This window comes from Gordionus sp. m RMFG-2023, chromosome 3, assembly GCF_954871325.1.
Source record: "Gordionus sp. m RMFG-2023 chromosome 3, tfGorSpeb1-WG-v2, whole genome shotgun sequence".
NCBI lineage: Eukaryota > Metazoa > Nematomorpha > Gordioida > Chordodea > Parachordodidae > Gordionus > Gordionus sp. m RMFG-2023.
The window spans coordinates 17,719,959-17,837,469 of record NC_088777.1 but is presented as its reverse complement, the minus strand read 5'-3'; the positions used below and the strand labels follow the sequence as shown (position 1 = coordinate 17,837,469).

General features: G+C 26.8%; 3 protein-coding genes across 3 annotated transcripts; 1 reads left to right on the top strand and 2 right to left on the bottom strand.

Annotated features, from left to right (window-relative positions):
* Nucleotides 1–22,311: 22,311 nt before the first annotated feature.
* Nucleotides 22,312–24,281, bottom strand: LOC135926777 (uncharacterized). Its single transcript, XM_065462708.1, has 9 exons — nucleotides 24,230–24,281; nucleotides 24,114–24,185; nucleotides 23,933–24,061; nucleotides 23,797–23,871; nucleotides 23,688–23,750; nucleotides 23,612–23,644; nucleotides 23,474–23,548; nucleotides 23,387–23,424; nucleotides 22,312–23,164 (listed from the first exon to the last, which is right to left on the bottom strand). The coding sequence occupies exons 1-9, from the start codon at nucleotides 24,279–24,281 to the stop codon at nucleotides 23,114–23,116; spliced, it is 588 nt and encodes a 195-aa protein (XP_065318780.1). The 3' UTR covers nucleotides 22,312–23,113.
* A 20,614-nt stretch (nucleotides 24,282–44,895) lies between these two features.
* LOC135926263 (cytosol aminopeptidase-like) lies at nucleotides 44,896–106,063 on the top strand. Its single transcript, XM_065462069.1, has 15 exons — nucleotides 44,896–45,034; nucleotides 45,082–45,191; nucleotides 45,234–45,285; nucleotides 45,329–45,434; nucleotides 45,478–45,546; nucleotides 70,706–70,835; nucleotides 76,414–76,569; nucleotides 76,922–77,080; nucleotides 77,265–77,389; nucleotides 82,614–82,702; nucleotides 87,417–87,519; nucleotides 104,382–104,461; nucleotides 104,810–104,959; nucleotides 105,264–105,360; nucleotides 105,845–106,063. Exons 1-15 carry the CDS (start codon nucleotides 44,960–44,962, stop codon nucleotides 105,895–105,897), a joined length of 1,554 nt encoding a protein of 517 aa, XP_065318141.1. The 5' UTR covers nucleotides 44,896–44,959; the 3' UTR covers nucleotides 105,898–106,063.
* Nucleotides 45,825–66,827, bottom strand: LOC135926262 (uncharacterized). Its single transcript, XM_065462068.1, has 7 exons — nucleotides 66,630–66,827; nucleotides 60,300–61,993; nucleotides 52,313–53,389; nucleotides 51,639–51,780; nucleotides 50,376–50,636; nucleotides 49,902–50,291; nucleotides 45,825–46,755 (listed from the first exon to the last, which is right to left on the bottom strand). The coding sequence occupies exons 2-7, from the start codon at nucleotides 61,878–61,880 to the stop codon at nucleotides 46,253–46,255; spliced, it is 3,954 nt and encodes a 1,317-aa protein (XP_065318140.1). The 5' UTR covers nucleotides 61,881–61,993; nucleotides 66,630–66,827; the 3' UTR covers nucleotides 45,825–46,252.
* Nucleotides 106,064–117,511: the final 11,448 nt, after the last annotated feature.

Sequence of the window (117,511 nt, the reverse complement as noted above, 5' to 3'; positions counted from 1 at the left end):
TAATTAATTTTCTAAGCTTTAAGAAAAACTTATAATGTTAAGCGTTTTTGTATTATTATTTATCAAATTAAATTTTATGATGCTTAAATTCTATTAGGTACTGTAAGTATTAGAAGATTTATTATTAAGGAGTTATTATTTATCTCTTGTTGAATTTTATGATGTTAAAATTCTATTCACTAATTATTAGTAAAACTACAATGACACAAAAAATAGGATATCATACTTATATTTGAATTCGCTTAGTAATAAAGTGATGTGATTCTTGTTAAATTATTGGGTGTTAAGAATTCTATTTAATAATTATTTACTAATTAAAAGACTTCAATGACACACAAAATAGGATATAGGATATCATATTTATATTTAATTTCGCTTAGCAATGAGGTGATTCTTGTTGAATTTTTATTATGTGTTAAAAATTTTATTATATACTAATTATTAGGAAAAGACTACAATGATACAAAGATAGGATATCATACTTATAATTAATTTTACTTAATAATGAAAAAATAATATTCCGACAGGAACTTCCTTACAAGTGGAACTAGGTTTCAAAAATATATATAACTGAAATTTGGACTATTAAAGGAAAACACCTAAGACTAATTATCAACAATTAGAGAAAATAACCATAAAAGTATAAGAAACGAGATTTTAACTATAAAGGTGTAAAGGAAGGTTTGTAAACCAATATTACTGGTAGTTAACAACAGTCTAAGAATTGAACATTTCCATGTAGAGTATAGGGGAACTTTCGTTAAAAAAAAACCTCCTTTTATAGTTTTATAACTCACTGTATTAGGAATTTGAAAACATTTTTTAATAATAAAAATTATTTATTATTTTTTTTTACCACACTTAGCAGTTATTTGTCATATGCTCATGTATAAGCCTCAGAATGATCTTCAAAGTTTTCCTATCCGTAGAAGCTCTCTTTATGAATTCCCAGGGTAGGTCCACTTCCCTTGAAGACCTTGTTATTCTAGCAAACTGGCCTTTTATATGATAGTAAGGGCTTAAGACTCATTCGGGCATATGTTTACAAGTACTTTATAGATTAAGTTGTTACGGGCATGTCTTAAAATATGACCAACCAATTCGATAGACCTAAATTCGATTTTCCTTTATTCAATCATTTATATAGAAGTATATTATATCTGGCCCATATGGGTATAATTTGTTGTATTTAGCGGGTAAAACGTTCTAGTAATATATCGGAGGTATTTATTTATAAACATTTGTGTCTTTTTATTATCTAATTTAGTATCCTTTCATGTTCCATATCATAATTTAGGAATGCAATTATTATAACTTTGAAGAGGCCTATCTTTAAAGGAATAGATAATTGGTGTGATGACAAAATTTTCATAAAGGATCTGTATTTTGCCCTAGTTTAATTTAACTTAGCCGTCAGATCTTGTTTAGTGTTTCCTTTCCTATCTAGTAAAACTCCTAAATATTTTAAATGAATCACTTCAGTAATCTTCTGCCCTTTTAATGTTAAATTTACGTGTGGGGAGCAGGGTTGCCATGTCTCCCCACATCAGCAGGAGACTCCCGTAATTTTTTAATTTACACGCAGACATCTCTCTCCCGGATAAACTACCGCAATTGGAAATCTCCCGCAAAAATCTACCGCAATTTTTCAATTTCTCACGCAATTTTTTAAAAAAGTATTTTAACATTTTTAATATATAAAAAATGTAATTGATTATTTTAATATTTTTAAAATAAATTTTAAATATTCAAAAAACATGTCTAATTTGTAAATTATTTTTCCCATCATATTTAATGACTCCAATATAAGTGCAAACCTTATTTGGTTTTAGTACCTGAATCCTAGAGCTCAATTCTAAATGATTTGAAAAATGGACATTCATATGCAATTCTAACAGATGCATCTAATAAGGGAAATATTAAAACATTTCCCTTGATCCTTTGCTTATTTCAACTAGAATAAGAACATTTCAATAAAACTGTTAAAAAAATTTTCCTCGGATAGTGAAAAATCCTAAGATGTAACTAGCCACATAATGGTTAATATATCTGATTCAGGGTTATCAATGATTTGCATATCAGCCTTCTGCGCTGATAATGTCTCTGTAAATTTTGGCAAAAACAAAAGTTACCGAATTGAGGCAGCACAATAATGAATTAATACCAATTGGCTGTATATGCCATATACTACATAATTCTTGCAAGAAGGCAATGAATGTACTATCTGTGGATGTCGAAATAATTATGATGAAATGTTTTAACGAATTTAGTTCATCAACTAAAAGAGTTAATGAATTAAAAGAGTTGGTAAAGTGGTCTGACTTGGAATGGTTTAAGTTGTTGCGATATATACCTACAGCGTCTACATGACAGGATTTTCGCTGGATGCAAACCCCCTTCAAAAACCTTTGCCTACCCCCCTAAAATATTTACATCACCTTCGGCGGCGGTGTTTCCCTATTATTATTTCCACCTTTTTAAATAATTTCAGAGAATTTATAAATGATAACTTAAAATAATTTATCTCTACTAACAACTATCGATATTTTGTGAATATAAAGAATTTATTTTTTAGATAATAAATTCAATTAAAACCTCCATTATTTACAATGAATTAATTATTATGGCATTATGGCTGAAATATCTAAACCTTTTAAATTACATTTAAAAGGATAGCAGAAAGCTTTATTTGGAAAACAGTGTGTATGATTGTTTGCAATATATAGATTTGGTCGATGAATTGTATTATAATAATTCTATAATAAAAGTATTAATTTTTACAGCAATAAATTTTGTCCTATTTCATCTCAAAATTTAATAGATAACCCCCCAAAAATTTATACTTCCCTCATTAAAGCAGCCTGCCCCATACCCCCCTTAAAAAATAGGATGCGAACTGTTCCTACCCCTCCCGCTCATGAAGACGCTGTATACCTATCAGGTGGTTTAACCTGCCATCGATAGAATTTTAAAATTTTACAAAACCTTAAAAAATTACTTTTTAAATAAAGAATTTAAAAGTTGTCCTAAAATTTTGAAAAATTTTTTGGATTATGAAATGGCAGATTCAGTTGTAATCAGAATATTCTTTATTGATAAAGATTCACAAAATCATGCTACAGCTCTGTTCATCTCTACAGTTAAAAATTGATAATAAATTTTATGGCGCTATTGCTAAAAATAATAATACACTAATTAATACATTTTTTAAATGAAGCAGATATTTTTATTAAGACAATTTAGAATATTTACAATATTTACAATCAAAATTTGATTTTAATAACTCTATTTACAAATGTATAAATATGACCTTGGAACAGAAACCATCAATTGATGGTTTTTGTAATTTAATAAATATATTAAAAATACTGAAAAACATTGATGTCTTGTTTGAGGAGATTGCAAGTCTACTTAAAGTTAGATGGTCTAGAAGTAGAGAAGAAATGGGTTGAATTTGTTCGTAATAACAATAAATCCCCATGCTTGGAAAAAATATGTGAGTATGATTTCTCCTTACCTTATTCTAATGCCTCATCCGAGCGCATTTTTAGCCTGATGAGGACTGCCTGGAAAAAGGAGAAATCGGATTGCTTTAACAACATTAGAGGCCGAGCTAATGGTTAAACAAATTTATAATATGTCATGCCAGGAATTTTATAAATATCTCAATAACGACGGTAAACGTTTAGTTCCATTATTTAAATCTCAAATAAAATATAATTAACATTATAACTATTTGATTTTCCATATTTTTTTTATATTTTATAAAATCTTATTTATACATTCGCATAAAATATATTTTTTACATTGTAAATCAAAAATAGAGAGCATTACAATCTCCTCAAACAAATTAATGTCTATCGGTATTTTAAAAATTTTTTGAACATTTTAATATAGTTTTATCAATGGCGTCATAAAATTTATTGTCAATTTTTAATTGTAAAATGAACACATCTGCAGCATAATTTTGTGAATCTTTGTTAAGATTCTTCTGATTGCAACTGCACATTAACAGCATGTAGTAGATTTCCTACATGTGAAATCAAACCTAAATATACCTCTGCCATTCATTATTGAAAAAAATTTTCAAAATGTTAGGACAGCTTTTATAATATTTATTTAAGAAATATATTTTTAAAGGTTTGTAAAATTTTAAGGAACATATCGCAATTCGCAACCAGCATTGTGCTGACTCAATTCTGTAAATACACTCTGGTTTTTTTCAAATTCACTGAGGCATTATCAGATCAGAAACCTGATATGCAATTTATTGATAATCCGAATCTGCTATATTTACCATTATATGATTAACTATGTCTTTAGATTTTTCACTATTTAAGGGGAAAAAAATTAATCGTTTTCTTGAAACGTTCTTAATTTTGTTGAAATAGCGGAGACTAATTAGATGCATCTGTTAGAATTGCATATGTATGCCCATCTTTCAAATCGTCAAGAATTGACCTCCTAAATTCAGGTTCTAAAACATTGATGTTATCCTTGCTCATTTTTGTTCTACAAGTAAAGTTTTCATTTATCTTGGAGTCGTTAAATATTATGGGGAAAGATTCTACGCACATTGTAATGATAAGTAGCTCTGTGAATGTTTTCCTACAAAATAAGTGATTACAATTGCCGCAACTGTAGTTGCATCTGTATTATTTCCTTTTTTTGGAGAATATTTTTGTTTTGCAATGGATGTAGATACACTCTCTTGCACTTATTATAATAATGTGATGTAACAATAATAAATAAAATAATTATAAATGAAATAAATACAATATTACCTTATTATGTATTTAAACGTGATACGTGATAAATAAGCGCCTATCCATATAATGTTATACACACACAAGGTAGATTTCCAATTGCGGATGTTTTACGGGACATTCGCATAAAATATATTTTTTACATTGTAAAATTAAAATCGTTTGTTTTTTTATAAAATTTTATCTTGTTTACATTCTTTTATATTTACAAAGGATCGTTAATTATTTTTTATAAATTAATATATTTTAATAAATCAAGATGTTATTTTATTTTGAAAAATAGTTACCGACATTGTATTTATATAAACAAATTATAAAAAATAATAGGCGGATAATTAAGTCAATTCAAAATCCCGGCCGAAGGCCCGCAAAAATTTTTTTTAGCAATTTTTATATTTCTACCGCAATTTTCATATTTCTCCCGCAAAATACCAAATTTCTCCCGCAATTTGGAAATTTTGACCCAGCAACCCTGGTGGGGAGGTGTAGAATGAGGTCATTTGTTTAGTTTTTTTATGTTTAATTTTAAATCAAAATATTCAACCTCAATCATGATACTATCAAATACTGATTGAAGATCCCGACGCAGACTCACCTATCAGGCATAAATCGTCAGCAAAAGTTAGACTATTAAGCTTCCCAATTGTCCACCGAACCAAGTGTGTAGCTTTAACTTTCATTATAATATAATTAGTAACAAAATTAAATAGTAAAGGTGATAAAACAAATCCTTGTTTCAAACCAATATTAACCGGGATTTTATGAGATTTTAAGCCAGCATGGATTATTTGAATCGAATAGTCTTTATAAATGGGTTTCATCATGTTTATCGAAACTGTTAGCCTACCTCTTCTAAGGCGCTCCATCACTTAACATGTATTTTGGAATCTGAAAAATTATCGTGAATAGATTGTGAATAGAAATATCTTCATTGAAATCATACTTTATAAATAAATTACATTAAATAAATAAATTACATTTTATGTTCTCAAATTTTTTATAAATTACATTTTTTTATATATCCCCTTTGACAAAAAAAATGTTCTTTTTATATCTTTTTAAAAAAAAAAATTATAAAAAATAATCATAAAAAATAAAAGTTAGTTTAAAATTGAATTTAACTATATCAAAAAAACAAATATTAATTGCAACGATAATATAAAACGTTAATATAAACTTAAAATAAAATCTCGCCGAATGATATGAAATAAAATTTTAAATCGACATATCTAACAAACGATAATAAAATTTGTCCATAAGTAATGCGTTAATTTATGTTAAAATTAAAGATTTTTTTATATTATTTATTTTCATTTTTATCGAAAACGCGGTTAAATTAAGATTATTATTTATTTATGTTTTTATCGAAAACGTGATACTTTAACAGAATCGAAAGCTTTCTTGAAATCTGGAACAATAATGATCAATTGACCACTCCGTATGACAGCTCCTTCAATATGAATTTTTGACTCTTCCCTAAAAGAAACTAATGAATAGACAAACAGCGGTTCTACTAACGGCCTTAGTTTATTTAAGATCACATTCACAAATATCTAATATACTACCGAATTTAGTGAGATTCCCCTACAGTCTTCAAGAAATTTGGGGTTCTTTGTTTTAGGTAAATTAACTAGGATAGTTGTACGCCAATCACTAGGACAAGTCCCTTCATTCCATATTCTAATTATGACTTGGAGGAGAATCTCCGCACATAACATAGAATCTGTTTTCAAGTATTCACTGTGTATCGAATCTTGATCACATATACTAGATTATTTCACTTTTTGACGGGGGTAACCTAACATCGTTTAAACTTTGTGCAGTGGATGAGGGTTGTGCATATGATGCAAATTGGGTCAGTGCAGTGTATGTTGGTTGAGTGTATAACGCTGAATGTGACACTTCACAGTAAGGGTGAGTAGATATGGACGGGTGAGATGATATGAGAGGCCATAACTTTGAGGTAGTTTTAAGTTTGTCATAACGAGAAGACCGATAAGATAACTTAGTTGGGTTGATGCTTTTACGGGTATTAGTTGATATGGGAGACCAATCGAGGTAGTGGGGGCGTTGATCATAATGAGGGGGGTAGTAAGATAAGTGGCGTCACTAGGGGGGGGGGAAAGATGCGGGGGCTCGAGCCCCCTGAAAAATTAGAATAGCTCCCTGAAGCAAAATTTTTTTTTAAATTGCTCCTTAATATCCCCTTGAACTAAAAATAAATTTTTTTAATTGGCCCCTGAACGATTTCTTTTATAATTCTATTGAGTAATATATAGATTTAATTTTATTATTTAAAAATTAATAAGACTGTCTAAATTTTTAATGAATATTATTTTAATTATTAGATTAGATAAATAAATATAAATTATATTTTCACTATGTCAGCTTACAATCAAATTCTGTGTTAAAAATATATCAATATCACTCACTAAATATTAATTTAGCACATAGGCGTAGCCAGGATTTTCCTAAGGGGCGGGGGATTAAAAAATTATTGGGGGCTTTGCCCCCAGACCCCCTTTTGGGCGTGCCTTCGGCCCGCTTTTGCCCTCTTCAGCCGGGTTACCTTAGTCTATATTATTGTCATAAAATATTTTCACAAATATTAATAAAAAAATAAGCCTGGAACAAATATGAAATATATTTTTATTAGTTTATATGAAATATATTTTTATCGGTATGACTAAATACTGCCTTGCTAAACTGCCTTGCTAAAAAGCAATTAATCATAATTTGATTATATAATATCTTTTAAAAAAAATTTTTCAAAAACATTTTTTTTATTTTACATAAATCAATTTTTAATTAAGTAAAAAATTGATATTAAATATCAAATAATTTAAAATTCTATTTTTACTTAATATTATTGGAAAAAAAATTTATTTACTAGCTTATTACAACTTAAATTTTATTTTTCAATTACAAAATTTAACAAATTTATATCCATAAGAGGGCATTAAATGCATAAATATGAAAATATATTCTTAGGAAACCAGAATAAATATCGGATAGTGCTTTTTTTGTATTTGGGTGTAAATACATGTGAAAAACTTAAATTTTTTTTAAAAAATAGAGGTTTCTTTGACATTTAATTAATGAGTAGGTTTAGAATCGAAAAATAGTAGAAAGTTTGTAAGAAACATATTGCTGGCGTTATTGATCAAAATCTCTTCATTTTTGGTTTATACGTGTATATTTAGGTGTCATTATCCTAAAAAATATTTTGAAAATATTATGATTTGACCGAATGCCGAGCTCAAAACCGACCACTTACTAAATATTCTATCGACCAAATTTGGTGTTAATATTATTTGGAAAATAATCATTTTTGGTTTATTTATCTATATATACGTGTAAATTATTATCCCAAAAAATATTTTAAAAATATCGTGATTTGACAGATAACCGATTTGAAACCGGCCTAATGACTAAATACTGCGTTGCTGGCGCTCTCTTTGGAAAATTCTTCATTTTTGGTTTATAAGTGAACAATAAGGTGTTAAGCATTATCCTAATTAATTTTTTGAAAATACTATGATTTGACCGAATGGCGAGTTCAAAACCGACCACTTAATAAATATTTGATCGACCAAATTTGATAGTAATATTATTTGGAAAATGTTCATTTTTGGCTAATTTATCTAAAAATACGTGCAAATCATTATCCCAAAAAATATTTAAAAAATTTCGTGATTTGACCGATAACCGATTTGAAACCGAAATACTGCGTTGCTGGCGCTCTCCATGGAAAATTCTTCATTTTTGGTTTATAAGTGAAGAATAAAGTGTTAAGCATTATCCTAAATAATTTTTTGAAAATATTAAGATTTGACCGAATGGCGAGCTCAAAACCGACCACTTACTAAATATTCGATCTACCAAATTTGGTAGTAATGATATTTGGAAAATGTTTATTTTTGGTTAATTTATCTATAAATACGTGCAAATCATTATCCCAAAAAATATTTTAAAAATATCGTTATTTGACCGATAACCGATTTGAAACCGAAATACTTGGTGGCGTTATCCATGGAAAATTCTTCATTTTTGGTTTATACGTGTACAATAACGTGGTTTATGATTTGACTGAATGCCGAGCTCAAAGCCGACCACATATTTTCTTTTATCTTACTTCTATAGATTTTCTTTTATCTTATTTCATCTCGATTCTTTCTTCATACATTTCTCTTCTCTCTTCCTTTTTGTTACTTTTTATATCTTCTCTCATCTTTTTTCTTTCTAATCATACCAGTTTATCAATGATTTATAGATGAAGATTCCAGCAATTTATTACACTCGAAATAGAAAACAATAAAATAAAATATTCGATATTTGCGAATATATATTTATAAAAAATAGCATTATTTAAAGATTTTCTATTACATGAACATTATGTGCGATGTTTGAAAGCTTTAGAACCCATAGACTGCAACCGAATATGATAGTGGTAAGCATGGCCAGAACTTCTAATCCCATCACTATGAACTTCTCGAGAGGATGTAGATTCTAGCCAATATGCCTTCTTAGTATCGAGTTACTTATGATCAAAATAAATGTAAATTAGAATCCCGATGCTTGAAATATTCAATTCTTCGCTCGTTTTGATTTTAATTAATCTCTAGTGTAAAGGTCGATCTTCAAATAATTTGATTATCCATGTAACTCAGTCATATATTTTTCGAAGATATGCTCTACGTAATTATAGATTCAGAGCATTGCAAAGCGTCCTTCCTTTTATTATGAAATCCATTTAACTTTAGCCACAAACTCTATAAAATTTAATGACAATAATTAAATAGTGATTTATATAAATCTTTATTATTTTTATAAAAATTGTAGAAAGCATCTTTGTATATTTTATTAACTAATTAAACACGATGTTACGTTTATAAAAGATATATTTGCTTGAAAGTAATAACATAGCTATATACAAAATATAAGAGAAGCCAAAAAATACATTAAAAATACAGTTTATTTGACGAGCTTTCTACTAGTTTAGTTGAAAAGGTTATCTTTATGGATGAAAACAAGAATTTTTATACCAATTTTAATATTTTATAAATCGATCACACCCTCTCACTCATTGTTAGATAGACTTGATGATATATATTATATTTTTTAAATTTTCTCAAACTACTTGATTTATTAATCGTTTCTATAATTTTATACAAGATACCCATGTCCTGAGTCAAATGCCCCGGTCCTAAGATCTTATTAAATTAAACATTGACCTTGCCAATTTAAAAGAATGGATTTAATAAATATCAATTCAATAACTGGAAAATCATATATTAGAGGGTTTAAAATTTTTTTCGGATCATATTTTCAAAATTTATAAAAATACAAAGAAAATTTTTCATAGTATTTAAATATACAAATTTACAGGCCGAGGTCATAAAATGTTGTTATCGGTCAAATCATGATATTTTTAAAATATTTTTGGGATAATGTTTTACACGTATTTATAGATATATAAAGAAAAATAAACATTTTTCAATTAATATTACTACCAAATTTGGTCGATCAAAAATTTAATAAGTGGTCGGTTTTGAGCTTGAAATTCGGTTAAATCATAATATTTTTTAAATATTTTTTGGGATAATGCTTAACACGTCAATGTACAGGTATAAACCAAAAATGAAGAATTTCCAATGGATAACGCCAGCAATGCAGGTTTCAAATCGGTTATCGATCAAATCACGATTTTTAAAATATTTTTTGGGGTAATGTTTTGCACGTATTGATAAATTAACCAAAAATGAACATTTTCCATATAATTTTACTACCAAATTTGGTAGATCGAATATTTAGTAAGTGGTCGGTTTTGAGCTCGCCATTCGGTCAAATCTTAATATTTTTAAAAAGTTATTTAGGATAATGCTTAATACCTTATTGTTCACTTATAAACCAAAAATGAAGAATTTTCCATGGATAACGCCAGCAATGCAGTATTTCGGTTTCAAATCGGTTATCGGTCAAATAACGATATTTTTAAAATATTTTTTGGGAAAATGATTTGCACGTATTTATAGATAAATTAACTAAAAATGAACATTTTCCAAATATTATTACTACCAAATTTGGTAGATCGAATATTTAGTAAGTGGTCGGTTTTGAGCTCGCCATTCGGTCAAATCTTAATATTCTCAAAAAATTACTTTGGATAATGCTTAACACTTTATTGTTCACTTATAAACCAAAACTGAAGAATTTTCCACGGAGAGCGCCAGCAACGAAGTATTTCGGTTTCAAATCGGTTATTGGTCAAATCACGATATTTTTTAAATATTTTTTGGGATAATGATTTGCACATATTTTTAGATAAATTAGCCAAAAATGAACATTTTCCAAATAATATTACTATCAAATTTGATCGATCGAATATTTAGTTAGTGGTCGGTTTTGAACTCGCCATTCGGTCAAATCATAATATTTTCAAAATATTTTTTAGGATAATGTTTAAAACCAAAATATACACGTAAACCAAAAATGAAGAGATTTTGATCAATAACGCCAGCAATATGTTCCTTACAAACTTTCTACTATTTTTCTATTCTAAACCTACTTAATTAAATGTCAAAGAAACCTCTATTTTTTAAAAAAATTTTAGGTTTTTCACATGTATTTACACCCAAATACAAAAAAAGTGCTACCCGATATTTATTCTGGTTTCCTAAGAATATATTTTCATATTTATGCATTTAACGCCCTCTTATGGATATAAATTTGTAAAATTTTGTAATTGAAAAATAAAATTTAAGTTGTAATAAGCTAAATATATTTTTTTTCCAATAAAATTAAGTAAAAATAGAATTTTAAATTATTTGATATTTAATATCAATTTTTTACTTAATTAAAAATTGATTTATGTAAAATAAAGATATTATATAATCAAATTATGATTGAATATGATTAATTGCTTTTTAGCAAGGCAGTTTAGCAAGGCAGTATTTAGTCATACCCGGTATAATTCCACTTTTACAGATATATTTGACAGTTAGAGAATATATTACAGTTAATAATTTAACAAAATTTACTAATCCATGCTCTTGATAATAAATATAGCAACAATTTGCATTCATTTATTTAACGCCATCTATTTATTTTAAGTAAAAAATGATATTAAAATTTAATCTTCATATTATTCATCCCACAATGTCCTTAAAAGATATTTTTTTATGTCCTTATCAATATTTTATAGTTTTCTGTAAAATATATAATTCGCTATATTGGTAAAAATTACTTGATTGTCATATGATAATTGATAAAATTAGATATACTCTAAATCTACGACATATAATATTACACTGTTTTATGCTTTGATATTTTTATTTAATTTATGATTTAATTTTATCAATAGTTTTATAATTATATTTTACTTTTATTAAGATAAATAAATTAAAATTACTCACTTTATAAAAAATTATATTTGATATATTATATTATTTAATAATTTATCTATTATTAATATAATACATTTCACTTTTGTCTTAAGACTTATCTTTGGCTTATATTTCATTTATTAAAAAACATTTTTGGTTCATTTTATATATTTATAAATTTATTTTCCCAAAAATGTATAAATTATGATGAATAGTTTTATAAAAAATATCAATTTTTACATTCTTTCTTTCAAATTTACGTTTAAGATATATGCATACATTTTTGAGGGTCAGAGAGTGGGAGGAGGACTAAGGGGGATATTTTTTATTAGCTAAAAATGATATTTACAAAATGTGATAAATTTCTGAATACGCCTATAATTTACCATTAATCATTGAAGCTTAATTGACTTTTATTATTTAAATTATTATATAACCTAATTAAATAAATATAATCATTTATTAATTACGTGATACGTGATAAAACGTTTTCGCCCTCTGGTTGTGGATACAACAGAGCTACGCTAGGTTTTCCTCAAAAATCGATCAAACTGGATAGTTAATTAAGGGGAGAAAAAATGAGGAGTCCTTCACACGTTTGTGGGCAAGCCGCACGTACTTGTCGCGCAACAGTCCGAGAACTGTTGCTTAAACGTCTATAGGCTAATAGACAAAAATAAATGGGCAAAACAAAAGCCTATACCCAAGATCTGCAAAAATAATTTAATTACTTTAAGGGTGGGTGGTGGCTAAGTTTAAGTTTAACATTTTTAATGTAAGCCTTGACAAAAACAAGTCAGTAATAGGTTTATGACTAAAGAAGAAGTAAGATTGAGAAGAAAAGAAAAGTAGACAAGGAGAAGAGGGGATAAAAAGATATAGTAAAGTAACCTGATTTTGGAGAAGTTTATGGGAGATTTAATTAATTTGATTTGATATTAAGCAGTTTCTTTATTGATCTCTTATTCTTATTTAGTCTTAGAAACTGTTTAGTGTTTAAGTTCATATCCATGATGTCTTTCATTGCCTTATAGTACCATAATCTTTTAAACTTTCCATAGGATTTGCCGTTGAAGGAGAGGAGTATAGCCAATTTATAGCATCAAGGACTAAGCTGTTATTGGTATGATTCCTCAGAATATGCGCGAAGAAGGTTATACGCCTTTCTTTAGAGTTACATGTACCGGAGTATGTTTAAACCTTCTCCAAAGGTTGTCGTTCGAAATGATGTTGGGGTAAAAGACGCCATTGATTATTCTTAAGCATTTATTAACAAACGTTTGCAATCTCTTTGTCTCCGTCTTAGTTATCTCCCATTAAAAATTAACAAATTTAAAATTTTAATTTGCCAAGTTCAAAATCACTAATCAACTATATTATTGATTTTTAAATTTAATTATCATGTAACTTCCTAAAATTATTTTCAAGGTCCAAATCCAAATAAGTATAAGAGATTTATTTATAAAAAGTAAATAGGCATATAGTTTATAATCCTCTATAATATATAATTATTTATAAATATTAATAAAATGCTACTTTTACAGACGTATTTGACAGCTATATAATATATTACAGTTAATATTTTTGAAATTTTACTAATAAATGCTTTTGGTAATAAATACAAGTAACAATTTGCATTCAATTATTTAACGCTATCTATTTATTTAATATATTATTAATAAACTCTTATTATTCATTCCACAATAGATGTAATAAATTAAATATCTATTCTTCTCTTTTTTACGTGTTTTTAGGAAAGCTATTTTTTTCTTCTTTGAAAAACATTGAGTTAAATTTTTTATACGAATATATTTTTGATATTTTAAAAACTACTATTATTTCTAGATATAATATACCAACTAGAGGTGGTGCGAGAATATCAATGATATATCATTGGACAATATATAAAATAATTGTTTCATCATATCATTCTGGTCCCTATTTTATTGTTAAAAAATGTTTCATTTCTAGTATGGCATCCTTGCCGTGTAAATAACTCAAGGCTTCAATATATTTCCATAATTATTTCTTCCAAAGATTTTTAGTGTTTTTATTTTATCAATTTATCCAACATAATAAATTCTGATATTAGTTTACATCGTGAGTGTCATGGCTATGACTACAAATTAACCAGCATATTATTTGTGTTACTATGTAATTTAAGATTATTATTACAGCCGCCGAGAGTATATGATTGCATATTTTAGATAAACAATAATGGTCAACTGTGTAGTCGTTTATATATCATTAAAAATGGAAGATAATCTTTTAGAAATTTAATATCTCACAATAATTTTCACGATTACATATCTAGCTTCCATCATGTCATCTAAGAGAAAGCTCTAACCACCATATAGTTTTATGATTTGGATTGGTCGTTAAACTCTTATTCAATAATTGTTAATTTGGTTTAGGACTATAAATTTTTCCTTATTAGTCCATTCTATAAAACATTGTCTAAAATGGTAACAGAAGTTATATTAGTTTCATAACCTTTTGTCAATGTAAGTTGATAAGAATTATATTATTGCACTTTTTTAAAAAATATTATCAATCGAGGAATATTAATGAAATTTTATTTCCACTGTAGAAACTAGTATAATGAGAAAACGAGATTTTCATTTGAGCTTCAGGATCGGTAATCATTTTGTTCTCGTGCCATAGTTTAAAAAATTGGTCTTTCTTGCTTGAAGTAAAGGATTTCAATAGTCTAAAGGCTTTACTTGTGTTATTTACTAAACGAGTTACTAATTTCAAAAGCACGATATTAGAGGTATTTCCTCTTATCACTTCTAGATTATGGCTTATATCTTCAAGAATATTCGCTTTGTTTCTCTTAAAATGATCTTTGCCCACTAAATAACTATCAGATTGATTCTGTTGAAATCCAATCTGGATAGCCTCCTTTTTTTAGTAAAGAAACGGTCGCCGCATCATTGAAAATACAATGAGTATTTTTAGTAAATCAGAGGTTAGCGTAGTAAAGGAATCTCTCTATCTTAGAAACTTTTCACGGATGTGTTAAATAAAATTATCTTTTGTGATTTGATCTAATTTGGATATCAATTTCCATATAATAAACAATGGGTTTGTGATCTGAATTAAACATTACATGATGTAGAACTTTAATATTTTTTATCCAATCAATAGTTGACCTGATACTGATGAAATAGTCAATTTGAGATAGTGTGTTATGATGGGCTATAATATGTGTAAATATCTCTGATGGTGTTTAAAGAAAGTACTTGCTACTCGGAGGTCGAGCTTAGGACGTAGTTCTAACAGTTGTCTTCCCCCAGCATCAGAATATATATCCAGAGCTCCAGAACCAAGAGATACATGATTCTTTATACCAGACGGCCTACTCTGACATTAAAGTCAAAATTATTTAGATATTCCGATAAAAAAGGAAATAAGATTTGGCTGTCTGCATAATTAGCTGGCATATATACATTTACAATATTCAGCATTTTATACCTCTTATTTTAATTTTTATACTACAGAGCCTACTATTTATAGCTTCTAATTTAGAAATATAGCCAGATAGATATTGCTTAATAATCATACTTACACCCGACCATTTTTCCTCGTGTCTCCCGAGTTAAATAAGAGATAACCTCTACAATTTAGATTGTTTGATTCTGTCCAATGTGTTTCTAGGATGCATGCTAAGTCTCCAATGTTTCCAAAAGAAATCTTAATTGAGCGAATTTATTATCGTTCATGGATCTGACATTTAGTGTTAACACTTTAAGATTTCCAGAAAAATCTACCATTATATTTAAATTTACTGTATTATTACAATATTAAAAAGTAAAAGAAATATTACAATCTTATGAAAGAATATTAATTTAATTTATTATTTCGATAAATTTGAAATAAAATATAATTTACAAATTTTTAAAAAAAAATTATCAATTTCCTATTAAGATATTCGATAAATAATCAATATATAATAGCTCTTCGAGGAAAATAAATAAGATTTAATATTAGTAAGGAAGTGTCAATAAAAAACATAAATATAACATACAGAAAAATTCATAAAGTACAAAAAAAATTCATGGAAATCATGGGAGACATGAATGAAAGTTAGAAATTTAATTATTTTCTTTGGAATATTTTATTTATATCTTCTTTTTATTTATTTTTAACTGCTTTGTAAAATCATGTACATTTAAACAAAATAATACGTTCTGAAAGAAACGGTAATGAGATTTAAAAATTTAGTATAATACTTGTATAATTTATAATTACTACTGTTTAAAATATATAGATCATTAAAGACGGAATTTTTTTTATTTATTTTCAAAATAGGAACACAAGAATTATTACGCTATAATTCTAAGAATTAACTTTTATTTTTAAACAAGACAAGAATTATATCACCATAATTCAAGAATTTAACATTTACTTTTATATTGAAAATGCGCCTTTTAATCATTATTTATATATGAATTCCTTAATTTAACAACACAAGCGCATCATAAATAATAAATTTAGTCTATCATCAACTATATTAATACGAGTCAACAGATAAAGTGAAAATATAGTTAAATAACTATCATCAATTAATTTTCCGAGATTTTAAATAAATATCATAAAATTTTAAAATGCGTTAAGGTAGGTATTTCAACAATTATCCAATGAGAATATTACAATTTAAGAGATGTAATTAGTAAGACTATCATACGAAAATTAAGAAAAATAATATTAAGTAAATAATTATCCAATGGGAATATTACAATTTAAAGGATATAATTTGTAATTGTAAGACTATCATTAACTAATTTTAATTAAGAAATGATATAAAAAAATTTTCCTTAAAATTCTCAACAATAAAAATATTCTAAAGGATCCATAATTTGTGGTATAAGGTATATATATAAAGAAAATACCTACTTATTACATCTAGGACTAAATTGATTGACCTAACAACAATTTTAGAATCAATAGGACTATGAATGCGACAATTAATTCCTATTCATTATTAACTCCCCCCGTTAGTATACCAAAGATTATATATATTTATTAATTTGAATAGTGTACATGCCAACAATAAGTAGATTAATATTATCTCACCCCGTTATGATATACCAAGATTAATCTATTTATTAATTCGAATAATGTACATACCAACAATAATTAGAACATTCATTGACCTTAGAGAACCTTATTCAATGAATTTATAATTCATTTGTCTATTTAATTCAAAATAGATTACATACCAACAATAAGTAAAAAATATTCATTTACCTTATAAAACTTTATCTTAAATTTATAATAATTTTTTTATTTTATTTTTTTAGAAAGAAGTGACGGTAACAATTAGTATAGTAGGTATAAAATTAAAAGGTAATCTAATTGTCTTAATAGAAAAACTTATTTGGGGAATTAATATAGAAAAGAATGTAAATTACCCAAATAGGTTTTTAAAAATATTTTAAAAAGACTTTAATTAATTAGAGTGAAAAGATACCCACGTGCGCTGAAAAAACTAAATGTTAGAGACAGGAGATCTCTTATTTGTTTATTCAAATTTTATATTTTAGACCCACTTCTTTAAGTTATTGTAACAATATCTATTTCGATCTCAAAACTTTAACCCCTATCCTATTTATAACTTCAGCCCTTATAAATTTTAAATAAGGAATTAGTATAACTTAATGTATTACTATTAGGATTTTTTATCCTTATAATTAATAATTTTATTTAGTTTCAATTTAATCTATAAATGTAAATAAATTTTAGGTAAATATATATCTCTAAATTCTAAATTTAGTTAGATCATAAGTTTATATTTGTTAGAACTCCAAAGTTTCTAGATAGGGTTTAGGGATGTACCGATATATTATATCAGATTGGATAGGGCCGATATTTCACCCATTTTAAAATATCGGTTATCGGCAAATATTATAAAATTTTCAGATCCAATCCTATAAAAAAATGGCTTTTTTTAACAAAAATAAAATAAAAAATTTTAAAAAAAAGTTATATCTAAAAAACCAATTATTTTTATAAATAAAATCGAAATCCATTTTTTATGTTTAATTTTTTTTAATTGTAATAATTAGTTAATAAACATTCTGTCATATTGTTATTTTTTTTCGCATTTTGTTTATAAAAGTATGCAATAATCTCTTCAGAATCTGTTTTTAGTAAAGCTAGTGATATTGACAGTCCCCATCATCGCAGACTGACCTTTGATAAATTAAAAAGAAATCTTCGATATATTAATTTTAAATATTTATTTCAAATTTCATAGTATATTTGTTTATTACTTATTATGTAAATAGATTAATGTTATTACTAATTATATAAATAAGTGATTTATCAATAAAAATATTTTATATTCTTTTAGAATAGCAATTAAATTGAATATAAACCATAACTGATAATTATAATATATTTAAATGACATATGTTATGGTATAGTGATGTTATACTAATAAAAAGTATATTATAAATTAAAACCATTGGTATTTTTACAGAATACATAATTAGATATGATATCGGATCGGTAATCGGCCGATATTTAATATCGGATCGGCCTCCAAAATGTGGTATCGATACACCCCTAATAGGGTTGTTATTAATAATATCGCCGTTATTTTTAATTTACTCTTTAATACTATTAAAATGATAAATATAAATTTTTCAAAAAAAAATTGCCATGGAATAATATAAATTTGTCTCTATTATTTACCCATTTTAGCGTGCCCCCTATGACTAGTTTTTAAAAAAATTAATTGCGAGCCCCTACTGTAGATGTTATTTAACTTTTATTTCTTTATATATATTTACTATTTTTAATATAAACTTTAATTTAGATTTATTTTTTAGTGCTAATTTTGTTTTTTAACTAGTTTTTTTAAAAAAAGGCAACTCAAGTCGTGGCACCTATTTTAATGTGAAATTAAATTCTGTATCTGATTTAAGTATAGGGATTAAGTTCATATTAAACCTCCTTAATGTCAAATATAATCGAAATAAATGTTTTTTCTAGCAATTTTTTCGCCACTAGAATTCTCTTCTAGAGAATATTTAATTCCAACTAATTCTGGTATTTTCTTTTAAGCGCTTTTTATTTCCCGTTAAACTGGTTTTTATTATTATCATACATAATCGTAGTCAGAATTTTCCTAAGGGGGGGGGGGAATTAAAAAATTACCGAAGGCTTCGCCTCCAGACCCCATTTTGGGTGGGCTTTTGGCCCGCTTTTGCCCGGGTTACCTTAGTCAATATATAGTCATAAAATATTTTTACAAGATAGGAGGTTAATTTTAATAAAAAAAAATAAGCCTGGAACAAATATGAAATATATTTTTATTTTTTATATAAAATATAATAATAAATTACTTGTATATACATTAATATAAAAGCATGATAATATATTCCAAACAAGTATAAGAAATTTATTTATAAAAAGTAAGTAAACATATAGTTGATATTACTCTATTTTATAAAATTAGTTACAAAATATTAGGTAAAATTCCACTTTTACAGACAAATTTGACAGTTATAGAATATATTACAGTTAATATTTTAACAAATTTAACTAATCAATGCTCTTGATAATAAATATAACAACAATTATTATTTAACGCCATCTATTTATTTTAAATAAAAAATAATATTAAAAATTAATCTTCATATTATTCATCCCACAATGTCTTTAAAAGATATTTTCTGATGTCCTTATCAGGGGCGTCGCTAGCCTTTACAGTTTACAATCTCAGGGGGCTCAACTAAAAAATTTTTTATGGAGGGCGAAGCCCCTCATACTTCCCAATTTGCGGGCCTTCGGCCCGCTTGCCGGGCGTTCGGCCGGGTTTCATATTACTATATTATACTTTTTTAAAATTAGCTAACTCTGAAAATTACTTCTGAATTTTGTATTTTGTCATTTATTATATTATGCCTACAAAATAAACGCATATAAATAAAATAATACAAGACATTTCTAAAAATAATATTTTTTTAATACAAAATCTATTTATTACAGTATAAAATATTTTCGCTGATATAAAAAATTTGGCCTCTAAAGAATTACAATTGATAAAAAAGGTTGATTAATATATATGCCGATAATGGTTTTTAAAAACCACATAAGGCTATATAATTCTTAAAACTTACATTGACAAAAGGTCATGAAACTAATATAACTCTCTGTTACCATTTTAGACAATGTTTTATAGAATGCACTAATAAGAAAAAATTTATAGGCCTTACCAAATTAACAATAGTTGAAGAAGAGAATATAAATGACCAATCCAAATTATAAAACTTTATGGTAGTTAAAGCTTTTTTTTAGATGACATGTTGGAAGCTAGATAAGTAATCGAGAAAATTAATGTGAGATATTAAATTTCTAAAAAATTATCTTCCATTTTTAATGATATATAAACGACTATACAGTTGACCATTATTGCATATCTAAAATATGCAATCATATGCACTCAGCAGCTGTAGTAATAATCTTAAATTACATAGCCACACAAATTATAGATGCTGGTTAATTTGCAGTCATAGCCATGACACTCACGATGTTAACTCATATCAGAATTTATAATGTTAGATAAATTATAAAACAAAAACACTAAAAATCTTTAGAAGAAATTAAGCAAATATATTGAAGCTTTGAGTTATTTACATGGTAAGGATGCCAAATTAGAAATGAATTATATAGTAGCTAAAAAATAAGAGTGATATGATGAAAGCAATTAAGATCTTATAAATTATTGTATTGTCAATATATATCTCAAAAAGAAATTTTTTATTGCCATATCTTTAAGCTAATTTTAGAAATGATAAAAAAATTTATAAAATAAATATTAAACGATATATTTACTCGCATTACGTTTCATAATATAAATAATAAGGTTAAATTATCTGATAAAATAAATTCTCTTCGACGGTTAATCATTGTTGCATATTCATTTATAATGTAATCTATAGGAATGTTATTAATAACATTTTTTTCAATTCTCAATAGAGCCAACGAATTTAATCGTTACTGACCCATTGTAGATCGAATAAATGTTTTCACCAGTTTTAAAGCTGAAAACGATCTTTCACATGAACAGGAATTAAAAGGTATAGTTAGCGCAATTTTAAGGCAATTATATATACGAGGGAATATATCGATGGGTACGATTTTTATCAAATCTATTATCGATTTGCACATAGGTTCATGTGTTTTATTATAGGTTAAAATATAAATCTTTAATATTGCGTATTCTTCCATTGGATCAGGAAGATTATAATGTAGGATAAATGGTTTAATGATATCATTATTTAAAAATTGGGGGGAGGAGGGATGTAAAGCACTTATAGCTATTAATATATCTGCGTTTTATTGACAAAATCTCTTTTTTAATTCATTTATCATAATATCCAAAATTGGATAAAAGACATGACACTTATAAAAAGTTTCTGTTTGATCAGAATAATTAGGAGAAACAATATCATCTATTTGAATAGAATCATTTAAAATGATAGAAGGTATATTTGTTCTTTTATTTGTTATTTTTATATTATATAAATTGCAGAATTTATTTACTTCGGTAAATAATGAAGAAAAATAAGAATTATTTCTTAAATTTGACAAAGAAAAGATAAGAGACTCGATAAGAGACTCGATAAGAGCCAATGCTGTTGATATGCCAGAATCTGATTTTTGTAAAAAAATAGAAATATTGGAACACATAGATAATAATTTTTGGAATATAAACATACACATAATTGTATCATATTGTAAAAGAATATATAAAATTCTATTTGCTTTCACCATATCACCATGCTCTATATTTTCTAGATAAGAAATAATCGCAGGAAAATGTTTTTTACTGCCTCTATTGTTCTAATATGGGATCCCCAACGTGTAAAACTCAAGGCATCAATATTTTTGGATTTTAGCCCTAATCTTAATTGTAAATCAATAAATTTGTTATGATGGATAATAGATATTGAGAAAAAAGCATGAATAGATTCTAATACATTAAAAAACTTTCTAGACTGAGGTAAATATTTGCATGCTGAGATCAATACAAGATTGAGTTTATGTGCATAGCAGTGCACATATATAGCCATTTTGTGATTTTTGCGATATCTTTCCTGGACTCCTGAAAAATGCACTTTCATAACACTGGTACCATCATAAGCTTGAGCAACGCAAATCGCATTTATAGAATTGTTATTTAAGGTTGATATCAATGTCTTTGTTAATGATTCTGCATCTAAGTCTACAACTTTTTCAAAAGATATAAAAGATTCATTTGGTGTTTTTGTTTTATCAACATATCTAACACATATACTAAATTGTTCATATGAGCTTCACATCACGAGTGTCATCAGCCATGACAGCAAAATAACCTGCCTCCCTTATTTCTGAAGCTATGTATAAGATTATGTTTTCCGCTGCAGATAGCATTTGATTTTGTGATGGAGGTGAGCAATAATGAGCATTGCTTGGTGGCTTATATGCCATTAAAAATGAATCATACTCTTTCAAACAGTTTAATATTTCACAATAATTCCCTTGATTATTGCTTGTCTTACTTTCATGATGTCCTCTAAGGGGAAGTTCTAACTTACCACATAGTATTATAATTTTGAATAATCGTTTCAAATATATTCTCTTATTTTTATTATTGCTGATTTAGTTAGAGTTACAAATTTTTCTTTAATGGTCCCTTCTATTAAAGTTTAAAATGGTTCCAGAGAATCATAATCGTTGCATGACCATTTGTTGCTCCGTGAGCTGTTAAGAATTCTTTTACCTTACGAAATTTTTGATAACCTATATCAAAGAGATAACCTTTGTGAGGTTGTGTGGGAAAATTACGACAAGGAAAACAAAAAATAGCGTTTCTGGTAATGATTTATTCTATCCAAGGAAAGGATTTGTACCACTGAGGTTGAAAACATCTTTTATCTTTCCCCAATCCAGTATAAAAATATGCACCTAATATTGGTTGCATAGGTCCAGTTGTTTTAGTACCCAGATCAAACTCTTCTGAAAAAGTAAAAATATTAATATATGAATTAGAATATTGCTTTTAAATTATGACAAATATATATTCGAAGAAAAATATTGTTAAAATAAAAATAATATTTGTATAAGTTCTTCTAAAAAAGTGACAAATATTAATATATAAATTAAAATAATATTTTTTTTATGAAAATTATGGCAAATATTATATATTTGAAGAAAAATATTGTTATAATGAAAAAATACTTGTATGGTTGTCACTTTTAGTTGAGCCATGTGTAAAGCTTTTATTATTTTATAAATATATCTTATATTAAATATAAATTAATTTACCTATTTTTTTCTTTTCTACTGTCCCTACATTAGTCCTCTCATCAATAAGCCTTCTTTCTTCATTAACCAAACAATCTAAATAAGATTAATTTTAAAATGTATTTCATCAAAAGTAATTTGTTCCAATACAACTCATACCTATATATGGATTACTGCTATCAGATTCCATGCCTATATAAAATTTTATATTTAATTATATTTAAAAAATTAATACATCCTAAGATATCTATACAGTGGATCACACATATATTATCAGATTGACCGACAGGTTTAACTTCTATTATATAAATAAAATATTTTATATTAAATATAAATTAATTTACCCATTTTTTTCTTTTCTACTGTCCCTACATTAGTCCTCTCATCAATAAGCCTTCTTTCTTCATTAACCAAACAATCTAAATAAGATTAATTTTAAAATGTATTTCATCAAATAATTTGTTCTAATACAACTCATACCTTTATATGGATTAGTGCTATCAGATTCCATGCCTATATAAAATTTGATATTTAATTTTTTAAAAATTAATCCTGAGATATCTATACATTGGATCTCACATATATCTACAGATTGACCCTCAGGTTTATCTTTTATTATTTTATAAATAAAATATCTTATATTATATATTAATTAATTTACCTGTCTTTCTTTTAACCTTTTTCTTTTCACAATTTATATCTTTTAGAACCACAATTAATCGTCTTTCATTATCTAAGGTATAGTTTGAAATTAAAAAACTGTATTAAATTACTCACCACATCTTTTGTTTTTTAAAATTTTTTTGATAGATGAATTTATCACATGCATTTTAAAGTTTAAATAGTGATTTTGAACTCGGATAATTAAAATATTAAATTTGATAATTATCAATTAATAAATAATTATATTTATTTAATTAGGGTTTTAAAATAATTAAAATCAATTAAATTTGAATTTTTAATGCTAAATTGATGTTTAAACATTATGCATGGTATTGATATTCCATTTTTAATATAGAACTTGATCAAACTGACATAGTAAAAATATAATTTATACGTATTAATCTAATCTAATAATTAAAATAGTAATTATTTAATAAATATCTATATAGTCTTATTAATTTTTAAATAATAAAATTAATATATTACTTAATAGAATTATAAAAGAAATCGTTCTTGGGGTAATTAAAAATTATTTTTAGTTCAAGGGGATATTAAGGAAACTTAAAAAATTTTTTTTTTACTTCAGGGGGCTATTCAAATTTTTCAGGGGGCTTGAGCCCCTGCGCCTTCCCCCCCCCCCAGCGACGCCACTGGTCTTTATCAATATTTTATAGTTTTCTGTAAAATATATAATACGCTATATAGGTAAAAATTACTTGATTGTCATATGATAAAATTCAATATACTGTAAATCTACGATATATAATATTCCATTGTTTGTATTGTGCTTTAATTTTTTTTATTTAATTTATGATTTAATTTTATCAACATTTTTAATTATATTTTTGTAGCGATTTGATTTCTAGATACTATAATTTTATTTCTTTAAATCAAACTGTGGCGATTAAAATATTTTTTAATTTCTTTATTAATCAATTCCAAAAACATATCATGTATCTCGAATATATAAAATTACATATATTTTTATCGCGAACTACCAAAAAAAAATATATATAAAAAAATCAATGACCTCATTTTTTCTTTCTTTTCACATATAAACATACCAATAAAATCAATATATTTCTTTAAAAAAATACAAAAATCAATATATTTATTTATTTACTACAACATGTACCCCCTTCTAAGGATAAACTCCAGGGTACATGCTAAAAAAATGATTGCTAATCCATATAACTAAATTTATAAAAATTCACATCATTAAAAAAAATTCACATCATTAAAAAAAATTCACATCATTAACAAAAAAAAACACTCATGGCACTTGAGTATTAATGAGTAAATCCTCTAAGGAATCACTCATTTCAACTTCAGTCCCATTAGCATTAACACTTTTATTTACCGCAACATTCGAATTTCCTCCATGGGGAATTCCTTTCATTTTTTCTAACTGTGCAGCTAAATTCGAATTTCGTTCATTTGAGACTTCCTTCATTTTCTCGATCTCAGCAGCCCTCCGAAATTTGAATAACTCTTGCCTTTCCGCAAACTCCTCCGCTTCTCTTGCAAACGATCTTGATTCCTCGAACACACTTCGGGGCTGCCCTCCTGCCCAACGGATTCCCTGATTAAAGGTACACAAATTGCTCGATCCGCTAGCGCACTCCCGGGCCTTGTGCCCCCTCCCCCCACAGTTGAAACAATTCAAATTTCCCCTCATTCCGGTCTGTCTCGCTTGTATGGCCATCGGACCAGTCATGAAATTTGCATGTTGAGAAGTTCTTCCTTGCAAGGACGTATGCACCGGACCAGTCATGAAATTTGCATGTTGAGAGGTTCTTCCTTGTAAGGACGTAGGACCATTCGAAATTAACGATGGAGCTCCCTCTCCAGTTTGCTGTTCTATCCAGGCATCATGCCATTTCATTGATAAAGGATTGGCCATCTCTAATGAATTTATTCGTAGCATATTTCGATTCGTTTTTATGTAGAAGGTTTCCATGGCCGAATATATATATTTATTTATTTATTTTTTTAATATTTTCCTTTTTCTTACCTCTTGATTTAAAAAAAAAAAAATTACAACACAAATTATTTAAAATGGACACTACCCCTAATTTCTTTATTCTTTTTCCTTTCACCACAAATAAAAATAATAATTACTATTATTATTATAACACATTTTCAATTCAAAAACAAATATACACAACTTTCTCAAACAATTTATATACCAAACCTACTTAACTCGAAAACATAACACAATATTCTTTTTTTTTAAAAAAATCAAACAATTTACATATAATTTTATCAAAGAGTTTACATGCTACTAGTGTTGTTAAAACGCCGCGAGTCGCGACCCCGACCCAAAGCTCGGGTCGTTTTATTCGACTCCGACTCAATGTTTGGGTCGTTTTTTTCGACTTCGACCCGAGTTCAAGCCGAAATAAACGACTTCGACCCAAAATATGGGTCGTTTTTTTCGACTCCGACCCAAGTCCAAGCCGAAAAAAACGACCTCGACCCAAAATATGGGTCGTTTTTTACGACTCCGACTCAAAATTTGGGTCGTATTTTTCGACTCAAATTTGAAATTTGGGTCGTATTTTTCGACTTAAACTTGAAGTTTGGGTCATATTTTTCGACTCAAACTTGAAGTTTGGGTCGTATTTTTCGACTAAAACTTGAAGTTTGGGTCGTATTTTTCGACTAAAACTTGAAGTTTGGGTCGTATTTTTCGACTAAAACTTGAAGTTTGGGTCGTATTTTTCGACTAAAACTTGAAGTTTGGGTCGTATTTTTCGACTAAAACTTGAAGTTTGGGTCGTATTTTTCGACTCAAACTTGAAGTTTGGGTCGTATTTTTCGACTCCAACTCAAAGTTTGGGTCGTTTTTCTGACTCAGACTCAAACATCGGGTCGTTTTATTCAATCCGACTCAAAATATGGATCTTTCTTTTTAAAGACGACTTAAAGTTAGGGTTGCTTTTTTTCACCCTTAACCCAATATCTAGATCATTTTTTTTGACCAAAAGTCAAATAACATTTAGTATATATTAATATTATAGGCGGGAAAGTTACTTAAAGCTTCTTTAAATTATAATGCTCTGGATTAACTATTCATCATAGTTATTTTTTAAAATTTTTAAGTGAAGATGCACCATAGAAAAGAGCCATTTGTTATGATGGTTATTTTTGAACTTTTTTAAATGAAATAGATGAAAATATATATTCTAAACATAAATTTAAAATTTGTGAGGATGTATCATAGATAGGTGACAATTGTCATAATCGTTATTTTTAAACTTTTTTCAAATTTTTAAAGCAAATAGCTAAAAATATATATTCTAAACATGTTAAATTTAAAATTTGTGAGGATGTATCATAGATAGGTGACAATAGTCATAATCGCTATTTTTGAACTTTTTCAAATTTTTTTAAAGGAAATAGCTAAAAATATATATTCTAAACATGTTAAATTAAAAATTCAGTGAGGATGTATCATAGATAGGTGACAATTGTCATAATCGTTATTTTTGAACTTTTTTCAATTTTTTTAAAGGAAATAGCTAAAAATATATATTCTAAACATGTTAAATTAAAAATTCAGTGAGGATGTATCATATATAGGTGACAATTGTCATAATCGCTATTTTTGAATTTTTTCAAATTTTTTTAAAGGAAATATCTAAAAGCTAAAAATATATATTCTAAACATGTTAAATTAAAAATTCAGTGATGATGTATCATATATAGGTGACAATTGTCATAATCGCTATTTTTGAATTTTTTTCAAATTTTTTTAAAGGAAATAGCTAAAAATATATATTCTAAACATGTTAAATTAAAAATTCAGTGAGGAAGTATCATATATAGGTGACAATTGTCATAATCGCTATTTTTGAACTTTTTCAAATTTTTTTAAAGGAAATAGCTAAAAATATATATTCTAAACATGTTAAATTAAAAATTCAGTGAGGATGTATCATAGATAGGTGACAATTGTCATAATCGCTATTTTTGAATTTTTTCAAATTTTTTTAAAGGAAATAGCTAAAAATATATATTCTAAACATGTTAAATTAAAAATTCAGTGATGATGTATCATATATAGGTGACAATTGTCATAATCGCTATTTTTGAATTTTTTTAAATTTTTTTAAAGGAAATAGCTAAAAATATATATTCTAAACATGTTAAATTAAAAATTCAGTGAGGAAGTATCATATATAGGTGACAATTGTCATAATCGCTATTTTTGAACTTTTTCAAATTTTTTTAAAGGAAATAGCTAAAAATATATATTCTAAACATGTTAAATTAAAAATTCAGTGAGGATGTATCATAGATAGGTGACAATTGTCATAATCGTTATTTTTGAACTTTTTCAAATTTTTTTAAAGGAAATAGCTAAAAATATATATTCTAAACATGTTAAATTAAAAATTCAGTGAGGATGTATCATAGATAGGTGACAATTGTCATAATCGTTATTTTTGAACTTTTCTCAATTATTTTAAAGGAAATAGCTAAAAATATATATCCTAAACATGTTAAATTAAAACATCAGTGAGGATGTATCATAGATAAGGGACAAAAAATGGTTATTATATATACGAGTAGTAAGGTACATAATATTTTTAAGTGATAAAATGAGATGCTAATATATTTCTTGTAATTTTAATTTATAATAAAATTCTTAAATCTTTGAAGTTACTAGTTAGGATAAAAGTTACTTGGCACATCATACAATGATATTTATACCTTGTTTTTTTTTTCGAGAATAAATTTTATGCGATATCTCATGAAGGAAATTACATACCATTGTACAGAGAAATAACTTTGTATATATTATCTGCACCAATATCTTTTATATCAATCTCTATCGGTGACATTTTAAATTATATTGGAAACTAGATTGTGTAGATTTCTAAATATTAATTTAAAGGATTAAGATTTTAGAATTAATTATAAATATATCTTAATAATTTTTATATTGCATTTATTATTTAAAATCTCTCGTTTTAAGCCTATTTAGCAAGAAAAATATTGACTAATCCTGAAATTACGATAATAGATATCTATACCTTTATATAATCTATGAGAAAAATTGCTCTCATAATATTCTTCTTAATAAAATAGTGAATAATTAACGCCTGAAAAAAAGTATAGCGCTTTATAACATGGTTCAAAGTTAATCCCAGTATCAATTTTAATGTGTAATTTTTCTCAAGTGTTCAAAATTCTAAATCTTAATATCAAAAACTATTTTAGTTATCAATTTAAAGTCAAATAATATTAAAACACTAATATTCTACAGTATTCATAAAAAACAACAGCCTGAAATAAGAATACTAAGCTCAAAACATCTTAAATATTTGATACATTTATAGTTTAAATATTTTTATTTAAATTATATATATTTATTAATGTACAAAAAATTTAATTTAACAATATATATAGATATAAAAATTATGTATAAAATTTATTATTCATGATATTGATATCCCATGAATTTAAACATAAACACTGTTTAAGTGTTTCGGAGGCCATGCGATTTCTTTTCTTTGTTACGGTGTCCACCCCTCTTGAGAAGACACGCTCGCTCTCAACGGATGTATTGCTGCGACAAAAAATCTTTAGCCATCATGCAAAGGTACGGAAAACGCTCAGAATTAAAGTACGACTTAAAAAAACTCGACTTAACACTACATTTATGAAAAATATAGCTCGCCTAAATTATTAAATTATATTTAAAAAAATTCATATTTTAATTGAAAAATGCATCCGGAATCGCAAATACTTATTTAAAAAATTTATTGTTTTATTAGTTTAAAAATTCCATATGGAAGTGAAGTGACTATTTAAATTCTAAAATTATAAAAGATATTTTATTTTACTTTTAGTGGTGCCAGCTAGACGGCAAATTTGTTGAGATTTTTTCTTTTCTTCATTGTTAGGGATAGGGATATGATTAATAATCATTTTTTTTAACTTTCCAAATTTTTTTTAACTTTCCAAATTTTTTTTTATTATTTTTAGGGGTATAAATCTAAATTTTTTTATTTTATTCATTTTTTGTTTTTAAAATTATAATTTAATATTATTAACATAAATTTTATTAATAAAAGTTGTCCAATTTAAATCATTTCTTAAATATTATTTTTATATAAAACTTTTCTTAGTGTGATGTCACAAAGTTCAAGTTCTACGCCATCAAGGTCAACTCAAGATGATAGAGAAAATCAAGTAAATCAATAACCATAAACCTTTATGATATTATTTCGATTTTATGCAATTATAACCTTTATTTTAATATATTTATAATTTTAGTTGGAGCCTTTTTCGGATTCACTAATAGAACAGGATTTAAATTCTTCTGCGATTAATAGTAGTTTCAATATTAAATCAAATTATAATTATAGTCCAAATAAATCACACAAAAAATGCAATCATTGCGAAAAAATATATCGTTCCACTACCGCTACAAGTTTAATAAATTTTTGTTTTTATATAGTTACATTAAATTAAATTTTCAAATTTAAAAAGAAATTATTCCTTATGATGGCAGTAATGTTTTTTAATATTTAAAAAAACATAAAATATTTCGGGGTTTTTAGGATTTTAATGTTGGTCTAGAATTGTTTTGTTTTCCTCCAGTTTTTAAATATTTTTAAGCTAAAAGTGGATAATAACTTATTTATTTTCAATATATAAAAAAATAAAAACTAAATTAAAAAAATTTTAATTTTTATGACGGTACAGCTCTGTCAATTTTGCGATATTTGCTTATAAAGATTTAATTATTACTTCATAATGGCCTATTTTATCTTATTTAAGTGCTAAATTTACCTATCTTTTTATTTTTTACTCTAATTTTTTATTATTTTAAACCTAATTAAAATATAGAAAATATATTCAATATATAAACCTGGCTATATTTTTCAAAAAAGGTAATAATTTATACTTAATATTAATTATTTAGAATATTAAGTTAGGTTACTATTTTTTTGGAGGGGCTCATTATTATGTTGTTCAAACGTCGCGACCCCGACCCAGAGTTTGGGTCGTTTTTTTGACTCGGACTTCTTTTTATATTGAATTTTTTTGTTATTTTTTTAAATGTTTTTTATGTTATTTTTTTTTGATATATTATTGTTCTTTTGTGATTGGTTAATTTATTTTATTTTTAAAATAATATACATATATTTTTTTATTTAGGATATTTTTAAATAATATTTTTATAAATTTTATATCAATATAAATACAGTTCTATTTATAATAAATTTTTATAGCTAATAATAGGTATTACAAATATTTAATTTACAATATACGGCTAGCCCGGCCCGGATTTTTTTAAAATATATTATATTTATAATAGATTTTTAGCTAATAAAAGCGATTTAAAATATTTAATTTGATATATATGGCCGGCCCTGTTCGGATATTTTTTTATAAATAATTTTAGGCCCAGCCCGGTGGTATATATAAAAAAATTAAAATACGATCTAGCCCTCTGATATATTTTATTTATTAATTTCTGATTGTAACTTAGCTTATTAACAACAAAATAGGTATTAATTCTTAGTATTATTTAATACTTCTTTGTAGGGTCATTGTCAAATCAATCACTTTTCGGCCGACCCCTTTCGATTTCTTAAAAATGGCCAAATTAGGATTTTAGCAAAATAATAAGTAAGCCTCGAGATTTGGTAAAATAAAAACCTATCTGTCATCTATAAAATCTCCATGATTACATAATATTATTCAGGTCTTTTTAAAAATCGATCAAATCGGGCTTAACATTAATGATAGGCAATATATCAGTATTAAAATTTTTATTAGTTAGTGCATTATGCATCAACATTCAAATGTTTGAATAATCGAAAGGAGGCAGGGTTTAGAATATAGTTTCTTTTGATTTATTTAATAATATATATGTCGTATTGGGGAATCATGTGGGATTCGGAATCCCAACGTGGGGATTCAAGATCTTGAATCCCCACGTTTTATTCGGGATCTTTTTTTTTAAATATTTTTAAAAAAAATATTTAAAAAATATTCCGAATCCCCATGCTCTTTTTTGCGGCTGGCACCATATAATTAAAAAACCAAAATAAGGGATTTAATAAGAGAATTTTTAAAAAAAGTAAATAGTATAAAATTAAGAAATATAATGAATGAAAAGGGATGAGGTTAAGGCTTTTTTGTTTTAAAAAATATATTTACAAAAAATCCGAATTATTGCAACATTTAAGCAGGGACCCGAACCGTTATTTATAACGGTTCAGTTTGGTTACGGTTCAGTATATAAAAAATTATAATAGTTACGTTTTGGTTACGGTGCTTGAGAAGGAATTTATATAAAGGTTCCGTTCGGTTCAGCTAATTATAAAGGTTCATTACGGTTAGAAATTTTTTTTTATTGAAGCAACACCATCTTTTAATTTATTTTTATTATAAGCATTTATGAATTATATATAAAAAAAATATATAAGATTCAAAATAACTCATTTTTAAATATTTATTTGAACATATAAGCTATATATTTTCAAGTATAAATAGATTCCTTTTTGTTCGTAGTGACGATAACACAAAAAGCCCTTTCTACAGAAATTTGTGTTGCTGGAACCTCCTGGTTCAGATATTTATAACAAAAATAAATTTTTTTTAAAAAAATATTTAAGGGGATTCGGAATCTTTTTTAAAAAAAAACAATTAAATTATATTTTCACCAGAAAATTTTATTTTTTAGAGATAATTAATATTGTATTACTTTTATGCTTTAAATCATTAAATACTCGAAGGCAATATTTTGTTTCACGCCCGAAAATTCACGGTGTTTTTAAATATTTCAAAACTTTAATGCTATAATTTTTTCACTTTATTGAATTTATTTTATTTATTTCTTTAATTCCATAATCCATAATAACAAAAAATAAATACATATTATAAATCCAAATTTTTACTTAGAAAAAGAAGAATGTCTATTTTTTTTATTTCAATTGTGTACGCCTTTCCTCTAATAGGCGATTGGCTACAGAAAAATAGCCTTTCACTAGAAACAGAATTTGCCTGGGCTGACAAAATTTTACCCTCTAATTTTCTCAAAAAAGGAAATAAATTTTCCTGCTTCCAAAACTTCTAAATATTGCCATTGTTATTTGTTTTATTTTTTAAAATTTTATTTTGATAATATTGATATTGTTATAATTTAAAAAAATATGATAAAACACTAAAATATTAAAACTATATAAAAATATGTAAAAAAAAAATATAAAAACTAAATAAAAATATATATTGGTCCTTAGCTTTTTTTAAAAAAAAACATTTTGATAATCTCAACTTAAAATTTGTTCGTTGTTATAAATAATTAAGTTTTAACAATCTCTAAATGAGTCTGACCTTATTTGTCTCAACCTAAAGATACATAGTATTTTTCCTTATTCATATTTGATATTTTAGAACGGCTAACTCAATATTACATCCAGAAAAATAAACCATTATAATTTTTTATATACTGAACCGTTATAAATGTTTGGATCCCTGCTTAAATGTTCAATGAAATGCCATATTGCATTGAATAATTGTTGCAATAATTCGGATTTTTTATAAATATATTTTTTAATATTTTCTAAAACAAAAATGTCTTAACCTCATCCCTTTTCATTCATTATATGCCTTAATTTTATACTATTTACTTTTTTTTAAATTCCCTTTTTAAATCCCTTATTTTGGCCTTTTAATTATGTGGTGCCAGCCGTAAAAAAGAGAAGAAAAAGTAATTATATTATTTTATTTTTTATTCATGGGGATTCGGAATATTTTTTAAATATTTTAATAAAAATATTTAAACAAAAAGATCCCGAATAAAACGTGGGGATTCAAGATCTTGAATCCCAACGTTGGGATTCCGAATCTCACATGATTCCATATCCCAAATACGACATATATAATATATATAATTTATTTAATAATATATATAATTTATTTTAGCCAATTTGCGCAAACATCTTCTAACCAAACATCCTGAAGTAATCAATGATTCGCCACCTTTGCCTGATTCTATTATAGGGGCAAGAAAACTTACAACAGACGATAATTTTCATTTAAATAAATTAATACTCAAATATATCATCAATGAAAATATTTCATTTAGAACGTATGATAGTAAAAATTTTAAAGACATCTTTACATATTTAAACAAAACCTCCAAAGTTTGGTGCAGGCAAACTGCTATGAAATATTTAAACAATATATATAACGAGGCTAAAACAAATATTATGAATTCCTTCCATAATTATAAAAATAAGATGGCAATAACAACAGACATATGGACCAGCAATAATTTAATAAGTTATTGCGCCATAACGGTCCATTATATAAATGATAAATGGAATATAACTAATGCCTTATTATCAATTACGGAATTTGCCCACCCTCACACGGGTGAAGATATTAAAGAATTATTATTATCAATAATGACAGAGTACAAAATAATAGATAAAATATCATCCATTACCCATGATAATGGATCGAACATGCTTTCGGCGGGAAAGCTCATAATTCCTTTAATTCGTGAGACATATAACCAAAATTTTAACACAATTAGATGTCTTGCCCACATTATTAATTTGATTGTACAAGAAGGACTGCCAACAATCTCAACAGATTTAGAAAAAGTTGAAATGTTGGTGAAAAAAATTCATAAAAGTCCTTCCTTGATGCAGGATTTTGTTGATATTTGTAATTGCAAAATTCCATTAGATGTGTCAACTAGGTGGAATTCAAAGTATCTCATGCTTAGTAAAATTAATAAGGTATTAATATTAATATTTAATTTTTTTACTGTTTGATTTATAGAATTTAGAAACTATTGTTAAAATGGGGAAAAGATGTATCAATGAAAATTTTTACATTAATACAGATGAGAGTAGAATGTTAAAAGATATAGAGGATTTTTTATATCCTTTTTATAAAATAACGTGCGAGATAAGTACGAATACATCTACAATAGGGATGTATGCACTATATTTAGATACGATTCAAATATTACTGGTAACAAGTATTGAAACCAGTAATAATAATGTTATAGTAGAATCGTCTAGATCTATGTTGGCTAAATGCCAAAAATATATCAATATTATGGACAATTTCGAAATATATGTGTGTAGTTTTCTTGATCCACGTATCAAGAAAACATTCATACCTTTATGGATAAACAAAGAATGTTATTATGAAAAATTGATTGCTTTATATGGTAAATACCGGTGTAATATATCGCCAGAAATATCAGAAAAAGACGATAATTGTGAAATGATGTCAATAACTATCTTAAATAGTCTGAGAAGGTATATATTTAATATTCTATAACTATTTTAAATTTTCTCAAAGTTGATATATTTAATTTTAATAATTTATTTTATATTTTTAGGAAAGCCTCGTTAGTTCCAATGGTGAACGAGATCGCCGAATACCTAGCTGATCCAGTAGTCTCAGCAACGACTACAGTGTTGGATTGGTGGAGCTGTAATTCTGAGCGTTTTCCGTACCTTTGCATGATGGCTAAAGATTTTTTGTCGCAGCAAAGTACATCCGTTGAGAGCGAGCGTGTCTTCTCAAGAGGGGTGGACACCGTAACAAAGAAAAGAAATCGCATGGCCTCCGAAACACTTAAACAGTGTTTATGTTTAAATTCATGGGATATCAATATCATGAATAATAAATTTTATACATAATTTTTATATCTATATATATTGTTAAATTAAATTTTTTGTACATTAATAAATATATATAATTTAAATAAAAATATTTAAACTATAAATGTATCAAATATTTAAGATGTTTTGAGCTTACTATTCTTGTTTCAGGCTGTTGTTTTTTATGAATACTGTAGAATATTAGTGTTTTAATATTATTTGACTTTAAATTGATAACTAAAATAGTTTTTGATATTAAGATTTAGAATTTTGAACACTTGAGAAAAATTACACATTAAAATTGATACTGGGATTAACTTTGAACCATGTTATAAAGCGCTATACTTTTTTTCAGGCGTTAATTATTCACTATTTTATTAAGAAGAATATTATGAGAGCAATTTTTCTCATAGATTATATAAAGGTATAGATATCTATTATCGTAATTTCAGGATTAGTCAATATTTTTCTTGCTAAATAGGCTTAAAACGAGAGATTTTAAATATTAAATGCATATAAAAATTATTAAGATATATTTATAATTAATTCTAAAATCTTAATCCTTTAAATTAATATTTAGAAATCTACACAATCTAGTTTCCAATATAATTTAAAATGTCATCGATAGAGATTGATATAAAAGATATTGGTGCAGATAATTTATACAAAGTTATTTCTCTGTACAATGATATGTAATTTCCTTCATGAGATATCGCATAAAATTTATTCTCGAAAAAAAAACAAGGTATAAATATCATTGTAAGATGTGCCAAGTAAATTTTATCCTAACTAGAAACTTCAAAGAGGAAATATTTTAATATCCTTAAACTTAAAAATATAATATGAATAAAACATAGATGAGTTTATGTGATAGTTGATTTTCTGACCCAGTCTATGACAATAACATATTTAAGAATTTTTTTATAAATTAAAATTACAAGAAATATATTAGCATCTCATTTTATCACTCAAAAATTATTATGTACCTTACTACTCGTATATATAATAACATTTTTTGTCCCTTATCTATGATACATCCTCACTGATATTTTAATTTAACATGTTTAGGATATATATCTTTAGTTATTTGCTTTAAAAAAATTGGAAAAAGTTTAAAAATAACGATTATGACAATTGTCACGTATCTATGATACATCCTCACTTAATTTTTAATTTAACATGTTTAGAATATATATTTTTAGCTATTTTCTTTAAAAAATGTTAAAAATAGCGATTATGAAAATTGTCACCTATCTATGATACATCCTAACTTAATTTTTAATTTAACATGTTTAGAATATATATTTTTAGCTATTTTCTTTAAAAAATGTTAAAAATAGCGATTATGAAAATTGTCACCTATCTATGATACATCCTCTTAAATTTTTAATTTAACATGTTTAGAATATATATTTTTAGCTATTTCCTTTAAAAAAATTTGAAAAAGTTCAAAAATAGCGATTATGACAATTGTCACCTATATGATACATCCTCACTGAATTTTTAATTTAACATGTTTAGAATATATATTTTTAGCTATCTCCTTTAAAAAAATTTGAAATAATTCAAAAATAGCGATTATGACAATTGTCACCTATCTATGATACATCATCACTGAATTTTTAATTTAACATGTTTAAAATATATAATTTTAGCTATTTCCTTTAAAAAAATTTGAAAAAGTTCAAAAATAGCGATTATGACAATTGTCACCTATCTATGATACATCATCACTGAATTTTTAATTTAACATGTTTAGAATATATATTTTTAGATATTTCCTTTAAAAAAATTTGAAAAATTTCAAAAATAGCGATTATGACAATTGTCACCTATCTATGATACATCATCACTGAATTTTTAATTTAACATGTTTAAAATATATAATTTTAGCTATTTCCTTTAAAAAAATTTGAAAAAGTTCAAAAATAGCGATTATGACAATTGTCACCTATCTATGATATATCTTCACTGAATTTTTAATTTAACATGTTTAGAATATATATTTTTAGATATTTCCTTTAAAAAAATTTGAAAAAGTTCAAAAATAGCGATTATGACAATTGTCACCTATATATGATACATCCTCACTGAATTTTTAATTTAACATGTTTAGAATATATATTTTTAGCTATTTCCTTTAAAAAAATTTGAAAAAATTCAAAAATAGCGATTATGACAATTGTCACCTATCTATGATACATCATCACTGAATTTTTAATTTAACATGTTTAAAATATATAATTTTAGCTATTTCCTTTAAAAAAATTTGAAAAAGTTCAAAAATAGCGATTATGACAATTGTCACCTATCTATGATACATCATCACTGAATTTTTATTTTACATGTTTAGAATATATAATTTTAGCTATTTCCTTTAAAAAAATTTGAAAAAGTTCAAAAATAGCGATTATGACAATTGTCACCTATCTATGATACATCATCACTGAATTTTTAATTTAACATGTTTAGTATATATATTTTCAGATATTTCCTTTAAAAAAAATTAAAAAAGTTCAAAAATAGCGATTATGACAATTGTCACCTATCTATGATATATCTTCACTGAATTTTTAATTTAACATGTTTAGAATATATATTTTTAGATATTTCCTTTAAAAAAATTTGAAAAATTTCAAAAATAGCGATTATGACAATTGTCACCTATATATGATACATCCTCACTGAATTTTTAATTTAACATGTTTAGAATATATATTTTTAGCTATTTCCTTTAAAAAATTTTGAAAAAGTTCAAAATAAACGATTATGACAATTGTCACCTATATATGATACATCCTCACTGAATTTTTAATTTAACATGTTTAGAATATATATTTTTAGCTATTTCCTTTAAAAAAATTGAAAAAAGTTCAAAAATAACGATTATGACAATTGTCTATGATACATCCTCACTGAATTTTTAATTCAACATGTTTAGAATATATATTTTTAGCTATTTGCTTTAAAAAAATTTGAAAAAGTTCAAAAATAGCGATATGACAATTGTCACCTATCTATGATACATCCTCACAAATTTTAAATTTAACATGTTTAGAATATATATTTTTAGCTATTTGCTTTAAAAATTTGAAAAAAGTTCAAAAATAACGATTATGACAATTGTCACCTATCTATGATACATCCTCACTGAATTTTTAATTCAACATGTTTAGAATATATATTTTTAGCAATTTGCTTTAAAAAAACTCAAAAAAGTTCAAAAATGGCGATTATGACAATTGTCACTTATCTATGGTACATCTTCACTGAAATTTTGATTTAACATGTCTACAATATATATTTTCATCTATTTCATTTAAAAAAGTTCAAAAATAAGCATCATAACAAATGGCTCTTTTCTATGGTGCATCTTCACTTAAAAATTTTAAAAAATAACTATGATGAATAGTTAATCCAGAGCATTATAATTTAAAGAAGCTTTAAGTAACTTTCCCGCCTATAATATTAATATATACTAAATGTTATTTGACTTTTGGTCAAAAAAAATGATCTAGATATTGGGTTAAGGGTGAAAAAAAGCAACCCTAACTTTAAGTCGTCTTTAAAAAGAAAGATCCATATTTTGAGTCGGATTGAATAAAACGACCCGATGTTTGAGTCTGAGTCAGAAAAACGACCCAAACTTTGAGTTGGAGTCGAAAAATACGACCCAAACTTCAAGTTTGAGTCGAAAAATACGACCCAAACTTCAAGTTTTAGTCGAAAAATACACCCAAACTTCAAGTTTTAGTCGAAAAATACACCCAAACTTCAAGTTTTAGTCGAAAAATACGACCCAAACTTCAAGTTTGAGTCGAAAAATATGACCCAAACTTCAAGTTTGAGTCGAAAAATACGACCCAAATTTCAAGTTTGAGTCGAAAAATACAACCCAAATTTTGAGTCGGAGTCGTAAAAAACGACCCATATTTTGGGTCGAGGTCGTTTTTTTCGGCTTGGACTTGGGTCGGAGTCGAAAAAAACGACCCATATTTTGGGTCGAAGTCATTTTTTTCGGCTTGAACTCGGGTCGAAGTCGTAAAAAACGACCAAAACTTTGAGTTAGAGTCGAAAAAAACGACCCAAAATTTGGGTGAGCTGCGTTCGAGCCGACTCGGCTAAGCCGATTAACAACACTACATGCTACCCTACCAGTTGTTTTCTTTTTTCTTCTCCTTTTAACCTCAATTGCCAAAGTAAAAATAAAATTCTCCCTTTTTACTATTTTTAAATTACATATCTCTTTTTTTGATTCTTTAACTATCACAAATTCCTATTTAAATTTTTACAACTCTATACTCCTCTAATTAATTATCTCTTTATGCTATTTTCAATCTTTATTATTATTTTTCCTTTTACCAATTCTCTCCTAAATTGAATTCTTTAAATAATTTCACAAATATACGGCGTGTAAAACATTACCTATCTAATTCTTTAGCGATATTCCTATGGCCACTTGAACCCTCAAGCATTTGATTTTTCTACCGATTTCATTTATTTTCTACCCACTTTATATATATATATTTACATTTACGGTCCACAAATTAAGATTGGCTGCCCTACAAGGTCCAAATTCTCCCAAAAACTCTTCTTTTTTTTTTGAATTTTTTTTTTAAAATTTTCTATTCTATACCAATTTTTTACACATATTATTATTCCAATTACCAATTTTTTTTTTTTACATATTATTATTCCATTATACTCGTACTCTTAACTGATTTCTATGTCTCGTAACCTCACTAAACTTTTAATACTTTATTTCCTACATTCTCTATAACTATTCCTTTTTCCCATTTTTTACTCATTCCATACATCCGAACCCACATTAATTGATCAACCACGAATTTCGACACAACACAATCTCCCCTCTCTATCTCCAAATCTACCGGTCTCAAATTATCCAAAAAAAAAATTAATTTTTCTTCCCATCATTTTCTCTGCTGGTGACTTGCCATCCTTTCCAATCGCACTATTGTAATACAAATGCGTTATCCACAATTCTCCCTTACTTTCTTTATTCTTTTTTAACCAATTTTTCACTATCGCTACCATCCGTTCCGCCTGCCCATTTGAACTAGGATGGTAAGGTGATGATAATATATGTCTTACATTCATCTTTACACAAAAATTTTTAAACAAGACAATTATAAAGGCCGGTCCCCCATCGGACACCATAATACCTGGAATACCAAACCTCGAAAACCATTTTTTGCAATGTTTTATCACTATTCCCGCTGTTAAACCATGTACTTTTTCAAACTCAATCCATTTCGAAAATGCATCTACACTCAAAATAAATTTTTTTTCTTCCCATTCAAAAAAATCCAAATGCAATCTTATCCATGGTCCCTTAACCTTTGGCCAATTACTACCCTTTTCCTTCCGGGGCATATATAACCAGGCATTGCAAACCTCACAACTTTTACACAAATCATTAATTTCTTCATTCATCCCGGGCCACCATACATATTCCCTTCCCCATTGCTTCATTTTTTCTATTCCTTGATGCCCCCTATGTAACATATTCAACACCCTTTCCCTCAAACGTCGTGGGACTATAACTCTATTTCCCCTCATTATACAATCATCAATTATTACCAATTCAGTTTCTATATTTTTATACTTATTTCCTTTATCATTCCACACTCTTTTACCTGTTAGAAATAATTTTATTAAAAATTCCCTATCCTTTAGGGTATACTCTTGTATTTCTTTCCATGTAGTAGGGCTACCCTTGAAACCCCCCGTTAATATCCGAATTAATGCTTTTTCCTCCATCATATCTTCCATTACATAACTATTTTCTTCTCCCATACCTAATCTAGATAACACATCGGGTAAATGATTTTCTTTACCCTGTCGATATTTCAATTCCAAATCAAAGCTTCCTACTAACAGGAGCCACTTCTGAAGCCTCGGCGACATCATCAGTTCCTTATTATTCTTCCTGAACAAATGTATCAATGGCTTATGGTCAGTATACATTATAAATTTCGTTCTAATTAAATATTCCCTACATTTCGTCAAACCAAAAATAACCGCCAACGCTTCTTGCACTATTACCGAATATCTTGTTTCTACTTCTCTAAAAACTCTCGAGAAAAATATTACCGGTCTTTCTATACCTTCTATCAAATGTAATAACGCTCCTCCCACCCCTTTATTAGAAGCATCAACAGCCATAATCACTTCCAATTCACTATTAAAACACACTAACACAGGCTCTTTACTAATTTCCAATTTTTCAAATTCTATATCTTTTTTTTATTGTTCTATTCTTTCAATTTCTGTCATTTCCATTTTCAACTTTTCATGCCATGAGTTTTTTTTTTTGTTAATGATGTGAATTTTTTTTTAATGATGTGAATTTTTATAAATTTAGTTATATGGATTAGCAATCATTTTTAGCATGTAACCTGGAGTTTATCCTTAGAAGGGGGTACATGTTGTAGTAAATAAATAAATATAAGGATTTTTGTATTTTTTTAAAGAAATATATTGATTTTATTGGTATGTTTATATGTGAAAAGAAAGAAAAAATGAGGTCATTGATTTTTTTATATATATTTTTTTTGGGTAGTTCGCGATATAAATATATGTAATTTTATGTATTCGAGATACATGATATGTTTTTGGAATTGATTAATAAAGAAATAAAAATATATTTTAATCGCCACAGTTTGATTTAAAGAAATAAAATTATAGTATCTAGAAATCAAATCGCTACAGTTTTTTTTTTGATATGGGTATCAATCGATAGCTAATCAAAAGATCTATTCAACTGGAAAACTGTAGCGATTTGATTTCTAGATACTATAATTTTATTTCTTTAAATCAAACTGTGGCGATTAAAATATTTTTTTATTTCTTTATTAATCAATTCCAAAAACATATCATGTATCTCGAATATATAAAATAACATATATTTTTATCGCGAACTACCAAAAAAAAAATATATATAAAAAAATCAATGACCTCATTTTTTCTTTCTTTTCACATATAAACATACCAATAAAATCAATATATTTCTTTAAAAAAATACAAAAATCAATATATTTATTTATTTACTACAACAATTTTACTTTTATTAAGATAAATAAATTAAAATTACTCACTTTATAAAAAATTATATTTGATATATTATTTATTAATTTTATGGTATTAATAATTATAATACATTTCACTTTTGTCTTAAGACTTGTCTTTGGCTTATATTCCATTTCCTAAAAAAACTTTTTATATATATAAATGCTTTTCCCCAAAAATTTATAAATTATGATGAATAGTTTTATAAAAAATATATCAAATTTTACATTCTTTCTTTAAAATTATCGTTTAAGATATATGCATACATTTTTGAGGGTCAGGGAATGGGGGAAGGACTAAGGGCGGTATTTTTTATTAGCTTAAAATGATATTCACAAAAAGTGATAAATTTCTGAAGGGGGGGGGGTTTCTCCTTGCCACCCCCCCTCTCTGGCTACGCCTAAATAATATTATTTAATTCTTATCAATATCAAAATTGTATATTTTCTTTATTGTCAAAACAAAGGCAATAATAATAATATTATTTAATTCTTATCAATATCAAAATTGTATATTTTCTTTATTGTCAAAACAAAGGCAATAATAATAATATTATCAAGATTCCATCTAGATATATCTTATAACATCTATAATCACCGTAAAATATTTCATATCATAACATTAAAAATCTTTTTACAAATAAGTCACATGATTTAAAAACAATAATTCTTTTTCTCGAAAAAATATCTTCAAAAAAGTTTATATCAGTCAATTACAAATCGACAGATACAAGTTATGATATGACACTTGATAAAGCTCAGGAATGATATATTTTTATGGACATTTATAAGTAGCTATATATAACTCGAGTTTATTATCCTCATAATCTAAAGATAATATATAAAACAAGAAATGCAAACAATGTGAAGTATTGTGAGATTATAACCAATTAATCGCGATTTATACGAATAATTGATAATACTGCCCATTTAATTAAGATCTGATGAAAGGAAATTAGAGACTAATATGTTTTTATTACTAAAATAGGATTTAATATCCTAAAGGATAGTTTATTTATGAACATTATATTGCCAATTGGTCTCCTCGAACAATATTCACTATTCACTTCTTATTAACTTGCTTGATGACGAAGGAGTAATGAATAATACTCCATTTTTGTTATTTAGATTCTATCTCAATTTCTAAAAGCGAATAAAGCTTGACAAAATCTTTCTTCGAATAATACTTGTCTATTCATGATTATTTTGCATTATGTTAGTAAAAATTTTATTTCCTATTTGATATCATGACGATACAAAATGGTATTTTTTTATAATTTATTTTGATACCTACAAATGTTTTTCACCCCTATTTATAATTCATCACAACTTCCGATTCTTCGCCATTTGTATTTACAGATCCCAACCTCGCTGAATCTATTTTTTTTAAATGCATAAAAAATCATCAAAAATATCTATCGTATTATTGGGATGATTCTTTCTTTTATTTATTAATAAAAAATAAGTGTTAATTTCTTACTAAGGAATAATAAAGTGTTTAAAATTTAAGATAAATATTTTTGATTTTTTTTATATATGACATGATTTCACACCGTTTTCTTATCAAATTACATATCAGGTGTTTTTTTCTCCACTTTATTAATTCATCAGATGGATATAAATATTTCACATGATGACATTCATTCATTTACCTTTTAAACCTCATTTTATTAGATTAAAAGGATTTGAGGACATCATCTATTCATCCCAAATGGCGAAGATTTTCCGGTTCATTTTTGGAAGAATATGACTTAACAAATGAAATGGAATTTTGATGTCTATGGTTTCAAATATTCTTAACTCACTCTTTATCATGAATATGGTTATTCAAGACTAAAAAACAGATAAGACTTATATTTTTTTTATAATAATTATTATTAAATTATTATTACATCGGAAAGGGTAAGTTCTACTCATTTAGTTAAACTACAACTGGGTACAAGGTTTGTTGGTATCCTTGAGAAAAAAAAATCGGCATAATTTTATGAAAGGTTGGCCTTCAAAAATTCATGTTCGCTCATTTTGGGCAGGTCTATGATCAACGTGCTAGATAAGATAATAATTCATCAGATGCATTTTTCTCTATTTTACTATTCAAATGCATGCTAATTTTTAAGCACATTTTTTTCAAGCCTTTATTAATCAAATATCGACAATATAACAATATGATTGTTAAAGTAATATATATTTAATATAAATCTTAATTATCGATATATATATATAGTCAGCTGTGATTCTTGGGTGCTATACTAATGGTGATAAAATTAAGCTTACTCCAAATGCATTAAAAATAGATCAACAATTAAACGGGAAGTTGAGCAATTTATTGTCCATGTATATTTTAATAAATGTATCATAATAAATATAAATTTTTAGTACTGGACCCATAAAGTTAAAGAAATCAAAAACATTTTATGGACTATCAGAGGTTATATAAATATTTGAAATTTATATATAATTATTAATTTTAGCAATTACCATGTATTTCTGTAGTTGGAATTGGAGTGGAATCTGCAAGTTATAATTCTCAAGAAATGATAGATGATGCTAAAGAAAATGTCAGATTGGGAATAGGATGTAAATTACAAATAAAAAAGATAATTTTGTTTTTTTTAAATAGGTGGGTGTTGCCATTTAAAAGATCTGGAAATTGCTTCAATAACTGTAGATCCTTGTAATCAAGCTGAAGGTAATGCCTTAGTTCAATTTTAAAAATACAATAATAATTTTTTAATAACCAATTAAATATTTTATTGATAAATACATTTTATCTTATATAATTAAAAACAAATTTATTATATAAATAAAATTATAAAATATATTAGACATAATAGCTGTTATATATTAAGATCTTTAAAAAAAATTAAACAGATGGAGTTTGTATCAAATATATTTTATACCACTCATGTTATAAGTATAATTCATTGGCATAAGATTTAATAATGAGCAAAAAATAATATATTACAAATAATTTATTTGCTAGACAGTTTACCATGCTTAAAATGCCTTATTTGTTTCTTAACTAGTAAATTAAATGGCATTTTAAATGCTCAATTAATTTAACATAAATTATTAGAAGTGCTCTTAACATTGACAATATAAAGCAAAATCATTTTAGAAATAATCAATAATCATATATTTTAACCACTATAAGCTATTACGCATATAACATTATGGGCAAATTAACATTTTATAATAAATTTATGTTTGAAAAATTTGGGGAGAGAGTGTTTAATATTGTTTAAATTTTGCATCCATTATATTTATATCATTTTACTACATGTCATTTATTTTAATATTAAAAAAGAAATATTATCCTTCTTATGAAGTTATCTTTATGAACATTTCAATTCAAAATTTATATCACAAATTATAATAAACAAAAACAAGCCATTTTACTCCTCACTTATGTGCCTTGAGGCAGTAGAAAGCGTGCTAGTATTATAAACTACATTTTCATATCTTATCTTGGCAGTTGAAACATTTTGATTTGAACTGTAACCTCTTCCTATATCAAACCCCTTTTCCCCAGTGGCCTTACCAAAACTGTTTTTTTCCTCCTTTAGTTCTGGTTTATTATTATTATTGTAATATAAATCATAGCCTGTAAAAGTTTTTCCCGAAGTGCTTTGGGGAGATTGATGATAGTAATAATAAGGTGAGTAGGCTGATCTTAGTGAATTCCCTGCCCTTGAGTAAGTATCCCCACTGTATGTGTAAAAAGTTCCGGTTCTTTCTGAATGGCACACTCTATTTGCATTGTTTGTGATTGCACTATTTCCACTGGCATCAATATTGGAGCCATACTTGTATGGATCTTTCTCTATATCACCTCTCGTTAATTTTCCGCTGCTATCTATGTAATCGTCCACATTATCTTCAAAAAATTGCTGACGATCTATTTTTGACCAGGAATAAAAAAATATATTATACCCATATTTAAATTTAATTTAAACCAAAAACTTTAACTTAAATCTAATAACTGATTGTGAATTTAAAAATTGAATAAAATTCTTTAAAATTCAGGACAGAATAATGTAGAACTAAATATATTTAAATATAATGTATGAATAATTTTCTGAGTATAATATAAATGACTAGAGAAGATCAGACGTCCATCCCTAATATGCGCCGTCATCCATGATATGTCTCTGATATGTGTTACGTTTTTAAAAATAATTATGTGATTTGGCTATAAAAAGCTAAATTCTTGTTTAAAAAAATTAATGTGCCTAATCTTCTGAGAAATTTGCACTAATTTATAATATCTACACTAGTGATGTAAATATATAAAAATCACGTCATTACTATTTATAAAAGTAACTAATTAAAGTAGACCACATATTTTGAAAGTAAAGCTGAAATAAACGATCTTACATATTAAAGCTTTGAAAAACAATATTCTATTAAAAATTTAAAAATAAGAATAATCATAAATATAATAATTCTGTGCAATTTATTTGAATTTTGAGATTTCTGTAAATATATATCAAAACTTTCTCGGTATTTAAAAAAAGTAAAATTATAGCATTTATTTTTTAAATTACAGATAACGGCGTTACTTTTACCTTACCATTTTAGAGTAACGCGAAATATAACGTTGCTTTATTATATTTTTTATATTTAATGTAGACCGTCAAATATTTTTGTTGTTTGATATAGATTTTAATTTTAACAATTGTGACTTTTTTTTAAAAATTCTTCACATATACATTCCATAATACATGTTTAAACCGTTACTTTACAATGAATAAATGATTAAATTAATTGGCGAAAATTACCAGAGATCCCTTCCCCCAAAACTATCTCGGTTGTGCTATCTTGTCTAAAGTTGACGATTTATTTATTAAAAAAAGGCACAATCCATTTCAATAAAATTCAAGTCATCATGACCATGGACTACATTATAAAAAAATTTTTTTTATATCGCCTATCAAAATTTTTCCTTTTACCTTTATAAATTAATATCCTATTCTAAAGCTACTATTCATAAAATTATAATTCAAAGTCCTTAGTGGAACATCTATTTAGCATTGGAAAGCAGATTTTAGAAGAAAAAAGAAAGCATTAGATAAAATTATAGAAAATAACATATTTTACAGATAAAAAACCTTATTGATGAAGAATATAAGGCTCAACTAATCCATAAATCCAATATTTTTCGATATTCACATATAACCGGAATTGGTTAAGAGATTAATATTGGCCGAATATAGAAAAATATCATATAGGCACATCTTGTAAAAATTATAGTAAAATATAATATATTATATGTTTTTATAGGATATAGATATTAATAGTGTTGTAAACGAACGCGTTCAGAACGAAGTTCGTTTTTTTAAAAAAAATGATGAACGGCTTTTATTTTTGACGAACTTTGAACGTGAACGCGTTCCTTTTTTATGACGAACGCGTTCGAATTTAACGTCCGTTCAATTTTAAAAATATTTTTTTTATTTATTTGAAAAATTTAATATTTCCGAATTTTTTTAAAAAATGTATTTATATTTTTTAATCGGCTGTGTATTTCCTTTTCACATTTCAATTTTTTTAACACATAGTTTATTAATTTGAATATAATTGTTTATATTTTATATTAATAGATTAGCATAAGCATGGATATTATTATTTAATCCTCATAATCTGATTCTGAAAATCCAAAATCAGATGAATTATCATTACTATGGCCAAATATGATAAATGTTTTACAGTAACATCCTATATTGAAGGAACTAATTCATGCTTACCAAGTAAAATGTAGCCAAAAAGTATTATATTGTCAAAATCTTCAGGTTCCAATTTAAAACGACATTTGATTTTAATATTAATTATTTGATTTTATATGATATAACTAAGTTAAATCATTAAATTTAAAGAAATAATGCATTTAGGATATTTGACCCCAACAATAACGATAGTTATTATAAAATTAAAAAAATTAGTGGCCTCAAATATGGTCAACCATTGATAGACGCCGTGTTAAATGGGATTAATAAAAGGTATTAAACCTATCACTCTCAATTAATTACATATATTTTATTTTTTTAAAGTATTGAACATATATATAAGGATCAATATGTTCTTTCTGCAATTATACATCCAGCATCCAAACTTCAATGGCCATAGATAAAACTTCCACAGAACGAACCTATTAAAATAAACTTATAGCGTTATTGAAAAAAATGCTTTGAAAACCCTAGAGAACTGTTAATTTCTAGATAACCTTTTTTTTGTCGAGAGTAGAGAGTAAATTGGAGGAGGATAACTTATCTCAATTTTTTGCAAATAACAAAACAATATGTTTTTAATTAATTCTCCACGTTAAAAGAGCTGTTTATTAAGTATAATACCGCAATCCCCTCATCTGCCCCTGTAGAACGCGTTTTTAGGCTAATGCCGTATTAACTGCTTTATAATTATATTATCAATCAAAATAATTATTTTTTAACATGGCTAAAATATATTGTATTAAAAAATATAAGTTTATTTATATTAAATTTAATTTAAAAAAAATTTATCATAAAATTTTAAACGAATTTATGAACGTGAACGCGTTCCTTTTTTTTGAACATGAACTTGAACACGCGTTCGATTTTTGTCAATGAACGTTGAACACGAACGCGTTCGATTTTTTTAAAAATGTTTACAGCATTAGATAATAACAATAAAATGTTCATTTCTTTCTCAAATCTCTATTAGCTATAGATTATAAAATAAATATGATTTTTGCAGAAATTGAGGCTTACATTTAAAATGGTGGGTGTCGATCTTGAGCCCATCGATATTGCCTAACTACTCTTGATTTTAGTGTTCGTTAATTATAATAAACTTTAAAACTTCATCATTTTTTGGTGTTACTTTTGGACAAAGTAATTTATTAATTAGTTACTTTTTAAAAAGTAACCTAATAACTCTATTTGGGAAACGCTCTATATTTTGTTCTGAAGGTGGAGATGGAACAGGACTGGACGTTTGATCTTTTTTATAAATTAATTTCATTATATTTTTTAATGTGCATAATTTTATATATATTTTGTAAATAACCCCTTTGTTGTTTATTGTATGATGATCTCAACTGTTGATCAGTGTTGCCCATGATTGGATCAGCTACCCTGGATAATGTAGTGGTGGTAGACCTATAAACGACCACGTCGGGATTTTTATTGTTCTCTGCCTCCTGCAAAGTGGTTGCGGGAGGTGGAGGAAGGTACTTTAGGGAGTTGTAATGAATATTGTGAATGTCTACCTCGCCGTAATGCACTAAATTATTTTGATCGGCGGGTGTATTGATTTTATTAACAATAGCCGAACTCTGTTGATCACCAAGTCGGTGAGTATCTTTCAATGCTATTTCAACATCGTTTGGTTGTCCTTTTTCGTTGGATTTTTTTCTATTCTTGCTCTTTCCTACATCTTTTGATTTTTTAGTAGACCCTAGGATTATAAAAAAAAATAATCTATCTGTTAATAAATAAAAACTATATTTGATGTTTTTTTAAATATTAAAAAAACGGCTACCATCTAAATGTGTTCCACCAAACCAATAGGGAATTCCTAGCCTTTTACCCTTCTTCGTTTCCTCTTCGTTATAAGGTTCCTTTAATTTCCTATCTAAGTTGTTAATAGCATCAAATGGCGGTGATGTATTCTTGACCAATCGGACTTGCATCTTTTCGAGACCATTACTGGATCTCTTAAAAGTGGAGGTTCCTCCTCCCTCCAAATCTTTATTTTCATTTCTAACCTCCGTATCATAAACCATGGGGGTTTCTATAAATTCTTGTAAGTTAGAAAATAAAATTTAGATTAGAAATGTTTATTAGTTATATTATATTATTTTCTCAATTTCCTCCTTGGAAAATTAGCCTCAGAAAAAAGAAACGTGATTATAATGGTTAAAATAAAGGCTCACATAGAAATTTGGTATAATATTACTTAGATTAGTTTTAGCTGACATCAACCCATTACCATTTATTTATAATGTTTACGAGGCATTTAAATGTACCATGTAATCTAAATATCATTTATAAAAAATTTCTGAGTCAACTGTATTTTAAACTTATAATGGGGGTGCGATATCACATTTAATTTTTATAAAAAGTTGCATATAAATTTTTGTTAGATTTGTAATTTTTTTGATCATAATTATTTTCATCTAGAACATATAACTTTATTTCTAATTTTTTTTTCATGGTTGTTTGTCTTTTGTTGGTCACACTTAACATTATATTCCACTTCACAATTTTTGACTCGAACCTGCCCGCTGCCTTGTGACAATTTATTTTCATCTAGGCCCAGCCCAAGTCCCTAATTTTAAAATGCTATGAGAAAAAATCAAATCAAAATATTTACTTTATTCTCTATTTTAAATTTATGCATTAAATTTAAATACTCGGCAATAACTTGTTAAATATTATAAAGAAATGAATAGTATATATCTCCTATCTGCTAATTTTTCTTAAAACTTTTCTTATTTTTAAAAATTAATTTTTAATTGAGATATTCAATCAACCAAAAAAGGAATAGTGTTGTGTTTATATTTTATTGATGTTGTTAGCAATGGCTCGGTGACCCTGCAGGACTCTTAATAAAATTCACTTGTCTACCTATATACCAAACCTCTTTGCGCTGATCGAATTTAATTTACTCTAAAACCTATCATCTATCTCAACATCCACAATTGAAAATATATGCGGTTGATCTTCATTACTATAAAATACCTTATTGTTTTTATTTCAAAGGGTAACTCAATTTATTCAAATATATTTTGTTTTTTGTAACTATTTATGTTATCATTTTCGTTGTCTGCTGCAGCACCGCTAAGCATAGAGATCGCCATAGGAGTTGCCGGGCGAGGTCTGGCGAAATCGGCATCTTCATCTCCTATGTTTATAGTGTCTTGTTGAATTTTTTGTAATTGAGACTGGTAATTTTTTATAAATTAAAGCAAACAATATTTTCAAAAGGTTTATTTTAAATTCATTAAAAACATCTGGCTAGAATTTAAATATAATATAATTTTACAAAGAAATGCTTACAGGTTATCAAATTTATTAGCGATGGGTGCAAAAATCTATCTAACTTGTCCATCATGGTTAGTGTTGTTAACGGGTTCGTTTTAACCAATTTTAAATTTTAGTCAAATAATATTACGCAAGCCTGAATATTCGTTAATAGATGCCCAAACTTTTCTGCCATCTCGAGCGAAATCACAGGCATGTTTAATATTTTTTGGATAAAATATTTCTTTAGCAAAAAACTCCAACAAAACAAAATCGTGAAAAATTCTTATCCAGTTTGCTCTTATCTTAATTACTAATATTGAAAATTGTTTTGAGGAAATTATAAGATGCAAAATGTTGTTTTTAATGTTCGGAGTGTTTAGATTAAAATTAAAGGTATTCCAAACCGGATTATTTAGAAATATTGTGTTCGATTAGAAAGTGTAAAATTACTTTATCCCCTCTATCCGGATTCATATTATCTGCTCTTTGGTATCCTTGCCTTTTCTTGCTTCCCCAGAAAGGGCAAATTCCTGATCTTTTCGATGATCCTTCATTTTGCCTATCAATTTTGATCTTAGAGATTCGGTTATTTTTGCTAACCATGGTAGCTTTCTCACCTTGTCCATTGACTTCGATTTCCCTGCCTACGTCTCTTCCTTCCTCTTTATTATTATCGCAAATGTTCCCACAACATACGTTACGACAAGCGTGGCGAAATTTATCATAAAAAGCCAACAACAAAAACAGGTGTAGGATTGCGTTGAGATATATAAAAGCCTGAAATATTTGGCTTAATACTATTGATTTTACGGTAGGCCCCCCTTCTTGAATCCTGTGCATCCATATTTGTGAGAGCGCAAAGGGAATGAGTAGAAGCGGGGTAAAAAAACACAAAGAAGCCAGCATAAAATTCGATCTTGTTCTAGACCAAAACCTGTGTTTAGCCCGTTTACGTCTGATGATGTCAGGTCCTCCCGCTCCGGGATGTCTCATTAATATTCCCCGTTCCGAAACGTTGTAGTAATCCGAAGAATTATTGTATAACATTCCGTCATCGTATGAGGAACTCGATTCGTAATCCCGATTCATATTATTATTATAATCATCGATAGGGCGCTGGGTCCATTTTTCGTTAGAATTGTTAGCGTTTCTATTGAAATATCGACCATAATGCCCGTTTTTGGGGGTGTTGAAGTGTTGAATCATATCCCTTTTATCATTTACATTCCCCTTCTCATCCGAAGCTTTTATCTCACAATTATTATGAGAGTACTTGGGACATTGATTTATTTTACAATAACTCGAATCGAGGTGGTTAGGCATATAGTTTTCGGCGAGATTTTCGTTGTGGTTATTATTATAATTATAGGCATAATAAGGTGTCGACATATGATGGGGTGGGGGTGGAGGCCTTCTCAGGGGTGTAACAACGGTTCCTATTCCGCTTTCAATGTCGCCTCCGCTCCCCCCTAAATTCCCAGTGCTTGAAGTTTCTATATATCCCGTAGGGGTTACCATAACGTTTGGCTTCAATTTTTGTTATTTTTAAAAATTAATATTAATGTTTTTTTTATTATTAAAAATAATATTTATTTTATATATCATTTAATTGTAATTAGAAGAAAAATAATATTAAATATTTTTTAAGTTATTAAAAAATGCGATTTTATTTTTAAAAATAAATATATATTATTTGCTATAAAAACATTTGATTTGTTACAAGATGATATGTTATTATTAGAATAGTAATTTACAGAAAAGATATTGAAATATTATTATATATTTTATTCTTTTAATTTTTGATATTTCAAATCTTTCGTATAAGACCATTAATTATTATATAAGGAGTAATACAATATTTTCTTAATGCAATCTACAACTCATCATATAAAATTTTTTTTCATAAAAGGAAATTTTAATTAATGATTTTTATTTTATTTCCATTATAACATATATAAACATCGAGGACCAAAACAATTATAAGGATTCAGCATTGCAATACCCTGTAACAAAATACAGTATATCCTTGCAAGCAAAACCTTCTTTTGCATGGAAACATTTTGGATCCATGATATTAAAAACTGACACAAATAATAAGAGAACCAGTGTTGCTACAGATAAAGTCTGTATATGATTGCAAATAGCACTTGATAAAAATGGTGAGGATGAAATTAATTATTCATTTTCAAAATAAATTTGTTGATTATTTTTAAAATATTTGTGAATTTTTTAATTAGTTATCCAATCAAATCTTTTTCAAATAATATCAGCACATCAAACATAATAAAACATTTACTTGAGAAACGGGTCATTCCACGTCAAATCGACCAAAAAAACGCGATTTTCCGATGACCATCTTTAAAATAAACGAAACTTGGCATGATAGTTATTTATTTTGTATATTTTTGTAAATTCTAAATTTTAGAGTGCTAGCTCAACCAAATCTAAAGATATACGCCTTCAAAGTAGAGAATCGCATAATGCGTGATTTCTTAAATCTTGTTTTTCTTAAAAAATACTTAAGATAAAATTACAAATAATATATCATTTTATAGCCCTTAAAATTTTACATTGGAAAATATTAAAAAAAAATCAAAAAATTTTAAGTGTTTTTGTATTTCCGGTAAAAATAAAAAATTAACATTCCTGGGAAGGGATATTTTTTTGGTGTTGATACTCTCTAAAAATGTTTATTACCTTTATATTAAACTATTTAATGAAAAATCTCGATAGCCATTTTTGTTTTTTTAATTTTATTAAAATTTTTATTATTTTTATAAATAAAAAAGGATAATATAGATGGTGTTATGTTAATTTTAATAATAATATAAGGAATGACGTAACATAGGTGGAATTTTTTCTAAAAAAAAGATTAAAAATTCTTGAAAAGATTTTTTTATTGTTTCCAGATTACTTCTATCAACAGACACCCACTGTTTAAAGGATATATGATCTATGTCATTTTGGGCAAATACAACATCTAATTGTTTTTTAATTGAGAATGTGCCTGGACAATAGTTACAATCTCCTAAATAACAAATAGGGAGTGCTGGATTGCATATTGTTTGAGCTAAAATATTTTTACAGTTATGTAATGGATATTCTGGCATAGCTAATAGTTTTGCCAAATTAGCATCTACAAACATAAGCTTAAAATTTTGATGAATTACACAAACACACACACTGTGTGTTCCACTGGCTCCAGCCAGAATACAATTTTTTGGCCGTAAATCTGCAAATTTAGAAAATTCAACTTTAATTATCGGGTACCTCTCTTTAAATCGTTCATATAATTCTTTTAAATTGTTTAAAATTAATCTTTTTGAGACTGCTCTCTTTTCCCCTTGATCATTATGGATTTATAATCTTTTTTCCCGGGCATCGCGCGACTGACTTCATCAGAAGAGTAAAATTTTTCTATAATATTCACGGTTTCCTGATCAATTGTTTGCCCAGGTTTTATATTGGGAGATGACATAAATCCTTTTAATTCTATTAGTTTTTTTAATTTTCTTACCAAGTAATTCGTGGCTTTGAACTCCATCTCAATTTTTTTAGAGGTCCAAGAAGGGGGCAATAATTAAGGAGTTGATATTTTTTTTCCTTAGAAATAATTGGATAATGATGTTTTAAATTTTGAAGAAGTTCGTCATTTTTATTATTTTGTATATCAAACTCAGGAAGGCTGCTTCTTAATATGTTTTGACTTAATGCTTTTGTTATTTTTTTAAGTTTTTCTTGCCGATATTTCTTTTCTTTTTTATTGGGGATTGGCCTATTTCTTCTAGCGATACATTTATTATATCCAAAGTTGAAGTGGATGGGGCTAGTTCGGGCTCTTCATTTTCAGATATATCCTCAATGGATTCCTTATTTATCAAATATAAGCGACATGAGTGACATAATGATTGGCCTATTGTTAATAAACCTTTGGATTTTTTAATCATCTTTGGTGTAATTTAATTTTATATATAATAAAAATAATCACGATATCCAATAATAAAAAAGATATTATATTAGTAAAAAATCCAGAATCCCATAATATAAATAAACTTACCTTTTGTAGATTTTTTGAAATAGACTTATGGCCTTCTCTAATGAATGGATTACTACACAGTGATTTCATTATTACAATTTTTTAAATTTAAAAAAAAATTTTAAGTAAAAAAAGAAATATTTTTTTAACCTTATGTTCTTTTCAATCATGATTGATAATTAAAAATTTAATAGAAAGAAAGGAATGAAAAATAAAATAAGATGATAAAATCTTTAATTTCAAATAATAACGATAGTAGATCCAGAAGTGTGAAATATATACAAATTACGGCCTCAAGAATTTCTATTTAAGCGCAAAATGGATTGCGATAAATAGATATATTTTTATAATAGCTTGAATATAATTTTAAAGTATCTTTATATGGGCCGCTTCCTCATTTATTGCCCCAGGACATCATACTGGTTATACTTAATCGATTTCTTTTGATTTTAATACCGCTATAAAATATATTATTATTAAATATAATATATTATTAATAAATTAGTATAACGCCATATATATTATCCTTTTTTATTTACAAAAATAATAAAAATTTTAATAAAATTAAAAAAACAAAAATGGCTTTCGAGATTTTTCATTAAATAGTTTAATATAAAGGTAATAAACATTTTTAGAGAGTATCAACACCAAAAAAAAATCCCTTCCTAGGAATGTTAATTTTTTATTTTTACCGGAAATACAAAAACACTTAAAATTTTTTAACTTCTTTTCAATATTTTCCAATGTAAAATTTTAAGGGCTATAAAGTGATATATTATTTGTACTTCTATCTTAAGTATTTTTTAAGAAAAACAAGATATAAGAAATCACGCATTACGCGATTCTCTACTTTGAAGGCGTATATCTTTGGATCTGGTTGAGCTGGGGCTCTAAAATTTGGATTTTATTATCATTTACAACATAAATAACTAACATGCCAAGTTTCATTCATTTTTGAGATGGTCGGCCGAATCACTGGTCGATTTGTCATGGAATTACCCAAACATGACCTTATAATGTAAAGAAATATCTAAACAAAATTTAAAATAATATTTCTAACCCATTGTAAAAGATATAACTGGCCCAATTAAAGATAAAAATTGGTTTTGGTAAGGAATTATGTTCTCATATGTTGCAAAGATTTAATGTAATTCTCTTCTATAAATAATACTGGAATGCAAGATATTCTAAAGGTTATTTGAAACATAATTATAATTTTTTTATAGTGCAATCTTAATTTTTATTTTAACTGTTAAAATATCTAATTATTTTATAATAGAATATATAAAACTGATCTCATCCCACATTTAGAATTTTTTAAGGCGTCATTTTTTTATTAACTTTTTATTATGTAGAAATATGGCATTATTTCAGATACAAAAGATTTAACAGATAGAACAACACTTAGCCGGAGTGGATTAGATGATATGTATTTATGAATGATATGTCAATAAAATTTATATAGGTCCAAATTTTTGTGCTATAGATTTTGATATATGGACCTACTAATATAGACGATGAAATTATATTACCTTTACATTTCACGAAATAGATGATAATTTTAATATTATATTTTTTACATTGGCGACACATCATGTCACTCAAAAACATACCGACTATTCTTTCCGAGATAGAAAAAATTGTTAAAAATGAATTTGATTTAGGTCCAAGAAAATTCAAATGGTTACGGATGCAAGACCTAATGTAAAGAAAAGTGTTCGTCTAGGAGAATATGACCATCATTTATGTTTAGGGCATGGATTACACTAGTGATATCCGATGGAATAAAAAAGTTAATAAAATAAATCTCATTAAAAAGTGAGAGAAATTATAGTTGCTTTAAGATTCAACAGTTTTTGAAAAAATGGTGATAATGATCCTTTTTATGAAGATCGTTTTGGGTTAATTAAATGTGCCTACACGTTGGTATAGTATTTTAATAATGCTGGAAAGTGTGAGTGGCAATAACAGAAATCCTATAAATATTCTATTAAATAGAATGGAGAAACCAGAGCTCAAATTATTTAACTTCGATTGGGACTTGGTGCATGAACTTTTCAATTTTCTAAAAACCTTCAAATAAACTGGTGAATTCCGCCCAAAAAGGATTTACTATAAATTTATTCTTATTATTTCGTAGTGAAATTAAAAATCATTTAATCGTAAAAGAATATGATAGCCCTCCCATCGCATCTCTAAATTTGATCATAGATTTCCAATAACTGATCTTCAGTTAGTATTTTAAAATACATAAATTAGTTTTTTTTAAATATTATTTCTCTGTTTTATTTTTTACTTAGGTGTTGGGAGCACTTTTAGATCCTCGTTTCAAAAATAATATTACTACGGTGCAATTTTTATGTCAATACGCTACCTCTCTATTTACATGGACGAATAAGCTGAATGTAAAATAACGGAAGTTGCTTCAGAATTCGATTATCTTAAGTTATTGGCTACCAAACATTCATCTATTCATAACAATAATCTTCGCAACAAGACTATTTGACTAGTCTAGAAAAAGAATTTCATTATTTTAACCTTATAATTCAGAGATAAAAGATGTCTTAGATTTTTGGAAGATAAGAGTATTGGATCTTCCTTTTATTATTAGCTAGAAAGGTCCTGTGCGTTCCAGCTACGAGCACACCCAGCGACCATGTTTTTTCATAGCTGGGCTCACTCTGAGCTCTAAAAGATTATTATTATGCCCTATAAATCTAAATAAAATATTATTTATACATGATAATTATAACTTAATAAAATCGTCAAATTATAGTTTAATAAAGCATAAATTTTATTTTAAAAGTATTTGCAATGAATTTATTTTAATTAAAAAAATTTAAGTTAGAAAAATATTTGAGGCCGTCGCGTCGCCGCCGATTTTTATGGCGGCGTCTAAATTAATTCGCCTCCGCCAACCGATCGTTTTAAAAATGAAACGCCGCGCAGATAATTCTGTTGGTGCACAGGTCTACCTAATTAATAATATAATAATCCGCGCATTTCTTTCTGAAAGTTAAGCTTATGTTTCTTACCCTTATTCCAAATTTTTGGGAGTAATAGCTATTTATATATAATAGATATTTTGATTTTCATTCTATTTATTCATAATAGTTATGAAATTTGATACAGACAAATTATATAGGAAAAAACTAAACTACTTATGAAATATGCATATGTCAAAAATTATAACTTTCAAAATGAAAATTGTAAACCTAAAACTAACTTTTTTTGCAAATATTAATAATATAATTTGCCTATTAAGCTAAAAAATAAAAAGTATTTTAAATATTAGAGAAATAAATTGTAGAATTGGATAATTTTATTTTTACTAGTGCACACTTATACAAAGATAAAATCTCAGATGATATTTATCACATATCGTTTGGCTGTATTTAATAATTTCAAATTCGTTTAGAGATAATTTATATAATTAAAATAACTAAACAAAATAAATTCATATTTTAAGATATCGTAATTTACCAATATTTGAAAATTCGAACAAATTATTCTGTCATGTATATTTTTAAAAAAAACTAATATTTATGAGTCTGTTATTTTCAGACATTTAATAATACGATTTATTCATGTGAATAAATACAAATCAGCTTGGCAAGTCATTTTAGTTACCCATACAAACAATTTGCATTAATTTTATGAAAACATATTTTGAAAAATATTAAATCAATATGGTGGGTTACCAACTGATTAGTATTCAACGAAGCTTTAAAATGCATTTTAATGAATTGAATCGTCATTCTAGGTGAGTATGTCATAAGATATTTTCTAGAAACATAATTTTAGTCGCTAAAATGATTATTCTTCAATTGTTATTATGTCCCAAAAAAGTGATTATAATTTTTAAAAGGTTATAATTTTAGGTTTAACAAAATAAGTTTTTCTTTCTTTAATAACTTCAAGAATGTGACGATATGACTAAGACAGGTTTTAAAATTATGAATGATAAAATAAAAGAATGTCATGAGTCAAAGTTGATGCTTGAAAATTCAAACATTGGTAAGTAATGAATGTTCAATCATTATTGTTGTAGAACCCTGTATATATCTCTTCAATCCAATAAAACTCGGATCGGTGTTATAGGATTCGTTTGAGCCGAAGAATGTTTTTTAAATTTTTATTCGGACAGAATTTGAACCTCAATTGGAATTTTTTATATATTTATAATAATGTCTTATAAATATTCTTTTAACTTATGATTTTCCCGCTAGAAAATCCTATATCTTTAATTTATTATTTAAAGTTCGGATCGGATTCTGATGGATTGGTCTGACAAAAAAATTTCGATAGGGCCGGACTTGATAAAATTTTGATAGGGCCGGATCTGATAAAATAGGTCCTACATGGCCCTATTTAAGATTATAACATATAATGTATGATTACCTCGTCTGAGTCTAATATATAAGGGTGGCGTACTGGTTCAGGTCCTCTAGCTTTCTCGATTTCCTTTAACTCTTTAACCCTTTTTCTAACCCTTCGCCGATCCCGACATATGACATTTGTTAGTAAAGAAGATAGCAGGAATAAAGCCACCAAGGGAATAATTGTTGATACAAGCATAACAAACCAATCATACATTCGGCAATAAAATCTAGATCCATGTACAGTATTTCGCCTAAAAAATAGATTATCATTGTAAGCAGGATGATATCTTTCGAACGCCATCCATATTCTGGGTAGTGAACTGGCTAATCCAAATACATATATCAATGAAACGACTCCCACTGCTCCCCAAGTTCCACATCGCTTTAGCGAAATTCTTCTATCACCGGCCGCGCTCTTATTCCATCTTAAGCAGCGGTCAATTGCTGCAGCGATAAGAATGTATATTGAAATTATCCAAAATGCCTCAGAAAGGGCCATAAAATAAGAATCTAATCGGGCTAGTTTAGCGCTGAGTGAATACCAAATGTTTCGACCAGAACCCAATATATTATTATGTATTTTTTGAGATTGAGTTGCTCTATTTTTATCATTAAATGAATAAACTAGGTTAGTGGGATTTGTAGTTGACAAATAATCCGCTCGTATTAAGGACAAGTCGGAACGTTTACGCGAATAATAATCAGACGAAACACCTCCTCCGCTCCATGTCAAATATTGAAGTATACCAGCGCAAATTAAAAAAAACAGATCCGAAATTGTGTGCGCCCCTAGGTACACGTTAAGAGCCGTCCCCATTTCTCGTTTTCTCCTTCCGAATATGACGGCTGCGATGCCGAGTTTACACATGAAAGCTAGTGCTATGAGGATAGGAATGAGAATGGTGAGTACTCGAGCGCTACCCCCAACCCAAAAGGGTTCGTCATTACATTGCGTGTCGCAGTAGCTCGTTACGCAAGGTTGACTACCTGCCAACACTGGGTTGCAGATATCCTCTGACCCGTAGCAATAAAACTTTTTGAGAATGTTTGACGAGGTGTCACCTAACCACCACGAAGTATTGTCGGCACCATATAAATTTTGTGACAAGGGGTTTCCAGTTTGAATCGTTTTATTGAGGATATCGCCCCTGATCACCGATAAGAGGGATGTGGAAGAGTAGAATGGGCTAGAGTAATAATTTTCAGAAAGTGAGGGTAGTGGAGACCTGTTATGATTGTAATAATCGCTTCCCAAAACTCGTATAGTGCTATTTGCGTTATCGGTAAATTCGTTGAACAAACGAGAGATATTATCTTGCACGTAAGCCTGCCTCGGATCTCTCAAATCGGTGGCATGTATTTCTTTATTGAAAATTTCATTTTCCACTTCATTACCGTTGTCTCTTGGATTTATGAATAAGGGCGTAGTTATTTCTTTAAAGGGGGTTAGCGTGTAATCCTTGATCCTAGATAAAAAATCTGTATAAGCATTAAGATAGTTTTCCTTAAGATTATAATCCTGCTCCACTCTTTCATCTGCCAATGTAGAAAATTTAGGCTTTGTGATGTAATAAACCTTTCTGGTACTTGGAATATTCATTTAGTATTTAAGCATTATGAAATTCTCCGTTTATTATAGTATTATCTATTACCTTGTATGATGTTATAATAATCACATAATTTTCTTATGTCTCCATGCGAAAATGGTAGCCTCTGAATTAATAATTTAAAAAAAATGATAAAATAAGGCATTCATAAATTATCAATTGATTTTATATGATGATTTTGATTTGTGTAATTAGATAAACGATGAATTAACATAAAAATGAGGATAGGTGACTAATAAAAAAAAATAGTTGAAATATATCATCCTTGAACACTTGATTTATCTTTTTCCCCCTATTTTGTCACAAGTGACAATCATTTATTCATAATATTATTTTAGTTTAAAATTAACAGATGAACAAGTTATTTTGTGAAAATTAAAACAAAAGGTTTTAATAAATTAAGTGATTATGCACAAATGAAATACTTTTGAAACTTAATACATTTTTATTTACAATAAATTAAATACCATTTACTTTCCAATTTCCATTCCAAGTAAAAAAGAATTCATGTTCAAATTGTAAAAATAATTTAGATAAAATAATTACATAATTTTTATTATTTTTTTTTATCTCATCACTAAAATAGAGCAGAAAATATAAAATAATATAGCTTTATTGATTTTTTTTTCCAACTTATAAAAAATGTCGTTTTTTAGATTTAAATTGCTATTGATAGTAAAAGCTCAATTACGTATAGAGGGATTAATGTTACTTTATATTAATTTATTGTCGTCGAAATAAATAAAGAAAATTAATTTTTTTTATTTATTAAATCCATGTGGATATAGATCCCATTCCTCCTTGTGGCGATCGTCAAAACCCGGTCTAACTCGTTCCTAAAAAACAAGGAATTAATGAAGGCGAATCCAATATTTGCTCAAATATTATTTAATTATTTATCCTTTTTGAATTTTATAGATTAAGAATTGTCTAACCTACGAATATAGATATTTATGTTTCCAATTCCATCTAAAATTGTAAGGGACTAATTACTTTAAAAAAACACATCATTATCTCAAGAGAGTATTTTCTAAGACTGGTGACATTTCCAAAAGCATAACCACAGTGTTTGCTTTCATAAGATTCATTCATGGATTTCATATGGGATAACTTTTGAGATAAATTAGGGATAGATGTATTATTTTATTCTGCTATCACAAAATTGTATGAAATTTTGGCTATAATGAACTTTTTATTATTAATTATATCAAGTTGAAGTTAAAAAAATTAACGATACAATAACTTCATATTAAGAAAAAAATATTAATTTAATCTATAATAGAAATAAAATTTAAATTCGGGTAATCAAATCATTAGTATATCGAAGATGAACTTAACTATATTCATTTATTGAAATAATCTATCAAATTTAGTATGAAAAGAAATGGGCGTCTAATATTTTCAGAGAAAATTGGTTATCATTTAAAAAAAATATCAATGCCAATTAATCTTGATTTTTTATCTATTCGAGGTTAATGAAAACTTTTGTATTTTAATCATGTTTTAAAGGCTTATGATATGATAAAATAAAACATTAAATTATATGTGCTACCTACAACCGGAATACGATTGAGCCAACTACAATAGCCTATCTAGAGCTTCGTGGGAGGATCACATGTTAATTAAAAAAACTTTAAAATAACGAAAAAAATGGGGCTCGAAATACGCCACTGGTAAACTGACAACAGCTAAACTCAAGATTCACCTGAAACAAATTATTTAATTGGGTGAAATATATTTAAACAGGTAACAAAAGTAAAGAGTAGAATTAAAGGTTGATTCGATTTAGGGTTAATTAAAGGTTTGAAAGATAATTTAATTATTTTTACAAATCTGACAGGTCATGTGATAGTAAATAGACCAATAGAAATTTAAATAAATCAGCTATTGTCATGGCAGTTTCATTGATTTGGACCTTAATCTGAATCATAGGCGTAGCCAGGATTTTTCTAAAAGGGGGGCACGATTAGGTTGGTTTTTCCCCATAAATATTTTATTAAAGGTCTATATAAATGGGCAGTATAAAAATAATATGTTAAGTATTAAAAATTTTTTGGAAAGTTTCTTATTAATTTAGAGAGAATTTTATATAGATGGGCAGTTTAAAAATAATTTGGTACGGGATTTTTTTAGCAAGGCAAGTTTTTAATTTTTTTTGAAGTTGTAAATTAATTTAAAATATTGAGAAATTATGACTAAAATCCAAATCCCTTTGAACGGATAAAAAAATACCTTGATAAACTGGAAATACTGTAGATTTAAATTATTTATATAATCCATTAAGTTATGATTAATTTTCTTATGATATAAAAAGTCATAAAAATTAATGGCTATATTTAATATAGTAACAAAAAACATAAATTAATAAACTATATATCATTTAATTTAATATTTTAATAAAATCACATAAAATTAATTAGAATAGAAATCGATAATATTTATTTCATCAGATGGCGTATTTTTATAAATTAAAATTTTATCAATGAGACGAGATTAGGGCAAGTAAGGATCACCAGATAGGGGTGGGGGTGTTAATATAATTTTAATTTTTGATTCAGCTGATTATGACTTAATGTTTTTAGCGAGTAATCCAATTCCTAACGTCTAACGTTTTTAAGATTAATTTATATGTAAATAATTTACATCATTGGCGTACGCAGCGGGGGGGGCAGGGGGACAAATCCCCCCCCCCCCCCCCCCCCCCCCCCAAAGCCAAAAAATGCAGATGCCGGATATATTATTGAAAAATATTATTGAAAAATATTATTGTTTATATTAATTTATATTTGTTAATATTTATTCCTATCTCATATATATATTTAATTACATTTATTTAACACATTCATCTACTAAGTTATTTTATCAATTAATTTCGATTTCAAGTTTTCCTTGGCGTAATTTACCTATTATTTTCAAATTTTAGTGGCGTATTATTAATTTCTAGTCAAATAATAATTATTTCTGAAATTGTCCAACAGGGTTGCAACCTTGTCCAACTAGATAGAGTATCCGCCATCAAGCAGTAACAGCTTTTATGGAGTTAGAAGAGCCGATTATTAATTCTATTACTGAAATATCACAATGACCTGAAAGAAATATTTCCTCAGAAGCAAGAAAATAATTGGATTCAATACTTATTCCAAATTTTATTTCTCATTAGAATGTATTATTTAATTATACAACTATTTTATGTATTACTTTTCAAAAACATGACATTGACTTGATTAAGAAGATGAGAATAGCGGAGAGCATTTTATCAGAACTCAAGGAAATTAAGGCTAAAGTTGATGAAGAATTTCATATTTTATTGTTGAGTCAAAAGCAGAGCTATACGTGTTTAATATTTGTCTCCCACGACTTATAGCAAGGCAAGCTCATCGTTAAAACATTAATATAGGATCAGTAAAAGAGTATATCTTAATTACAGATACATTTATAACCCAAATAAATGAAATTTTAATTCACCATGCAGCACTTACAAATCTGCAAATATTAATTCCACAAAAGCCTTCCCAACCTTTTTCAGATGGTGATGGAAAAAAAATATTTGTTAGTATCCTATGATGCCTTACTATGTTTATAAGATTAACTAAGGTTGATATAGTCCCAAAATGCTATGGATGCTCTGCATTATTTCAAACACATTTTAGATTAAATTCCCAATGTATTAAAAGGGTTTATAAACTCTTCCCATTAGTAAACTAATGAGAGAACATTCTCTTTTTTAAGAAGAATAACAGAGGCCTGCAGAAGTACCATTTGCAGGACACGGCCCGGATTTTTTTTTAAGATTTTTTACGGCCTGGCCTGGGTTTATTTTTAAAAAATTTCAGGCCCGGCCCGGCATTTTTTAAAAATTTTAAGGCCCGGCCCAGCTTTTTTTAAAATAAAATTTTCAGGCCCGGCTCGGATTTTTTTAAAATAAATTTTATTTATTTTTGATTATAGCTAATAATAACGATTTCAAATATAGGCTGTTTTAAAAAATACAGCCCGGATTGGGTGTTTTTTTAAATAATTCAGGCCCGGCTTGGGTGTTTTTTTGAAAATTTCGGGCCCAACCCGGGTATATTTAAAAAATTAAAATACTCCCCAGCCCGGGGGCCGAGCCTACAGGTCTCTGAAAAACATACTAAGAAGTACAACATCTGAAAGTAGATGGAAATGTTTGAATATTCATAGGCATTTGACGACAAGCAAGGATGAGATAATTGAAAAATTAGCTCAATCACAACGAAGATTGGATTTTACATTGTAAATATATAACATACAAAATGCAATTATTCCTAGGAAAGTTTTTGTGTAAAGGCTCAAAAAAATCAAATTTCTATTTTGAATCATTTAAGTGATTCTTTACATATAATTTTTTTATAATTCACATAAATTTAAAATTGTGTATTAGAAATAGTTATTAGTCCTAATAAATTTATGCTTGATATTTAAAAAAAACAATAATATTTCTTAAAAAATTTTATTATCCCCCCCCCCCCCCTCCAGATCAAATTCCTGCGTACGCGCCTGATTTACATTGCAGTTTACCTAGCCATTTGCAATTTTATAGAACCCATATTAAAATTTAAAAAAGTCAATAAATATTTATATAAAAAAAATTAAAAATGAGGAGCTCTTTTCGAGTCATTTATTTTACATAGAATAAATTTTTAATAAAAACGTGGACAATTTTTTAAAAATAAATGAAATTTTTTGATTTTATAAAATATAATGCCAAATAAATTTTTAACCTATCTTGTCTTGAATGTGGAAAAAAATAAAAATGGGATTTAGTATTGATAACTTCATTATTGCTGAATATTTTTATCGATGAAAAAGCGAGTCGCAAATATTAATAATTTATATTTATATGATAGTGATTTTGTTTTCGAAAATTTATTTATTTAGATATTCTATTTATTTAGATATATAACTATTTGTTCTTTGTATAAAAATTACAGGTAATTAATTTTTCAAATATATACATTATCCTTGGAAAAAAAATATATTTAACAAATTTATTATAATTTATATTTTTTAAAAAATTTATTTATAAACTTTTTTTTGTTTAGAAATAAATGACAAATTAAAAAAATTTAACGTTCAAATTAAAAAAAAAACATTATTTTTAATGAAAAATATTATAAAAACCACTAAATTACAATTGCAATAAAATAATGACATTATTAATTTAAATAATAAATGCATATTTATATAAAAATCTGTAAACAAATCTAATTACCCGAAGGGTTTCTAATTATCATAAATCTTTATTTGATAAATATATTTTTAATTATATATTTTGGTTATATTACAATAAATAAATTTCAAGTTTCGATTGAAGTTAATTAATTTAAATTGAAAATAATAAGATTTTCAAACATTTTTGCATTATAAATATAAAACTTGACATTATATAGGAGAAAATAATTCATTCATCTATAAATAAAAACTAACATCATCAATATTTATTTAAATGAATGATTAGATTTTGAAATTAAAATTTCAATGACTATATTTTTTAATGCTTCAATAAATGGTCATATTAGTTATCAATGCTAAAGAAATTAGGTTACAGTGCACATTCGTTCTCTCGACGCTTATCAATTTACGATTGAAATATGTTTTATATAATTAGTTCAGAATTATCGGCTAACCTGACTCCACTAGGTTTAGAATCTAAGTTAACAAAGCCAACAGAAGTGTATTAATTTTAATCAGTAATTTACCATATTAAAAAAATTGTGAATTTCTTATAACAAATATCTCTTACTGTTACATATTTTTATTATTAAATTAAATTCTTATTTAAAATATGTTTTTTTTTTCAAATGTAGCAACTCAAATTAAAATAATAAGAGAAATAACATATAATTTCCTTTTCACTGATAAAATGATATTTTTTTTAGATCAAACACTTATAGCTAATTAATCAATTATTTCGCTTATGCATTATTCTTACTATTATAATAATATAAAATTTGATAATAATTAACCATATTATTTTTCTAAATAACAATGACATCACAAACGTATGACACAAAAAATGCCTATGGAATATTAAGTAAACTATAAATCAGCTATTTTGCCTTGTCACTTTATTAGAATGAAAATAAATGTTTATCACTAATTATTTAAAAATCTATTTAACTTTACTTAGAATAAATATTAAATATTTTAAAATAATTATTCGATTTTTGTTAAAAAATATTTTAAAAATGGTAATTTAAAAAAAGAGTGGCAATGATTTATGTAATTGAGTGTGTGTTGATATGAAGAGTTGCAATATGGGGTTGAGAACGGGTGGGATTATATCTTTTTTTTTATAATATCATTCATTATTAACTAAATAAATACTGTATAATAATAACTGTGAAGTGAAAGGTTATCGACATATTTTTTTTTACATAATATCAAATCAAGTAAAATATTATTTATTATTTCATTTTTATTTGCGAAAATAATATATATTTGTACATAATTGTTTATAATTCTTTTAATTTACGCATTGATATTATTATATTTTTTATAATAAGAGGATAGAACCTATATATTTTTTTGTTAATTTTTTGCTAGCCCCTTGCCGTTGCCATGCCAAAGAACTGAAAATAATGTTAAAAAAAATCATTTTTTTGCTTATAATATTGATTTTTCATATTGTTTTTGTGTGTATTTTAATTGTAATATATATTTGTAAAAAAAATTAATTTTATTTAAAACATTAATTTTACATATTGTATTTATGAAGACACTGGTCAATAGGAAAGATTGGAGAAGGAGAACAGAATTTTTGAAAGAGCATCCCCGTAGCCACAGGGGAGTCACCAGATCAAAAAATATTTTCGGTCCCAAGCTTGGTTTTCTAAATTTGTTTCTAGCTTATAAAAAAAATATTGCCCCCATTCTCAACAAAATTTTTAGCCACAGGCCTGCGAATTTTCATATATTAGATCTTTATGAATAGTTACATTAAATCCATAAAAAGTAACCATTTAGAGTTACAAGTTACCTCTAAAATATAACTTTCGTTTTTATATTCATTTTTTTTTCTCTTTAGCTTTCACCTTTTCTGGTGGTAAGCTCCTTCAACATCTCTCCACTTTATGTTATTCATACAATCTCTTTTATCTATTTTATACTTCTTTATATTGGCTCTAACTTTATGGCCCCATTGAAGTTTTGGCCTTCCTCTTTTACGTTTGCCCATCACTTCCAAACTTTCAACTTTATTTCCTATGTAGTTCATAGGCCTTCTCATTGTGTGCCCATACCACCTAAGTCTGTTTACCATTAACTTAGTCTTAATGGGCACTACCTTTAAACTATTTAGTATTCTTGTACTGCGCACCTTATCCTTTCTTGTTACCCCAGCAATCATCCTCAGCATTCTCATCTCCATAGTTTGTAGACTTCTCTCGTCTGATTCTTTGGTTGGCCATGTTTCCGAACTATATAGAATAGTTGGTTGTACTATGGAACTGTAGATTTTTCCCTTTGATTTGTGTGGGATTCTTTTGTCAAATAGCACTCCAGATAAAGATCTCCACTTTAACCACCCTTGATTAATCTTATTCTTTATCTCTTTTTCTATTGTGCCGTTTGTTTGTATAGTGGAGCCCAAATATTTGCAGCTTTCAAATGCGGATATCTGCCAATAATTTATATCAATACTCTCCGTTTCATCTCCTCCTATCACCATATACTCCGTCTTTTCTCTATTTACTTTTAATCCGTGCGCTTCTAGGATATTTATCCAATTCACTAAATAGCCTAAAAATTTATTTGGGAAAAGATTTGCGAAAACAGAGAATTGAACCGATATGTGCAATGATCCTCAGATGTAAATGCAGTTTAGGGGACAAATATCAACAGAGATATGAAAGAAAGTTGTCGTCGAAATAATTATATTCAATTTTATGGTGAAAAATGTATTTATTGCACATATAACTCTTAATTTTGCTAATTGGCTAAAAATCATCTTCATTCATTTTTATGGATTTCGATTTCTAATGCAGGAGAGGAGCACTTGAGAAGTATGATGACTAAATTTTATTATTATCAAAGCACTCTACCTCGCTGATTTCTGCCGAGTTTTGGGAAATATATTTTGCCAAAATTTTTATAATAGAAACTTGACCGGAACCAATTTAATAAATGGGCCTGAACCCGCCCCGTTCTAATATACCCCGGGTTGGATTGGTTATTTATAAATCGGTCCCTTTTCTGTGTTATCAAAATGTCCTACCAGACAATCTTAAATTTCTAAAACCGAAATCGGGTTCGAAAACTTAGATTTTTGGAATGCGTTTTATTTCCTAAAATATTAAATTGTATTATCAATTAACCATCTGAAAAGTTACATGATCAAACCTGAAAATGGATACCTCTATAGATCTCTGATAAATATAATAGAGTGTTTAAATAATCTTTTTTTCAAAAAAGATGTTTTAATGTGTTTAAATAATGGGTTGGATCTATTGGAAACCTAGAATAATGGATAAAGTTAAGAAATCAATCGGATTAACAAAAATTAGACCCCGCAAAATAAAAGTATGAGCCTATCATAATAACAAAACAGCCAATTTAAAATTGCTAGGCCAAATGTATTCTGACTAGAAAATGATAGACTTGGTAACCCATGACTTATCCACTTAGAAAAAATATATTTTAAATTCAGTGTGTTTCTAGTAATTGTAAATATATGAGATGATTATAGATTATTATAAAATTAGATAAGAATTTGCAATTCTTTCAAACTTATTGCTTAACAGTAATTTTATGAATATATTATTTATATAGAATTTAATTACATTTATATTTTTTATAGCTAGTGCAGAAGCCGCCACTTTAGCATTCTTCGATTTTAACGAACTTAAAACTAGAAATAAAGATGGAGGTCCTAAAACGATAACTACTCCTGAAATTAAATTGTTGCAATTGGAAGGAAATCCCAAAGAGTAAAATTATTATTTTATTTTATAGTAGTAGGAACCAGGGCTAATTTTCGCAGGGATTGTCAGTTCATCGGATTTTATTTAAAAACGATATATGTTGTGAGATTCAAATTTAATTATGTAATAGTATTATATAATAATATGTATATTTGTTGCAAAAAATATTTTTTACCCCTCAATTATTTAAATTTTTCCTAATGATAAAATTGTTTTTTAGGTAAAAATTATAAGGTTTTTACACCATAATATTAGGTGGCATTAAAATATGAAGAGTTTAAAGTAATAAAATTGACATTATATGAAATTTAAATCTCCTTTTTATTTCAAAAAGTTTGATGATCATATTTCATATAGCATGTTTAAAATTTATAGACAGTAGTAATCATAGTAGTAACTAGGAGTTAGTCGGATTACTTAAAAATATCATATATTATAATATATTATTATAAAATAAGTATTCATTGGCTACTATTATAGATTTAAATAAATTATATATGACAATGTAATAGAATTAGGAAAAAAAAATTACACATTTTTTAAAATTCAAATAATGTCATATTTTGTCATTTTTATAAAAATTATTTATATACAAATGGTATATTATGTATATCAATAAAATACTGGAATAATAATATTAATTATCTGAGATTTAATAAACCAATTGATTCTACAAGCCCCGGAGTTGGCTTGTTGGGGCAAAAATTTTCTTTTACCAGAATTAATCTTGAGAAAAAAGTATAAAGGATTTAAAAGATTTATCAATGAATAACTTTAAGTAAGTGTTTGAGCTATCTCTTGGTATTTTGTAAATTTAAATAAATTTTATAATGATTTTGACCAAAATTGCGCCGACTAGCACTGATCTCCCCTAATATCTTTTTAATGACATCTATCCATAAAAACAATATCCAGGTAAGCCAAAAATGTTTTACTGGTTTTTAAAAGTGACTGGTTTTGCCTATATTTAATTTTTTTGGTTTAATTTCGGTAAAATAATATGATGTTTAAACTAATTTCTGAAAATGTTTTATATATTTGCGACTCCTATTCATCGATTATAAAATGCTTAAAAATTTGGTGGGAAGGGTGAGGTGATATACAATTTAAACTATTACAAATAATTATGACTACGAATAAAAATATGAATTTTATTATTATGTTTTGATTGTTTCGAAGATATTTTACCCCTTAACTTATTTAAGTTTAATTTTTTTTTATCATATCATGATAAAAATCTTAGGCTCGGACAAATAAACGCCCATCTTCTTTAATATTAGCTCAAAAAACTAGCAAAAATCTAATTTTATTTAAATTTACACTTGGTTAAATAAAAAGTTTTGGATGTTTGGTTTTAAGTTTTCCATTTTCCTTACAAAGGTGGACCTCTATCATAATATCTGAGGGATGTCAATCTTATAATAACTATTTTTATCTCATGGCATGATAAAGGTAGAACAAGCTTGTTTGTTAGCATAAGAAGGTATAAATCACCACTCAAAATGTTAATTAATTTGAAATGTTTCTCTTATATTATTTTTCGTTAAGAATTTACTAATAAACGTTTCTATTCGATCATGAATTAGTTGTAAAATTGTAAATTTTCTTTAAAAATCTATATAAATAAATTATTTTAATATGTAAAACTCGGAAAAATTATTTTTTTTGTTATGAATTAAAATATTTTTATTAATTCTCAAAATTTTTCCTATTTGATTCCAAGAGCAAAAATTTTTTTAGATCTACATCCAGCTATAGTGATTAAATGCCGCTTTGCTCCTCAAATTTTGTAAATTGTTTACAAAGAGGTTTATAACCTTGACCTCTTTATTAGAGCCCAAAAAGGACAGCCCTATTACGATAGATGGTTTTACAGTTATTTGAAAATCATTCTCATAATCGATTAGTTTTGTAAATCGATTATTATTAATATAGTTAAAAAATATTTGAAAACCTAAAAATATCCATAAAAGATTATACTCTACTTTTTTTAAATTTGTCAAAAAAAACCTTTTTTAGTGTGACCAAAAAAATCAATAAAAATATAATTTATGTTATTTTTATATAATATGAAATTTAAGATTGAAGTTTTTGTTATAAAATAAGCAAAGCTTTAAGAAAAATTGATTAATAACTTTTTTCGACCAAAAAACAACTGATAAAACATGAATTATATTAAAATATTGGCAATAGAAATTTATATTAAACTTGTGTTTGTTTTGTATAGCAAAATTCTTTATTAATTTTTAACGATGAAATAAAAGTATGAAATTTTTTCTTTGTCATTAAATATTCAATTAAAATTTAGATCCAGGATGATTGATGAGTATACTGAGTAAAACTCCTCCAAAAATGACCAATCTTAAAAAATAGAATAAGATAGTGCCCACGATCCTAGTAGTTCGTTCTTAGACTCAAGCCAGATCGATTGACGGATTTGTCTTATTTAGGTTTGGTTTTTGAGTCTCCGCCAAACATATAATGTACTAATATTATATAGCCTGTAAGTAAAACATCCAGTATTTATTATTTATATTCCTCAGTATAAATAGTAGAATATTAATATAAATACAAAAATTGTTAGTATTCTTTGATCGGTAAAAAAATTTTTGATCAAAAATATAACTTTACTAGTAAAAAATAAGTATAGTGATAGAGGATTCATTGAATGTACTATGCCTATGCTCAGGAAGTTAGAAATCTACAATATGGGGCAATAAAAATTTTGAAACCAACAACCCCTTGGACTAGGTCAGATGGATCCATCCTATGAAAAATTATGATTAGATACCATTGAATCTCCCGTGGTTATTTTTATTTTGCTTTTTAAAATAGATAATATCTTTATCATCTCCTTTAAAATTGTATGAACAATTGGAAGCATTAATTCTAAAATCTATGCCAAAATTTTCGTGCTTTAATATGCCTTATGAGTGCTTTAACCAGTATAATAAGTAGGTAGTATAAAGGAAAAGATAATAAAATTTTAAGCAACTTATTAAAAAATGACCGAAGGCATTTAAAAATATTATTAATCCGTGGACAGTATAAAAAGGTTATTAATAAATAAGAAAAATTAGTTAGGCCTCATCCTAGAATGTAAAACATAGAAAAGTTAAATATATATAAACGAAATATCTTTCAAAAAATATTATTATCTGAGATTCTATGTCTGTGGCTGTTAACATGGATACTCCTATAATTTAGTAGCGGTAGCAAAAAAGCAAGAATAAATTTGTGACATCTTTGAAAATGTGATACTAAAATATAATGGATTGGTACTGTGAAATTCAAAACTATTTTACCCTTGCGATAAGTTTGAGCGATTAAGTAATATTTAATACTAAGTGCGCTTTTGCAAATGAAAGTAGAAAAAGTAAATCAAACATCGATCTCACACAAGTTATAGCATCATTCTTAGATTTTAAGAGATTTTTTCACGTACTTTTTTAAATAGAATGAATATATTTCTAAGATTATTTTATTTAAAGAATTAGAAAGGTTAAGAAAGGGGGTTTATTTAAATGAAATGTAGGCAAATTTTCGAAAAGATCTTACTTTAAAAATTTAATGTAATAATTTATATAAAAATATTTAAATTTGTAAATTAAGAAAAAAAAAGATTATTTAATTAAAATACAATAATAAGATTTGGCTTGTGTCCTGAAAAATGGACACTGATAAAAATAATAAATAATGATGTATAAAATTTTGTAAATCTGTCCAAATATGCTCGCGGAACTTTCCACACAGGGATCTAGTTTATTCACCCTCATAAAATATATCGACTAAAAATTATAATCTGAACGATTTTTTAACAAAAAAATCTGATATGGTAGTTTAGTGTGTTACTCTCTAAAAGTATTTTACTATAAAAATATTTAAAATTTTGATTTTAAAACGTTAACTTAGCAATTTTTTTTTAAAAACGTCCTTCGTTTTTTATGTGTTAAATAAAATTTATAAGGAAAAATATATAGTTCATATTTTTTTTGGTTATCAGAAAAAAGAATCTAACAGGAAATATTTTTTAATTAAAAAATATCGATCTGAAACAATAAAATGAAATCATGCCTAAATGTCTACTAAATTTTGATTAGCAAAATCTGGTGTAACTTAAAAAAAAACATTAAAATATAATATCACTAATTTGACCTTTTCTTGATTCATTGTGGATTATATTGGATGCGGTTATGATAATGGAATAAAATATTGCCTCCAAAATAACACCTAACACAAATATCCCAGTTTTAACAATCGGGTATTTTTTGTCTGGTATATTCTTACGAGTATCTTTGTCCAATATTTTTCGCCATTTTACTTATATAAATATCTAAGAAATTAAAAAAAAATAATTCTATCCTAATCCTTTCTTATGAATATTTGATAATTTTGGATATTTTTGATTAAGTTTAGTTCACGGTTCGGTTCGGTCTGGATCCGATTTTGAATGCCTACATAATAACAAAATATAATTTATAAAATTGAAAATTTTCATTTATTCGCATTAAAATAACAAAATATGATAACTAACGTAAAAATAACAACATGTTTCCCTTTTATTAAAAATTACCCCCCCCCCATCTTCCTTCATTTTTTAAATTTAATTAGGTGAATTTAAAATTGCTAAAATTATTAATTCGCATTATAAGTAATAAAATCATTTCTATGGGCACTCCATAAATAAAAAAAAACAAGCTTTTAAGCTTCTTAAAATAAATTCGAAGGTTGATGACGCTTTTGGTAAAATATACATATATAATAGAATAATAAGAATAGTGGGTCAATTTAAAAAACGGCCCGATTAAGATTTTAGTAAAAATAATACTATGGAAGATTTAAGATTTGGCAAATAGGGGTCCACTGCCATTTATTTGCGAAATCTCTAGGCTTACATAAATTATTATGGCTAAAATCTTAATCGCGTCGTTTTTAGAAATCGACCCAAATCGGGATAAGATATTCATTTTTACGTCATGATTCCTAATACACATGATAAATTGCACCATTTAGCTTGATAACTTAATTCTCTTTGTTATTTAGCCACCTTACTTGGAAAATAATTTGATCACCGGAAATTGATTGAATTGTTTTTATTTGATTCATTATTAAAAGATAATATACATATATAATCAAAAATATATACTTTTTCTTTCGGTCCAGACCGAACTAACTACGAAATCAATTTTTTAAGACCAAATCTTCACTTCAAACCGAGAAAACCGGACCCGATTACTATATGAAATTTATGAAAATTTAATTTGAATCATAAATTAGCCATCTAAAATTCATTATATTTTAAGAATGCTAAGCTAAGTATACAACCATTCATGTTTTATAGATTTTAACGCATTTATCAAAATTTCTGGGCCCAACATAAATTTGATGAGGTTTTAACCATTTTAAGGTTTTCATCTTAACTTTTATGGTTAATATATTTTAAAATGTTTTCATAAATAATTTATTAAAAATTATGGATTTTATAGAATGGGAATAATCCCTATGTTTCTGGAATTTTGTCTGAAACATATAGATATATCTCTAATTTAATTTGTAATTAGCATAATTTTTAAAAAAAAACTAGATTGGAGGAATGGAACAAGGGCATCGTTAAGGGTGATTGCCAAAATATAGCGAGGCGATTAATGGAACTTCCTGCCAACATTTTAACACCCGAACAACTAACTAAAGAGGCTCAACGATTATTCACCGGTTTACAAGATGTTAAAATTTTTGTTAGGTAATTAAATTCAAACATGCTTGTTTACTATTAATTAATTTTGTTGTTTTACGGAAGGATAAATAGCCACGAAAAAAGATCGATTTATTGATCCAAGCAAAAATTTTATTATCATCTAGAATATCAATTAGTTGGCCAATTTAAGCTCCTATTCTAGCAAGTTTGAGTACATTCTAAGTGATTATTTTTCTAGAGAATCTCACCTAATATGAATGAAATGATTTTGAATGTTCATCATTTAAATAAAAACGACTTCAATTTAACAATGATAATTACTTTGATTATGCCAGGTTATTCAAAAAATATTCACCATTAAAATTTATAGTTATATATTTCTATACATTTTTTTAAGAGACAAGAAATGGATAGAGGAGCACAAAATGGGATCATTTTTATCGGTTAGTCACGGATCCGATTTGCCTCCTTTCTTTTTGGAGATGCATTACAATAAAGCGGTTGATAGCAAACAAAAACCGGTTGTATTAGTCGGCAAGGGTATAACCTTCGATAGGTGAATATTTGAATAAAATTGTAAGGAACTGAATGGAGTAAGAACAAAATTTCATACGGACAAGGGGATTTATTTGTTATTAGAAACGAAGAAGGAAACAAATTTTAAATATATGATCAAATGGTAGAAGATTTTTTTTAAAGAAAACTTTCACCAAATTACTTATCGTTTTATAATGTATCAGTGGCGGTATATCCCTCAAACCATCTGCAAATATGGAGGACATGCGGGCCGATATGGGGGGAGCTGCATGTGTTATAGCGACCATATTCGGGATTTCGAAATTGAATCTCCCCGTCAACGTAATAGGTAAATTCGATTTGATTCATTTTTTTAATTAATGTTCACAAAATTGTATTTGTAAAAATTTGAATAAAACTAATCACGAATTTTTGCTTTTATAAATGTAAATAATAATTTTTAAGTAAAAAATGATTATTATTTTTATATTTTAAATGGTTGGCTAATAATATTTTTAAAATCGTTAAAATATTCATTAATTATAGAATTACATAATATTAACTCAAAAAAAAAGTTTTGAGAATAACAATAAAATATTATAGGAAATTCATTTAAAAAATATTAATTTAATATTAATCCAAATTTTTTAAGGAAAAATGATTATTTTTTCAACTATATCCTTTATTAAATTATGCTTTATAACCCATTATAGTATAGTTTATTAATTTGAATTATTTTGTAGCAGGCCCGATTCTAGTATCACCCATTTACCCATTTGTGGGAGGGGGGGGGCAGTTAAAAAAAATTCCAACACCTTAGAACGAATATTTAAACACAAATTTGAAATATACCGATTTTATTTGAAAAATACCACATATAAAAATATAAAATGTTCAAATATGTTTATAAAATTAGATGGAAGATAAGAATTGATTTATGGATGGAAAGAAATAAGTTGATTTAATAATTTTCCAAACATTATATAAGAATGTTGATTTAATTTAATTGTGCTTGTATAATACTTGTTAGGGATTCAATTAAAAAATGTAATGTAATTTTGAAAATATTTCCAAAATTAATCTGTTATGTTTTTCCATGTCTTAATAAAACAAGTTACCCTTTCTTATATCACTACCAGAACGTTTATGTGATTTAATAATTGTTTTTAATGGTGAAAAGTTGACTCACATAGATGTGGATGACAGAATGTTTGAAAAACATTTCGAAATGCATTTTTATATGAGTATAGAAATTTCAAATCTGATATAACATCTTTATAATTTTCTAAACTTTACAAATAATTTTTTAACTCACTAATTCCTATTAGGTTTTAATTTTTTTTTGTCTAGAAAATTAAAATGATCAAATTATCATGTTTTTCAAGGCCCTTTTATTTAAGAACTTTCTTTAGTTGGTAAAACCTTTTTTAGTATAGATTGATTCACCATTGTTTAAGTTATGGATCTTACAAGCATTATAAGATCTTTTTGAGGGATATTGGTATTGTTAAAAAGCCCGATTTCGGTCGATTTTTAAAAACGGCCCGATTAATATTTTAGCTAAAATAATATTATGTAAGCCTTGTCATTTGACAAATAGATATCCAAATCCCAGGTTTACATAATATTATTCTTCTTATAATTTTAATCGGGCCGTTTTTTAAATCAACCCGAATCAGGCTTTTTAACACCACTAGATGTTGGCCTATATAGTTACACCTGATTTAAATCAGTTGTAAATATTTGCAATAAGAATAACTTACAAATTTAACCTACGGTAACATTTTATATTCAAGTAACTAATTCTATTCTTATCAAATGTAAATGTGTCCAAGAAGTATATCAGTTTCTAAAGCAAAACACAAAGTGACTCGTGGCGCAACGATTTAATTAAAATTTAAAGATAAAACAAGTATAACGTCTACAGGTGGATTGTAAACGTTGATGCTTTTTTTAACTCTGAATAATTACTGTTATTATAGTTCCTAATTTATTTATATATACTTCAATGTTTATTTATATAACTCATATTTTAAAAATGAACTATCATTAATTATGTCTCTTTTTTTATCACCAACAATATTTATTGCGTTATCATATAATAGTTGTTATTTTATAAATAGATGATAATTTTTTTTGTAAGATCTAGCGTCTATTGCGTGCCACTTGCGTCCTCCATCATAGTAGTATATTTTTCCATATACTTTGTTATGAAATATCATCGTGTCGTTGTGAGCTTGAAAATAAACGTGTGTTCTGTCTTGGTGTCTGATATTAAACGTGTGTAATATTGAGTATTTCTAAAAATTTATCAAAATTAAGATTTGATGGGAAAAAATAAATTATCACTAAATAATTCAATTTAAGTTATTAATTTTAAGTAGTTTTCGCCTGCTACAATAAAACAAAATGCAAAGTGACTCGTGGCGCAACGATTTTTATTAAAATTTAAAGATAAAACAAGTATAATTAGTAAAATTTTATAATGAATCAAAATGAAAAATCTTATTTTTATATATATTTACAAAATTTATAATTAATAATTTAAAAACTAATTTCAGGGGCGTCGCTAGCCTTTACAATCTCAGGGGGCTCAACTAAAAATAATTTATAGGGGGTAGGGTGGGGGGTGCAAAGCCCTTCATACTCCCATTTTTGCAGGCCTTCGGCCGGGTTTTTTATTAATATATTATACTTTTTTAAAATTTGCTCCCCCTGAACAATTATTATGAATTTTATATTTTGTCATTTATATATTATGCATACAAAATAAATTAGCATATAAATCATTAAAATAATACAAGTCTAAAAATAATATTTTTTAATATAAAATCTATTTATTACAGTATAAAATATTTTCGATTACTGATTTAAAAAAATTACGTCTAAAGAATTACAAGTGATAAAAAGATTAATTAATTCATACATATGCCTCAATTGATAATTGTTTTTAAAAACCACATAATAATATAATTCTTAGCAACATACATTGTCATGAAACTAATATAACTCTCTGCTACCATTTTAGACAATGTTTTATAAAATGGACTAATAAGGAAAATTTTATAGGCCTAGCCAAATAAACAATTCTCGAAGAAGAGATTATAAACGACCATCATAAAACTATATGGTGGTTAGAGCTTCCTCTTAGATGATATGATGGAAGCTAGATAAGTAATCGAGAATATTATTGTGAGATATTAAATTTCTAAAAGATTATCTTCCATATTTAATAATATATAAACGACTACACAGTTGACCATTATTGCATATAAAATATGCATTCATATGATCTCAGCAACTATAGTAATAATCTTAACTTACATTGCCACACAAATGATAGATGCCGGTTAATTTGCAGTCATAACTATGACACTCACGATGTTAACTCATAGAATTTATTATGTTATATAAATAGATAAAACAAAAACACTAAAAATCTTTAGAAGAAATTATGTAAATATATTGAAGCCTTAAGTTATTTAAACGGCAAGGAAGCTATATTAGAAATGAAACATTTTAACCAGAGTGATATGATGAAAGCAATTAAAATTTTATATATTATTATCTCACCACATCGAGTTGGTATATTATATCTTAAAATAATAGTAATTTGTAATAATATCAAAAATATACTCGAAATTTAACTCGAAACTGTTTTTCAAATAAGAAAAAAAATAGCTTTCTTAAAAACACATAAAAAAAGAAAAGAAAATATATCTAATTTTTAATGTCCATTGTGGGATGAATAATAAGATGTTTAATCTTTAATAATATTTTTAAATATAAATAGATGGCGTTAAAGAATTGAATGCAAATTGTTACTTATATTTATTATCAAAAGCATTTAATAGTAAAATTTATTAAAATATTAACTGTAATATTTTATATAACTGTCAAATACTTATGTAAAAGTGGCATTTTACCTAATATTTTATAAACAATTATATATAATAGGGAATTATAAACTATATGTCTACTTTTTTATAAAGACAATCTACTATACTTATTTGGACTTTGAAATTATTTTTAGGAAGAGGCATGGTAATTAAATTTAAAAATGAATAATATAGGTGATTTGTGATTTTGCACTCGGCTAATTACAATATAAAATTTGTTAATTTTAAATTAATAAATGATTATATTTATTTAATTAAGGTTATATAATAATTTAAAATAAAAGTCAATTAAGCTTCAATTGTTAATGCTAAATTAATAGAGTGATATTGATATTCTATTTTTAACACAGAATTTGATTGCAAGCTGTCATAGTGAAAATATAATTTATATGTATTAATAATGTAATAATTAAAATAGTATTCATTTAATAAAACCTTAGATAGTCTTATTAGTTTTTAAATAATAAAATTAAATATATATTACGTAATAGAATTATAAAAGAAATCGTTCAGGAAGCCAATCAAAACAATTTGTTTTTAGTTCAAGGGGATATTAAGGAGCTATTAAAAAAAAATTACTTCAGGGGGCTATTCAAATTTTTCAGGGGGCTCAAGCCCCTGCGCGCCCCTCCCTAATGACGCCACTGACTAATTTGTCTGTCGTTTTACAAAAAATAACCTTTGTTTTTGAATAAAATATTAAGTTACAAAATTGTAAATAACTTTACCAAAATATCATTTTAAAAAAAGTAATATATAAGTTAAAATGCGAAGGTTAAACTAACGAAAGTTAAACTAAACAATTAAAATTTAAATTCAATTTGAATATAAAATAAAAATATAAAGCGAATAAAGTTTATTTAACAGTTTTAAAATCTACAAGTTCTAATTTAAAGAAACGCGTGATTGTAATATTTATTATTTTATATATAACTTATAACTAGCCATTCAATAGTTTATTTTTGATTGTTGTATTACATAGGCTTATTATATTATTATGAATTATAATAGATATATAATGTATAAATGATATTATATACTATATATGAAGTTGTTAATATTTTTTAGAATTTATTTATTTTTATTGTAATTCTTTGAAATTATAATCTAATCACTATTATTTTTAATTTTTAGGGCTTTATATTTTAATTGTTGAACAGACTTTAAATTATTAGATTTATATATTTTTCAAATAATTAAATTTTAATAAAAGTTTTTATAGATTAAATAATAATAATTTTTTTTATATATAAACTTTTTTATTCATTATGATTTGTATGTATCAAAATGAAATAATTAATTCTAAACATTGCTAATATATTGTGTTAAAAAATATAAGATATTTATTTATAGTAAATTATATATTAAAAGAAATTTAAAAATTATTTATTCATAAAGTTTAAGAACGTGCACGCGTTACTTTTTTTTGAATATGAACGTTGAACGCGAATGCGTTCGATTTTTACTAATAAACATTGAACGCGTTTGATTTTTTAGCAATGTTTGTAGCACTACAATAAAATATCAAAAAATGCTAACTATTATATAACTATAATCATTAAAAGCTCGCAATAGCTGGAAAAACAACAAAGTGTAAAGCTATTTTGATTTCAAATTTTTGTATATAATTTTTTTTATGTGTTAAATATAATAAATAATTAATTCATTTAAAAGGTTTAACACCTATTTGTGAAAATATGCCAAGTGGGACAGCTACCCATCCAGGTGATGTCGTCACTTCAATGAGTGGAAAAACCATACAAGTATATACAATATTTTTAGCATCACAAGATAATAATTACTACTAGGATAGGATTATAAAAATATATAAACATTTGGTAATTTTATTTGCTCATTATTTTCAGGATAAATCATATTCTATTTGTTTTTTTAATTTATAGGCGAATTATTATTATATCTTTCATAATCTAGATGATAAAATTAAAATATTTATTTTTTAATGTCTAACTTTGACAGTGCATTGCAACTTACATTTAATAAAACTTTTAACCTTATAATTTTGTTCTTCATCATACTTTTAATTTAGTAATCTAATAAACAACAATAAATATTCCTAAAATATATATATTTTCATTATAAAAAAAACATACAAAATGTGCTGATAAAATTTGAAAATTTTAACATAAAATGGAGTATTGTAAAATATAATTTGTGTTAATATGGCTATAATAATTATCATTGCTTTTGATTCCTCTTAAGAATGAAAATTTATTTTCGCGTACATATAATACCATTCTTTTTATATAATAAGAAAGAAAAAAAATCAATCGATCGGCAAGACTGGTGAAAAGTATAAATTCTTCTGGCAAGGAAGCTATGATGGTAAGGATGGGGTTAGGGTATTAGTTGCGGAGAAACTGATGGACAAAGTAGTCGAGATGAGAAGGCTAGATAACCAGATTTGGGGTTATCAAGATGATTTTTGGTAGTATAATATTATCTCGGCATATGTTCCTCAGGTTGGAAGAAGTAAAGAAGAGAAAAATATATTTTGGTACAGTCTATTGGGGGTGACATCGAGACTGACAAATGAAGAGGGGATTATCCTGGCTGGTGATCTGAATGGACATGTGGGAGCGAGGGCTATGAAGGAGTACATGTAAAATTACGGCATGAGAAATCTGGAAGGGGAGAGGATTTTAGATTTTAGTGATGCTATAGATATGATTGTCTGTAATACAATGTTTAAGAAAGAATCAGAGAAGCTGGTGACTTATAAGTCGGGTTGTACCAAAAGTGCAGTGGATTATTTGTTATTACGGAGATGTGATAGATGTATAGTAAAAATGTGAAGGTGTTATCGGGAGAGGAATGTACTTTTAAAGGCACCAGGATCAGTAAAAGAAAGTTTGTGCCAAGGCTGAAGGTTTGGAAATTAAAGGAGGAGAGACGTCAATTCAATATGAAATTTGCGATAAGGGAGGCGGAGGTGGCACAAGCATCTGAAGATAAACTACAAGTGGGAAGCCATAAAGAAAGCTTGGGTGATGACAACTGAGGAGGTATGTGGATGGACAAAAAGGTCGCCTAGACATAAGGAGACTTGGTGGTGGAACCCAGAGGTATTGAAAGCTGTGGATAAGAAACGGAGATGCTTCAAAGTGGTATAATAGTAAAGAAAATAGTAATAACGATATTTACAATATGGCGAAAAGAAATACTAAGAAATTAAGAGCCAATGCGTAAGAAGAAAAAAGGCAGGAGTTTGCTTAAGAAATTAAATGCCCTGAAGGAATGGGAAATGTGGTTCAAATGGCAAAGCAGATGGCAAAAAAGAGGCAGGATGTGGTAGGTGTAAATGTTTGAAAAATATGGAAGGAAAAATGGTGATTGATAGTAGTGGTAATAAGAACACCTGGAAGATCTACATGGAAGTTAGAAAATGTATGGGATAATAATGTTAGTTGCGCAAAAGTAGAGGTTCCAGGGTGTAAATCTGGCAAGGATGTAATAAAGAGAGCAGTGAAAAAGATGAAAAAGGGAAGGCATCGGGTTTAACGAGGGTGGTATCAGAGATGTTTAAAGGTTCTGATGACTTGGAGATGGTTAATGAATTTAGCCAATCAAATTGTGGAACTATTCTCGAGGACTGACGAAAAAGTATATCTCAGTATACAAAGGGAAAGTTGATCCTTTAGATTGCAGATCTTACAGAGCTATTAAACTCTTGGAACATGCAATGAAGGTATTTGAGAGGGTGTTAGAGAAACGGATAAGGGAACAAACTAAAATTGATGTAATGCAGTTTGGTTTACATCGGGGAAAGGCACGACAGATGCATTTTTTGTGGTTAGATAAATACAGGAGAAGTATCTTGCGAAGGAAAAAAAATAGTATTATGCGTTTGTTGATTTGGAGAAAACATTTGACAGGGTGCCGCGCGAGATTACTAGATGGGCCTTGAGAAAATCAGGTGTGGAGGAATTGTTGGTAATGGCAGTGATGGCAATATATATGGGAGCACAAACTGCAGTACGGACGGTTGATGGAGATAGTGAAAGCTTTGAAGTGAAGGTAGGTTCATCAAGGATCCGTGCTGAGTCCATTATTATTTATCTTAGTAATGGATGTAGTGTCTAGAGAAATGCGTGAAGGACTTCCCTGAAAGCTATTATATGCATATGAATTTGTACTAATGGCAAACAGTGAGGGAGAATTGAGGGATAAAATTATTTAATGGAAGATTGCTATGGAAGCAAATGGCCTGAAAATAAATGGAGCAAAGACGAAGGTGATGATTGGTGGGGAAAATCTAAAGATGGAGTAATCCGGTAAATGGCCTTGTGGTGTATGTGGGAAAGGAGTTGCTAGAAATTAAATCCAATGCACAAGATGCCAGAAATGGGTACATAATAGATGTCGCGGGAAAAAGGAAGTCTGATATTATCAAGAATGATTTTTATTTTGAACGTGCATAAAGGGTGTACATAATAATGATAACGTAGAAAATGGTGGTCTGGATATTGGCAATAAGTTAACCCTAAGAAAAGTAGATAAGTTATGTTATTTGTGTGATATGCTAAAGGCAGATGATGGTGTAGATTCTGCCGTTGTTGCGGGTCAGACAAGCATTGAGAAGTTCAGAGATGTCGTCTATTCCTACAAATAAAAAAGTCTCTCTGAAGTTAAAGAGGTAAGTTTAAGCAGCTGTGTAGTTTATGGTGGCGAAACATGGGCAATGAAAGCGACTCACTAAGCTAAATTAGAAGGAACAGAGATGAGGATGATTAGATGGATGTGTGGGGTATATTTGAGAGAAAGAAAAACTAGCAAGGAATTGCAAGCAAGACTGGGTATAGAAATGATTGGAGGGGTAATGCGACGAAATAGACTAAGATGTTTTGGGCATATGGAACATATGTCAAAAAATGACTGGGTAAAGAGATAAACCTTGATGGAAATAGGAGGATCAAGACCTAGAGGAAGCCCAAGATGATGCGGACAAATGTGATAGCAGTGGATATGAGAAGCATAATTCTTACAAATATTGTTGCTCAGGACCATCAAAAATGGAAAAGAAAAATCAGAGGGAAAACTGGCCTACCTGGGTACACTTGGATATCTCCATAAAACGGAGAAGAATATTATAGAATCAATAAATCCTGTGATAATTGAAAATAATCAATTTATAAATAAAATACAATAATCATAACGTAAATTATATCATTACAAAGTTAACCGAAATACATTAACCCAAATGATATTCCTTTTTATATCGAAATTATAATACCATCATCGATATATGTCATTTTCAATTAGTGAGTCAAACAGCCAGATTTGAGCTGATTAAGAAAAACGGTTAACTCAATATTTTATCCAGGAAAATAGTAAGCAAACCTGAAAATTTTCTCATAGATGACACAAAGGTGTGGGGATCTATTAGCGAAATCTCGAGGCTTAAGCCATATTTTTCTGGCTAAAATATTGAATTAGCCGTTTTTAAAATCGGCTCAAATGGAGCCGTTTAACAACACTAATTGCAACTAACAGATACAAATAATAATAAATGATTTCCAGCAAAAATTTGTTGATATTGAAGGTAAAAAATAATAATTATGTTTTAAATAGTTTACATTTTTAATTTAATTTTAATATAGTTTAACATGTGTTATTTTTAGTATATTTTTAAAATAAATATAACTTAAATATTAGATCAAAAAAATTTTAACCCGAAATTTTAAAAAAGGGTTTGGGCTCAGTAAAATATTGAAGGTTTGGTTTCGAGTTCTAAGCATTAATTATAAATGTTTCATAGTCGACATATGTGTTTTAAAACGCTAAGGAGCTGGAAAAACGTTCTCAAGAATGAGAAACTAAAGGAATACTGTTATCTAGCAAATATATATCGGAGGGAAATATAACCTTTTTATTTATATTCTAAAGTGTACCTTTTCAAATAAAATAACATCTTGTTTTTGAGCCATTTAGCTTTTATCCATGGTGGCGAGAGGAGAAGGAAATTACTTATCTCGCTAAGGAGTAAGTTTTGGATCAATAATATATTAAAATTATAAAATTGTTGAATAATATAAATTATAATGTGTTATTCATATTCTATCTTTATTTTAGTTTTATAAATCGTAACGTGTGTTATTCATGTTATGTCTTTATTTTAGTTTTATAAATCGTAACGTATATTATTCATATTATATCTTTATTTTAGTTTTACTTTCAAATTATATTTTCATTTTAGTTTTACTTTAAGTTAATTTATGTATATTCGAATTTTATTTTTGTAAAAATGTTATATATATGATATAAAACAGATAAAAAAAATAATAGTTTTACTTTTCTTCAAAAATAATGTTACATTTTTCAAAATTTATGATTATTTTCCAATGCACATTGTTAACGACATGCCAGTTTTTTAAACTATTATTAATATGATCATGAAACTAATTCTCCATCTCCTTCAATTTCTTTACTCTCTATCTATTTTTATTACTATTTTTTCAGATCGATAACACCGATGCAGAGGGAAGATTGATATTGGCCGATGCATTGACATATGCTCATCAATTTAATCCTGAGGTCATAATCGACATGGCTACACTAACTGGTTACTCTATTATTTTATTAGAATCTAAGTATATACTAATCTCAATGCAACTAATAAGTTAAAAGAATTTATTAAAATGAATTTTAAAATAAAATTCTGAAATAATAGAAACATATTCACATCATAAAATCTATTTAAAAAATATAATATCAATCATGGTATAAAATCAACTAGTTAAATATCTTATATACTTAATCTTATAATTAAAATATTATTAGATATTTTCGGATAATTTACTTCTTTTCTTAGCGATGAGATACCTTCTCAACGCCTATCGGAGATGTAGGTAGGAATAAAATATTTAGATATTTTATATAATTTGTTTAGATAGCTCATATAATTTGGCAAGTATTTTTGGGATTTCCTAAAATCAAATATATATCTTCGTCTTACCTAATTTTTCATAATTCAATCGAAAAATATCTCTTGAAATGCGGCTTTCCATTATTACTTTTTTTGACACCGCTTTTGATTTATATTTATAATTAATCTTCATAAGATTGTGATGACATCGAGTTTTTATTTCTCCAATATAGGTCTCTGAGCTGGATTTATTTCTTCCGCATATTTTTATTTATTAATATGGGCCTAACCATCATTAAAGCGGAAAAAAACTTAATTATGAATGATTTTTAAAATTTTTATACTTGTAGATTTGTTGAATTTAAAATAAAATTTCTCAACATAAACCGCATTTGAGTGTTTGCTGGCATTTCTACGTTTCCTTTCTAAAAAAAATTTAAATTAGCAATTATTTAAAAAATTGGTGAATTCGGGTTTCCCAGCTGATATCAATTTTGCAATTCATGATTTAGTAAAGTAAAAATCTATTAGCTGAGGTAATCAATGAACCTGAAATCTCGAAAAAAAAATTATGCAGATATTCGAAAATTCGCCTATTAGTAGAGGCAAGTATCCTTAACTCACTGCATCCTATATCTGAACTAAATAAACAACAAACATTTAATTTTAAAATTAAATTTTGTGAAAATTGATCTATAATAAAAGTCAAATGTGTCAAAAATCATTTTATTATCTTTAAAAGAAATTAATTTTTAATTGAAGGCCATTTTTTTTATTATGAGAAACATTTGTTATCTTTCTAAGCATAAGAGATTAGATAATAGTTTAGAATACTAAGTTATTTTAGATGATTGCTATATATTTATTGTCCAAAGAAAATTTAATCATTTGATTGTGTTATTTAGAATTAATAAGTGTCAGGTCTATATTTATAACATTTATAATTATAAGACCCATATAAACTGTCTAATATATTTTATAACATTTATAATTACCGTCGAATATATTTTCATAATATTTTTACATATAAACTCCATTTTTTCTTAAAACAAAGGAATATAATATATATAAAACAACTTATATTCTTCTTAAAAAAATATGTTGAAAAACGTCCATAAATGTCAATTATAACTCGACATATACAACATGCCCCCCTTTCTTGAGAAAATCAAACTGGGGTAAAATACAATTTAACTCATATATAAAATCTAAGTAAATGCCTACATAAATTCAAATAAATGCTCTAAAAAAATATAAAAATTATTATTTATTTCATTAGATTTTTGTTCCAGGAAGTTCATATTCTTTCTTGACCATATATAATTGTCATTCATTTGATTATCATTTAATTTTAACGGTATTCGGGGCATAGCTTGATCGATATTGTACTGCCGATTGTCATTTAATCTAATGGTTAGTAAGTCATATCTTGATTGATCCGTAGCATCATTGGTCAGTCATGATCATTCTTATCTTAGGCTTAGTAAAATAAATCCAGCATCATTGTAGTTGATAGGGCAAAATCATTGTAGTTGATTAGACAAAATATTACAAAAAGTAAGTCAGTCAAATGTTTTTTTATAATTATATCCAAAATGTATTCTTTATTCTTTCCTTTTAATATTTTCTCAGATACACTTCTTCCCTATCAATCATAATCCTAAATTTCAGATATTTAACACAAAATTTCTTATCCCAATTCACAAACAATGAATTCCTTTCTTCCCTTCCCTTGGAAAAATAATATCAAATGGCCAATTCCCTTCATTTATATAACTTCCAAAATTTTAAACATAAAAATATTTAATATTATCTAATGGCTCTCTCCATTATTATCCTTTACATATATAAATCCACATTTATACATATAAAATCAAAAATATTTTTATTAATTTACCTTTACATATATACAATATTACGCATGTATATTATAATCCTTTAATATTATTCTTATTTTTAAAAAACTATGTATGACCCATTTTTGACTTTCAATCCATCGCACATGTTTAACATCTAACTTTACTTATTTTTTTGGAATTTGCATACTTTTTATTTCATTTATCACTCTTTTTTTTTATATACAACATTATTAAAACCTTTCACATCTAATTTTCTTTTCATTTTTTTTTAAAACATTAACAAAATGTTTCATATCCATAATTTTCATTTCATCTTTTTTTAAAAAAAAATATCAATATTATCACAATCCTTTTTTTTCACGTTATATTTCAAAAAAAATTTATTCATGCTTATTATAATCCCAAAATTTACATATTAAGCAATCTTTTCGGTCCTGCATAACGTGGGGTCTTAATTTCCTACGAAACCTATACTCCATTCAATGAGTCTTAAGGCTTACAAAATAATACAAAATAAAATTTATTATCAAAATACTGGGTTTAAAAGTTAAAATTAAAACACATATAATACAGAAATTATTATTAACTCCACTATATCCCATGGTACAAAAATTATTATTACCCCCACCATATCCCATGGTACTAAGATTATTATTACCCCCACCATATTGTATGGTTCCCAAATTTTTTTTCCAAAAGTACACTTTTATCACGGTAATATATAATGGTTCCTCCATTTATATCACCAACCTTTAAAAGTAAACTTATATCACAGTAATATATATTGGTTCCTCCATTTATATATCATATCACCAACCTTTAAAATAAACCTAAAACAAAAAAAAACTCTTTTTACCCGTGTTTTACTTTTTATCACTTATTTTAATTTGCTCAATTGACTTGAAACCTTGTAAACCCATACCCTACTTTCTATCTTATCTTTTAATTTGTTCAATATTTAACTATTTATTGTAAAATAACTTTATAAAAAAAATTTCTAATAAACGCACTTTATTGAATTCCCCCCCCCCCCTTCTTCTTTCTTTTTAAATGGATTTTTCACAATTCAAAATTAACTTTATTTTTTAAATTCATACATTTAAATTTAATTCTTTCAACTATATAAACTATTAGGGGTGTATCGATGCCACTTTTTGGAGGCCGATCCGATCCGATATCCCGATATAAATTGATATTGGCCGATTACCGATCCGATATCAGATCTAATTTTGTATTCTGTAAAGATACCAATTAATTTTAGTATAATTTTTATTAGTATAACATCTATAATTTAACTATACCATAACTTATGTCATTTAAATATATTATAATGATCAGTTATAGTTTATCAATTCAATTGCAATTCTAAAAGTATATAAAATATATTGTTAAATCACTTTTATATAATAAGTAATAAACAAATATATTATGAAATTTGAAATAAATATTTAAAATAATATTTAACATTAATATATCGAAGATTTCTTTTTAGAAATACCAAAATTTCCAATTTGTCAGAGGTCAGCCTGCGGCGATGGTAACTGTCAATATCACCAACTTCACTAAAAACAGTCTGAAGATTATCGCATACTTTTATAAACAGAATGCGCAAAAAATAGCAATATGGCAGAATGTTTATTAATTAATTATTATTATTAAAAAAATATACATAAAAATGGATTTCGATTTTATTTATAAAAATAAAAGATTTTAGATATAACTTTTTTTAAAAATTTTGTAACATTTTATTTTTGTTAAAGACACCATTTTATATCGGATCGGATCAGTATAATATTGGCCGATGACCGATATTTTAAAATGCGGCCCGATCCGATCCAATAAAAAATATCGGTACATCCCTAATTAGTATATATATAAAATATTAAAATATATAATCTATATAAAATATTAAAATATATAATCTATATAAAATATTATATATAAAATATTACCATATATAAAACATTAATCATTTATATATCCAAAATTAACTTATAAATGTCAAAACATCTTAACCCGCGACTTCTTCTTAACTTACAATCATTCTTTATATTGCTTAACCTCAATCTTATATTTATGCTTCTTCTAAATTTCATGTCTAAGAATATTTACATTATAATATATTATTTTTATATTTCATTCTTTCATCTTAATTAATACAAATCCTTTTTATTTTCCATCATTTAATTTCTAATTTAATTCTATTAATATCTTTTTATTTTTATTTAAATTAATGCATTACATATATGCAGAGTTGTTAAAAGATACTTTTTAAATGGATCTAGATACAGATACATAGTCTCAAAAGTTATCTAGATACAGATACAGCGTCTAAAAAGTTATCAAGATACAGATACAATTTTTAAATGTATCTGTATACAGATACATTTTTTATTATGCTCTTATAGGTTTGCATAAACCTAAATTAATATTATATTGTGAAAATTCATGAAATGAGCTAAAAAATTTATTGACGCGATATTACATTTATCAGAATATAACTAAAATAATGATTTTAATATAATATATGATAATATATGATTAAATAATTATTAGATTTCAGTAATAAAACATTTTCAAAATTTTGATCATTTAGGCATCCTCGTTTATCTGTAAAGACATTTTTAGCAACACTAAATAGTCTTTCCACAGGGGTGCTTGAAGGAATTGTAGTGTTATATTTAATAAATAACAATTTTATATCAGGGTATTCTTTAAAAATGCTAAAATCTCTACATTCATTTTTGAAAATTGATGGAGGATGAGCCTTGTCCAGTATTTTCTTTGGTAGTTTTATTTTCCTTCCCCTTTTTTATTTTTGTTAACAAGGTTGGATGTTTTCTCTTAAAATTTAAATTAGAATTTTAAATATATAATATCTATACCCTTATGTGCTTCAAGATATTGCACGTTGAAGTCTTACTGACGGATATTTTTGTATTTTTAGGTAGACACGGCAAACATTTTACCATCAGAGAATTGTTTTCTTTGTTTTGAGATATTATTTTAAAATATTCTCTATAAATTGGCCATGGTAAAGCAATAGAACTTGTTGTTGCTTCCTCTTCTTCATCGATATAGATCTAAATAAATATATAAACTTAAAAATTTAGTTATAAAATAAAATTTATCATTTCCATATTGTAATATTAAAATTTGTATGGTTTATTGATAAACTCGGACATAATATTTAAATTAATGAATATTTATGACAAAAACAACAACTATCTTATTAGTCGAAAGTTTTGATTAAATAAATACTTAATATTAATTATATAAAAAAAAAAACTAAATTCTAATATAAAAATAAACTCAAAAAGACACACTACTGAATTAAAGAATTAAATTCGGAATTATAAAATAAGGAAACACTTTTTTATTAAATTACAAAAAATATTATGAAAAAATTACCAAGTAAAAAAAATAATGATCACTTTTTCACAAAAATTAACAAAACTATTTTTCAGAAATGACTGACATTTCATTAATTAAAAACTAATATATATATATTTATAAAAATTGATTGACATTTCTATTAAAATAAGTATCATTTATGACATGCCACCCCTTTATGGGCTGTGGCACGCCAAATAACAAAAAAATATAAATTTAAAAGGTGTCTGGGTGCAGCGGACCTTTTGTGGAGCCTTCAGGAGAGTTACTGATTCTCCCACAAGTCCATGTCATCTATACGTGGAGCTTCCGCAGAAAAAGCTGACGTCGTCGGCGTAGGTCCTTGAATGTTATCGACCGTTCGCTGGAGAATGTTGTCAATGGGGGGGGTTTGACGTGCTGCTGGAACTTCCGCTGGAGGTACCATTCAGGGCACCCCTGTTGGCTGACGGCGCTTGTCGTATGGGAGCGCATGGAGCTGTTCCCCGCGTGGAGTCCTCCCCTCTCCTTCGATGTTGTCTGGTTGATCGCCCAATGGTGTTGTCATTGATAGGGGCTAGAGGCGATCGCCCGTCTCTACCTAAGCTTGGGCACTGGCTTCGAATATGGTCATTGCTTCGACAATGGAAACATTTCTTGATACGGGGACCTCCAGACATCATCGAATTATCTAGTACCATCGTGGCTGGTATCGTCATACCGGTATTCTTGGGGATCAAGGTAATTTGAATGTAGCAGGACCCTAGATCGACTAATCGACTGGTAGTTTCCATGGGTCTTATCGTCTGGAATATGTGGGGATCAGCTGCATGCGCTCCCATACGACAAGCGCCGTCAGCCAACAGGGGTGCCCTGAATGGTACCTCCAGCGGAAGTTCCAGCAGCACGTCAAACCCCCCCCCCCCCCATTGACAACATTCTCCAGCGAACGGTCGATAACATTCAAGGACCTACGCCGACGACGTCAGCGTTTTCTGCGGAAGCTCCACGTATAGATGACATGGACTTGTGGGAGAATCAGTTACTCTCCTGAAGGCTCCACAAAAGGTCCGCTGCACCCAGACACCTTTTAAATTTATATTTTTTTGTTATTTGGCGTGCCACAGCCCATAAAGGGGTGGCATGTCATAAATGATACTTATTTTAATAGAAATGTCAATCAATTTTTATAAATATATATATATTAGTTTTTAATTAATGAAATGTCAGTCATTTCTGAAAAATAGTTTTGTTAATTTTTGTGAAAAAGTGATCATTATTTTTTTTACTTGGTAATTTTTTCATAATATTTTTTGTAATGATAAAAACTTTGAAATTTAATAAAAAAGTGTTTCCTTATTTTATAATTCCGAATTTAATTCTTTAATTCAGTAGTGTGTCTTTTTGAGTTTATTTTTATATTAGAATTTAGTTTTTTTTTTTATATAATTAATATTAAGTATTTATTTAATCAAAACTTTCGACTAATAAGATAGTTGTTGTTTTTGTCATTCACAGTAATGGCTTTCAAATCCTCCCAATTGGTAGGACCCCCTTTTAAAATATAAGACAGAGAACGCACTAAGGCTTTCTCTCTATCACTTATACTACTATTTATTTCCGGGTCTGCACAGTCAGAACCCAACCGGGACAAAATATCAGGCAAATGATTTTCTTTGCCCCGACGATATCTAACTTCTACGTTAAAACTGCCCACTAATAATAACCAACGTTGTAACCGGGGAGATAGCATTAACTCCCTATTATCTTTTCGGAATAGGTGGATTAATGGCTTGTGGTCAGTAAAAATTTCAAATTTTTTACCAATCAAATATTCACGGCATTTCGTCAAACCGAAAATCACGGCCAAGGCCTCCTGTTCAATCACCGAATATCTCGTTTCGACATCCCTAAAAACTCGGGAAAAAAAAGAATGGGTCTTTCCACACCCTCAATTACATGTAATAGGGCTCCTCCAACACCTTTGTTGGAGGCATCAACCGCTAAAATAATTTCTAAATCATTGTTGAAACAGACTAAAATTGGCTCTTCCCCAATTTTTCCCTTTAAAATTTCAAATGCTTCTTGTTGCTCTACTTTCCAATCGAAATGAACACCCTTTTTTAATAAATCATATAACGGGGCAGCTACCTTCGCAAAATCCTCTATAAAACGATGATAGTAATTTACCATACCCAAAAAGGACTGCACCTCAGCCTTATTATTGGGCTGCTTCAAATTTAATATATTTCTCAAATTTTTTTGCAATGGCTTCACCTCAATCCCATTTATTTGATGGCCTAAATATTCGACCTCCATTACACCCAAAATGCTTTTTTCTTTGCTGGCTCTCAAGCCTTTACCATGAATTCTTTTAAAAACTTCCTCCAAACGATGGTTATGCTGCTCAGGCGTTATCCCTGTAATTAGCACATCATCCATGTAATAAAATACACCCTCTAGTCCTTGAAAAACGGACGCCATGGTGCGCTGAAAAATAGGCGCTGACACACTCAACCCAAATGGTAATCTACAAAAAGCGAACAACCCTTTGGGAGTCGTGATCGTCAATAATTTACGAATCTCCTCCCTCAAAGGTAATTGTAAATAGGCTGACGAAAAATCAACCTTTGAAAAATATTTCGCTCCCTTCAACTGGGCCAAAATTTCCTCAATTCGGGGTAAAGGATATTTAACCTCTACTACCCATCGATTAACGGTTACTCTGAAATCAGCACAGAGTCTCAATTTACCATTTGATTTCTTAACCGGTACCAACGGGGTTGCCCATACACTATATTCCACTGGAACAATGATACCATCTTTAACCCATTGATCCAATTCTTCGTCAATTTCCTTTTTCCATTCAAAAGGGACTCGACGATAGAGAACTGCAAAGTAATTTTTTCGCAACCCGAGCCCGACCCGAGCCCGAATTTAAAATTTTTTTTTGTCCGAGCCCGACCCGAGCCCGAGCACACATTTTTTAATCCAACCCGACCCGACCCGAGCCCGACCCGAATAAAATTTTGCAATTAAGTTTTAATATTATAATAACCAAAAAAAAATTTATGTGTATTTATTCAGTTCAGCCACCTTAAATAAAAGTTTATTTGACGGCCATAATCTATTCAAGATATATATTAAGTTACATTTTTAAAATTTGTAAAAAATATTATAAAACGATTAATATACAAGCGAATTTAAAAATTATAACGATTATATAATAAGCATCATTTATGCGAATATAGATATGATGTAAAAGTTAATAAATATATAAAAAATATAATGAACATATTATATTATATATTGACCTCATCAATATCATTATCAAAATTATCACAAAGTGAATAATTATGATATATAAATAAAGAGGCGTCCAGTTTATCTGGCTTTAAACGAGTCCTTCTCTCCTCAAAGGCCCTACCAGCAGCTGAAAACGCCCTTTCACTGCTAGCAGACGAAGCAGGGATAGCCAGGAATTTAAGAGCTAAAATACTTAAATTTGGAAACTCATAATGGTTTGTTTTCCACCATTTTAAAATATTATGTCATCAACACATAATTTCGGATCTAGATATTTTTTTAGCTCGTCAACTTCGGCGCTAGCATCAGAATACGCATTGTCAGTCTCCCATAGAGAGAAGTCCAAAAACGTATCTACCACCTCAGTAGTTTCTTAAGAAAAAAATATTCAATAATAATATTAAGATATATATTTACATTATTATTTTTTAATAATTTTACATATTTGATGATTGATATTTTTTTATAAAATTTATGTAATTATCATTATTCAACATTGATTTAATAAAATTTGAATTTTTTGAATTTTATTTAGTGATAATAAAATAATTAAAGGAAGTACTGAAAAAGAAAATTTTATTTCAGTAATTTTAGGAAAATTTGTCTAACTTTTTTTTGGAAGTAAATATTAATCTAAGATTTTGTATTTATTATCTCCAATATTTTTTAAATATATACTCAAAATTTTAGATCTCAATTTTTAATATGTTTTGAGATATATCTAATCAAAATTTGGGGTAAAATAGACCCCACCTTTGTAGTTAAGGGAGTTTTTTCTACCTTTGTAGTGAAGGGTTAAAACAAATGTTAAAAAAGACAATGTATAGGCTAGTTAAATAATAAATAAAACTTACATAAAATATGTCTTATCTTGTAATTTACGAGAAACACAATTTAGTAATAAAATAGTTTGGTATCCGGTTGTTAGGTTTTTAAATAATAATTAATAATGACATGACATGTTAATATGATTGACATTTTAATCCTAAAATGTGATAAATATTAAATAATATAATTTTATAATTAATATTATAAATTATACTAATTATTTAAGATATTAATATTATTATATATATTTTCGGGTCGGGTCGGGTCGGGTTTTCGGGTCGGACAGCTTTTACAACCCGACCCGAGCCCGAACCCGAGAAATTTTTTTTTGATGTCCAAACCCGACCCGAGCCCGAGGCTCGGGTCGGGTCGGGTCGGGCTACGGACAGCCCGTGCAGTTCTCTACTCGACGACAAGCTAGGAAAATAGGTGCAAATCCTTCCCTTAATTTTATATCTACTTGATAATCATTAAGACAACCTAATTTGTCTTCGAAAATTATTTCATACTTCTTCATTAAACGAGATATATTTTCACTCATTTTATGTAATTCAGGAATACCAATAGCAACCACTGGGGTTTCATCAATGCTAATGTTGTTTTCAACCATTAATTCCGTGAACTTTACATACCTATCAGAATTACTGGTTGAATCATTTTGTTTTATGGTTAAATCCTTCCCTTCTATTTCACGGATATTTTTTCGAGCGTTATAGGCAATATTTTGATCTTTCGGGTTAATTATGGCCGAACCATTATGCAGGGCAAAAATATTCCAATTACTAAAAGGACCTAACTGAACAATCCAATCCCACCCCATGATGGTTTCCACATCTTTCTTTACTACCCATAAATCTAGGAAAAATGTGGTATCATGAAGAATTACGCCCAATTTAGTTTTTCCCAAAACTATTATCTCAGACCCATCAAATTGTCTGACACACATAGATTCTTTCTCAAGCTTACCTTTAGGCCAATACTTAAAATAATTTCTTCGAGACATTATAGAAATGCTAGCCCCTGTGTCGAACAACATGTCAATATCCCTCGAGTCAACTCTTACGATAACTCGTGGACAAGGACGAGGTTCAACTAATCTCTCAGTCATTAAAATATCATATGTTTTAATTGACGGATCAATATTAATCTCATCTGAAACATCAGTTTCATGAGAATTCTCATTTGAACATAAATTCAATTCGGAATTTAGTGGTTCCTTAACAATATTCATATTTTTTTTTGCAATATAACTGGGATATTTTTCCCATCTGAAAATATTAATATTCCTTTCCTCGGAATATTTAACAATACCCTTAGGATATTTCTCCCATTTAAAATCATTAGCATCTTTATTCTTTTTATTATCATGAATTAAAAAATTTCGGTTATTATCATGGTTATTTACTTTATTATCATTTTTCCATCCCGATCTCCTACCTACTATATGATTACATTTGCAATCATATAGTCAATTTTTGATACAGTTTATGGCTACATGTCCCGGTTTGTTACATTTAAAACACAAACGGGATCTGCAATAATTCGGTCGTAAAACATCAAATTTATTCGTGTTAGTACAAGAAATTTTTCTAACATTAGAATTTTCTAATGCCAGTTTCTTTAACGGAAAACCTTCACGAAAATTTTGTTCTTTGACTACGCAGGTCTCTACCTTGTGACCCACATACCCACAGCGGGTACATTTCAAATCTTCAAAAATTTTCTTATGACCTGAAAAGCCATTTTTTTCAACGGAAATATTTTTTCCATTTGTCCATGTCGGACCACGTATTTGGCCTTTATTAATATTACTATTCGCCATAACCAACGTATTTATATCTTGATATATAATCTTAATCATTTCTTTTAATTCTTTCAATTCCTGGAGGATAACTATAGATCTCTCCACACTATTCAAACGATCATCGTTATTATCTTTCATCGTTTCCACCTTTTCAGGTCTGCCGTTCTTGATTTCATTTAAAATTCCATTTAAACTACTTTTCAAGACCGAAATCTTTTTCCAACAATCAGCCGACACCGGAGTGTCTATTTTCCAATTACCATATACTCTAGTCGCAACCAGAGTACATTTTTCAAACAAAAATTTTATTATAATATATAACACATACAGTAGGACCAACAATAAAATTGTCACTACGGCATTATTTACATCAAATTTATCAACCATTTGATACAAACTTTGATAAGTAATACTCGGATACTCCGAAATTTTATCAAATACGCTAGGCTCAATATCAAAATTAAATATAAAGCCCATCTCATTATATGAAAAATTTATATTACTTTAAAACGGCCGTGTTAAATTTCTAAAAATTTACACAAAAAGGTGATTGCGTTGTGTTCTGAGGCGAGATACAAAATATAAAATAAAATATTTTCTTTTACCTTGAAATACCGAATAACCCTGGAATCGAAACTATCCTGGTAGTCTCGGTCACCAATGACAAAAACAACAACTATCTTATTAGTCGAAAGTTTTGATTAAATAAATACTTAATATTAATTATATAAAAAAAAAAACTAAATTCTAATATAAAAATAAACTCAAAAAGACACACTACTGAATTAAAGAATTAAATTCGGAATTATAAAATAAGGAAACACTTTTTTATTAAATTTCAAAGTTTTTATCATTACAAAAAATATTATGAAAAAATTACCAAGTAAAAAAAATAATGATCACTTTTTCACAAAAATTAACAAAACTATTTTTCAGAAATGACTGACATTTCATTAATTAAAAACTAATATATATATATTTATAAAAATTGATTGACATTTCTATTAAAATAAGTATCATTTATGACAATTTATATATATTTTTTATATATAAGTTTTAATATTTTATGTATATATAATTCTTTATTATAATATTAATAAATATTAATATATAATATATATATATATATTTATTTATTTCATAAGCTCATATGAAATAAAATAAATTTTACAGTCAAATATTTTTATTTATAATAAAAAAAGGGGTATATAAAATGTATCTGAAAAAGTATCTAAAAACAGATACAGATACCTCTAAAATAATATCTAGATACAGATACAGATATCTTTCTAAAAAATCTATCTAGATACAGATACAGATACTACATTTTTATATCTAGATACAGTATCTAGATACAGTATCTAGATACTTTAACAACTCTGCATATATGTCCAAATTTCTCTTTTAAAAATATATTCCATTTATTTCTCTTTTTTCCTCTTTTCCTTCCATCTATTCCAATTTTTATATACACATTGCATACAAATATGTTTTTTAACCTCTTTATTTTCGTATATCAACCTTTTTAATTTTTATTATGGCTCTTGATCGTATAGGTAGCAGGGTTGCCATGTCTCCCCCCATCAGTGGGAGACTCCCACAATTTGTTAGTTTACACGCAGACATCTCTCCCGCATAATTACCGCAATTAGAAATCTCCCGCAAAAATCTACCACCATTTTTAATTTCTCCCGCAATTTTTTTAAAATAATATTTTAATGTTTTTAATATATAAATAATAATTTTGAGAGACAGTAATTGATTATTTTTAAAATAAATTTTAAATATTTATTCGAAGAACATGTCTAGTTTATAAATTTCTTTTTATCCTGTTTTATTTTTATCCAGTAATAAATCAACATCATTTCATTCATATAAGTCGGTACAGGGGAGTATATCTTATATCAACATCGATTGCAATGCAAAAATATTCTCCAAAATAATAAATAATACAGATGCAACTACAGCTGCGGAAATCGTATAAACCTATTATGTAGTTCAACAATCACAGAGCTATAGCATCACAATGTTGGCCTAATCTTTTTCTCATATTTAATGTCTCCAATATAAGTGCAAACCTTACTTGTGTTAGAACACAAATGAGCAAGACTATCACAAGTGTTTTAGTACCTTAATCCTAGAGGTCAATTCTAGACGATTTGAAAGATTGGCATCTATATGCAATTCTAACAGATGCATCTAATAAGGGAAATATTAAACCTTCGCTATTTCAACAAGAATAAGAATATTTCAAAACTGTTAAAAAAATTTTCCTCGGATAGTAAAAAATCCAACGATTTAGCTAACCACATAATGTAAATATAGCTGATTCAGGGTTAACAATGATGCATGTCAGCTATCTGTGCTGATAATGCTTATGTAAATTTTGGCAAAAACCGTGTATTTACCCAATTGAGGCAGCACAATAGTGAATCAATACCAATTGGCTGTATATGCCATATGCTACATAATTCTTACAAGAAGCAATGAAAGTACTATCTGTGGATGTCGAAATAATTGTGATGAAATGTTTAACGAATTTAGTTCATCAACTAAAAGAGTTGGTGGAGTGGTCTGACTTGGAATGGTGTGAGTTGTTGCGATATGTACCTATCAGGTAGTTATCATTAATACCTGCATCGATAAAATTTTAAAATTTACAAACCCTTAAAAAAATACTTTTTAAATAAAGATTTTAAAAGCTGTCCTAAAATTTTGAAAAATTTTTTGGATTATGAAATGGCAGAAGCATATTTGGGATTAGTTTCACATGTAGGTAATCTACTTAATGCAGTTAATATTCAGTTGTAATCAGAATATTTTTTATTAATAAAGATTCACAAAATCATGCTACAGCTCTGTTCATCTCTACAGTTAAAAATTCATAATAAATTTTATGGCGCTATTGCTAAAAATATTATGTTCAAATAATACTCTAATTATACATTTTTAAATGTAGCAGATATTTTTATTAAGACAATTTTAGAATATTTACAAAATTTGATTTTAATAACTCTATTTACAATTGTATAAATATTATGACCTTGGAACAGAAACCATCAATTGATGGTTTTTATAATTTAATAAATATATTAAAAATACCGAAAGACATTGATGTCGTTTGAGGAGATTGTAATTCTATTTTTTTTTATGATTCGCCAAAATACTTAAAGTTAGATGGTCTAAAAGCAGAGGAGAAATGGGTAGAATTTTTTCGTGATAACGATAAATCTCCTTGCTTGGAAAAAATATGCGAGTATGTCTTCTCCTTACCTCATTCTTATGCCTCATCCGAGCGCATTTTTAGCCTGATGAGGACTGCCTGGAAAAAGGAGAGAAATAGGATTGCTTTAACAACATTAGAGGCCGAGCTAATGGTTAAACAAGTATATAATATGTCATGTCAGGAATTTTATAAATATCTCAATAACGACGGTACACATATAGTTCTATTATTTAAATCTCAAATAAAATATAATTAGGTTTTAGCAATCCCGCCATAAAATTTATTATCAATTTTTAACTGTAAAGATGACCACATCTGCAGAATAATTTTGCGAATCTTTGTTAAGATTCTTCTGATTGCAACTGCACATTAACAGCATGTAGTAGATTTCCTACATGTGAAATCAATCCTAAATATACCCCTGCCATTCATTATTAAAAAAAAATTTCTAAATGTTAGGACAGCTTTTATAATTTTTATTTAAGAGATATTTTTTTAAAGGTTTATAAAATTTTAAAATTCTATCGATGGCGGCTATTAGGAACATATCGCAACCAAAATTGTGCTGACTCAATTATGTAAATACACTCTGTTTTTACCAAATTCACTGAGGCATTATCAGATCAGAAAGCTAACATGCAATTTATTGATAATCTCGAATCTGCTATATTTACCATTAGTTAGCTATGTCTTTGGATTTTTCACTATTTGAGGGAAAAAATTTAATAGTTTTATTGAAACGACCTTAATTTTGTTGAAATAGCGGAGGATCAAGAGAAATATTTTAATATTTCCTTATTAGATGAATCTTTTAGAATTGCATATGTATGCCCATCTTCAAAACGTCAAGAATTGACCTCCTGGATTTAGGTTCTAAAACATTGATAGCCTTGCTCATTTTTGTTCTACAAGTATAGTTTTCATTTATTATGGGTAAAAGATTCTACCAACATTGTAATGATAAGTATCTCTGTGAATGTTCTACTACAAGATAAGTGATTACAATTGCCGCAACTGTAATTGCATCTGTATTATTTCTTATTTTTGGAATCCTTTTCCTTATTATGTATTTAAACGTGATACGTGATAAATAAGTGCCTATCCCTATAATGTTATACACACTAGATTTCCAATCGGTCGTTTTGCCGGACATTCGCATAAAATATATTTTTAATTGTAAAATTAAAATCTTTTTTTTTATAAAATTTTATCTTGTTTACATTCTTTTAATTTAAAAAAGATCGTTGGTGTTTTTATAAATTTATTTTAATAAATCAAGATGTTATTTTATTTTGAAAAATAGTTACCGACTTTGTATTTATATAAACTAATTATAAAAAATAATAGGCGGATAATTAAGTCAATTCAAAATCCCGGCCGAATAGCAATTTTTTTTTCTACCAAAATTTTTATATTTATCCCGTATAATCCAAATTTCTCCCGCAATTTGAAAATTTTGACCTGGCAACCCTGTTAGGTAGTAGTTAATTGAATTGCTTAACCTTTTTATTTGGTTTCTTTTAAAACAGGGACTAAACTTAAGCGTATATATTTATAAACGTTTATATTTATAACATTTATAATTATAAGACCCATTTAAACTGTCGAATATTTTTTTTATAATTACCTTCGAATATATTTTCATAACATTTATACATATAAACTCCAATTTTTTTTAAAACAAAGGAACATACATAAAACAACTAATATTCTTCTCGAATAATATATTGAAAAACGTCCATAAATGTCCATTATAAATCGACAGATACTACAATAAGCTTATAATTATAACAAGAAAGAATATAATATATAATTTATATTTAACCCTGGATGTTGCTCTTTCCTATATCAAGCCATGTTTTGATTGCTTACAAGAATGATTAAGATTACTCCAGGCCAATTTGAATTATAGTTAAAACTTAAATAATTATTTAATTTTGACTTTATATAAATTAATAAGTTTCACTTGCTTTCAATGATGGTCAAAAATATCTTTCTTGATCGATTTGCCATGGATTAGCCAGAACCACTTATAGAAGAGGATAATATATTAATTATTAGAAATATTACTAAAGCAAATTTTAAATAAGTTAAATACTATTAGATAAAAAAAATTATTATGTAGATCATAGAAATTAATATTTTAAATAAATATAATTTTAAGGAGCTATGATCGTATCCTTAGGTTCAGCAGCCACTGGGGTTTTTTCGACATCGGATTCTCATTATAATCATTTGCTAGAAGTAAAATATTATAGATAATAAAATTTTTGAGAGTATAATTTGTATAAATTATTATAAATGCACATATCTATATTGAGTTATCAATTTATCCTAAATAAATTATTACTATGATTTTAATTTTCAAATTTGTTAATGGTACATAAAATAAAAACATATTGATTCAAATAAGTATCACAAATAACGGTTTATATTAAAAACATTTATATTGTTAATGTATTGCATTACGATACGTTACAACTGTAAAGTACCCATGACTTCTATTTCTAATAACTGACTAACGTGGCAAATATTTTATCAATTATTCATTTATTTACGATTGGCAAATTTAATAATAAAAATCTGAAACAGGCGAGCAAACATACGGGCGATAGGGTTTGGAGATTACCCCTTTTTTCTCATTATGCAAAATCTATGAAGGATTGCCACCTGGCCGATCTTAATAATCTTGGAAGCCATGGAGTTGCGGGAAAATCTTGTACTGCTGCCGCCTTCTTAAAGGTTCTTCCATATTTCATATCAATTATATAATTTAACATGTAGAAATTTGCAATTGAAAGTAAAGTCATAGGGGGGAAAGGTTAAATAATGAAAAAATGGTTAAATAATTTCGTTAGGCCGCCTATTTATAGAAAATTTATGTGTATTAAATTTGATTATATTAAAAATAGATTAATTTTTCAGAATATCATATTTATATTGTTTAAAATAAAAATCGTAAGAGTTGAACCAGTTCTGCAGTCCATTTTAAACTCATATTAGCTATAACCTAAAATATTATTATCATATTTACATTTAATGCTAGGAATTTGTAACATGTGAAAATTGGATGCATTTAGATATTGCTGGAGTTATGTTGTGCAAAGAAGAAATTCCTCCTTATTTATCTAAAGGGATGTCAGGTTTTTTACAAAAAATTGTGTCCGATTTGGATAAAAATTTTATATAGGATAACATGTTTTTTTACATGCCTATTTTAATATAAGGGTTTGATTAACCCCGCTCAAAAATAAGAGCCGAAAATAGAATCAATATGTGATGTATTATGAGGTTCGATTTTGAATATTTTATATGCTTGTTTAGTTTTCATAAAATTATAAATATTTAATATATCCGCTGGATTAGTAAAAATAATGGAAGGGACGCGTCTGTCCTTGCTATAGTTACCTTAGGGCGTATCCCTAAAGATACGGCATAGACATTTGATCTTCTCTATAAACTCTCTAAAATATTGAACACTCGAATAATCCGGTTAAAATAATGTTAATCGAATCTCATTTAGATGTAAATTCGATTACTATATAAAACTAATTAATGTTTCGTTCATTCTTCATTTAAAAAAGAAAATATATATTAATTTATATTATATTTCCATAATCCGTTAAGGTCGACCAGCTCGAACTTTGGTTGAATATTTTATGAAACTATCAAAATTTTGATTTGAAAACCAAGATCAAATCAACCAATGGCAATTTTACAAAAATATTATATTATTAGCCATTTTATGATTTTATATTTGGATATAATAATTATAATATATTTTTTCTTTAGTATATTCTTTAGAAACAATGATGAATATTTTATATAATATGGATCAATTTCCAATATTTTGCAAAATTTAAGTTTTTTAAAAAATATAAATTCAACTTATTTCATTATTTATTGGATCTTTCAAAAATTTTAATAAAAAGATAAATTACAATTAATTACATCATAATAAAATTTTTTTATTTTTTAATATTTTCTCAATATAGAAAATTATTTGATAATTTATGACGCTTAAGCATTATATAAAATAGTTAGAATTAGACGAAATATTATATTTAAATGTCTCATATAAAAGAATTATAAAGAGAGTGCAATCATTTTTAACGATGCACCAATACCATTACTCATGGTATCAACTGATATTCTAATTTTAACCAATACCAGTGGTCAATACCCAATATAATAATTTATAATAAAAAATTGGTCTGCATAGCCATAAATTGATAAGAGAAAAATTGATCCACAATTTACCAAACAGAGAAAGAAAAAAAGTGTCTTTAATATTAAAAAACATTTTTACTGCTTAAATTAATAATTAATTTTTGTAGAATTGGAGATTAGGAATATTCTTATAATATTTATTTCTTTTCACAAATAAATTTTAGTTTTTTCAATTATATTTCATAAATTTTTTTTGTATCTGGTATTGGCGAAAAAAGTGGTATCTGTGCCTCTCTGATTTATTTTTTTTGCAACACTAGCAAAATAGTATTTATAAAATATCGATTAAATTTGTTTATTATTATATATATATATTGATATAATAATGTTTCAAAGTTTGTATATATCGACTTTTCAGTTTGTATTTTCTCACATAACGTTTTTAAAGAATTAACAAGGGGTGTTCCTTTTTATGCTTTTAAAATATTTATAAACCTGTGCCGTATATTTTTTTGCTTACCCAGGCCGTTAATTTTATTTTTATGAAATGGGGGTCGAATTTTTTTAAAAAAAAAGAATCCTGGGCTGAAAAATAAAACAAGTGCCGTGCTGAAAAATAAAATGTGTGCCGTGCTGAAAAATATTTTTTAAAAATAATCCGGGTTGGGACATGTAATTCCTCCTCTGTAATTATCTTGCATAATTAATTACAACTGAATCGCTTCAAGCACATTAGGGGCCATTTAATCTCACAGCCCAGCCATGTATTTGGATGTGTGGTGAGATATAATTTTACACGTGTTCTTTCACGAAAATTATTACAGGGCGGGCCGGATAACTTGCACATAATTTGTACTTTTTGGCCGAGCCGAAATATCGTAGAATCTAATTTATATTGTTCAAAAATTTCATAAATGATACGAGATTTCTGGGTTACCACTTTTTCTTTAGTTTAAAAGCAGCATAAGTGTGTTATGAGTGTATTTGCTGCTTGTCGCCTAAAATTAGAATTAAGCTTTTGAAAAATAAATAATCATATGATATTAAAACAATTTTGAAAAATAGACGTTTTTATGATTGAAACAGTGATAAGGCATCATTTTTTACTGTCTTTTTTAATAATTATTTGTTTAATATTAAAATATAGATTATTCTTATTAATTCTATTTAAATTGTAGATTACAGGAACCAAAAATATTTACTTATGAGAAGTGTTAGGGGTGTAAATAATTACGGGGGGCAGAGTCCCAGGCAACTGCTTTGGGGGTACTTTTTTTGAAAAATTTTTCTTTTAATGTTTTACTACACCTATCCATAACTAAGTGATTTCTGGTTTATGATATCGGACTCGACCTCGTGATGTCCGTTGGTACATATTAAATTAAATAATTAGTGGGGGTTTTAAATTTTGGTCGATGTTTAGCAAATTAGGTTGTTATCAGAAATTTCTTGTCATAAAATTATTTTTCCAATTTCAAAATATGACTAAAAATATTAACCAAAAAAAATACAAATGCTTAATTAATAATTGTAGGCATAATAGAAGAGATGATAAATGGACAGACCACATTAGAAAAGACATGGTGGTCTTAATTTTAACGATATAAAGAAAATCTTTGAAATAGTAGCTTTTATGAATATTTCTCAAAATTGGACAAATAGCAAAGTAATTTAATTGTTTATACTATCTTATAAAATGTCAGATAATTTACTGACAGAAGATCCTTATACTATGACTAGTGTTATAGTCTTTAGAATATAAAAATTTTATTTTATCACTTTATGTTTTGGATAAAATATTGTTGATAACAAGCTTGGCTTGCACAAAATTGTAAACCATTTCGAAGGATATAGGGTTTGTAATAAATCAAATTCAATTGGCAAAAGATTGCCTGATTAATTTGAGAAGTAAATTTTTAATTTTAGTACACTTTATTTAAAGCACTTGCTAAATATAGACAAAAATTTCTTCTTTAAAGCCACATTAATACTTCCATATTTTAATAAAGGTTTTTGCCTTTGTATAATAGCTATAAATTCAAAATCAGTTGATAATTTATATTATCATTTTAGGAGCATTTAACTATGAATTCAAAATCAGCTATAATTGATATTATCATTTCAGAATTATAGTTCAATGATATTTGTATTTAAGTTTATGCCTTTGTATATCTAGAAATTCAAAATCAGCTGGTAATTAATATTATCATTATAGGATTATAGTACAATGATAATTGATAACTTTTAAATACAATGATATTTAGAGTCATAATTAAAGTTCAAAATTTTATTTGTAAAGTATTATCCTTGTAAAACATATCGCTTCTAATTATGTTTCATGCCCCTCTTGTGGCAAATTATCATTCCTTACTAAATCAGGTAAACTATCACTTCATGGTCCCAGATCTTCAAGATGTCCTGCATCTGGATTTCTCTTCCTTAATCTCTCTAGCTTCCCGGCCAGGGTTGCCAGGTCAAAATTTTCAAATTGTGGGAGAAATTCGGTATTTTGTAGGAGTAATGTAAAAATTGTGGGAGAAATATGAAAATTGCTAAAAAAAAAAATTTTTGCGGGCCATTTTTCAAAATAAAATAGCCAATTATTTAAAATAAAATAGCCAATTATTTAAAATAAAATAGCCAACTATTTTTTAAAATAAAATAGCCAACTATTTTTCAAAATAAAATATCCAACTCTTTTTTAAAAATAAAATAGGTAACTATTTTCCAAAATAAAATACTCAACTATTTTTCAAAATAGGTAATTATAGTACGACACAAAATTTCTTAAATAGTATCTTTATTATTAAAATAACATATTGATTTATTATAATATATTAATTTTGTTTTAAAATAATAACCAACGATCTTTTTTAAATACAAAAGAATGTAAACAAGATAAAATTTTATAAAAAAATTGTAATTTTACAATGTAAAAAAATATATTTTATGCTAATGTATAAATAAGATTTTATAAAAAAACAAACAATTTTAAATTTACAATGTAAAAAATATTAATAATCAGTGCGGGGAAGTTGTTCTACAGTATTTAGTTAATACAATGAGGGAAGGGAATATGATATTTTGAGGCATCAAAAATCTTCAAAGCATAAATCAGTACAGGGCAGTCTATCAACATCCAAAACAAAAATATTCTTCAAAAATAAGAAATAATACAGATGCAACTATAGTTGCGGAAATGGTAAATACCTATCATGCAGTACAACATTCAGAGAGCTACTTAACATCACAATGTTAGAACACAAATGAGCAAGGCTATCATCAATGTTTTAGGATATAAATACAGAAGGTCAATTCTTGACGATTTTAAAGATGTGCAAAACATATGCAATTCTAACAGATGCATCTAATAAGGAGATATCAAAACATTTCCCTTGATCCTCCCCTATTTCAACAAAATTAATGTCATTTCAATAAAACTATTAAAAAAATTTTCTCCAGATATGAAATATCCAAAGACATAGCTAACCATATATAATGGTAAATATGGCAGATTTGGCATTACCAATGAATTGCATGGCAGCTTTCTGATCTGATAATTCCTCAGTGAATTTGGCAAAAACCAGAGTGTATTTACAGAATTGAGTCAGCATAATGTTGGTTGACAGGTTCCTCCTAATACGCGCCATCGTAGAATTTTAAAATTTTACAAACCTTTAAAAAATAAATAGATTATAAAAGCTGTCCTAATATTTTCAAAAAAATTTTCAAAAATATATGGCAGAAGTATATTTAGGAATTTTACATATAGGAAATCTACTATATGCTGTTAATATGCAGTATCAGAAGAATATAATTTAATAAAGGTTCACTAAAATGCTGCAGAAATACCAAAGTAAGAATATTATTACTATTATCGGATAATTATTAATAAGATTTAATATGATGTCATGTTTGAGGAGATTGTAATGCTTCTTTATTTTTATGATTTGCCAAAATATTAATTTTACAATGTAAAAAATAAATTTATTTGATTTTATGCAAATGTATAAATAAGATTTTATAAAATATAGAAAGTCAAATAGTTTTAGTTAATTATATTTTATTTGAGATTTAAATAATGGAACTAAACGTTTACCGTCGTTATTAAGATATTTATAAAATTCCTGGCATGACATTTTATAATTTTGTTTAACCATTAACTCGGCTTCTAATGCTGTTAAAGCAATTCGATTTCTCTCCTTTCTCCAGGCAGTCCTCATCAGGCTAAAAATGCTCTCCGATGAGGCATTAGAATGAGGTAAGGAAAAAGCTTACTCGCAAATTTTTTCCAAGCATGGGGATTTATCGTTATTACGAAAAAATTCTACCCATTTCTCCTCTGCTTTTAGACCATCTAACTTTAATTATTCTGGCGAATCATAAAAAATGGAAAAATTACAATCTCTTCAAACAAGGCTTCAATGTCTACCGGTAATTTTAATATATTTATTAAATTACAAAAACCATCAAATGATGGTTTCTGTTCCAAGGTCATAATATTTATACACTTGTAAATAGAGTTATTAAAATCAAATCTTGATTGTAAATATTCCAAAATTGCCTTAATAAAAATATTTGCTTCATTTAAAAATACGTTAATTATAGTAATATTTGAACATTTTAATATGATATTTTTAGCAATAGCGCCATAAAATTTATTATCTATTTTTAACTGTAGAGATGAACAGAGCTGTAGCATGATTTTGTGAACCTTTATCAATAAAGAATCTTCTGATTGCAACTGAATATTAACTACATGAAGTAGATTTCCTACATGTGAAACTAATCCCAAATATGCTTCTGACATTTCATCCTCGAAAATATTTTTAAAATTTTAGGACAGCTTTTAAAATCTTTATTTAAGAAGTATTTCTTTAAGGTTTCGTACAATTTTAAAATTCTCTCGATGGCAGGTATTAATGATAACCACCTGATAGGTACATATCGCAACAACTCACACCATTCCAAATCAGACCACTCCACCAATTCTTTTAATTCAGTGACTCTTTTAGTTGATGAACTAAATTCGTTAAAACATTTCATCACAATTACTTCGACATCTACAGATAGTACATTCATTGCCTTCTTGCAAGAATTATGCAGTATATGGCATATACAAAATTGATTTAAATCGAAATTTTGTAAATTTAAAATAAAGTAAAAAATTATTTAAAAAGTATGCCCTGTGAATATATTCTTGCAAAGTTATATTAAATATCTATTAATTTGGCCAGAACAGCCATTTGAAATCATTTATTCTGAAAATTTTATCAATGTTTAGTGCTTAATATATTATTTTAATTTTACAGTAAGATAAAATTATTAGCAACAAAAATTTTGAAAATGTCGAGTGGAGCACTGCAATTCTAGATAACGATATAAAATATATTAAGTAATTTAAAAAATATATATAATAATTATACATACTGTTCTAACTTCTATTCTTTCTAACACAAAAATTTTGAAAATGTCGAGTGGAGAATTGGAGAATTTTATAAAAAATATATTTTAGAGAGGAAAAATAAAATAAAAGAACTAGACATATTTTTCGAATAAATATTTTAAATTTATTTTAAAAATATAAAAATAATCAAATACTGTCTCTCAAAATTATTATTTATATATTAAAAACATTAAAATGCTAAAAAAAAAATTGTGGGAGAAATTAAAAAATTGTGGGAGCTTTTTGTGGGAGATTTCTAATTGTGGGAGTAAGATGTATGTGGGTAAACTAAAAAATTGTGGGAGACTACCACTGATGGGGGAGACATGGCAACCCTGTTCCCTGCCCTATTTTCTAATTCTGTTCTGCCAACCTTAAGTAAAAAAGACTTAATAAGCAATAATGACCTTGATGTTAAAAAACATTTATCCACTAATGTTCCTCAACCACTTTGGATCCAGAACATCAGGACCAGAGTTGTACAAAAGATCTTCTTTGAAGATTTCTGAGCGAGATCTAGCTCAAAAATTTGAGCAAGATCTTTGAAGATCGTAAAATTTGAAGATCTTTTATTTATAAAAAGATTTGAGCAACAATCTTCAAAGATCATCGTAAAATTTGAAGATCTTTTATTTTTTAAAAATTTTGTGTAACGATCTTCAAAGATCTTCATGATATTTATTTTTTTACCCCTTTATTAAAAGCCCAGATGTTTTTCAATTTTATTAATATATTATTTCTTTTATGTTTTATACCTCTCCTCCTGCCTTGATGAAAGAAAAAAATATTATTTATTTTTTAAGCATGTTAAATTAAAATATAAATTCAAACGACAATTTTCATAATCGTATTTTATAAAAAAAGTTTTACCACAGAAGGGTAAAAATTTAATTTATTATATTATTAATAAAATGTTAAATTCAGAAGAGCGATAATTTTTCTAATCGTTATTTTTACATAAATGGGTAAAAATTAATATTGTAAAAAAAATTTAAGTTAAAATTTCAATGAAGATGTATTGTAATTTGCAGAGTTGTTAAAAGATACTTTTTAAATGGATCTAGATACAGATACATAGTCTCAAAAGTTATCTAGATACAGATACAGATACAGCGTCTAAAAAGTTATCAAGATACAGATACAATTTTTAAATGTATCTGTATATAGATACATTTTTTATTATGCTCTTATAGGTTTGCATAAACCTAAATTAATATTATATTGTGAAAATTCATGAAATGAGCTAAAAAATTTATTGACGCGATATTACATTTATCAGAATATAACTAAAATAATGATTTTAATATAATATATGATAATATATGATTAAATAATTATAAATAATTATTAGATTTCAGTAATAAAACATTTTCAAAATTTTGATCATTTAGGCATCCTCGTTTATCTGTAAAGACATTTTTAGCAACACTAAATAGTCTTTCCACAGGGGTGCTTGAAGGAATTGTAGTGTTATATTTAATAAATAACAATTTTATATCAGGGTATTCTTTAAAAATGCTAAAATCTCTACATTCATTTTTGAAATTGATGGAGAATGAGCCTTGTCCAGTATTTTCTTTGGTAGTTTTATTTTCCTTCCCCTTTTTTATTTTTGTTAACAAGGTTGGATGTTTTCTCTTAAAATTTAAATTAGAATTTTAAATATATAATATCTATACCCTTATGTGCTTCAAGATATTGCACGTTGAAGTCTTACTGACGGATATTTTTGTATTTTTAGGTAGACACGGCAAACATTTTACCATCAGAGAATTGTTTTCTTTGTTTTGAGATATTATTTTAAAATATTCTCTATAAATTGGCCATGGTAAAGCAATAGAACTTGTTGTTGCTTCCTCTTCTTCATCGATATAGATCTAAATAAATATATAAACTTAAAAATTTAGTTATAAAATAAAATTTATCATTTCCATATTGTAATATTAAAATTTGTATGGTTTATTGATAAACTCGGACATAATATTTAAATTAATGAATATTTATATATATTTTTTATATATAAGTTTTAATATTTTATGTATATAATTCTTTATTATAATATTAATAAATATTAATATATAATATATATATATATATATATATTTATTTATTTCATAAGCTCATATGAAATAAAATAAATTTTACAGTCAAATATTTTTATTTATAATAAAAAAGGGGTATATAAAATGTATCTGAAAAAGTATCTAAAAACAGATACAGATACCTCAATAATATCTAGATACAGATACAGATATCTTTCTAAAAAATCTATTTAGATACAGATACTACATTTTTATATCTAGATACAGTATCTAGATACTTGTATCTAGATACTTTAACAACTCTGGTAATTTGTAACACAAAAAATTGACAATTGTCATAATCGTTTTACTTAACTTTTTTGATTTTTTTTTACGCAAACAGGTTAAAATTTTTAATATTAAGATGTATAGTTTAAATTTAAATAAAGATGTACCATAGAAAAGTGACAATTGTCATAATCGTTATTATATTATTTAACTTTTTTGATTTTTTTTTAAGCATACAGGTTAAAATTTTTATTATTAAGATGTAAAATTTAAATTTAAATAAAGATATACCATAGAAAAGTGACAATTGTCATAATCGTTTTACTTAACTTTTTTGATTTTTTTTTACGCAAACAGGTTAAAATTTTTATTATTAAGATGTAAAATTTAAATTTAAATAAAGATTTACCAATTGTCATAATCGTTATAATTTAACTTTGAGTGTGTTAAAATTTAAATTTGCATTTAAAATTTTTCATGAGCAATTTTGTCCGAAACATTTTTAGACCTACTTAAGCACCTTGTTAAAATACATATTTAGTTTAAATTTCAAATCCCCAAGTTTATTCATTTTTAAATTATTTGAGAAGGAAATACCTACCCCGGGAACACACTATTCCCGGTCTCCCCTACATCTTTATTGGAATTCTATTTTGCATCTTCTTAATATAAATTTTAATCTATTATCGCCAAAATAAAATCAAGAAAGTTAAATTATAACGATTATGATAATTGTCATTTTTCTATGGTACATCTTTATTAAATTTTAATTTTACATCTAATTTTAACCTATTTGCGTCAAAAAAAAAGTAAAAAAGTTAAATAAAAACGAATATAACAATTGTCACTTTTCTATGGTACATCTCTATTTAAATTTAAATTTTACATCTTAATAATAAAAATTTTAACTTGTATGCTTAAAAAAAAATCAAAAAAGTTAAGTAATAACGATTATGACAATTGTCACTTTTCTATGGTACATCTTTATTTAAATTTAAATTTTACATCTTAATAATAAAAATTCTAACCTGTTTGCGTAAAAAAAAATCAAAAAAGTTAAGTAAAACGATTATGACAATTGTCACTTTGATCTTTGAAGATCTTTTTATTTTGAGCAAATGTACAACTCTGATCAGGACTAATCCATTCATGTCTACAATCTCAAGAATACCTCGTGGTGCTTGCCTTTTGACAGCCCAAAAATTACTTTATCTTATTGTTTTGCTTAATAACAACATCAACAATTCAGAGAATTGGAAAGATCTATTCTTTTTCACCCCCACTCATCTGGTTCTCCATCTCATAAAGATAACCTATCACGCCAAATTAAAAATTCTTTTGATCTCCTCATTCACTAAGAAGTAAATCAACAACTTCCAACCCTCGATGTCCTAGAAAGCAAAATAATCAATTTATGCAACATTAAAATGCACTAAACATTGCAGTTTCAAATGATGTGTTTGCCCTAAATGACCATTCAACTATACAATCCCTTTTATCTAAACATCCTCAAGAATATATTGCCACTACAGCTGCCCCCACCATATCCCAAGGCCATAGGCGTAGCCAGGATTTTTTAAGGGGGGGAATTAAAAAATTACTGGGGGCATCGCCTCCAGACCCCATTTGGTGCGCATATAATATTTTTAAAAGATAGGAGGCTAATTTTAATAAAAAAAATATGCCTGGAACAAATATGAAATATATTTTTTTTATTTATATAAAATATAATAAATTACTTGTATATACATTAATATAAAAGCATGGTAATAATTTATTCCAAACAAGTATAAGAAATTTATTTATAAAAAATAAGTAGACATATAGTTGATATACCTATATTATAACAAATTGGTTACAAAATACTAGATAAAATTCCACTTTTACAAACGTATTTATCAGTAGAGAATATATTACATTTAATATTCTAACAAATTTTACTAATAAATGCTCTTGATAATAAATATAGCAACAATTTGCATTCAATTATTTAACGCCATCTATTTTTTTAAAAATGATATTTTAATCTTCATATTATTCATTCTACAATGTCTTTAAAAGATATTTTCTGATGTCCTTATCAATATTTATAGTTTTCTGTAAAATATATAATTCGCTATATTGGTAAAAATTATTTGATTGTCATATGATAATTGATAAATACTGTAAATATTATAATATTCCACTGCTTGTATTGTGCTTTATTTTTTTTATTTAATTTATGATTTAATTTTATCAATAGTTTTATAATTATATTTTACTTTTATTAAAATAAATAAATTAAAATTACTCACTTTATAAAAAATTATATTTGATATATTATATTATTTAATAATTTTATGGGTCTATTATTAATAATTATAATACATTTCACTTTTTCTTAAGACCTATCTTTGGCTTATATTACATTTCTTAAAAACTATTTTTGGTTAACTTTTTTTATATAATAATTTTTTCCAAAAATGTATAAATTATGATGAATAGTTTTAGTTTAAAAAAATATTAACTTATACATTCTTTCTTTCAAATTATTGTTTAAAATATATGCATACATTTTTGGGGGGACAGGGAGTGGGGGGAGAACTAATGCAGATATTTTTTATTAGCTTAAAATATTATTCATAAAAAGTGATAAATCTCTGAAGGAGGGGGGCGGGATTTCCCCTTGCCCCCCTCTGGCTACGCCTATGCCCCAGACCCACTTTCAAGTTCCGAAATCATCAAGACCATCATTTAAAAAGGACTCAGCTGGAGAGTTAGATGGTTTCCGAGCAATTTACTAACAGGATTTAACAAACCATCTATTCATTGCTACCAAAACCTAATATCAGCCTTTTACCATACTTAGTTATAACATCTTTAATAACCTTGTTCTGCCATGCATTCTACCCTTAATTTTTGGTGCTCGACTCATTGCGCTATCCAAAAAGGTTGGAGGCAGCCCCATTGCTATTGGGTCCATCTTCCCAGGAATTATATCAAAATCATTTGTTAGCGATTAAAGGCAAAACTTTCAAATATATTACTTACTCATCAATTAGGTTTTAGTATTCCTTCAGGGTGTGAAGCTGCTTACACATCACACGCCATCTGCTCCACCAATCAAACAACATTTTTTTAAAAAAAATTAGATTTTAACAATGCATTCAACTCCCTTAAGAGTGAACATTTCATTTCTTCTTTTTGTAACACATTCCCAGAATATTCAACGTATATATCAGCTTGCTATGGTCATGTGTCTTTTTTGAAATTTCATGAAACGACTATAGAATCCTGTTAAGGAATACAACAAGGGGACTCCTTGGGCCCAGCTATCTTCTGTAAGGCTATTTGCACCATCATAGAAATCATCAACAAAAGCAATGTCAT

What these genes read in the sequence shown, in the direction of transcription:
- LOC135926777 (XM_065462708.1), bottom strand. Translation starts at nt 24,281, where the DNA reads ATGCATGTGATAAATTCATCTATCAAAAAAATTTTAAAAAACAAAAGA. An exon ending in TTTAAAAAACAAAAGATGTG is followed by an intron (nt 24,186 to 24,229) that starts GTGAGTAATTTA and finishes ACTATACCTTAG; the next exon opens with ATAATGAAAGACGATTAATT. An exon ending in AAAGGTTAAAAGAAAGACAG is followed by an intron (nt 24,062 to 24,113) that starts GTAAATTAATTA and finishes AAATAATAAAAG; the next exon opens with ATAAACCTGAGGGTCAATCT.
- LOC135926263 (XM_065462069.1), top strand. Translation starts at nt 44,960, where the DNA reads ATGCTAATTTTTAAGCACATTTTTTTCAAGCCTTTATTAATCAAATAT. An exon ending in TCCTTGTAATCAAGCTGAAG is followed by an intron (nt 45,547 to 70,705) that starts GTAATGCCTTAG and finishes TATTTTTTATAG; the next exon opens with CTAGTGCAGAAGCCGCCACT. An exon ending in ATTATAATCATTTGCTAGAA is followed by an intron (nt 104,462 to 104,809) that starts GTAAAATATTAT and finishes AATCTGAAACAG; the next exon opens with GCGAGCAAACATACGGGCGA.
- LOC135926262 (XM_065462068.1), bottom strand. Translation starts at nt 61,880, where the DNA reads ATGAATATTCCAAGTACCAGAAAGGTTTATTACATCACAAAGCCTAAA. An exon ending in ATATATTAGACTCAGACGAG is followed by an intron (nt 53,390 to 60,299) that starts GTAATCATACAT and finishes CAAAAATTGAAG; the next exon opens with CCAAACGTTATGGTAACCCC. An exon ending in ATCCGGATAGAGGGGATAAA is followed by an intron (nt 51,781 to 52,312) that starts GTAATTTTACAC and finishes AAAAATTACCAG; the next exon opens with TCTCAATTACAAAAAATTCA.